Source organism: Neolamprologus multifasciatus, chromosome 7 (genome assembly GCF_963576455.1).
Source record: "Neolamprologus multifasciatus chromosome 7, fNeoMul1.2, whole genome shotgun sequence".
NCBI lineage: Eukaryota > Metazoa > Chordata > Actinopteri > Cichliformes > Cichlidae > Neolamprologus > Neolamprologus multifasciatus.
This window is the reverse complement of record NC_140445.1, coordinates 13,261,256-13,387,002: the sequence shown is the minus strand read 5'-3', so window position 1 is coordinate 13,387,002 and position 125,747 is coordinate 13,261,256. Positions and strand designations below refer to the sequence as shown.

Below are 125,747 nucleotides of genomic sequence, written 5' to 3'. Positions count from 1 at the left end.
TTAATATATTATCATGCTTTTTACAACTACATGAATGTACTATTGTTGTGTGATTTATTACTTTTACTGAAGGTTATTCGCCATACCAATAGCAACTAGATTTTTAAATCTTAATATAAAATGGGTAACAGTAGGGTGGACATTAGGTAAGGCTGCACTTTTTTCAGCGATCTTCTGCGCGTGTATTAGACAGGACCGCGGCTCCGAACCGTAAAGGCATAAAACCGTAAAGGGACCTCTGGCTAATACGTCGGGCTCGTAACCGAAAACTAGCTTTACTTTGTTGTCTGGGTCAACTTTGTATATATATATTATATATTTACATGCTTCCATCTCCCGTTTCTGGTGGGTGACATCTCTTACTTTTCGACTCCCTCGCGCTCACAGACATATAACAGGTATGGCAGTCCATTCTCCCTGCAGCACGAACTACACTGCCCATGAGGCTACATTCTTTAGGGCGATGCCTGTAACACTCTGCCTATTGCCTTCATATTAAATCATTTTTGTGAATAATTTTTTGAAATGTATTCTTTTAATGATGAATGATTCACATTTTTATATTTTTGGTAAATACTAGTTAACACGACTCTTACCTTACCCTTCAGCCTCTGCAGTCCATCCCTGCTGAGAAGATCATGAAGAAACCCATACCTGATGAGCACCTCGTCCTAAAGACCACATTCGAGGGGCTGATCCAGAAATGCTTGGCTGTAGCTACTGACCCTGTGAGTCTATGTAATGAAATTAACAGTGCAGTTCAACAAAGTGAGCCCTTAGATGAGTAACTGAGTTTTCTTTGATCTTTTCACAGCAAACTAAGAGGAAGCTTGATGACGCAAACAAACGTTTGGAGGCACTCTATGACAAACTCAGAGAGCAGACAGTGAGTATCCAGCACACCACTGCGGAGGTCAACAGTGAATCCTGCCTTTAACAAGAGTGTGAAATGGTTGTTTGATCTGTAAAATGTAAAGAAAATAGTGAAAAGCCTAAAATCATTTTCTGTATTTAAATTTAGTCATCATAGGGTTAGTGTGATACTCCATGCACACATCTGCAAGTGCCTTGATATGCTGTGAATTTACAATGTGCACATTTCTCTAAGCAGACTAGAAACATAATGAGAACCACTTAGTGGTGAAAGTAAATTCTGATGTTTTGACCAATAGTCAAAACATGAAGAAATTTGACCTCCGGAATTTAAACAACTCAGCAGATTTTCACATGAGAAGCTCCTTCTAAAAAGAGGTGTTTCATGTTTAAAGAAATAAACATATTATAAAATGTAGTCTCAGTCAAAAATTCATGCCATCAACTGCCTTATAATGACTGTTTCCCAATTGGTGTTTTGCATTGATTTGCTACAGTTGGCCATTCTACTGACATAACTCTGCTGTTCCTCTGTGCAGCTCTCCCCTGCCATTGTAGGAGGACTGCACAACATAGCCAGGAGCATAGAGTCCCGATCCTACACAGAGGGCATCAACATCCACACCCACATAGTGAGCAACAGCAACTTCAGCGAGACTTCAGCGTTCATGCCTGTACTCAAGGTGGTGCTGACGCAAGCCAACAAACTCGGGATCTGATGAGGCTGAAAGTGCCAGCAGCTCATTTGAGTGCTGGACCACAGGTGGAGAGAGGCCGGACATGGGTCGATCTGAGTATTAAAAAATAGTTTCACGGGAAGCTTGTTCAATGCAAGCAATGAAGAATTATGTATGAAAATACTGTTAAATTCTTCTTTGTGCCATTCACGTTTGTCAAACAGAAGCCATGCTGTCAGTTGCACTCAGTGGTGAAAGTAAATTCTGAGCCAGTTAAGGGGCTACCTATCGACTGGCTGACAAGCAGACACTAAGCATTTATTTTTAAATCAGTCAACAATTAATACACAAATGTGAAAGATATGAATCAGGAATAAAAACTGGATAAAGCAAAATAAAGATAATGAATTTTAAGGGCATTCCAGTCTGTTGATAATCAGTGAATTGTGTATTAATGGCAGACTCCTGATGCATGCTGTTGGCTCAAAATTTATGCAGCTGTATCGGCCTGTTCATCTTTAAAGTCTTTGAACTTTTGTGCACTACACTAATGCATATATACCTTTAATTCATAAATATATCTAAATTTTTCTCAGAAGTACAAAGTAACACTTTAGTTGTACATACAAATGCATCATTACTTGCATGCATTTTGCAGTTTACCTGCAAATAAGATTGCAGATATAATCACTCATTTTACCAGATAGAACATGAATTTGTTAAAATCATGGCATTATAGTGACAGTTAGGGTTAAAGCAATACTACGTGTCACATGTATTTAGAGTAAAATCAGTCCGTATCAAATGCCAGTTATTTTTAATGCATCTACTATGACTTTTGTTTAAACTTTAAACCCTTTTTTCTGCTTTCACTGACTTACTTTCACCACTAGTGTTACTACATACAACACATTGGACCAAGATACAGTCAGTGTGTGGGATATTTCAGTGCAGAGCAGTGTAATCCCAGGTGTTGAGGACATTGATGTTTTACTTCTTTTGTTTGTTTGTTTTTCAGTGTAATAATAAAGCTCAGCAGAGTGCAATGGACCTTTCAAAAACAGGCTGTGCTTTTATTGAGTTTTTAAGTATGCATGCATAAACAAATGCTAGCAATCGCCTTCCCTGGCATTGGAATTAATTACCTGCTAATTAATCAGACCTCAAAGGAAACTGGAGGAGACTTGTACTTGATTTTCATTCCAACTTTGATGAGGGCTGAAGTCTGAGTGGTCAAGCTCACGTTTATGTTGTTGATAAAACGAAAACAAGTCTTTGTTTTTGATTGACGACATGCAATATTTTCAATAAATAGTATTTATTTACAGTTTGCATTGTTTTTTATTTTGTTTGTGAAATGCACACTTCGGGCCCCTTATTACCAACTATCTTTTAAACATCACAGCCTAGCTGAGTATTGTTACTAAAAATATTCATTTCTTTATGCCCACAGTGTACTGATCTTTACATTATACTGCCGGTGCCATGTCACAAAGCTCAAATCATCTCAAACAGTTTAAGACAAGCTGCAGAACACAGGTCATTCTTAAATGTCCTCCATACAATGTGGAAAAGACTTTCATGATAATACACCAAACTTTATTTATTTATTCACAAAAGGCTTATCCAGTCCAAAAAAACAATAAGAGCTCAAATAAAAAAAATAAAAAATAATAACACTGCTGAGTGCAATTTTAGCTGTATAAACTGACACAATTACAATCAATAAGAAAACTCTCTTGTCTCTCCAACAGGGTAATAAAGAACACGTTATTGTTCACACACTGTTTACATTCATTTAAAGCCAGAGCATGCAATACTTAAATGATAAACGATTAGGCGTTAAATGAGGGAATTCCATCAGCTTAAATAGCAAGTAGCTCAGATCATTTCCAACAGGTAAGTTTGTTATCGCCAGGTGTGCTGACAGCAGAAGCAGGAAACGGAGCAAGGACCCACCTCTGCAACAGAGGTGTGGTTAACCACACACACACACACACACACACACACACATACACACACAGGGGAAGCTGGAAGGAAAATGAAGAGGAGGCAGGGACAGAGTGAGCAGCACAGAGACTGCAGGACCACGACAGTATCCCCCTCTTAACTGGAGCATGATCCACCTGGCTTGTCAAGCTGTTTCGGGTGAAATTCTTCTGTCCAGGAGAGCAGACATTGGATTCCGTGATTCCTGATCTTTCCTCACGAACATACTGTTCCCAGTCCTAAGTAGAAAGTCTTTTTTTTTTTTTACCAAGAAGCTGGGAGCTAGAGTCTGATGATGGTCAGCAAGGTTCTTTGTCCTGAGGAGGGTGGTCCAAGGGGCCTTCCAGATGCATAGACAGCGACAGAACTCTCACCTCCGAGAGAACAAAGGAGGTTGATTGCCCAGTTCATTTAGTCTGCCTGTTAGTCTACAGATGGAAGCCAAATAATAGACTAACCTGGACCGTGATGCAGACAGACAGAAAGCTCTCGAGGTTGGTGAGTATTCGGGAGTCCGTACCAAACAGCATGAAGTTAGTAATTCAATTTAAACTTGTCAAAAAAATAAAGTGAGCGCTTGGACCAAAATCAACATGATGAAACAAACTAATAATGTCAGAAAGATGAATCTGATGTGCACTTTTTTATTTTAGTCCTTCACCACTCCTATCCACCAGAGGGCGGTGGATGTAGTACAACCAGTCTGTGCTGGCCTAGGTAACGCCCTTCTTCCCTTCTTCGCGGCTCTTGTGGCTCACTGACGGACAAACAACAGCACAGACGCCCACAGACTGTAGAAAACAGTAAATGCCTCAGACCGGTTGTACCACATACTTTGCACACTGCCCCCATGCGACAGCAGGGCGCTCTGCGGGCACACAGACAGCACCGCCGGCGGACAGTCCCGGGACTGCCAGCGGACTGTGAACACGATATACCTGCGGGACCATCAAGTCCGCTCCTCGGAGCGCTGTTTCGGGGATTATCCGCCACAGAGACAGGTATGCTCCACAATTTGATATGCGCTAACCGATCAGAACAGCCTGCTATCTGCTTGTAATGTTTGTGTGCAGATGTCCTCCTAACTCTATCTGACAGTACTACACAACTCGCTTCCTGACGGTCCTAAAATACGTATACAGTGTTTCTTCTTCTGTCTTCCCACTGAGAGACACGTCGCAAGGAAAAGGGAGATTTAAGAATTTAGAAATAGTTAAAATGACTTCTTCATCGCCTTCCTCGTGAATATAAAAGTATACTTTACATGTCTCAAACAACCCTGGTCACAAACCAGTTGCACATTTACTACAAGGAAATTAAAATGAGATCCTACGGATTTAAGTCACTGTGTCTGAAAGTCTGATTCCAAATAACTTGTTATTGTCCTCATAAGATTTTCCAAAAAAGATGACCTAACCCCGACCAACAGTCGTGTGTGGGTCAGGGATTCGTGAAGTCCAATTGTGCTCTTTCCAGCGCTCGCTCACATGTCACACACATTTAAGGTTTAGATCTACTATGTAAATTTAAGATTCATTTTGATGTTAAACATTTGTAAATGCTTTGAAAAATATAACACCACATTTTTTTAAAATGTTGTTTGGAGCTAAATTTGCTGATATGTCGCTTTAAAGGGTGCATTTGTAGTGCACAAAAGCCTCAGAGCTATATGTATTTATGACAGCATATCATGATTTCCCACACGTCCTGTTAACGGTTTTCCTTGTCCCTCCTGTGTCACCCCATCATAACATAATAATAAACATACTTCCGGTCAGTAGGTCACATGGCAAGGTCCAGCTGTAGATCCTTAATGGAGTTAGCAAAAAAGGTCATTTCAGGAAATCTAATACAAAAGCATTGTTTAGCCAGGCTGGATCTGTAATTTAGCTGCTTCTTCCAGCTTTCAGGTAATACAAGCTAAAGTAAGAAAACGCAAAATTTAATGCAAGAGGTAACTCAGAAGTAGTTCTTGAAAGTATTTCCTGTTGTATCCCTTCTGGACCCTGTTATTGTCTCCACCTGAACGATTTGTCTATTAATCTCCATCTCCTTTACGCTTCAAATATATTAAACAAATACATGTTATCATGCAGACTAACACAGCATCTTCATCTGTGGATTGAGAGAGGGCAAGATGGTGAATTTCAGCCTGTGGGCTCTTCTGCCTCCCATCTACTCTGTTTGTACTGCTGCTGGACTGTTGATGGTGTAAGTTTTGTTCTTTTTAGGAACACATTAACCTCATATATACACTCAGAGAGGTATATGAACAGTTAAAAAGAGCCAAAAAAGCAACAAAGATAACCAGATTAACTGGTTATTATCTGTGTACACTCTGTACTATTCAATTCAATTCAATGAAATTGAATTTTATTTATATAGCGCCAAATCACAACAACAGTCGCCTCAAGGCACTTATACTATACAGATACCCAATAAATGAAAACCATGAAGACACCAAAAAGGATCACTTGCAACACAAAACAGCACTAACACAAATATCTATGTCTGATAAGCAACTTAAAAAACACAATATCAACACAGAGACATAACGACTAGAAAGAAATGTGTAAAATGAGCAACAGGAAGTCAAATATTAGGGACGAATAAGATTAACCAAAGAGAGATTAAAAATGATAAGAAAAACATGTGACACACAAATCAGAAACTAACTCTGACAGCCCAAACCTGCGCCAAGGCAGCTCACTCTCTGGGGAGTATTTACTTTTAACAGAACCGCTTTGTATTTTGGTTTTCTTAGTTCTTTTTAAATGGACTTGAAGAAGTTTGTAGTGCAGTAAAAATGCATTTTGGTTTCAACTTAAAGGAAAGTCAAATATTCTATATGTTGACAATAGACACCACACGTATAAGAGTCATAGTTTTGAAGTTATAAGGCTTTTTGTCACTTTACAACCAATAATTCATTACGTTGACCTTGAAGATCTCGGTGGATGCAAGTCAAATTTCAGTGGATTGTTACCATCGCCCCACCCTACACCTACAAAGTTTTATCAGGATTCATTCAAAACGTTTTGAGCGATCATGTTCCCAGACAGAATGACACGCGTGTGCACACCCAACCTGCTTGGGAGGCTGGGTTATGTTTACCAGTAGGTTACCAGTGAAAGACTACAAGAAAGGGAACAAAAATGGGAAATGAAGATGATAACCAGATGATAAGAGACTATGAACGCTGGCGTCGCATGAAAGTATGTATGTAGACGAGCAGTTCATGATCGAAATATTTCAATCCAGAGTAGTTAAAAAAACAAACAAACACACACACCTCAGTATTGCTTCCACTTTTGTTACAGAATGTTTTATTCATTATGTTTCTTTCTGTGTTGCTGCTTTTAAACAGGTACTTCATAGCTGTTTACAATAAGAACATAACACCGCTGGGTTCAGAATACAGGTTTGAATTCATATATTTTATACCCTGCAGGTATTTCTTTTGATGTATCTCTGGATTCATGCTGTTCATTTGTTTTAGGAGAAGAAATGGCTCCCTTTATCCCCCCTACATCAGGTGTGTGCTGTGCTCTCCGTTTCATATCACATTAACAATAAAAAAACGTTTCATTTAAGAATAGCAAATATGATTTTTCTCCTGCTTCCTGTCTCAGTATTGCAGGCAACTTTCCTCCAGCCAGCTGTGTCTTCAGTGAAGTCATGAACCTAGCAGCATTTGTAGGTAATGGAAACATTGCTCTAGAGCTTTCATTAAAAGACAGCGATGGAGCTCATAAGAAAAAACATATATCAAGCTTTGGATACATAGACAGTATATTAGTTTGCTCTTTTCTTTGATTCAGAACATCTTTCAGCTCATTTTAAAAAAAGAAAGAAAAAGAAATCTTGTTTTTAACCTACTTGCTGTGTGCTGAGAGGTTTGTTTTTAGATCCGTAATGGTTCTTCTCCTGTTTTCAGGGTTTTTTATTGCCGTTTTCAGATACCTGCAGCTGAAGGGCAAAATTGACAAACCTTGGCTGAACATTTCTAGTTTGGTGGTTTTTTCTATTAGCTCCTTTGGAATGACCATTGTAGGGAATTTTCAGGTAGTTACACACAAACATACACACACTCATACATACACCACGTCATCTGGTGGTTAATTTTCAGACTTAATAACTGAAGTCTGGATTTACTGGCTGACTTCTTTTTGTGTTAGTTATTCACTGAGGAAAACATTCACAACATCGGCGCCCTTATGGTGTTTGGACTGGGAACCTTGTTCTGCTGGCTGCAGTCCTATATCACCCTGAGAGTTAACCTGAAGAATGAGGGGAAGATGGCTGCCATCGCTCGATTCCTGTTGTCTGGATCCATCACTCTTTGCATGATACTTTGTATCCTTTTACTTGGTATAAAGAGAAGAATACACTCATTTGAGTGAGATGCCCATTTTTCACATGAAATGCAAAAGAGCAAAAACGCTCCCTTACTGGCATTCAAGAACAAATTACAACTCCAGGTCCCACAGAGTTTTGCACTTTTGTGTAAAAGGTAAATGAAAACAGTATGCAATGATTTGCAAATCTCAGAAACCCATATTCTATTTACAGAAGAACACAGAAACATAGCAAGTGTTTAAGCTCATTTTGACATTTAATGGCAGCGACAGGTCCCAAAAAAAGGGCAACAAGAGGCTGGAAAGGTAAGAGGTACTAAAAAGAAGCAGCTCCAGGAACTTTTGCAACTAATACAGTGAACTGGCAAGTAACATGACTGGGTATACTGTAAGAGGCAGAGATTCTTGGAAGTAAAAACTGGCAGAGATTCAGCAGTCTTTGGAAAAAACTGTCTAAAGTTGTGGAGTATCTTCAGAATAATATTTCTAAACACAAAGTTGCAAAGACTTTGATCTCATCGTCTACATATGTATTATCAGAAAGAAGAAGAAAATAGAGAAATGTCTGTGCATAAGAGGAAAGGCTGAAATTCAGCACTGGATACCCATGCCCTTTAGGCCTTTAAGCAGCACTGCATAAAAAACAGCCATGATTCTGCATTGATAATCGCATGCATGGCCTCAGAAACACTTTCAGGAAGTTTGTTATTGTCTGTGGACAAAGCCGTGCCATCCATAAATGCAGGTAAAAGCTCTGTCGTGCAAAGAAGAAGCCATAAGTGAGAATGATCCGTAAACCCTGCAGACTTTTAAATGGACTGAGGCACTGTCCACTGTTCTGTGGTCAGGGGAATCGAAATTTGAGTCTCATGGACACTACGCTCTCCAGACTAAAGAGAAGTGATATCATCATCATTTAAAAACTGCATGCTGATTCTCTACCTAATAAGGAGCTATAAAAATACTTCCAGACCGTCTCTCTGCTCTTAGTTTGGATGGAGTTTATTTTCTACCCAGCTCAGCAGATGAATAGCACATAATTCTGGTAGAGAACTGTAACAATATAATGCGATGTTCATTTTTCATGTGCTCACACCTTCACTCTCCGAACCCTTAACTCCCTTGACACAGACTTCTCCCTGATGTCTCAACGCCTTCATATGCATGCAAGTCGATGCCAGTGGGCACTCGTCATGATGTTGCTCATCTTCATCAGCACTTTTGCCATCGAGTTTCGTCACAGCAGCTTCAGTATTCTGTGCACAGACAGACCAGGGTATCCCTTCCATCACTCAGGAACCTCTGAAGGGCCTATGTAGCTGCTCAGTGAGCTGTACACAGGCGAATGTATAAGGTCTGATGTTGCATTTACAAGTACATACTTATTACTCAGTTACAGCTCTCTTTCAGGGGCGGATCTAGAGAAATTTTCTTAGGGCGGCATGAGGGTGAAATCAAATGGGGTGGCAAAATTACACGTTACATTCTGTAATACGCATTATATATGGGTGTAATACATCAAATGCAGTAAGTACACACGTTTCATATAAATATACATATTTTCTTTAACCTACATAATTAAATGTTTCAGTTACATAAAAAACATGCAAATTTTGATTTATTGTACTGTATATACTAAATAAGTATGTAGTCCAGTAAGTGTAAAATCCTACACAACATGGGGTGGTTCATTTCCACACACAAGTCTAACGTCAGTTTCACGCTCTTTTTGTTTATTAGAAATACTGTAATCAAATTGTGAAATGCTTAAATTTACACAAAATGCCATAAATCTGCAATGTCTCAAACACCAACATCTCAAAAATATTAAAGATAAAAGGTGAGTGGATGGAATGACCACTACATTAAACAGTTTAAAGGTAATGTTTGTAAAGCACTTGTCATCTGAGAGTGTAATGAACGAAACAAAACCTTAAATAAACACTGCATTCTTGGTGGATTTTAATTGACTTGGTACTAGCAATCATTGCCAGTATGATTATTTGTGTTATTATGTACTCTGTGTGTTAATGTGTTTATCATCTTTTATAGGTTTCCTGTTCATTTTCAGTTATATGAAATACATAAATAAAAAAAATACAGTGAAGTAATAAAACGGATGTTTTTGACAGTATTCATCTTTGCTGAGGCTCCACATAACTGCACTGTAGCACAGCTGTGTACATACAGATGTCACTGTATCTGTAAACCTCAATAATGCGGTCAGGGGATTCTCTGAATGTTCCAACAACCAATAAACACAAAATATAAAAACTTTGAATTGGCCATCATCTTCCAAGGTGGATGGCACTATTCCCTCTATAGCAATTGTAGCAGTGTAGCCATGGGAAGAAAATACAGGCAGAACTACGTAGATCCAGTTTTTCTGTGAAAAACATTGGGCCTCATTCAGTATGTGTATGGAAACATTGTTATCCTGTGATAAAAACACAAGCGCACACAAAATTACAGAAAACCTGTGCAAATTTTGTTCGTACCACTGTTTGTTAGTGACTCTGAATCATCCATATAGTGCCAGGCTTCTACTACTCTTTGCAAAGAAGCAAGCTTACCTCAAGGTGAAGTGGAGAAAGTGATGATAGTGTAAGCCTGCATCATTAAAGCAAGAAAACAGGAGGAGATATGACTAAAGAAACTGAAACAGTCTCACAAGTTAGTGATTCATCTATATTTTAATGAATGAATCTGTTGGTGTTCTACACACAGATTTAGAAGAAATGATGAAGGTCTATAACTGTTAGTAACATTATTATTAATGCTGCTGTTGTAGTTATTATTTGATCATTATTTACATTTCCAAAACACCATGTGCCAAACGATTCTTAGAATTACAATTAAAAAAAAGTTCTGAAAATGGCCATAAGGCTCGTTCTTTCCTGGTTGGCACATCTCTGCAACATTGGTGGTGGAACACAGCACCAGCACTTTATCCTCTGAAAAACAGTGTCGACAAGTTTGCCCAACTGTATGATATGTGTGCGGTTTTTTGGACTTGGAGGCCGCATTTAACTGCATCTCTTAGGGTTGTTTTGTAGCATGAGGCATCATGTCTGTTGTTACAAACTGGGCATTAGTAGAGTTGCAGTGACAGCTTCAGGTTCACATTGTTGGAATGATTCTTTTTATAGTTTTTGAACAGAACTTCTACGTACATACATTGGTGTGAAAAAGTGTTTCAGATCATTGAACAAATTTAAATATTAGACAATGATATCACAACTAAACACAAAATGCAGTTTCTAAACCAAAGTGTTTATTATTTATGTCAAGGTGCATGATGAGAACGGGACCCAAATAACTAACTCGGTAACTCAACGATCCAGCGTTGACTCAAGCTCAGTCAAACAGTTTAGTAACCACTTTGCGAAAGTGATCAGCAGCACCTGGAATCTAGATGGAAGACAGGTGTGGCTGGCTTCAGCGTGGGAAAGACCTTCTGGCCTGATGACACCCATAAACTGGCACACTGGAATACACACATACAGGAGAAGGCAGGGGAGCCAAAACAAAACAGAAAAACATACACACAGGCAGATCGACCGGTGGAGACTGCCAGACGATCACAGTTTAGGAGAGAAAATCCAAACCCTACATCGTAGAGAGAAATTTGAGCTAGACAGCTAAAGCCCTTATGTAGCACTTATGTCACTGTAAGACACACATAAGTTACCAGTTCTAGGTTGCAGGAGTGGTGGAGCACAGCACAGTGAAGAGACCAGAACCGGAAATGTAATTTAATGAGAGACATGGAGAAATTCTTTTGTGTGGTTTCTCTTCTTTTTTCTCCTTTTCTTCTGACTTTTAAAAGCAAAAAGCAGAAAAGCAACAATAAAAGTTAAAATTTAAAGATGTTTTCTAACATTTTGGGGCATTTTAGAGACAACCTTAAACATTACTTATTACTCACCACTTTCTTGATTCTTGCTGATGTCTAAGATGCAGCAGAAGATAATTTACACTTGGCACTGTCTTTATGGATCCTTACTTTATTTTGCACCAATTTACAGTTGGCTCTACAATAGATGTTCTGTTGATGGAATCAATGCCAAAGTCTTAAAACTTAAAGAGTCTTGAGAAAATAAGTTCTCCAGGGAAGGCTTCAGTTTCCTTGGTGGAGTGGGGCTCCTGCTCTCTTCCTCTGTAGCCTCTCTCTTTGCACCCTGTCCAAACGTCTTTAGAACATTTGGTCAGTTCCTCCGGTCTGTATTCAGTGCATAAATATCCACCTTGTCTGGAAGTACAGGAGTCAGGATCTGAGAATGTAAGTGGCACCCTGCAGGCAGCACCATCATACCAGCTGGAAATGGAGTGGTGTTCTCCCTCTGACTTTTCAGCACAGCAGTAAAAGTTGTCGTCATCTGCTCTGAGTGAAACAATTCCCTGACTGCAATATGAGGAAACTCCTTGGACCCCGTAACCAGATCATGGTAAAGGGAGAGGATTTGATTGTTTATAGAGTCCAAATGGCTGCTGCTTAAAGGCTGGTTCCTCAAATTTGTGACGACCATCTGACGTAGACTGACTGGACTCACCAGCTCAGCTATGAGAAATAAAAATGTCATCCATGTTAATCATGACATAATCAGATAAATTAAGGATTTAAATGTCAAGACATGGCTTTAGTTCATCATATGCTATTTCCACAAACAGGCAATGAGAGGCCCACAGCAGAACTCATTCTTTATAAAACCCTTACAGGCTGTACACTCTAGATTAAAGTACCCCCTCCTAAAAATGCTTAAATGTGTTAATGTCATTGTCATTATACTGAATTTAGTTCTATTAAGTTATTTAACTGTATTTAGGAAAAACCAAACAGAACTTTGCAGCTCCAACTTGACTTAAATTAGTGTGGCAATCACTTGATTTTATTTCACTTAATTTGCTTTAACTGGTATAACCGTAGTAGTTTTCCTTCCTCTTTATTGGGTTTATCAGTTTTCACTAAAGAGCAAATAAGTAGGAAAAGTGGTTCCATTTCACTTTCACATTAATAAGATGGTGATTTTCTATGCTGTGTTAATATCATCAAATCTTATTTAAAGAGCAAACCAACAACAAATGGACTCTGTAGCAGAAAGGAACTACACATACCAGGTTTTGGAGAAACAGAAAATACTTACATATGGTACACAACCCTTATAACATCTCTCATTTTCCCCTCTTTCATGCCAATCTTTGTTACATTCTCCATTTGTCACAGCAGGGTAGCCAGTACAACAGGCTGGAATGCAGACAGAGGTGGAGGCTGAGTGATTTTCCCCAAAACTGAATATTTGTTTATAAAAATAAATAAAAATTAAAACAACAAAATATAGCTATATGTGATTCTAGTGATGTCAATTATGGTACAGTGCAGGAAGGGGATTAGGATACAAGGTGCTGGGGTCAGAGGCTCTGTAACAGAGACAGGTATCAGGTGGGCTTCAGGAGGTAAGACAAGTAAACAGGTGGAAACAAGTTTCTGCCTTACTTGTGAGCAGGTCGGAGGAAGCGTGGGGGGAAACTGCCAGCGGGTTCGGAGTGAGTGTCCATTTGGCTGTGATCCAGAGAGTCCAGAGTTCCACAGTGTTCCAAGACCAGAGGTGACAGCAGGGGGGAGGGGGGCAGGCAGGCAGGTGGAGCAGGTTATCTGAATGACGGAGTGACCAGCAATGAAAAGGTAGGTGAGGAACTGCACAGATGAGTGAATGGTCTGAGAGGTACTTTGACACAAGAAACGATAAGTTAACGCAATAAGAATGAATAACGTTAAGTACGCAAATTGAAGGCCCAGCACTAACTAATGTTAGAAGACATTCTGGTGAAGACATTCTGGTGAAGACTCACTGAGAGCGCTGGTCTTAAATACCGCCAGCTGAATTGCCAACAGGTGTGGAGAATAGTTGGGCTAATATGGCTCCACATGGGGGTGGATACCTAGAGCTGCTGGAGAAACACTGCAACTCACCCAGACATGATGCCATTTTAATTTTTCCCCCTTCCCTGACTGACATAAAACAAAAACCTCATATGAACAATTTGAAAGTCTTCTAAAACATATTCAGACATAGTTTCCAAAGACCATTAGTAGCTCAATGTCTGGATCCAAAACATTCCAGTTCTGTTGATGGTTGCGGACAAAAACCCCTTGTTCCAAGTGTTCTGCAGTTCCATTTCAAGGTTACACTAAACAGTCTTTCAGTGCTCCTCTGTTTTCTTGCAATTTCTTGTCTGAACTCAAGTAGCTCAACTGTAGCTCAAGACCAGTGAGTAAATGAGGCCAAACAAAATGGCAACTGGATTTGCAATGTTACCAAGGTCATGGAGCACTTCAACACTTTCAATGATTAGCCTAGACCTTCCCAAAGCTAGCACGGGCCGCCCACAGAAACGCAAAGCAGGAGATGAAGCATCGCTGAATATGTTTCCAAACCAACTTCATTCTAAGCCAAAGACTAGAAAATATGGTGAAGCAAATCTTCCCTTTGGCTTCACCTGCACAAGTGCTGAGGTAGGTCTCCCTGCAGAATTGGTTTTCCCTTCGTAGGGAGCAGCGCTGGGCTGTTTAAATCACGGACAAACAGTATCCCACAGTTGTTTATGTTTTTAAACCCATTTTGCACAGAGAGGCATTTTTTTGAAAAATGTATTGATAGCAATGTTGAATATTATTACACATGAAAAAAAAATACACGTAAAATAATCACATCGTGACGCCTCTGCCTTTCTAAATGGAGGGACAGTAATTGCGTGTATATGTAAGCGTGTAAAACCTGAAGATTAACAGTATTTTGTCTCTATCTGCCATTCTGCAATTCATCTCATGTAAAAAAGTAACGTGCGCACAGCGTTACGTGAAAAAGGCACATACCTTTTACGTTGCATGACCAACTCTGTATTCCTTGTCCACACATAAATGCAAAAAAGCTTTAAAAAATTGCAGTTTTCGGTGATTCGAAACGCCGTTTACGTGGACGAAACAGCTGCGTTTTCAAAAATACCCGTGTAGGTGCGGACGTAACGTAAAAGAGTTAGTAGTTTATTTTATTACTACCTGTAATTTATTGCAGATTACTTGTATTTGCTTAATTGTTTACTAAATGTTTGAGGTGTGAAATAAACCGCAAAGGAGCAAAATATGGGTGTGTGTGGTTGGAGGATGTGTTTGTGCGTGTGCGGTGCGCGTGCGTGAGCGCGTGCACGCGCGAGAAGGGTGGGAGGGCACGAACATTTTTCTTGTAAAATAAGGGGGGCCCAGCAAAAAAAGTTTGGGAACCACTGGATTAGCCCAACATTTTCAAGTTTGTCTGTGGGTTCTGGACCTGGTGCATTCCCTAATGGTTGTTCTCAAAATAAAAAGAAATTAATTTTTAGCCAGAACACAAACCTGCAAAAACATTCTCTTTGCTTCCACAAAGCAAATTTGTGGAAAGCAGAGGCCACTAAACTTATCATGTTCTCCTTTATGAGGGTTTCTGGGTCGTCACTGAGATAAACAATTAGCACCTTCAGTACACAAGCTCTTTTAGTTTAAATGGCATCTTACTGCCACAAAGAAGAGGGCGATGTATAAGATTATTGTTGTATTGTGCAGCAAACAACACTAGTAAAAAAAAAACTACAGTAAGAAACACAAAAAGTAATCACTGGAAAGTCCACAATACCCAAAACTTTAAATAGTTTCTGCAGCTGAAAGTATCACTTTAAACAGTTTAAATCTTAGGTTTAGGGAGATTTTTCCAAATCTACTTACTTTGTAAAAAAAATCTTGTGAGAAAAGGTTATTATAGAAAGAATAACAGGAAGAAACACCAAAAGTTATATCACCCAAAAATAACCCACACAGAATTCTAGCTGCTGCTTGAATTTGGATGTCAGTGGTGATGCAGGCAAACTCTGCTTCCACCTGCAAACATTTAAGAATTACAGTAAAATGTGAAAAAGGTGTTTGGTGGACCACAACAATATGATGTAGGAAAATAATAACAACAATGAAATCCATGAAATGCATTTTTATTTCCTGATTCATTTTAGTTAAAACAATGTGAAATAATCAGAAGTGGGAGTGGTGCTCTTTCTTAACTGCAAATCCAATTTGAAAATTGCAATTTGAAAATTGCAATTTCCAGCTCTGGATAAATATTCATGAAAAATTTGAACACTTTACAAATTTTTTTTTTTTTTTTTAATGGAGTAATCAAGACAATATAATGATAATAATACCTCACGCTCAGAAAAGAGAGCTGGCCACCTTCTTTTGAAATCAGCAATGAAAAGCTTGTCTTTAATCACCCTGCCAGGAATCTACTGATCTCTGCAATGTCTGATCAACATGTGATCTACATAGGTAACTTTGGAGTGCATTCCAAGCTTTAAAGCTTTCAAAAAAGAGATGTGCTGTAATAACATATTAACCAAACTTGTGGTTATAAAATAGAAAATGTACAACAAGCCCTATTTTAGTTTTACAGCACTAACTACAGTAAAACATTACAATAATAGCTGATTCATTACATGTCAAACTCAAGACCACTATCATAGTATTTATTTATAAGACTGGTGAAAGTGTATATGAGTTGAAAAGTTTCATAGAGACTTAAAATCAGCTCATCAGCTCTGTGCAGACTTATTCACCTTTGCTAATTAGATATTTGTGTTAATGATCAGTTAACAGGTGTACCTTATACTACTACCTCTGCGTTACAGTGTTGCACTGGCATAGCTTCAGTATTGCTGTTGTAGGACAAATAAAACACTTTCATACACTTTCGCACATTTCTTTATACTGACATAAATGTTAACCAATAAATAATACCAAATGCAAAACATGCTTTCATTTAATAAAATGGCACAGACAACTAAACTGAGTGTTGGAATATCGATTTTAAATAACGTTTTAAACAAATAAACAAATTCTTATTGTTGTTTTACTTGTTGTTCATTATTAAGGTACTGCCGCCTACTGGCGTGGAGTCTGAACTGACGGAGCTGGCCATGTGTGCATATTACTGCCCTGTGTGTTAGCTGTGAAGTGATTGCTAGTTAGTGGCTTACCACCAGATAAATTTGTTAGCGCGTGCATAATCTGTAGTCTGCTTAATCTGTTAGTCTTGTAAAAACAGCGAGGACCGGGTACAGCCTGGTTCTTCCACCGCGGTGCTGCTAATTAGTAAGCTAACGTCAGCTAACAAGAGCCGTTGCAGACTCACCCAGTAAAAATGGCCACTGTTTCTATTCCTGCCTGCAGTAGTGCCCTGCTGCTCGACATTGAAGGCACCACCACACCGATTACATTTGTGAAGGTAAGCAGCGTGAAATGCAAACGAAGTCTGCACGGTTGTGCGGCTATGCTAACAGCTGCCTGTCACCGGTAGCACACATCTAAACCAACAAAACTTCACAGGGTCTCTCTATCTCCTGAATATAATGCAGTTTTATTGATTTGCTTCTACAACTTTTGTCCTTTTATTGTTTCGTCCATATTTGCTTTATATAACCAGAAATACCATTTGACAACGAACACACCTAACGCTGCGTTCATGTCATACAAGAAGTGTTGTAATTAGGAGTTTCATGTAATGTTTTTACTTTTATGGAAGCCTCTTTGCTTTGTGTCTTAGAATACGGAAGTGCGTTAGAAATAGACATGGACATGTGAAGTCAGGCCAGTTTTCTAATTACTGTTTAGCGTCACGAAGTATGCAGCTGTTGGAAGTCAGTGATGTAGAGGTCAATTCCCGCTCTAGATCATTCCACACGGCGTGAAGAAACATGACAGTTTATTATGGTTCAGCGGTGGCAGTGTGTTGGCAGTCAGTGGGGGAGGTATGGACAGTCCGTCTACCTGCAGACGGTCCACACCGTCTGTCCACTGTCCATACACTATCTGTGTGTTGTCAAATGGAGGTAGTGTCCAAAGTATGTACCAGTCTGTGTGCTACTCTTGCTTGTGCTGTTGTTGGGCCTTCAGCATGAAGTTAAGACCAAATGTTAAAACCAGTATAAAGTGTCCTCTGTATTTGACTTTTTTTTTCTTCTTCACTTAAATCTTTGTGTTTTCACACATCTCCCATGCCTGGTGAAGTCTCCTGTTGCTCCTGACCACGTTCTGACTCACTGGTTTACCAGTCACCATTCACAATGCTCATCAACATTGAGCTACACATTGTTGGGTTTTTCAAGAACTACATTGATCCACATTTGCGTAGGTTAAAGAAACTCCTCTCTGGGTAGGTAAATGTCTGTGCGAACAGACACAACAGCTGTACCATAAATGAAGGACAAGGCTTTTAAAACGGGAATCAATAAACATTGTTCTGTTGGTATTTTCCAACTAGAGAGACTGAATTAGAGCCTAACCGATATAAGATGTCTAAGAACAACATGGTGATTTAACAATCCCATTTTCAAGTTCATCGGCTTTCCAACACGGGAAACAATCATATTTCTCTAACGTTTGTTGTATGTTGTTATTCATTTACTCATGTATGGTGCCTGACTGCTCAGATCAGCTGGTTGTTGTTTGTTGCATTGTAAGTCTTTGTAAGGCCCCCTGGTGGACAAACTGTGGACATCAACTCTGGTTGAAGGATGTTTCTCCCATCTCTTCTGTAGTTTCTGTTATTAAAATTTAAATGTATTCACTGCTATAAATACAGATTGGCAGATAGGTGATATCGGTCTGCTGACAAAATCACTCAGGCTCTAGTGTGGGTTTTATGTTTTATTTATTTATTTATTTTTGCTGTCACGTGTCCATATTTTCATTTCTAGGATATCCTTTTTCCGTACATCAAAGAGCATCTTGAGGATTACCTGTCCACTCACTGGGAAGAAGACGAGTGCAAACAAGATGTTCATCTACTAAAGAAACAGGTAGCTAGCAAACATGTTTTTAAGTGTGATTTCCTACTGGAAGAATGAAATCCAGGCTGTTACTCAGCCTGGCAGGAATGCAGTTTGTTATTTATCAGCAGCCAATGAACAAAGGAGGGAAAACCTTTATTTGGGTACTGAAGAATTCTTACATATTCAGCTTCTATCCTTTATTTTCTGAATTGCTTGCCTTTTTTTTTTTTTTTTTTTTTTAATGAATATTGTCACACCTGTTTTAATCCACCAAGTAAACCAGGGAACATGCCTTAGTGCTCTTTTAACAAAAAGGCTGACTGTCACGGCAGATTGAAGAGGACATGAAACAGAACCGGGCGTGTCCTGTGCACACTGTGGACCAGACAGTTCACACAGATGAGGAGAAGGCCATTAGGGAAGTAGTAGAAAATGTTCTGTGGCAGATGGCAGCAGACAGGAAGTCCACAGCACTCAAACAGTTTCAGGGTCACATGTGGAGGGCAGCTTATGCATCTGGGAGAATCAAAGGCGAGTAAGTACACTGATCATTTTCCTCACTTTTAAAATTCATATACGCTTTACTCAGGTTTGGGTCATAATTTGGTTTGTTTGTCAGAAGTAGAGATAACCCCCCACCCCACAAAAAACAAAACAAAAAAACATAATAATATGCTGCTTTTTTTTCCCCCCATCCCTTTTTAAAATCAGGGTCTATCAGGATGTAGTTCCATCTATCAGAACATGGAGAGCACGTGGCCTGAAAGTCTACATCTACTCTTCTGGAAGCGTGGAGGCACAGAAACTTCTATTTGGATACTCTGTTGAAGGAGATCTTCTAGAAGTTTGTTCCCCTTTCCTACTTTAATGCAAACACAACCTTTGCTTGCACATAGTTTCTATTTTTATTTTATTTAATTTTGTCTATTTATTTTTTTATAAGAAGGTAAAATATTTGTATTGGAGGGGCTGTTAATGGCTAAAACAAATTGTAAGCTCTTGTTGTTTTTGTTATTGATATTGTCTAATCTGATGGTTTGATTTTTTTTTTTCTTTTCAGTTATTCGACGGTCACTTTGACACCAGTATAGGGGCTAAAGTGGACGCAAAGAGCTATGAGAGAATTGCAGAGAGGATTGGCTGTCAGCCTGAGGAAATCACATTCCTGACAGACGTCACCCGGGGTAAGTATGTTAGCAATGATAATATTCTCCGTTTGGTCTGGTGTTTGTCTGCTAGTAAGATAACATAAAGACTACCAGGATGAATAGATCGGTGGGACGAAGGCAGTGCTCGGCAAAGTGAGGCTTTGTGAAACACTGAAATGTTCAAAGTAGTCGTTTTGTGTTGAGGTTTTGAATCCGTCTGATGCTCGTCTTCAAAGAGACTCCTATTGGCCGCTTTTGTTTATTGTCACGTCTTGATAATAATATTCTGTTAAGGGCAAAAAACAGTGTACTTTCTTTTTTAACGTGACTGCATTTGTCATTGCAGAGGCCAAAGCGGCAGAAGAAGCCGGCATTAATGTTGTGGTGGTGGTCAGGCCTGGAAACATGGAGCTGACAGATGAGGAGAGGGGCCATTATAACCTCATTACCTCCTTTAGCCAACTTCAGCTTACAGGACATGCTTAACAAAGTGCGTAGACGGATGACTTCGTGATGACCTCTCCTCTTTTTTTGCCCCCACCTTTTTTGCAATTCTAGTGTTTTATTGTTTTGAGGTTGTTGTCTTTTTTTCTTCCACATTGATGGGTGACGAGGGACTGGCGATGCTGCTGGGACTGCTGGCAATCAATGGGGCTGATCATGAAATTCCAGTCTTTAAAGGTGGCTCACTATCCAGTTCTTTCAGGATGCTTTTCTCATCAATAGAAACGGATGCACCACGCATTATAGGAACACAAATGGGACGTCAATGTCACTGGACCATTTGATTGAATGGGAAGCTGTTGCTTTACATTTACAAGCCTGAAGGAAACTGCACATGACATGTGAGACTAGCTTTTTACCTTTTAGATGAACTGTATTTGACTGCCACTCTCCAAATGTATATGCGTGAACTGTATTTCTTAACCATTTTGTAAATGTTCATGTACCATTTTCCTTCCTCTCTACCCAAACAAATGTGTCGCAGACGTATGAAGTCCTGTGCAGTGAGTGAACTGTCTCGTTTTAGAAAGTATAATTACAGTATAGATGCACTCAGCAGAATGAGAGTCTTCATTTGAAACTTTGTTTGAATGTCTTAATTAACCCCCTCACAGGTGAATGGTGTCTATTTAAATGTGCCATACTTGTTGTTCATTTGTAATGTTGATCTTGGGAAGTGAAAATACTGAAACATTGCCAGACTTTGTGTGAAACATTGTTGGTATTATTCAGGAAATGGACTTCTAATAAATGCCTTGTCTCCCCCAGAAGCCTGTCTTCTTCTTCTTCTTCAGTCCAAACTGATCTTAAAAAGTGCTTCCAAATTGAACCGTAAGGATCACAAATGGCTAAACCACAAAAAAGAAAGGAAAACAAAAAAAACCTTAAAGGTGCAATTTAAAATTGGTGCTTTGATAAGTAGCTTGTGTCAACATAACACTGGTTTGTCCCAATAGGTAAGTGATTTTAACAAGCGGCAGAAACATGCGTCTTCAGAAAACCTTGAATTTTTGCTCAGGATTACTTAATAAAATGACAAAAGTCTGGCTCCTTGGAAGAAAAATATAAATAAATGAAGGGTGAGACTTTTGCACAGTACTGTAGTCATGACATTAATTAATTAATTTTTAGGACTGTTAGATTCTGCATCTTATGATATTCTTTAACATGCTGATGGGTGGGTTGGTTATTTGATTCATCAGTCATGATGAATCTACTTTTTGTCTTTGGTGTATTATTGACCAAAGATTTGTTCAGAGTATAAATTACTAACTGAAAAATGTCTTTTACATAATTCTACTTTAGTATTTTGCTTTTTGGTTTGCTCTGTTCCTTATTTTTTGCCTCAATTATTTCCTCTTTTTCATCTGTATTTTTGCAAACGCCTCTACAAAAAAGAGGAAATTAAGCCCAAAATGTACTATTTGTTACATAAAGAAGGGGGCGCGGTCTAGCTTTCACGTCGGTTTGACAGCCGTTTTTAACCGACGAAGAAGAAATGACGGCGACGAAAACAAAGCGACGCTCATAAGTCACCTCTCAATATTATCGTAACTTCAACCTATTTTTTTTTTTCATACCGAGCGGTGTTTTCTCCAAATTCATACTAACCCCACATTGGATTCACGTAACCCAACCAGTTAGCTTGTTCTAACTAGCGACGGACATTTTATTTAACAGCATATGATATCAAAATATTAGCCAGCGACTAGCCTGTCATCAGTTAGTTGACAGAAGCCAGACAGTTAGCTTAGCTCCAGCAGAGATATCTGACGTAGCTTTGATTTCAGAGCCCTTTAGGGGTGAAACTTTAGTTTAAGTCTTGTTCCAGAAAAAGCCGAAACATGTCGGATGATTATGAATTAAGCGACGACCCGAACATGATGAGAATGGAGGAGGATGGAGAGGCGAACAGTGACGACCCGATGTCAGCAGCGGGGGACTGTGGCCTTATGGGGGGCGAGGCCGAAGGATCAAGGATCGACGCCAGTAAAAACGAGGAGGATGAAGGGTATGGTGATGATGAAGGGTGGATAAACTCAGGTTCACTGTTGATAATCGAAAAGATGCTGTAGCTGCAGGACCGGATCTTTGCAGGACCTGGCATTGTTATTGTTGGGTACTACTTTATTCATTAGGAGGGGTGAATATTTAACAAGCATTCATGAACTAAACATTACACTAGAACGATTTCCGAGGTGTTTGAGTGTTACCGGTTTGCTATTTTAAAAGCTTGGGTTTTAAAAGGAAATGTTAGACTAAAGTAAGTGATATTGTCGAATATCATTTACTTTTGAATGTTTGTTATTATTTTCAGTTTTCTGTTTAGAAAAACAGCTTTGCCTGTTGTTCAGAAAATCAAAGTACGGATGCATATACAGAGTATTGGTTTGTTATTGTCCTGTGGTGTGACAGAAAATGATGCAAAGAATAGGGCGAAGTATAGGCAGATTATCCGTTTTAGCGACGCTCAATGGGAGCAGCAAAAAGAAGAAGATTGCATTAGGTTACTATTCATTGATATTGGCTAATAATTAGCAAATGTTTAAGTGTTGGCAATATCAATCAAAAGTGGAGCTAATGGTTCCAAAATTGTATGAAGAGCATACATTACAGTGCAGGATTTTTGTTTCCCTTTTTAGAAAAGGTGGGAAATAAAACCCAAAATAAAGTCACAAGACTTACAAAATATATATATCGCCATCAGCTGTGAGTCACAGTGCCTTTATATCAACCTGGTCACTGAATCCCTTAATTAAAAAGAATTAGAACAGGTTCAATTTAGGGAATATCTTAACATTTTATCACTGCAGTTGTAAACAAAACCATCTTTCTTGATAATAACACTGCACTGGTTGGTTGCAGGTCTACAGTACTTCACTGGTGGATTTATATGCATGGTTTTCCTTGCAATAAAGTGATTGACTGATTCTGATATAGAAAGGGGTTTCGGACTTACACCATTTAAAAATCACCATCACTTTAAAATAACACAACAATTACCCCGCGTTTTATGATTATAGTTGAATTTACTCAAGAATAAATACATTTCTCTTTATCAAATGGTCACAAACAACAGAAAGATGTTAACAGGCGTCTGTTAAGAAAGGGAACAGATTCTTTGCCCTATTTTAATATGGACAAAACATGTTTATATGTGAAGGCCCATTTTGAGCTAGGAAAAACCCTTGTATGTGTTCACATTTTGGTTTCACATAAAAGATGAAATCAGGTCCTCATTAGTCACCTAATGAATGGAGGATCTGCTGTGTTTGATGAATTGATGACAAATTACTTACTAAGCAAGTTACATAGATTACTTGTAGCAAATGAGGGGACCTTTGAGCAGCCCAGCTGTTTAAAGAAGCTTGCATATATATCTTATAAAGTAGTCTCAACAGATAGACACCACCTGCTTATTTTTGTGTGATTTGTCAACAGGAAGATGTTTGTTGGAGGCCTCAGCTGGGACACGACTAAGAAGGACCTGAAAGATTACTTTTCAAAGTTTGGGGAAGTGGTAGACTGCACGTTAAAGCTGGACCCCATGACTGGACGGTCAAGGGGTTTTGGGTTTGTGCTCTTCAAAGAACCTGAAAGTGTTGATAAGGTATTATCCTGTTCACATAAGTGGATGTGTGTGGTTTTTTTAAATTACCAGTGAATTTGCTTTTCTAACAGACATTAACTTGCTGTGATTGTGCAGTTTCATGTCTGTGTGGGTGTTTTTTTTTTTCAGTTTTATTTAATTATTAGCAGAAAATTTTCGGCCTTTTTTGTCTTATAGACTTAAATTAGAGTGAATGTAACTATACTACTGCGCGGTTTATGAATAAAACCTATAAAGTTTGATGTCAATGATACCCAAACAATCAAACATCCGTTCCGCTAAATCAAGATGAAAGATGAAATATTCACATATGTAAATTTTTGTCAATGGTCTATATTGCTTTACAGGTTGCCTCACAGAAAGAACATAAACTTAATGGGAAGGTGATCGACCCCAAAAAAGCCAAGGCCATGAAGAGCAAGGAGCCAGTAAAGAAGATCTTTGTTGGTGGCCTCTCTCCTGACACTCCTGAAGAGAAAGTCAGAGAGTATTTTGGTGCCTTCGGAGAGGTGAGTGACTTATGAAAATTAAATTTTGTTTGATCTTTTTCCCCACTTGTTCTGTGTGGCTCTGCAGGGCTCCTATTTGCCCATTAAATTATGTCTTAATGTGAACAGGTGGAGTCCGTTGAGCTTCCCATGGAGAACAAAACAAACAAAAGGAGAGGCTTCTGTTTCATCACATTCAAGGAGGAGGAGCCAGTAAAGAAGATCATGGAGAAAAAGTACCACAATATTGGATTAAGCAAGGTACAGTCCTTTTCTTTTAGGTCTTATATTATGTGTTTTTATTTTTCAGAATTTCCCCCCTTTTTATATGTAGAAAAAAGTCTGCGATGCATATGTTGAAAAGCTGTATGTCTTCTCTCACTCAGTCTCTCCCTACCGTTCTGTCTCTACTACAAATAAATAAATGAAACATTAATACATTAATTTAAAAAAAAAAAACCTGTTAGTTTACCTGAACTGAGGCCACTCTCATTGTCTTATCAAAGCAGCCAGACTCCACTTATAAATTTTCTGTCACAGAGCAACCTGTTGCTTTACTGCTGCATCAAAAGGTTCGTTTGTGTGACTTTGGTGTTTTAACATGATAATTATGAATCAAACTAAGGTGTTAAACACCAGAGCCACACAGCAGCGACGTGACAGCAACTAAAGCAGCCCTGTTCTTTTCAAATGTAGATAATGTGGCTAACATAATTGTTAGCTTTGACTGTATACACAGATTGCGTGTCAAAGCTCTGGGGGAAAAGAAATGCTGAGGAATGACAGTGACTTTGTGGAATTTTTACAGACAGATTAGTAACCTTTTAAAAAGCACTGTGTGGGTGTTACTTTTTATGCTTCAGTGCACTTAAACTCATCTGGCTTTCTGTTAGCATTTACATCTGTTTGCTTCTTTTCTAATCTCTGTACTCATTCAAATTCACAATAACTGTGCACTCATGGGTATATTTTTTGGTTTCTGTTGTCAGACAAGAGAACTACTTTGAAACATTGACTTTAATGTGGTCCATTACTAACGGAGAGCTGTTTACCAAGAGGCTGCTCTCCACCAATGAAATTTTGATTTTTGTAACTGCAGCACTTTGTTGGACAAACTTTGCATTTATATATGTGAAAAAACAAAGATCGTGCAGAGAATTTGGCTGTATTTTAAAGTAAGAGTGGTGTGCAGGGAGAAAGTTGGAAGCTACAGCGTGTCTCATTCTGGTCTACTTTGACAGCAGTATAGTCTACTAAATGAGCTGGGCTGCTTCTAACTGTCACTCACAGACCCTTCTTTAAAGGGGCAGATGCACAACCAATCCTAATTTAATTTAAAGCTACAGACACTGAAATTGGAACGTAATTGAAATGGATATATATATATATATATATATATATATTAGGGGTGCAACGATACACAAAACTCACGGTTCGGTTCGATACTTTGGTGTCACGGTTCGATATTTTTTCGATACAAAAAAATGTTCATGCCTTTTTAATTTGTCATTTATTAAAGATTTACGCTGACAGCACTAGTGGGGACACAACGAATATGACTGCACATTACGCCGACATCATCCTAGTGCAAAGACAAGTGGAAGCAGACAAAAACAACAAGCACGCATGCTACAAACTTTACCCGAGTCATTTAGACAGCCATTAGCGCATGATTCTCCTTATGGGGACCTGATATGTTTAATATGCTGCTGAGAATATAGCCCAGAAGAAGCGTATAGTATAGCTTTTATTTTGGAAAGAGCCATTTCTCTGTAATAAACTCTCTTTTCCAAAGATGAGTGATTCCTCAATCAGATACAGGGCTCGCAAAATCGCTAGCCCGACGTCCCGGGGCTAGCGATTTTTCCAGTCGGGCTACCAAAATCTATCTCTGCCGTGCCCGTCGGGCTATCGTAGGAAGGAAAAATATATGTCAATGCTTTTGCATTCTTTCGGAAATGTAGCTGGGTAATTATGTCATTGGCATCGGTGAGCCACTGTCAATATGTGACATATTGAAATCGCGTTTGAATTTGCGCTTGTTTTTTGCTTTCACTTTGCAATCGCGCGAACTGTGTATAGAGAGTGACAGCACTGATTGGTGAGTGATGATAATTTGCGCACCAATTCTTCTGACATCATCTTATCAATCGTTAGCTTACTATGCAAACATGACAAGTGAAATCTCCTGCAGCAAGCTTAAACATGTGAGAGGTTGATCGTGCAGAGAATCGCTGAGCGTTATGTGAGTGCGTGTGTAAAAGCAGCAGGATATATATTTTAGTTCTGCTGAGCCAAATAAGACAGGTCAGGGTGAAGAAGTGACAGCCAAAGAAAAGCTTACCACAAAACGGAAAAGTTATGACAAATCAGACTATAAGGCAAAAAGAGAGTGCAGCTTTATGGTTTCATGGACAAAAGAATTTCTGTGGCTGCAATATGACGAGCTGAATAACCAGGGCTGCACATAAGTGGTCTGCAGGTGCGCATTCGCTGTCAAAATAAAAAACGCGCACAAGATAAGAAGTTGCAACGCATGTTTGCATACATAAGATTTACTGGAGGAGGACAGACATTTGTTTAGAACTCTTAAAGATGTCGAAGAAGCTCCTTTAAGCAATTACTTTGGTGTTCCTCCACCTCCAAGAAATGTCAGAAGGAGTCCGAACCACAAAAGAAGCGCGTATTCTCGGAAAAGTGGTTGCAGGAGGTGAGCTGGCTTCAAACAAATGATGAACGCACAGAGATTTGGTGCAGAATGTGCCGTGAAAATTTAATAAATGACAACCTAAAATAAATATATATATATAGATATAGATATATAGATATATAGATATAGATATGTGTATATGAAGAGAGAGAGAGATTTATATATATATACATATAAAATGTGTACGAACATGGAAGACTAATGTGATGTGAATTTGTGGTGAATTATGGGACCTTAATTTGACTTAATCTGGTAATTTCTTATAGTGTGAAATAAAAGTGGCGATGTCTAAGGAGCAGTACCAACAGCAGCAGTATTGGGGTGGCAGAGGAGGATATTCATCTAGGTCTCGGGGAAGAGGTGGTGAGTGTAGACTGTTTTGCATAACTTCTTGCAGGTAAAGATATTTTTAAAGCTTACTTGTACAAACTGTGCAAAAAAGTATTTTCTGTTCTTAAAGATAACAAAGTTTTCTCCTCTGTTAGACTTGTTATGTAAATGTGATGGTAAAACAGTAATTAAAAAACAAACAAACTAAAAACACACACATACAAAATTCTTAACTGATTTCAATTTCTGGGATGTAAATCACAAAATTAGCAGTTAAGTCTGCTCTCAATCTAACAGTCTGATTTAATAATAGAAGATGAGGTTTGAGGCAGCACGGTGGCACGGTGGTTAGCACTGTTGCCGCACAGCAAGAAGGTCCTGAGTTCAATTCCACCATCAGGCCGGGGTCTTTCTGTGTGGAGTTTGCATGTTCTCCCCGTGTTTGCGTGGGTTCCCTCCGGGTACTCCGGCTTCCTCCCACCGTCCAAAGACATGCAGCTTGTGGGGATAGGTTAATTGGATAATCCAAATTGCCACTAGGTGTGAATGTGCGAGTGAATGACAGTGTGAATGGTTGTCTGTCTCTGTGTGTTGGCCCTGCGACAGACTGGCGACCTGTCCAGGGTGTACCCTGCCTCTCGCCCTATGACAGCTGGGATAGGCTCCAGCGCCCCCCGCGACCCTGAAAAGGATAAGCGGAAGCGAATGGATGGATGGAAGATGAGGTTTGACTGTTTTGTTTTTAGTTTGAAACACAGGTCAGTTTATGTCAACTTGGTGTCTGTTTTTTGTTTTCATTTCAGGCCCAAATCAAAATTGGAACCAGGGTTATGGCAACTACTGGAATCAAGGCTATGGAAATTATGGCAACTATGGTTACAGTAATCAAGGCTATGGAGGATATGGTGGCTATGATTACTCTGGTTACAACAACTATTATGGCTATGGTGACTACAACAGTGAGTATAGTTTTACGGCCAGTTTTTTTCTACTTTTGAAACAATACAAACGTGTGAAATTCCCACTTTGTTCACATGTGTAGATCAATCTGGTGGTTATGGCAAGTCGCCACGGCGTGGTGGTCACACGAACAGTTACAAGCCGTATTAATAGGGGAAACCCTCCTCTTGAAATAGGTATGTAATAGTACATATATACTTTTTTGCTTTTAAACTTAAAGTAGTTTTATATTTACTTTGATGTTTGGTAACATTATGCATAATTTCCTCCATAAATTTCTTTTTCTCAGCACCCTGAAGTGCTTTACAGTAGTGGTAACATAGAGGCTACGCTCTTGTGGCGATTATTTTAACAGCCGGCTTCTGCTGCCTCTTTTGCATCTTCTCTTTTTTTTTTTTAAACTGTAAAGTTAACAGGTAATGTACTGCTACTACAGTAAATGGATGCCAAAGTTAAGGATGTGCAAGGAAACAGAAGGAAGTATGTTGTCTCCTAACTCTGACATACCTTGTTTGTACCTGCCAGCGGAGCTTCCTTGCAGGCCATGAGCTGACTCCCAGATACTCTCAGGGCCCGCTCAATGCGGACCGGGTATGAGAAGCATACGCTCTCGAATGCTGCCATTTGGTATGGTCTTCCAACATCCTGTATCAGCATTTCTAAACTAAACAATATGGGACACGTCCAGCTTTGTCATCTTTCTTTCCATTTTTTAATTTCTTTGCAATTGTTTGTAATGTAAAACGTAAAATATACATATGTAATTGTCATTTTTTACAGGCCCTTACTCCCCCACAAGTAATAATTATAAATCTGAAAAAATAACTTTGTTTTTTAAAGGATACATACAGCTTTCTCTGGACTTTCCAGTTCCTAATGTTAATATATGCATCCCTAATCTTAATTAAAATGCTTGTTTCTTTATTTAGCTCTTGTAGCCAGTAGTCCATGAGCTAAAACCTGGTTCGTATTTGGACTCTACTGTGCTGGGGGATAAAGTGCTTTAATTTGTGTACATGTATTGTTCTGTTTTGTGTTACTCACAGCGATGGAAAAGGCTCCTCCTTTTGTTAATTTTCCTGTAACAAATTTTCCTCTTATAACCTTTGGTAAAATGAGAAGAATCAAAGTGTCACTACATCTCCAGAAAATTTGCATGTAATGCTTTCTTTAATGTGTATTTTTGACCAATCTGAACATTTCTTCCATTTAGTATTTTGGCTTTGACTTCTTCAATTTAATGCACTTCAAGATCTCTAGCTTAACTTTCTAACTTTTTATGTAATATGTTAAAATAATCAGTTTGTTTTTTTTCTTATAGTTTTTTTTTTTATTACATTGGACATTATAAACACAGGGGATTCCTATTGTTTTGCAATCTTACCCTCTTTGTTTGTCTATAGCTGATTTATTGTTGTTTGTTTTTCATAGGTTTCAGAGTGATGAAAGTCTACCGTGCGCTGTTGGAGCGTTGGCCAGAGAGATGATGGTATCCAGCAAAGATTACTTAGCTAGTTGTAAGACAGTAATTGAAGAACACCGAGACCTACAGTACATTTTCTCCTATACCTACTGAGTATTTCATTGTTATGCATTTATTTGGATTGCTGCAACGTTTGATCAGTTTGCTTTCCTCATCCCTTCGTTTTTTGTACTTATGTCCAAATGCTAACTTGTGAACTGCTTCATATATTCCATGACTGAAATGTAACATTGGTTGGAACAAATCACTCACATATTCAGTAATGTGGTAGCAAAGATACAAAATGTGTTATTACAATTTATTATCTTTATCATAGTCATCAATCATATATTAAATATGTTATTACAGAGTTTGACAGTCATAAACATACAATATATATACAGTGTATTGGACATGAAGAAATGCGACAAATAAAAATAAACACTCATTTGAATTTCTGTTCCATTAATAGAGTGGTTTTATGTCACACACGTAAGACTGTTGGAGTGTTAAAGTATTTCAGCTAACTTGATATCACTTCAATCTCTGCTGCCCTCAATTTCTTTTTCACATTATGTTGTCACAAAATAACATAATCAACAATCATTAGCCCTTTAAATTTACATGTCTTTGCTTAAGCCGAAGTGATCACTTGCAAGAGTAATTCAAATGCCGGTAAGCGCCATGTTTGTAGCTTTCAGCCTTGAGTAGGTAAACTTGGAATTTATATAACGTGTGTGGCAGCAAGGATGATGAGGATGATGATGATCAGCACAATCACACCGATTAGGATCATCATTTTAACATTTTTCCACCAGTATTTTCTGGCCACCCTCGTGGATGTTCTCTGGAATGAGTCAGCCTGAAAAGAAAAAAAACTGCCAAATTAAACCCTGATATTTGAGGAAGCACATGCATCGTTTAAAGACGAGCAATCTCCAGAAGCCCTATAAAGCATCAACCATTTGCAAGCTTTAGAGATGAACACGAGGGTTTCTGATTGAGTGATTACAAAGTGATGAAGAATGATGAATGGATAATTAAAACATCCATCCATCCATTCGCTTCCGCTTATCCTTTTCAGGGTTGCTGGAGCCTATCCCAGCTGTCATAGGGCGAGAGGCGGGGTACAACCTGGACAGGTCCAACACACAGGGACAGACAACCATTTGCACATTCACACCTAGTGGCAATTTGGATTATTCCAATTAACCTATCCCCACAAGCTGCATGTCTTTGGACGGTGGGAGGAAGCCGGAGTACCCGGAGGGAACCCACGTAAACACAGGGAGAACATGCAAACTCCACACAGAAAGACCCCGGCCTGATGGTGGAATTGAACTCAGGACCTTCTTGCTGTGCGGCAACAGTGATAACTGTGCTAACCACTGTGCCACCGTGCTGCCCTGATAATTAAAACAGGAACCCTAAAATATTAGAAGAACAAACTGAATCTTTATTGCCCAAGGATGGTTACATGTTTTGCAAAGATGTAAATGTGCATGAAATACTGAAATATTAAGTATCTAGCGAGAACAAGTTACCATACATATATAAATAATTGAGATGAAATAGATACTCAACTAAAGGGGTGACAGCAGTAGTGTATAACTGTTTAAACATCCTAGCTAAAAGTAACAATAAAACATTTAAAAGTGGGTGAGCGGTAAAAAAGAAATGAATAGCTGAAACAGGTAGCAATATGTGGGTTATTTTACAAATTTGGTCTGTAAATGAAAGTAAAAGAAAACAAAGGTTTATAGGGGAACTGGAAACTGCTAGTTTCCCTAATCAGACAACAAACTGTAAAGGTTGGGAAACTGCTTTAGTGTCAAATAAGGCATTTTATTATCACTATATGTATCAGGAGCAGGATCTTCTTTTTAAAAGAAGCTTTACCTTATGAACAAAAAGCATAAATATGCTTTGTAGCACAGCTAAACATATATGATAAAAGATAAAATGGCTTCAAGCCTCCCCCCCCCCCCACGATCAGATACTTACAGATGCCTGCAGGTCATCCGTCTTGCCAATCAGATCATCTAATCTGTCGCCTCTCTCCAGCACTTTGTTGATGTTGTCTGTCAGAATAACTTTAACCTCATTTACCTGACCTTGCACTTGGTTAAGCTTAGAGGCCGGAACAGCGGGAGTTGGTTGAGAATGTTGGTCAGCCTGTGAAAAATGGTGGAAATTGATTCACTTTTAGTGCTGTTGGTCCCTTATCCAAACATTTACTACCATGTGTATGCCACTACAGGTCTGCCGGGCAAATGGCGGTGTTACAGTCCCTGTATAAGTTATTTCTAAGAACCAAACCTTACTTCCTGCAACTGTGCTAACAGGAAAAAGTGCTGTCAAGTGTCGGTAAGTTTACCAAGGCCTGTGTCACTGCCAGATGAGCACCAGTGTCACAAAGTAAATTTTGCTTACAAATTTTTGATACGGGATTGTTCAATAATGTCAAGATTGACATCAAGTCACCCTCAGTCATCAATAGAAGAGCAGTATATTAGGCAAAAATGAAGTTATAGTCTAAAAATAGCATCGACTTACCATAGCAACACTGTTTCCTGGTCAAAACAGCAAAACCCAGCTTCGAACAAAAAAAGGAAATCTTCAGACGAGTTCAGTCCAACTAATTTAATAAACAAACATAGAGATCTGTGTTTCGGGTCATACAGCAAAAGCTGGACAAACGTTTCCTGAAGGTTGCACCTCTTCACAGTTACTTATTAACTAACAGCTGCCTCAATCAAAGTCTCACTGTTTTACCAGAACAAGTCGCCATCACCAGAGAGAACTAAATTTAGTCGAACATGAACATGCAGTACTTTCATTTCCTGCTTTTGAGGAACTAGGCTGCTATATGATCACTACATAAGAGCAAAAACAGCCACCCTGTTTAGTTATTACAGACAAAGAAGATTGAAGTTAAGCTGGTAAATAAGTGTCTACTGGTTTTAGTTCTGTGTGGTTTACATACCATCAGCTGTCAGAGTGGTAAATGCAGGCCAGTGTTGAGCTGATATGTCTGGGCAAAGTACTCTGTGTTTGCGGCAGAGGGATATTTGCAAGGCAATAAAGGGGTGTATTCACTCGGTTGCTCCACTTCATTTCCTCATCCTGTGTTGTGCAGTTTGTTATTTCACCAGTGTAGCAGCCCACACATGACAGTTTCAAAGTTCTGTTGTGAAATTATGCTTCATTCTTACATATTCAAGTGTCGGCTTAGTGCAGGTTAGCCCCTTTTTATGTAATTACTAGAAAACTTTTGAAAATATGTTATATAAAACAGGTCACAAGACACACCATTTACCAGTGTCTGTAAGCTGTCTCATCAATGTATCATATCTATTTCTGGTGATTTTTGCATGGCCTTTGCCTTTTTAAATCATCTTCGGTGTCGAATATGTCATGCAAACATTGATAAAGTTCCTCATAGGTAATTTTGTATCGCTTCTTGCCAATCAGCAATCTCTTTAGCCATTTCATATAAAATGCAATAGACACCCTTTAAACCTTTTTAGCTATTAATATATATATATGTTTATATTTATTTGTGATTCAGAAATAGAGCTGCAATATGGGATACAAGTTGAATATTATTTTAACAATATAACCGTTAGATTAACACTGTGGGTTAGCCTGCGGGGCCTGGATATGTTATGTGTGTAGGTTTTGTATGTCTTGTTTTCACACCAAATTGTGCTTAATTTACAGTTTTGTTTTGTTTTTTTGCTGTTTCTGCTTTCTTTCCCCACAGTGCAACACAGTAGTGTTTGTGTGCATGTGTGTTCATTTGTGTGTCATGTTTCTGCTGAAAGGACAAGGAATAACTGAAGATTGTGTAGCAGTCAAAGAAAAATAAAGCATTAATAACACATAAATACTGAAGCCATTCAACCATTAATTCTATTTACTGAGCTCAGGATGTACTTCATTAATGAAGAGGATCTGGGTGTGAGTTGTGGGAACTGATCATTGGGAGGGAGAATGCTTGCCAAATACTAACAGTAGCTGTGGATTACTGAAGTGGAAATAATAAAGACAAATCTTTAAGTTTAAGTGTGCATCAATGCTGGCTTGCTTGAAGTCACTGGTACAAAAAAAGGTAGCCTTAGACTGAAAGGGATAGGACAGATACAGGTTGGTTACTTGCCAGATGAAGTAATGGGTAGGACTGCAAACTGAGGGGTAAAAGGAAGCAGGTGTGTGAATGGGTGTGGCTACAGATCATGGGTTAGTGCAGATAAGTGAATCAGGTGACTGGGTGAGGAGCAAAGTCTGATGGCATCTGGTGGACAGATGGAGAACACCGGAGAGGAGCTAAAAGAGTGAATACTGAACAGCTAAATCACAGAAGAAACTAATATTACAAGTCTTTGCATTACTAAACATTATGTTTCTTTTCTTTAATATGAAGCATTAAAACAAGTTGTATCCATGTGTCTTAATAGGCTTATCCAGCTACAATCACAATGCAAGCAAGTATTCATAAATAGTTGAGTTACACACAGTAAGAGATTTGAGTAAATTGCCTCTGTGTATTTCTCTTTGGAGCGCATGCTTTTATAGAACCAGCGTTTTGTCTGTAGTTTTATTATTACATGATGAACAATTAATCTAGAAAACGTGGCTCTAGAAAACTTTACATTGGGGCAAAGAGGTCTAGGCAGTCTCGCACATGTCTCTTCAGTGAAGTAGTAAAAATCCCCTTTATAGAGTCAACAAAATATCCACAAAAACACTTTAAAACGATTTATTCTAATATAATCTCTTCTAAGAAAACAAAACCGATTTTTGGTAGGTAAGTTAAAACAGTTAGTTTTTAAAAGTAACTTTTAAGGACATAAAAGTGTAAGTGGGGTGTGGGTTCAGCTGGTGGGCACCTGTAGATCCGCCCCTGCCCTGTTAAGTGGCTCAGTCTAAATATATTCCATATAATTTTAGAAGCTGGGAATGTGTTTTCTAGAAAAGTCTTCATTTGTTAGCCCAAAGCTGTGAGATACATGGAGTGGGAGTGACAAGTTCAATATAATAAAGAAAATGCGTCCCAACAGTGCCATCTTGAGGCTGCCCGAGCTTGCAAACATTCCTTCTTCAGCCATTACAGCTGTTTGCAGATCCTGAAACGGAAATTGCTTCTACGGTGTGCTGATTTATCATGTTTTCCTGCACGACTACTGATGAAAGGTTTTATCAGTTGCTTTCTAGAGTTTCTAAATCACAATTATCTTCAACCTTCAGAGTTAATCATTGCTTTATATAACCAGCGTCGGCGAACATCACAGGCAGCTTTCACTTTATAAAGCAAACCTACATCGGTACGATTGTCCTTTGCTTCATTTTGACCCACTGAATTCAACTTTTCTGCAGCGACTGTCGACGAGCAGAAGATGAACCAAGGTAGCGGAACCCGCAGCGGGAAGACTTTCCTGTTCACGTCCGAGTCTGTTGGAGAAGGACACTCCGGTAGGCTAATGTGCTGTACTCATGTCTCACTGTGTAACGAACAATGTCCAGCTAGACATTCACACATGGATGTATCAGAGACACTTGGACATGTCTGGACATGCACACATACATTGTCTGTCCTTGTAACTCACTTACCACAGCCGTGATGTTAGCAAACTACACAAGTGTATGGAAGATCATTTTACTCAAAATTGATCAGTTATTTCCGTTAAATGAGAATATGAATGTTAAAATATTCTAAAATTTATTTTTGCGGCAGAATAATTAAATTTTATGTTCAAAATTCAAAATTTAAAAAATATGAATAAAATGAGAACCTTAAACAATTAAGATTTTTTTTATAACTAACACTAGAGCGTGAAATATAATTTAAACCAAAGTTGAAATTAAATATGCAAATTGCCAAAAATGTGACATAATTTTTTTTTTTAAATAGTTTTAATATTTTGTGGGGATAGGTTAATTGGATAATCCAAATTGCCATTAGGTGTGAATGTGCGAGTGAATGTGAGCGCGAATGGTTGTCTGTCCCTGTGTGTTGGACCTGTCCAGGGTGTACCCCGCCTCTCGCCCTATGACAGCTGGGATAGGCTCCAGCGCCCCCCGCGACCCTGAAAAGGATAAGCGGAAGCGAATGGATGGATGGATGTTTTAATTATCCATTCATCATTCTTCATCACTTTGTAATCACTCAATCAGAAACCCTCGTGTTCATCTCTAAAGCTTGCAAATGGTTGATGCTTTTTAGGGCTTCTGGAGATTGCTCGTCTTTAAACGATGCATGTGCTTCCTCAAATATCAGGGTTTAATTTGGCAGTTTTTTTTCTTTTCAGGCTGACTCATTCCAGAGAACATCCACGAGGGTGGCCAGAAAATACTGGTGGAAAAATGTTAAAATGATGATCCTAAGTTTTAATATTTAAACAAGATTGAAGCTTCAATACTAAAAATACTTTAAACATCTTTGGAAAAAAAGAAAAGAAAGCATGATAATCTCAAAAAGTAGGAGGAGAAAAAAAATATTTATTGGAAAAGTTCAGCATTTTAGAAAATATGTTAAGTGGTTTTCTTGGTATGATTAAGTATACAATTATGATGCAAACTAAGTAGCTTGTAGAATCGCCTTTATTAGCAGTGACTTGAAATAATCTATGACTTAATTTTTCATCATTGTGGAGGAATTTTGGCCCACACTTCTTTAATACATCGCTTAGTAAAAATAAACATTGCTATCATATTTTATATATTATTATCCTTCTACAACATATCAGGATTCAAATTGAATACAAATCTGCAGAATGTATTTATTTTATTTCACTTTACTTTATTGTTGCCCAATTAGAATTTTTTACACACTGATTTTGTGTTCACAGATAAAATGTGTGATCAGATTAGTGATGCTGTGCTCGATGCGTACCTAAGTCAAGACCCTGACTCTAAAGTGGCCTGTGGTAAGTTTCCAGTTTTATTAGATTGGTGTGATAACGTTTTCACTATTTAGTAAGATTCCCGTCAGGAATTCAACACAGAAATTCCAAATCATCTGCTATTGTTATGTGAACGATGAGATAAGCAGTTGGAGCATGGATCGTGATGTGTCAGAACTAATAGTACTAACAGATCTTTAGAGTGAATAAAGTTCAATTAGTTTTGAATGTAGCTGCAAAGGTGGGCTAATTTGGTAACTAGTAATTAAACAGTGTTTGCCTTTTAGATCAAAGTTCAGGTCAGCATTTTTCTTCTGGGTGCCTCTTGGATGACGAAATAAATGCAGTTTCAGATAACAAACCATCTTCTTCCTCTCTTCCTGATACTCGCTCACAGTATTCGTTTCAATTTTTACAGAATGTGTGGCAAAGACTGGCATGATTTTACTAGTTGGAGAAGTAACATCCAAAGCCACGGTAGACCTCCAGACAGTCGTGCGAAACACCATTAAGAAGATTGGCTATGATGACTCCTCAAAAGGTAAACTATGGATGGAATTGGTATTCTTTTGATTACGTGATTTTACAGAAAGTCAGAGTCAAAGACTGTTGCTGATATTTTTTCAACTGTGATGTGCAGGCTTTGACTACAAGACCTGCAATGTACTAGTGGCTCTGGAGCCGCAGTGTGCGGAGATCTCAGACTGTGTGTTCGAAGGCAGGGATCAGGAGGATATCGGTGCAGGGGACCAGGTTCAGTATTTGATTTTCGGCCACCATGCTTGAATAAGTATTTTGGAGTTGGGGCTAGGATTAGGAGGCCAATAATAAACACATTAATCCTTTTTTTTTTATGTTTTTGGTTCAGCAGCAAAGGCATAGGAAATTCATAAATCAACAATTTTGTAATTTAAAGATGAAAATATTGAAAAAAGTCATAATTCTGATTGTAACTCTTTTGACATTCAAATACTGAAAACTACCCATAAGAAATGACGTCACAACTTTCATACATACATTTCATTTTTTTGCTATAATATTCATAAGAGATTAATGTGTGTGTGTGTGTGTGTGTGTGTGTGTGTGTGTGTGTGTGTGTGTGTGTGTGTCATGTAACCACAAGGAATTTCCAGTTTTTCAGAAATCGTGAATAAACTGATGATTGGCGCTACTCCCTCGTCTCCCTTTAGAATTTTTAAATGGTGTATTCACCAAAGGACTGTTTGAAAAACTAGATTTTTAGCACTAAATAAAAAATATGGAAAAAGGGGGTCAAGGCATTACCTTGACTACAGGGTTTCATTTACTTGGAATGACTGTGTAAGCTTATTTGTTGAGATATTCAAGTGGCAAACCAAGCAACAACTTATTTGCAAAACACTTCATATTTTTCAGAGACATAATTTGTAAATATTTGCAATTAAAGATTTAAATACAAACTTTTATGTAACTGGCCTTTCACCCTTAAGGGCTTGATGTTTGGCTATGCCACGGATGAGACTGAGGAGTGCATGCCGTTGACCCTGCTTCTGGCTCATAAACTAAACTACAGAATGAAGGCGCTGTCGCGTAATGGAGAGTGTCCTTGGATACAGCCAGACTCCAAATCACAGGTAAGCTTTTTCACAAGGAAAATCTTGCACACTTCATCTTTTTTGTGTTTTTCATTTAATATTATGGATGAAACTATATCCTCTCCGCTTTTTGGTTTCTCTTCTCTAGGTCACCGTGGAGTATCGAGACAACATGGGAGCCATGGAGCCCCTGCGTGTCCACACTGTGGTGATCTCAGTACAGCACAGTCCTGACATCACCCTGGAGGAGATCAGATGCAAACTGATGGAGAAGGTGGTGAAGGCTGTCATTCCTGCCAAGTACCTGGATGATAACACCATCTACCATCTGCTGCCGAGTGGGAAATTCCTTATTGGGGGTCCACAGGTTAGGAATGACTAAAGCCTGGAGAAAATTGTGATTTTCATCCAATGTGAGGGCATGAATGATATGCCTTTTGACATTTTTTATACATCAACAGGGAGATGCGGGACTCACAGGACGTAAAATCATAGTGGACACCTACGGAGGATGGGGTGGGCACGGAGGAGGGGCTTTCTCTGGAAAGGACTATTCCAAAGTAGATCGGTCTGGAGCTTATGCAGCACGTTGGGTAGCCAAGTCACTTGTCAAGGCTGGACTGTGTAGGCGAGCTCTTGTTCAGGTGACAATCGAATGGCATTAAGGGGATCAACGTGTAAAGAAAGTATTTCACTGTTTATTCGCATCACTGTTTTTGTGTCTAACGTGTGATGATTGGTGTCCACTCTGCCATGCTCTTAAGATCTCCTATGCTATTGGTGTGAGCCATCCACTCTCCATCTCAGTGTTTCACTACGGCACATCTAACAGAGACGAAGACGAGCTGCTGCAGATCGTACAGAAGAACTTTGATCTGAGGCCTGGAGTGATTGTGAAGTATGTGCAGTTTGTCCTAGTTGCATCTGATAAAGATAAGAGATTCTTTTATTAACAGTGTAGCACTTCGCTTTTACAGAGAGCTGGGACTGAAGAAGCCAATTTACCAGGCCACTGCCTGCTACGGTCATTTTGGCAGGAAGGAGTTCCCTTGGGAAAAGCCGAAGACTCTGGTGTTTTGAGTTTAGTGTTGAGTGTTTTCTAGTTGTGTCCTAGTAAAGTCCGCTTAGTGTCACATAATCAATAATGACTAAATTCACCTGTTTAAATGTCTTCTCTCTGTTTAAGTGTCTCTTCATTTCTGGCTTCAAACTGCAAAAGCAGTGGCCACCACCTTTTATAACAAAGATTAATTACTATTTTTTTAATTAGAAAAAAAGAAACACATTGATGTATTGTTGTATGATGGTTACTGTAAAACATCTGAAGATAACTGTCACTTTTATACACACTGTCAAAATTCTGAATCTATATCTGTACTATACATTTATTGATTAAAAGGCTGCAATAAAAACAGACTTTTATTATAATATCATGTAACACTAATACACTAATTTGAAATACTTCAAAGATGGAGTGACCAATAAGGTATGATCTGTATCATGTAACCACCCACAAATATATACAGATACTAACCAGTCTGCATATTCACTCTAAAAAAAATGTTGCTTACCAAGAGGACATGAACATCCATCTACTTTTTCCACTTACCCAACTCCGGGTGAACTTATCCCCGACATAGAGAGACAGCCATTCACAGTCCCATTAACACCTATGTGCACGTCTTTGGACTGTAAGAGGAAGCTCGAGAAAACATGCAGGGAAGAGGGTGAACATACAAACTCTACACAGGAAGGCCCCAGCTGGCTCCTGGAGTCAAACCAGGACCTTCTTACTTCTTACTTAGTCCACAGTACCAACTGCCGAGCTGTCCTAGTTATGAACAGTCAAAACAATCATTTTGAGATGCATGGTGAGAACAAACAGTACACTGGCAAGGAGACGTTTATTATACCAGTTGCTAAATTCCAAATGACTCCACAAATGGAGTGATAGTGATGTTCTGCAGATGCCATGCCTGGAGATGGCGCTGTTGCATCATGTGTGGGGTGGATTGACCCTTTGGCCTTGTAGCCACTCTGCTTGGTGAGTAATGTCCCCCAGAGGACATTCTTCTTGTTGATGCTAAAACATGACATACACCCACAGAGTGAACACTTACATCGGGTGTTTCCATGAAAGTGCAGCGCACAGAGAGATGAATAATACCACCATGTTGTCAGATTTCAGTCCAGAGGGGGAGTGAGTTGGAAATGTGGGGAAAAGAGAAAAACATTGATTTAGTGATTCTGACTTTTAAGTTCATGCAAAACTCCCTACATTTTACCATGCAGCTAAAGAACAGCCAGTTTGCAGCAAACTGGATGAAGTTAATGGTCGGGAAGTGTAAAAGCTGAAACGTATGTTTTTTTTTCTTTTCTTCATTTTTATGATCACTGTGCAAAAAAGTATGTGAAAGGAAATCAGTCCACCGAGGGGTGCAGAGGCATGAAGCAGCCACTCTGTCCTCAAGCACAGCCTTGTTTATCTAATGTGTCATTCATGCTAATGGAGAGAACAGGAGGATACTGGGTAACTCGTTATATTAAACCTTTTGAAACAATTAGACTATCATATTTAAAGGAACATAAATCACAATCTTAATATTCTGTAAATAATAGCTTAAAAATCACAGAAATATGTCCTCTTGTAAAACAATTTATCTGGGACATCTTTATCTTTATATCGTCAATACAAAATTATACAATATTTATAATCAAGGAGCTAAATTAATTTGCTGAAATCTAGATTTACATATATTGGATTTATTTATTTAGTAGTCTTTTGTTAGACAGAAGGACATAAAAACACTAACAGTTGCAGTAAGCCAAGTTTTATGCATTGCATAAACAACTGATTCTACCTCATTGCAACATGAGAATTTTGCATAACACACTCTAAATACGGTGTTTAACTTTTCTTTTTATACTAAAAATGTATAATTAATCTTTTGCACTCAGTTTTTAGCTGTGTTGAAACATTAAACTAACAGGTATTGGTAATATGACTGTATTTAGCATTTGTGGTATTATTTTGTCACAAGATTTTTTACTATTGAGTTTAGTTCAGTGGTATATGCTTAAATGATTTTGTTTCTGTTAAATCACTAACAAAAATCCTATTCCATATATAAAAAACATTTATTGTATTTTGTATTATACTGTAAATGGTTTTTAGTCTAAACCTTAATAGTGGAAGTACTATATTGGTAAAGGTTACACTCACGTGTGCAAAAGAATTCTTGTGATTTCCCTTTGATATATTTCAGAGGTGTTAAAACGACCGACTTTAGCCTTTATGCACCTATAACACCTCATAATATTTTTCATTAAATTCCACAGCAATAACATCTAATTTGTATCCACAGCACTTGAATATTACTGACACTTTATTTGGCACATGTTGCTAATACTCTTTTACTCTAATACGCTTTTTACTTTTAGAGCTGGCCAACTGATGTTGGTCCATGTTGACATGATAACATCACTCATTTGCTGCAGATTGTGCCAGTGGATCAGCCATGCTGTGTTCAGAGTCACTTAAATCACCATTCTTCCTCATTCTGCTGTTTGATTAGAACTTGGTTGCATACCTGAATGTGTTGCTTTCATATGATTGGTTCATTAATATTTGCATTAACAAGGAGCTGAACAAGTATACCTTATATTGTGAGTATACAAAGAGTTTACATTTCTAATCAAGATCATGTTAACACTTATTAATGCCACTGAGTCTATGAACATCCTTTAAGTTTTCATTTCAGACTGCTTTCTGTATAAATCAGCTTCCACACACTTCACATATTTTCCAGGCATTTCTCAAATGCATGAACAAATGAAATGGAACGCATTTCGTTTTTGCAGCAGCTGAAGATATTGTATTTTAAAAAGAAAGACCTACACTGTACTTTTATTATGAACTCTCACCTTCGTTATCACATTTTACCACTCCGTCCTTCTTAACAAGAGAGACACATTTGTGTGAGACTTACTCTGTCAAAGAAATTATTCATAGTTTTCAATCAGCAGTTCGTCAGTGTTTAACAGTAATTGAATTTTGATATGGGGGCAATTATTCATCATTTAAGGTTATTTGCATTAATTTGGAATATTAATGGGTTCTTTCGGGGTGAAAGAGGAGATGAGTATTTGGTCACAGAGGAGCTACAGCACTCCAGGCAGCACATGGGAGAAGTTTGCCTTAAATTCTTTCTATCAGACAGGTTCTGTAAGACGTGATTAATTATGTTAAAAGGTTGTTGTTGTTTTTTTAACCTGAGCTGTTGTCATTTTCTAACCCTAACTAAACTGAAATATAAAATATTTTTTAAAACCCAGAAGGCTAAGTTCTCCTTGCCTTCAGGTCCAGGTCACTCAACACTGCTACTATCTGCAGATTGTTTTTCCTTGAAAATAATTATTTGCAAAATTAAGTCTTTCTGGGAACAGGCCCAGAAGAGCTTAAGAAAATCATTCAGTGTTTCTCGATATCTTCTCAGAATTAGAATTGATTATTTATTTATTTTTATTAAATTTTCTGGATATTTTCCTCCAATGAAGAACATACATGTTGTCATAGTTACCATTTCCTTTAAGCTCATGCTCAATGATTGCTCAGCATCTACAAGATGACCTGCTATTATTATTATTATTTCTTAAATAACAAAATTTGTGTCTCTGTTGCATAGGCAGTGGTTTGAGGCCTGGGTGTGGTTTCTCCAGATAGTCATTTTGTGTTCTTTAAATTGGTCAATAATGACCAGGAGCTGGACCTCTCCACCGTGTTTTATCTAAAAACAGACATAGCCGTTATAGCATCCCACACAGGATTTTGAGCTTCTGTTTTTAAACTATAGACTGCATTTTAATATGACGCTCTACTGCAAAGGTGTCAAACTCTGGCCCGCGGGCCAAGTTTGGCCCGCAGCCTAATTACATTTGGCCCGCGAAGCCATACCAAATTACTATCAGAGCTGGCCTACTGGTATTATATAGCTAATATATATATTGTTTAGTATTAAGCTTTGCTTGTTTCATATTCAGTTTTTTAGCTAAATGTGTTTGAGTCCATAAGAAAAGATTCATTCTTATATCTGGAGGAATAAATATATTTCAATAAATATTAATGTTAGCCCGCGACTTTGTTCCAGTTTTGAATTTTGGCCCACTGTGTATTTGAGTTTGACACCCCTGCTCTACTGGGTTTGACTGACTTTTGAAGCACCCTCAAGTGGCACCCAGAGGAACTGCAGCTTTTCACAGTACTTCTGCCTTGGCTTAATCTTTCAGCTTTGCAGTTTCCCCTTGAATAAGCTGAGTCTCGCTTAGCACACCCTTCTAGTAGTATGTGGTTATAACAAAAGTTAAATGCTTTTCAGCATTCGGTTTTGCGTTACTGAATTCATAATAGTAGTAATTTTTAATTCCAGCCCCACTAATACTAACATTTGCATTCAGCACAGAGGTATGTTTTGAGTTTTGCAGAAAACTTAGCATGGCTGTAGACTCTCTCTCTCTTCCCCTCTTTTTCGATTTCCCTCCAAGTAGCAGATGATAAGAGGTAATCCTATGGTGCTACATTTTCCCCTCAAATTTCAAGTGTAATGAGATTTTTCGGACTGGGCACACAGCAAGGTTACAGTATAAGGACAGCAGCTGTGAGGGTGTGAGATAAGAACAGATTGGCTTGGTGATAGAAGAGACGAGACGGTTTCAGTCTGGAATAGCTGATTTTCTGATTCAGAGCTCAGAGCTCTTTGATTGTTTTGACAACCTGCTAAGATATTCAGGAGAAGGACCGCTACAGCTCATGAAATTTGCAGATCCTGATTGACTGTAGGATATTTTCATAGAGGCCATCCATATGTATGGTGTGTGTGTGTGTGTGTTTTGGCATATGTTGACCGGTTTAAGCTGAGCTGGAGGTGGAGGACTTGGATTTCTTTCTCAGCTGGTCTCTTATAGGATTTTCAAAAGGATGGGAAGACTTCTCCATCCATCTCTCTCTCACACACATTAAGCAGACACACAGATTTTGTATCTTTTTTTTTTAAAGACACCTCTGTCTGGTTATACTTGACTTTACTTGGTCTTTGCACATTGTGACAAGACGCCAGAGGCTTTTCCACAAGTGTGAATTTACTTAATTGACCACACGGGACTCTAGTAGGATTCTATAGAAGCCAAGAAGCCATGAGTTCCAGTATCCAAATACCACCACAGAAGCTCACAAAATGAAAATATAAGTTTAATTATAAATGTATTTCCAAGTTTAAAAGTCTACATTGTGGCAAATTTATTGCAAAGCCAGGTGATGAGTAATTTGAAAGCAACAAATATCCCCTCCCCCAAACAAACAAAATACAACAAAAAAACCTGTAAACATAACATTGATTAAGAGATAATTGTTAATACCACTTTATTAAGGTAAACGTCTTAGCAAATAATTGTATTTTTATACTTGCAGTAGTTTATGTCTAATAGTCAGAGAAGCACTTAAATAGCACTACAGAAGAAGTGCAAGCATACAGGGAGTAACATTTTTAAAGTTGAAAGGTAATTTCAAATGCAAAATGTCTAACTGATCAACAAATGTCGGCAAACACACTACACAAACACAATGTGTGCAGTTTGTCACACATCATGTCTGCTAGCTAAAGTTATGGCTGCTGTTGTTTCCCAGGGAGAAAAAATAATCCGAGGTTTCTAAATATATAGAAAGACAGAAGAGGAGAAGAAAAGAGGAAATTATTTTTAAAGGTAAACACCCTTCAGTAACATTTAATAAACTAGGAATTTAAAGCTTACATGTACAATTGATTTAAAAGGTTTTTGAACGTATATCTACACATGATGTGTTGCTGAAGGGTTTTTTTCATATTGTGAAATGTTTTGCAAAACAAATCGAAGTATTTGAACTCTGTGTTATTCATAGGTTGCATGAATATACTGGGCAGTTTAGTGCAGGCCAAACAGGTTGGTTTGCACTGCATTGTACTTTGTACTTTGGTTGCATTATGCTGGTCTAGTACAGAGAAGATGTGGTATTCATAATCAATGTTAGCTTACATTAGGAGCAGCAGACATATCATTTGAATGTAAGCTAATGATGTTGGTTAGAGTCACTCACTGAATTCCACCTTTGCACTAGCTTTATACTAGGGTTTGGAAAACAGTCATGATATAGCTCATGTATTGCCAGCTTATAGATTGTTAAATTCAGTTGGCTAAATCCACAAAAGAGCAGTAAATCTCAGAATGGTAGCAGCACACGTCAGCTGATGACGACCTGCATACAAAGAAACGCTGCTGGAGCTCAAATTAGAAATGATTGTGAGTTATTTCTAATTGATTTTTTTTACCTGGCTGACCCACTGCAGCTAAACTTTGGATTCCACCTGACAAATCCAATTTTAACACCTAGCTGTGCTCATTTGTATGTTTAGGGAGGCAAAGTCATTCATCTAAAATGTCAGGAATAGGAAATTGATTCACTGAATAAGTACTTGAGTATTTTTCACACAGTATTTATATTTCTGTGTAAGTGAAGAATGTACTTTTTGCCATGGCTGCCAATATTATCACCTTCTTCTTCAGCTTGAACTGAGCGGTACCACTAATACACTCCTCTCTAATCATGTTCATTCTGATTAGTACAAACAAAAATCTTAGCATCTTCAGCTCCACCTCCTGTCTTTTTGTCACTGCCACCATCTCTGAACCATACATCATAGCAGGTCTGACTACCATCTTGTAAACCTTCCCTTTCACACTTGCAGCTATCCTTATCTCACAAGTCACCCCTGACGCTCGTCACCACCCACTTTGCTCTTCCTGCACTTTCTTCTTCACCTCTCTCCTGTAAAGATTTTCCTGTTGAGTTTATGAGCTTTGCCACTCATCTCAAGTCATATTGAATCTGTTTTATAAATTCTAAGTTTAAGAATGGATGATTTAGTCTTCTGCTGCGTCAAGCTTTGCTGTGTAGTACATTCACAGATACTGTTCTGGATACTTTGGTTGTAATGATTGGTATCAACAAGATCCCAGAGAACTTACTGGATATTTCCTCTTTTACCAAACATTGTCTGTCAACCATAGAGGTGGTTGTATGGAAAAATCCCAGTTGACATTGGTGAGTACTCAATCATCCCAAAATTAGATATATAGCATCCTGAAAAATAACATTGTCTTCTAATATTATCTTTTCCCAACTTGTCCACTGGAAACAGTGCAGGTTACAATGAAAATAAGTCCAGTCTTGGTTATATATATTTATTCTATAAATAGCACCAAAAATATAATGTAGGCCAGATTGTTAGGGATTATTAGCTAATTAAGCCTTCTGAGTTATAAGTCTGTTGGTATATCACTAGTTGCAAACCAAGGAGCAGGTGTACTTTGTTAGCTTCCTGTTCTGCTCGAATTGAGCTTCAGTTTTTGTTTATATTACAGCAGAGCTCTAGAGATTAAGTCAGAGTGATGTTACCTGTCAGTGGCCAGCAGCAGTCCAGTTCAGTAAGAATATTTTTAGTGAAGTGATTATAAATGAGCCTTTTATTGGGTGGTAAATTCTGTTTCACTGTTACATTTACTTTTTGGTCTCAGCACAAAGCTTGAAAGAGGAGGATTGAAAAGGTTAGAAGAGAGCTGGATGACAGCAAAAGGAGAGAGAGCAAAAAGAAACAGGTACGAGTGGAATAAAAGTCAACAAAATTGAGATGTAATATTTTCACACCACACACAGCCTCAACATGGCATTTAATCTGTTGTTAGATTCAATTGGTTTCTCTCAAAATGTAAAAGAACCCACCCACCACTTTAATCACACTCTAGATCTTGTTTTAACATATGGCATAGAAACTGAACATTTAACAGTGTTTCCTGAAAACCCTCTCCTGTCTGATCATTTCTTGATAACATTTACATTTACAATAATTGATTACGCAGCAGTGGAGAGTAGACTTTATCAAAGTAGATGTCTTTCTGAAAGCGCTGTAACTAAGTTTAAGAATATAATCCAGCCACTGTTATCATCGTCAATGCCCTGTACCAACACAGAGCAGAGCAGCTATCTGAAAGCTACCCCAACAGAGGTCGATTATCTTGTTAATAATTTCACCTCCTCACTACGTACGACTCTGGATACTGTAGCTCCAGTGAAAACTAAGGTCTCTAATCAGAAGTACCTGACCCCGTGGTATAATTCTCAAACACGTACCCTAAAGCAGATGACTCGTAATCTGGAGAGGAAATGGCGTGTCACAAATTTAGAGGATCATCATTTAGCCTGGAGAAATAGTTTGTTGCTTTATAAGAAAGCCCTCCGCAAAGCCAGAACAGCTTACTACTCATCACTGATTGAAGAAAATAAGAACAACCCCAGGTTTCTCTTCAGCACTGTAGCCAGGCTGACAAAAAGTCAGAGCTCTTTTGAGCCAACCATCCCTTTAACGTTAACTAGTGATGACTTCATGAACTTCTTCACAAATAAAATTTTTATCATTAGAGAAAAAATTACCAATAATCATCCCACAGATGTAATATTATCAACAGCTACTCTTAGTACCATTGATGTTAAGTTAGACTCTTTTTCTCCAATCGATCTTTCTGAGTTAACTTCAATAATTACTTCCTCCAAACCATCAACGTGTCTTTTAGACCCCATTCCTACAAAACTGCTCAAAGAAGTCCTGCCATTGATTAATTCTTCGATCTTATATATGATCAACCTATCTCTAATAATCGGCTATGTACCACAGGCCTTCAAGGTGGCTGCAGTTAAACCTTTACTCAAAAAGCCATCTCTAGACCCAGCAGTCTTAGCTAATTATAGGCCAATCTCCAACCTTCCTTTCATATCAAAAATCCTTGAAAGAGTAGTTGTCAAACAGCTAACAGATCATCTGCAGAGGAATGGTTTATTTGAAGAGTTTCAGTCAGGTTTCAGAGTTCATCACAGCACAGAAACAGCTTTAGTGAAGGTTACAAATGATCTTCTTATGGCCTCTGACAGTGGACTCATCTCTGTGCTTGTCCTTCTTGACCTTAGTGCAGCATTCGATACTGTTGACCATAATATCCTATTAGAGCGATTAGAACATACTGTAGGTATTACAGGTATTGCACTGCAGTGGTTTGTATCATATCTATCTAATAGACTCCAATTTGTGCATGTAAATGGAGAGTCCTCTTCACACACTGAGGTTAATTATGGAGTTCCACAGGGTTCAGTGCTAGGACCAATTCTGTTTACATTATACATGCTTCCCCTAGGCAGCATCATTAGAAGACATAGCATACATTTTCACTGCTATGCAGATGACACCCAGCTCTATCTGTCCATGAAGCCAGATAACACACACCAATTAGTTAAACTGCAGGAATGTCTTAAAGACATAAAGACTTGGATGGCCACTAACTTTCTGCTTCTTAACTCAGATAAAACTGAGGTCATTGTACTCGGCGCTGAAAAGCTTAGAAATATGGTATCTAACCAGATTCTTACTCTGGATGGCATTACCTTGGCCTCCAGTAACACTGTGAGGAACCTTGGAGTCATTTTTGACCAGGATATGTCCTTCAACGCACATATTAAACAAATATGTAAGACTGCGTTCTTCCATTTGCGCAACATCTCTAAAATGAGAAATATCCTGTCTCAGAGTGACGCTGAAAAACTAGTTCATGCATTTATTACTTCCAGGCTGGACTACTGCAATTCATTATTATCAGGATGTCCAAAAAACTCACTGAAAAGCCTTCAGCTAATCCAAAATGCTGCAGCAAGAGTGCTGACAGGGACTAGAAAGAGAGAGCATATTTCTCCTGTTTTGGCTTCCCTTCATTGGCTTCCTGTTAAATCCAGAATTGAATTCAAAATCCAGCTCCTCACATACAAGGTCTTAAATAATCAGGCCCCATCTTATCTTAATGACCTTGCAGTACCATATCACCCTATTAGAGCACTTCGCTCCCGCTCTGCAGGCCTACTTGTTGTTCCTAGAGTATTTAAAAGTAGAATGGGAGGGAGAGCCTTCAGTTTTCAGTCCCCTCTTCTGTGGAACCAGCTTCCAGTTTGGATTCAGGAGACAGACACTATCTCTACTTTTAAGATTAGGCTTAAAACTTTCCTTTTTGCTAAAGCATATAGTTAGGGCTGGACCAGGTGACCCTGAATCCTCCCTTAGTTATGCTGCAATAGATGTAGGCTGCCGGGGGATTCCCATGATGCATTGAGTTTTTCCTTTCCAGTCACCTTTCTCGCTCACTATGTATTAACAGACCTCTCTGTGTTGAATCATATCTGTTATTAACCTCTGTCTCTCTTCCACAGCATGTCTTTTATCCTGTCTTCCTTCTCTCACCCCAACCGGTCGCAGCAGATGGCCGCCCCTCCCTGAGCCTGGTTCTGCCGGAGGTTTCTTCCTGTTAAAAGGGAGTTTTTCCTTCCCACTGTCGCCAAAGTGCTTGCTCATAGGGGGTCATATGATTGTTGGGTTTTTCTCTGTATCTATGAAGCGCCTTGAGGCGACTTTTGTTGTGATTTGGCGCTATATAAATAAAATTGAATTGAATTGAATTAAACCAAACATATGAATTGATATGAACGGTACCATTTAACAGGATCCATTTCATTATACATTGACTTGAACAGGATAGTTTCCATTGTGTCGAAGTGACAGACTACAAATCTATTCTTCACCCCATATCTGCATATCTGATATCCCGTGTTAATTCTGTACATTAAAGGGAGGATTTATATGTGTTAGAAAATGTTCATGTGAAAGAAATTCTATTACTAGTTTGCATTTTGTCCAGATGGAGTGGCAATGTATGTGTGTGTATTTTTTTAATTAAATTAATAAATTAAGGCTATATTGAAAACTGTCATTACTCATTCTGAAACATTCTTAGACACTACTGTAGGTCAACTAATTAGATTGCTTTTGAATATTTGCAACATTTTAATATGTACCCAGTTGAATTTAGGTTTGCAAAGGTGAAAGGGACTGAATATGTTTGCAAGCAGCATATTCCATTAATATTAATAGCAAGACAGTGTATGCATATTATGATTAAAGGCTGAGCCCTTCCTAAAGGTTTGATCCTAGATCAGTAGTAGTAGTTTCTTCAATGGTAAATGGCCTGTATTTGTATAGCCCCAAAGCATTTTACATTCAGTCATCCACCCATTCACACACACTGGTGATGGCAAGCTACATTGCAGCCACAGCTACCCTGGGGCGCACTGACAGAAGCAAGGCTGCCAGACACCGGCGCCACCGGGCCTCTGACCACCACCAGTAGGCAACGGGTGAAGTGCCCAAGGACACAACGACCGAGACTGTCAGAGCCGGGGCTTGAACCGGCAACTTTCTGGTTACAAGGCGAACTGCAAACTCTTGAGCCACAACGGCTCACACTCAAACCAGCTAATCTTGCACCAACAACCACGTCATATTCAAAGTCACTTAAATCACCTTTCCTGGCTGATTGATTGGCTGACAGATATTTGTGTTAATCAGGAGTTGAACAGGTGTATTCAATAAAATGAGTATTTTGATTTAATCAGATCCAAGGTTCTTCTTTTGTCAGATGCATAGTCATACAAGTACAATGCACAGTGACTGTACAAAACATTATAAACAATAGGTATATTTAAATTAAACTAATCAGGCTTCCAACATCTAGTTATTGTATCTGAACCATCAATTTAGTGTGTTCTGTCTTAAATGCTTAATGCAATGAGCAAAATCAGTATCCCTGTAAGAAAAAAAACTGAAGGACATAATTGTTATTTTATCAGAAATTTGCATATATTATTAATAATATATGTGCAAAAGACAAAGAAAGGGATTTTTTATCTAGATGCCGGCGTAAATAATAATTTTAGTCATTTGACTCCATTCATACCTTGAGGGCCTCTATTGCAACCCCAGTTGAACTGCAATCAATGTTGGGTGTAATAGGATTAAGAGAAGGTGAAATGTGTCTTCTAGATCTACTCTGAACGTTAGCATACATACATGCTAAAATGTCAACAAGAAAAATGGAGGCCTGTTGGTGGTTTTGGTGTAAATTCACTACAGTCTTTAAGGTTTATCATCATAGTAACAAAAACATCTGTACACACTGTGATGGGCTCTGTGCCCTGTTTCTTTACTTCTTCTGAGTTTCTACCATCAAGTATTCAGTAGCTGACTTTGTGAAGTCAGAACGATTCATTTCCACATCTTAAATCTGCCATCCACTCACAAAATCCACCCAGAGAAATCCTGCTGACTTCACTGACTGAAAGATGTTGGCTAATATGCAGATCAGGGGCTGGAGCAGACACTTTCCCCTCCTTAAACTTTTCTCTTTTAATGTATCACCTTGAAATCCACAGGGCATCCTCCCAGGAGTCCCTTTGTCTATGAATGCTAATGGGATCTCTCTATGTTAATAATAAATAGCTGCTGATAAAATAATAAATTTCTAATGTCCCTCTCAGACCTTATTCCTGCTCCTCCATCTCAGATTAGTTTATCAGGGCTTTGCTGCCCCCCCTCCAAACACTTTGAGCTTAATTATTTAAAAAGCCTGAAAAATTCATATCCTTCTTTTTTGGGGGTGCAAAAGCCATCGTTCAGCCTGTGAAAATTTGGAAAAAGGCAGAGGGGGATGAAATATTAAGTAGCGCACAGGCCCTTCAATTATTTTTAAGATGCATGAATGTTAAAAAACACATGCAGCATTTTCGAGGCAGAATTATTCTTATAGCAATATAATACGGCATTGTTAATTATTTAGGGCTAAATCTCCCTGCCGAGACTTTACACATTTAAGTTTAATCACCTTTAGGGAATTTGGATACAATCGCTCGCCTTTCATTTATTTTGTTCACCCTCAAGCTATAAAATTAAGTATAAAAAAAATTATATATTTTATGCTGCAAATATTAAAAAAGTGGCCATTTGGGAACGCACCCTAGTGGCTTCCAGTCTTTTCACTAGCTTTTCTTTTGGATGGTCAGACACTGGAACGCTGTCGCCATCCTCTCTCATTAATGTTTAACAGACAACAAAACGTATAAAAAAAGATGTTTCCATTCTCGTCTGTAATTCAAGCATTCCTCTGCCTCTATCCTATCCCCAGTATCGCTCCTTCACAGCACAAATGCTTTTGTTTGCTGGCTATCATTGCGCTGTATTATTTAGAAGACGAACAACAGAAAGCCTTTCGCCATCTTCTTCTCCTTTTCTTAATTCATTTGAACACTGGCTCCTCAGGCCTGTCAGCGCATCTACCACCGGGATCAATTTCACCACTGCAAACCTGCTAGATCAGATCAGATGGGAGGTACATGCTTAAAAACGCCCTCGCTATCTTTGGTACCGGCCCTCTGAGGGTGAAATCGTCTGGGGGAGCTTTCCTCTCACTGAAAGAGAGAAAAAAAACTTTTAGGAGAAGAGGTTCTAGATTAATAACAGTTTAAAACTCCTTCATGTAATTGAAAAGAACATAAATGGCAATGAGAGTTAAATGATGGGCTTGGAGACGTATTTGAGTCTCAAATTAATTTTAATGGCTTCGTGACATGCCCAGAGGTTCTGGGTCAGTTCTTTCTTTTTTTCCCCCTCCCTCTGTCTTCTTCTCTGTCCCTGTTTTACGTACTATTTAACTAAAGAACACAGGACTGAAAAGATCTGAAGATAAAACTTTAGAATGAAATATTGAACATAATTGGTATTAAAAGTCAAAAGAAGTTATATTAAATGTTATTTTATGTGGGGGTTTTTTTGCAAACCTTTTGGTGTTTGGATTGTTGGACAGAATCTGAGAAAAGGATCGGGATCAAATTTGTGTCAGTACATCTTAACAGTAAAATGATACAATAGGACTATATTTAAATGCAACATCCATGCCTTTCATTGACTCGTCTGTCTCTTCTGTGGACACCATTTCCAATTTCTCTGTCAGTTTTTAGTTTCAGTTCTTTCTTAAAGAGACAGGTCAATGGACTGCAAGTGCAACTAGTGGTAAGGCTAATTTCACCCAGCACCTTCTTTACCTTCAAATTTAATGCATGGGAAAAGCCTTTAATTTTCATTCGGCTGCTTTGAATTACAAATGCCACATGCTGTGATGCAAACATGTAAGAAGTGTGTCAAAATATCCTTGGGCATGATATCAAACTCCAAATTGCTCTCTGATTTGTCCATTGGAGGATGAATGGGTGTGAATGTTAGAAAGCACTTTAGTATAAAAAGCTTTGAGTGTTCCAGTAGAAAAGAACCAGTTGATTTACCATCTCAGGAGGACGTTTCTTTGCAGCCTTCTTGAGTCCAGTGCTGGTGAACCCAAAGATGTAGCTGAGTCAGATTCATGTCCTCAGACTAACAGTAGTATATTTGCTTTAGGTTGTTGTCAAATAAGATAACATCAAGCTGTGCTTTTTATTCTTCATCTAGAGCTCATTAGTTGTTACAACAACAACAACAACAACAATTTTCCTGTTTAAAATAAAACTGTATAAGATATCCAACCATTACACTAGTCAGTCAAGAGAAATGTGTGAATGTGTGATGTTTTTGGTGTTTAGGCTGTCATGACAGAGACTCCAGCTTTAGTTTTTAGTTTTAATTTCAGCACCCATTAGATTGTTAAAGTCTTAAGTTACCCAGAGATTGTGATCATAGGGACATAACAACAAAGATTGACTGATAAATCAACAGTTAAAAAAAAATCCAACAGATGTCTTGACTCCCCCTTAGGGACAGGGTGAGGAGCTTGGTCCTTCAATGGGGTTTCAGAGTAGAGTTGCTTCTTCTCATCAAAAGGAGCCAGTTGAAGTAGTTACAGCATCTGACCTGGATGCCTCCCGGGCGCCTCCTAGCTGAAGTGTTTTGAGCATGTCCTACTAGGAGGAAGCCTCAGGGCAGAATCGGGACGTTGGGATTACATTTCTCAACTGGCTTGGTGTTCCCTCTGAAAAAGATGAATGAGATGGCTGGGGAGAAGGAAGTCTTGGTGTCTGTGTAGACTGCTCCCCCTGTGACCAGGACCCTGAGTGGGAGAAGATGGATGGATGGATCAATGGATGGATGATTTCTTTTTCTTTTGAAAATTTTACACACATAACCCATTTTAACATGGGTTATGTGTGTAACTAATGCACACAGTTTGTCTGCTCAGGGCAAAGATGCTGCTTTGTCAGCCTCTGCATCATCCCTCAGACAGACTCCTCCTCATCCCTCTCTGGCCTTTTTCCATAAGACTGCATAACAGGCAGAACACATAACACTATTACCTACATTATTTTCACATCGGCCATCAGATTAACTTTAAATAAATAAAATAAAATCCAGTAAGTTGAGCATGTGTATTTTTTTCATTCTCACACACAACTCCGCAAGGTAATACTGAGAAAACCTAAGGGCTACGGTACACGTGAAAACAGCTATGGAAGAATTTGGTGGACTTAAATACTCATTGCTTTTTCACAAAAATCAAAAGGCAGTGGGCGTGGAGTAATACTGAAATACATCACTGATCACAAAATAACACCTTCAGAGCTGATATGTGAGGTTACTGTAATCATCTTTAGGACTTTAGCATTCTTTTGTCCACCTATGAGGACAATCAACAATAAAAATAAGTGCTAATTGTCATTTTCGAATGAGTAAGTCCACAACACGTCTTATCTTTGTGAATACAATCCATTCTCTCGGATTAGATGTAGGAAAAATAGTTCTGTTTAAAAAGAGAAAACTTTCAGTATCACGTGGACAACAATAAAGACATTAAAGTTATGGAACAATTACTGTTTGGAATGAAAAGCTGCCTGCCACATCTCAGTCGTAGTTGATGTATTTTAACACAAACCATTTTTTCCAACATAACCAAAAGCTTTAAAAACCAATAAAACCAAGAGAAACAGCACCAATCAAAGCAGTAATTCTGCATACTTCTACGTGTCTTACAAACATCTGCATCATCTTCTGTAAAGCTGCAGCTCTTTAGCATTATTAATAACCATTTAACAACAAATAACAGTGTTACCAAATAATATTACAAGACTGTTTAAAAGTGTATTGTTTAAATAATATGTGCACGTTCCTGATAGTATCAATAATGGTGATTGGCTGCTATTTTAATAAAATATATGAAATATTAAAGTGTATTAAAGTATATTCTAATGAAGTATGTACATCACTACTAATTATTTTCACTAGTCCGGCCCACTTAAGATCAAAGTATCCTATACGGGACCCATGATATAAAACGAATTTGACAATTCTGGTTTAGGTTCATGTCAATCATGCCAGTCAATCACATAGTTACATTTATCAGATTATATTGTCAAAATAACTTTGGCACATGTGTATTGTGGTGTGTGGTGTTGGCTCACTAATTAGCAAATTCTCATCTTGAATAGCACAAAAAGACAAATACCAGCTTTCAATAAATAAAAACCTGAATTGAATTGAAACTAATCTTAATAACACATTACATTTATCTGGAAGCTCAGCGCATATTGTTAAAATATTGATATAAAACAGTAGCTGTACCAATAACATAGTAAGAAAAAGATCTCCCATTCCTTCATGGGAGATCTGCAGAGATAAAACGGGTGACAAAGCACAACAATTTCCATGCAACAATTCTTGAACAGCTTCCTCTTGATTGAAAACTTAACAATGACTTTCAGATAATGTTCATAGAGTAGATTGCACCTTGATGTTTCATTTTCAAACTGTTTTTCAACTAGAACTAGACATCAAATATTACACCCAAACATCAGATATATTTGGGTAAATAAAAACACTCTCATCACATTAATAGATAAAGCAAAAAAACAAACAAAAAATAAAAAAAACAGTTCCTTTATGATTGCAGCATTTTGAGTATAGTTCTTTTTAAAGGTGACCTATTATGCTTTTCAGTATTCTGTGATAGACTGTTAGAGCGGTGATTAAACATGGGCAATTAAATGACGTCAGTGTACATGGCATGTATGAAATGCCATAACCAAATTGCCAGGATTGTATAATGGAAGATCTGTGCCACGTATGGCCTGATATTCCATTATACATGACCATGGTAAGATCCTGTGCGACTTCCAGATACAGATCTCTAATATGGTTAAGCATACAACTCTGGGAGTGAGAAGCCAATCAGATAAAAGCTGGCTTAAAAGATGAGTAACTAATAGTTTGTTTCAAACAACAACAAGAACAACAATAATAATTATAATAATAATGAACAACAAACAGTATATATAAACACATTGTTAACCATACCTTAAACTAGGTAGCAAAGAAACTTGAGTAAACAAAAGTAAGTAAATTTGTGTTTGAATTATTATTTCGTTGGCGCATACCATAAAACTCGTACTGTTGGAAAGCCATTTTATTTCCCTTTAAACGGTGCCACATTTGTAAGGAAAATGCATTTGTGGGTTGTGCGCACTAAAAACTTGCCAAATGTTCTCTGTCAGTGCGACCAACTCATTCTGTTATTTACTCTTGTTTTGAGCTGCTGGTAACCCAGGTGCTGATAATCTGGTGCTTGATTAACAGGTGATTAGCAGCACCTGTGAGCATAGACCCAGCTACAACAATCTGTTGGTGCCTGCTCCAAGCATGCAATACTTGACTGATCTGGATAGCGTCTGTGATACTGGAGAACTTCAAGCTGTTTAGCAAAACCACGTTGCAGAAAAATTTGAATGAGCCCTAGCACCATCTCCAAACTAATGGCCAAGTTCCATGTCAATCTCCAGTCTCATAGGACTGTCAAGAGGCCTGCCATCAGTGCCATTCATCATCAGATACCTTTACGCTGAACGTACGGAGGAATGTTATGTCCAGCGATGAGTCCAGATTCTGTCTATGGAAGTCAGATCATAGGGTCAAAGAATGGAAAAAATGCAGAGAATGCTAAGCTGACTGTTTCACTGACAGGATAACAGCTTTTTGTGGAGGCTGTGTGATGGTGTGTGGTGACAACTCCCTCACTGTAAAAACAAGGCTTTTTCACCACGGTCATCATCGGAGGTAATCTCAACGCAGAGAGATATGGAGATGAGATTCCGGAATCAGTAGCAATCCAATGTCTCCACAGTCTGGGATTGAACTCTATTCTCAACGATTACAACACTCTCTGAAGAGGGAATCAAAGGTCCCCTTTAAACCATATAATTTAAAGGCACTAACTGGGAGAATAAGTACTATCTGCTGTTTATCTCAGTAGACCAACCTTAAAAAACCCACATAGATAGGACACAGAAGTAGGTATTAATTTGCATTTACATTTGCAGATTTTCTTTAAATTTGGGTGTAGTTTGCATTAAACGTCAATAAAAACATGCCTGTTGTTTGCTGTTACCACAGGAATTTATATTCTTAAAAAAATCATTTTCATATCATTTTTCAGAGCAGGTCTGTCCTACGTATTGTAGAAATATATTAGTGATGAAAGGACAGTGAGCTGCATAAAGAAAGGGGATGACAGAAACAGGAAAGGAAGCACAGACAGAAGGAAATACGTACAGAAATATGTTTTAAACATTAGGACTGCTGCACCAGCGATGAACCATTGATGAGCTGTGGGTACTGTTACTGTGAATGTGTAATGTGTTTTACTGTATGTACACACACACACACACACACACACACACACACACACACACAACCTTTAATCCCAGCAGACCCTGGGGCCTCGCTCTAAGGCCCCTCAACTGGGTGACAACAAACCTGCCTGTCTGATTTATGGAAATGCAGATGGAATTTTTATTACGCCTCTTCAAGATACACACACACACACACACACACACACACACACACACACACACACACACACACACACACACACACACACACACACACACACACACACGTTGTGTTCAGCTTAAAGAAGGACAAAAGAGGGTCAAATGCTGTAAGAAAAGTGAATACTCTCCGCATAAAAAAACCATCTCCTCTGTGTGTACTTGTATTATAATACTAATATTAATAATATGTTCACTCTAGTGTGTTGTGTCAGTGTCTGCCACTTCTGAAGTGATGAAAACACATCTGTCTGTGCATAAAGACGTCTTCGTATTTATTAATTGTAACCCACATTTACCATAAATTATGAAGTATTTCCTATAGCTATTATCCATAATCAGGTCAGTGTGTTGTCTGTAGGTATTATTAAATATTTATGTATACGTTTCCATCCATGGCTTTTCTACAGTTTGGACATTCTTTGATTTTTTTCTGCAGAAAAAAATATCTCCTGATACATTACCTATTAAAGAAACAAACACAATAAATTCATTTATAAAAAAAAACATTGCTTTGCTAATACTCATGGATCAACATGTAAACATCATTTAACCATCCTAGCTGCCTCCAAAAGAGCTAGTTTGAACTATTTTATACACATACATATAGATAGTTTAGTAGAGTGGCCTCTATTTTTCTCTGACATTTGCTTTATTTTTTATTGAGCTTTATACATGACCTCTTATTTCTGCCCATAAAATACATTTAATAAAGTCTGATAATTTACCATCTTTGGACCAGACGTTATTGCTTTAATCCATCCATCGATTTTCTTCTGCCTATAGAATTTAGGGTTGCAGGGGGACTAGAGTCTATCCAAGCTGACATGGGTGAGAGGTGCAGTACCCTGGACAGTTGCCAGTCTATCATTTCTATTTTTCTTAATATAATATAAATATAACATAATATAGATATAAAATCGAATATTAAATTAAATATAAAACGTAATATTACAATAAAATATTTATCTAGCAAGTAACTTGTAGCCTCACTTTTAGCCTGAAAGTATAGTTTCCTCCTCTGAAAGAGGAGCCACTACTGGTTTATGAGTGCATATGTCATTTTTCTTCTTGTGTTTTCACAGCAAGACAGAATTAGCTGTGCAGCCCTAAAACATTTAAACATTAATCATCAGGTATAAATGTGGATTCTAAAGAAAAGAAAAGCACACTGATAATGGGTAAACAGCAACAATCTTTTTTGTATTACTTACCCTATAAAGCAGCCCCCACAAAACAAAACACAAAACCATGAAACAGAGGTATTAAGAAGAAGAGGAACGTTTACCTCTGAACATTTATGCCTCTGCTCTGACTGGAGGGGGTTGAGAGTGGGGGGGATCAGAGGTGTAAAAGACAACCGAATGAGATTGTATTTGTTACTTTTAGATGAATATTCATAACCTTCAAATTATCTCATCATCAGCATCAAAGTAAGGGAGGGAGCACCTTAAAGGGGGGAGGTAAAGGTTTTCATTATCAGGTAACAATATCCCCTTTATGAACAATACTCGCTGTCACCCTTTAAAGAGGACGTTGAACAAAAGGAGAAAGTGGGGAAATGTGAGCGAGTGAAGGATAAGCAGGACTAACAGGGAGGGGAGGGTGTTTCGATCGTCTGCAAACTTCACCATTCATCTGCTGCTCATGTGGAGATGCCCCCACCAGCTCAACTGCGCTTAATATGAGAAACTCAGTAAACTATATTCCTTTACATCTTCTTTTCATCAGCCCCCTCCTACTTTTTTTTATCCTCTTTGCATCCATTGGCTGCATGCTTTCTTCATTTTTCACTTCAGTTTCTTTTCTCTCCCTCACCCCATCCTCTCTGGAGTGCTCTTTGTCCCCCAAGTCCTCAGTCAGTATCCTCCCTCCCTGCCTCCACTCTCTCTCATCTCATCCCCACATCCCCACCCCTCAGCATTTAGTGATTAATGCGAGTTTTAATTGTCATGCTCACTCTTATGCTCATTAAAGTGTATTATGCAGCAGTTAGGGTATTAAAGTTCAGCGAGAAATTTCATGCATACTGATGAGAATGCAAATGAGCCCAGCATGAACAGATACTATGGTTTGTATTGTGCATGTGTGTGTATATGTGTGTGTGATTATCCCCAGGAGTGAGCCAGAGTGTCATTGTCACCCTTACTAGCCATTTTAGCTGAGCGGGGAGAGTCCACCCATAGAAATCATGTTAATGGAAGTCTTAAAGCATTCTTTGTGGCTGAATACCTGGATAGTATTTAATATATGAGTATTTCCAATGAGCTGCATGGAAAATATTCACTGAGGTACAATGAATTCAAGGAGGCATGCACATCATGTAGATACAAATAAAACTGAAAATTGAAATTAAAGGTTTACCGTGGATGTGTGTGTGCATGAGTAACAACATAAAAAGCAGCTTTTCAGCAGTAGCTTTAGTTAATAAAATAGGCATAGTGTAACTTATCAAAACAGTAAATGTACCAACAACTAGCTTTTTTGCCAAATATATGACATATATGACATATATAGTAATACTTGTTAAAAAAATTACAGTCAAATTTAATACCAAAATATTCAATGTTGCAGTAAAACTTGTGAGAAAAGTATTTGTACATTCTGATATTTAAAAAGAGTTATATTGCATTGTGTAATCATCACAAAATTCTGTTATTTCAGTTAGTTTAAATTATGTTAAAGATATAATCACAACAGTAACATTTAACATTTTTTTTAAATTATATTTTTTAAATTACATGTATTAAAAAGTTAAATGAAAAATGCTTAAACTCTATCTTAGGTTGCATATCTTAGCTTAGCTTAGCCTAGTTTCAACACTTTCTTTTAGCTGATGTCAATGATTCTTTCCTGAATGCAGAATAATAAATTACTGTGAGCTCCACCATGCACTGCCATCTGGAAAGCTTCTGATAGGCAACAGCTTCATTTCTGAACACAGCAATGATTCCAAAAACACTGCCAAATGTAATGCAAGTATACCTGGATAGAAAAGCACACATGGAACATTACTAGTCATGGAATGGCCTCCCCAGAGCCCAAGGCAGTGTGGGATCATCTCGACAGAGGATGGAACAAAAGGCAGCCAGCATCCACAGAAAATCTTTGAGTTGTCCTTCAAGAAGCATTCCTGAAGGATGTTTGAAGAAATTACAAGAAAGTTTGCCTAAAAGAATTCAGGCTGTGGCTCAAGACTTCTGCACACCATTGTACAAACCCCCCACAAACAGCATGTTTTTATGTATAAAAGCAGCCATCTTGAATTTTATATTCAATTATAATATAATTATTGGATTTGTAGTTTTGTAGTTTTTGGATTTGAGCACAAGATTATGAAAAATGTTCCTGGTAACTCTGTAGCTGGCCTCATGAAATGAAACTGATTTTAGAAAATTAGCATGCTCACACATATGGCAATATGCATGTTTACCAGAAATAATGGTTACCATGTTGATCGTCCTCAGTATGTTAAGGTGCTAACTTCTGATATTTAGCATCAGATAAAGATTAGCTATAGCTTGGGCTGATAGAAATTGATTATGTTTTCTTTGTACTGCCTTGTGAGTTTGGGGCTAATGAATCATGCCCTTGAATCAGCCCAAATTAAAACTAAACCAGGCCTAATTTCACTTGTAGTGACTAAGTCTCAGCCCAAATAGGGCCAAGGGCATTCAGCCCAAACCTAGTAAACCCTGGCATGAACACTGGACCACAATCTGCTTACTGAAGTGACTGTCCCGATACAGTCAGCTATCTGGAAATTTAGAGGTTTCCAGAGTTCTAAGCATGGATATACAGAAACCAATGGCAGCCGCATACCTCACTGATAATAGCTGCAAATTGCACATAAACCAAAACAGTGTTCTAGCTTCTAGCTTTGTTTTAAGGTTTGTGTGCAGCCCACTGCACATGCTTACAAGTGTTCCAAATCAGCAAATAGGTGCAGACCATTAGTGTAATTGCAAAAATAAACTGTTTTTGATATTTTTTTGGATGTTTCACAGATGCGAAAACTTCATGCTTGAATCTTTTATACTAGAAAGCGTAAAAGTAGACAATGTCTGCAGTTTGACATGCTGTATCAACAGTTTTACAGATGACATTTTTATAATGGTGGTCTATGACAAAAAAGGTTTTCTGGGCTAAAATGTTTTTTTTCAGTAGAATAATGGTGTCAGTGATAATGAGTAGGCAGCAAAGCCGAGTGGGTTGCTGTATGGAGGTCACCTAACATACAGTATCTATGATCCTATAGGTCAGAGGTCCCAAACTTAAATGAGCTGTGGGCACTGTCATCTCATTGGAGGGCCACTTTAGTGGTCTAGTAGTAAAATATTTCCAAAAATGTAGTGTTTTGTTGTTGTATTTTTAAATTTCCAATATTGTATAACAAGACAAAACTGCAAACGTGAACGCAATTTTTTTTTCTCACTCTTGAACTAGCAAATAAACAAAGCGGTACTCTCTTTCTGGCCTGACACATGTTAGCACTTCTGCTATAATTTTGTTCATATTTAACAAAATAAAAATGCTAACATACAGTGGTTTGCAAAAGTATTCGCCCCCCTTGAACTTTTCCACATTTTGTCACATTACAGCCACAAACATGAATCAATTTTATTGGAATTCCACGTGAAAGACCAAAAACAAAGTGGTGTACACGTGAGAAGTGGAACGAAAATCGTACATAATTCCAAACATTTTTTTACAAATAAATAACTGAAAAGTGGGGTGGTGCGTAATTATTCAGCCCCCTGAGTCAATACTTTGTAGAACCACCTTTTGCTGCAATTACAGCTGCCAGTCTTTTAGGGTATGTCTCTACCAGCTTTGCACATGTAGAGACTGAAATCTTTGCCCATTCTTCTTTGGAAAACAGCTCCAGCTCAGTCAGATTAGATGGACAGCGTTTGTGAACAGCAGTTTTCAGATCTTGCCACAGATTCTCAATTGGATTTAGATCTGGACTTTGACTGGGCCATTCTAACACATGGATATGCTTTGTTTTAAACCATTTCATTGTTGCCCTGGCTTTATGTTTAGGGTCGTTGTCCTGCTGGAAGGTGAACCTGCGCCCCAGTCTCAAGTCTTTTGCAGACTCCAAGAGGTTTTCTTCCAAGATCTCTGCAGCTTGTCCAGAGTCACCATGGGCCTCTTGGTTGCATTTCTGATCAGCGCTCTCCTTGTTCGGCCTGTGAGTTTAGGTGGACGGCCTTATCTTGGTAGGTTCACAGTTGTGCCATACTCCTTCCATTTCTGAATGATCACTTGAACAGTGCTCCGTGGGATGTTCAAGGCTTGGGAAATCTTTTTGTAGCCTAGGCCTGCTTTAAATTCCTCAATAACTTTATCCCTGACCTGTCTGGTGTGTTCTTTGGACTTCATGGTGTTGTTGCTCCCAATATTCTCTTAGACAACCTCTGAGGCCGTCACAGAGCAGCTGTATTTGTACTGACTTTAGATTACACACAGGTGCACTCTGTTTAGTCATTAGCACTCATCAGGCAATGTCTATGGGCAACTGACTGCACTCAGACCAAAGGGTGCTGAATAATTACGCACACCCCACTTTGCAGTTATTTATTTGTAAAAAATGTTTGGAAACATGTATGATTTTTGTTCCGCTTTTCACGTGTACACCACTTTGTATTGGTCTTTCACGTGGAATTCCAATAAAATTGATTCATGTTTGTGGCTGTAATGTGACAAAATGTGGGAAAGTTCAAGGGGGTCGAATACTTTTGCAAGCCACTGTAAGTGTACACATTAGTTTTTGACTTCTAGTGAAAATTGTTTTTGCTACAAATAACTCTCTCACTGAACTAACACGGCCAGTCCCTCAACGTGTTTGTACTCTCTTCTCATATTTACTTTTTTAAAGAACTTATTTTAACATTGCACTCAACAACAAATAAATCCTCTCTAATAAAAAAAAGTAACGTTAAGGGCCAAATTGCATTTTATTTCTTCAACTCGATATACAAGTAGAGGTGATGTGGGCCACAAGTGGCTGCAAGTTTGAGACTCCTGCTATAGGTGAACAATAATGTTGGAACCAAATTTCAGTGTATCCATCAAAAAGATGGTTCAAGAAACTGAGAGATTCTTGAAAAGACAATATAATGAAATATATGTACTTGCTTTAAATCTAGTGAACACAGTGAAAGATAGATTTGTTTAAATGCCTGAAAAATGAGCACAGAGTCAAATGCTAGAGGCCTGTACTGTCTTATTCAACAGAGTGTGCCATGGTCTGTGCTGCTGTCTCTCTTTCCCAGCCCACCCACTGTGTTCCCACCATGCTGAGTGAATAGACTCAGCCATTACTGTGCTTCTTCTGTGCTGTCTGCAGGGTAAAATGAGACAATACTCAAGATTGTCAACCAGGGGGCCTAAATCATTTACACAGCATGGAGCAAGTGTGCTGAAATGAGGCTGCTGATAACTCTGTCCTGCAGGAGCAGCAGGTGGTACTGTAACTGGAAGAGAAAAGTGACAGATAAGCCCATTACGGTGACAAATAGTGTGTTTATGCCAAGTAAAACTGTTTAAATTTGTGTCTTAAATGTTCCCCAGTTGCTGATCAAAAGGAGATATCAAACATCTTTGGATGGGGCTGCCAGGAGTTTTCATTTCAGTATAACCTGCTGTACTGTCCTAGAAAGGCAGCAATGAATAATAGAGAAACACAGATATTACATTTTAAAAGATTTGCACAAGCTTTAATGATTATATAAATACTTTGAACACAATACAAAAAACCCACAAACTACTCTTTTTGCAGCTTTAAAACTTGTTGAAGCTGGTTCTGGTCTTTGTACTCCCGTTCATAACTGGGGCTCAAATATGTGTTTTCACAGTGCACATCTTATCTATGTATTGTACTGTGCACAGGTCTTAAGCCTCATTTCTTTATATTTTGTTGGCAAAACTGAAAAAAAGTAAAACAGATGCAGCAGCCTACTGATTTTTTTTTCTAATGAGCTTGAAGGTCAATCTTTGATATAAACATCTTTATTCTTCTTTCTACTTTTAAGATTAGGCTTAAAACTTTCCTTTTTGCTAAAGCATATAGTTAGGGCTGGACCAGGTGACCCTGAATCCTCCCTTAGTTATGCTGCAATAGATGTAGGCTGCCGGGGGATTCCCATGATGCATTGAGTTTTTCCTTTCCAGTCACCTTTCTCACTCACTATGTATTAACAGACCTCTCTGTATTGAATCGTATCTGTTATTAATCTCTGTCTCTCTTCCACAGCATGTCTTTATCCTGTCTTCCTTCTCTCACCCCAACCGGTCGCAGCAGATGGCCGCCCCTCCCTGAGCCTGGTTCTGCCGGAGGTTTCTTCCTGTTAAAAGGGAGTTTTTCCTTCCCACTGTCGCCAAAGTGCTTGCTCATAGGGGGTCATATGATTGTTGGGCTTTTCTCTGTGTCTATGAAGCGCCTTGAGGCGACATTTGTTGTGATTTGGCGCTATATAAATAAAATTGAATTGAATTGAATTGAATTGAATTGAATTATTCTTCAACACAGTTAGGCTGTGTTGAGCAAATTGTCTTGAAATGTCATTAAACAGTCTTCAAGAATAGTTCTCCAGTCTTTAAAAAGGACAAAAGCTGTTCCAAAGCTCTTCTTCAGATGTTGGCTGCCCTTTGTTCCATTCTCTATCAAGATGATCCCACACTGCTTCAGTAAAGTTGAGGTCCAGGCTCTGGTGAAGCCAATGTATTATACTATTCCATTCAGGCGTTAAAATTAGCTGGGATGATCTCAAATAGCATTCTGGCACCATCAATTAACGAGTAGTTACATCTAATAAGCAGACTACTTTTGAATTAGTTTATTTTTTATTTTGGTGCAGTCTTTTTCAATATGAATAAATGACAACCCATTGCCTACTTACACCATCACCACAACCCCTTTTTCTTCTCATGCATTCATGTTACAGATATCACAATTCTCAGCATCTAGTTAGCATTAGAATAAACATATACAGAGTAGTGGTTCTTTAATCAGCAGGTAATTTCAAATGCAACATGACGTAACACATTGTGCAGTTCATTGTAAAGCGTCTGTGGCACCTAAAGGTACAGTTGGTGAATTCCAGAAAGAAAGAAAATGCTAAAACAGGAAAATTAGAGGTTATGTGTTAAAAAAGTAAACATTTTATGTCAAAATGTACATATTGAATGATGTTTTCATCTTAAAAATCGTATTATAGTAGTTAATAACTCAAAGATTTCTTTCATCAGGCTTTGTGACTCAGTCTTACAATTTTTTTCATAACTAGATTTCGTGTTTCTTTTGTCAAAAATTGACTTCCACAACTCTCACGAAGCAGCTACGTTTCCTTTAAACGCCCCACATTCAGGTGGACCGTAAAGCTCACACGGGGCGGTGCTGCGTTCATTGCCCCCTCCTCCCCCCCAAACCACGAGGCTCGAGTGTTGACAGGCGAATAACCGCCCATTGGCACCTAGCTTTCATCCGCCTGATCCACCTCACCGAAAGACAAAGCCCTCTCTCTCCGTCCCTAGTAAATGTGAACGCCAACCGGTAAAACCACCGTCTGAAGTAGCTCCTTAATACAACTACACCGTTGTAGTTGTATTGTACAAAGTTAACATTCTGGGCTGAAATCTGGCTCTCAAAGGACTAGGGCCGGACGGGAATTCCGCCCTCCTGGCAGTCCTCAGCACGGAGCTTGCCCTGCAGACCCCGCCTTCTCTTAATTTGTCAACAAAGGGGTTTGACAAGCTCGCCGAAGCCCTGCCCCATGTTGCCATAAAAGGATGATTTGGCCATACACGGCCAACAATCAGACCGTGGGTAACCTTTTCCGTTCCCCATCCCGTTCATATGGTGCGTTGACTTCCTCCGTCGCCGTTAAAGCGGAGCTATCATGGCGGAGCGCGTACAGCAGCCCCCAGCCAAGCGGCTCTGCTGTAGACCGGGCTACGGCTCAACATGTAGACAAGGCCAGCGGGCCGCGGGGGCGCCGTGCGGCAGCTCGGGAGCCACCCAGGGCGAATCGAGCAGAACCCAGAGTCCGGAGACCCTCCTGGACATCGCGGCGAGGAAAGTCGCCGAGAAGTGGCCGTTTCAGAGGGTAGAGGAGCGTTTCGAGCGGATCCCGGAGCCCGTCCAGAGACGGATCGTGTACTGGTCTTTCCCGAGGAGCGAGCGTGAGATCTGCATGTATTCGTCGTTCAACACTGGCGGGGAGGAGATCGGAAGTAGCGGGGAGAGCGGCGACGAGACGCGGCTGCCTTTCCGACGGGGCATCGCTCTGCTGGAGAGCGGCTGCGTGGACAACGTACTCCAAGTCGGTGAGTGATGTGGCGATACTGGGCTCTACGGACAAAAATGAAACAACCGGACAATTTCAGTCGAGAACAGAAAGAACAAGAGGAGAGATTTAATGTCGGTGCGTGAGAATGTGTCGATTAACACGAGGAGGTAAAGTGACAGGGTTTGACAACAAAGGGCGACAGACTCGCGGAGAGGCTACAATGGGGCTTTAAATCTGCTGGGTGCATGAATGGGAATGTGTGACTGAGGCATTTAAATCCTGTTTAGCTTTAGTTTGAATGTGAAAAAAAAAAAGCCTTAAAATACAGACTACGCTGAAAATAAAACAAAAGAGGATTTTTCCCCCACATCACACCTCAGCAGAGTCAGAATGAACTGTGAAACTTTGTCATATTAATGACAAATAAAACGATTTTACTGTCCTCCGGCTGGCTTGGATCACTTAGTGACTGCGTTGACGTGACTCGGGGAAGAAGCGTTTAGTTGCGTTGGAGCTTTATTTTTTCTGTATCACATATCATGATAAAGGAGCCTGTTCAAATACCGTCTGACCTTTAAAATCAGTTTTAAAAGATTACATAAAACTATTGAGTAATAAGGGAAGTGTTCAGCTGGGTTGGGTCCCAACTGACACACATTACATTTGAATGAGTTGTTCTTTGTGGCACAATTGATATGCTGTTGAATAATAATGATAGTTGAGCATGCATTGTGCTTTGACAGCCTGCATACAGTTTGATCAGCATTGTGTAGCAGTGAGAAGCTGATAAACACGACCTGCTGCACTGGAAAGGAGACAAGTATGTACTATTGATGTCTTATATTTAGATCTAGAGGAATGACGGGAAGGTTTTAGAGTTCTGTTTTTTTTAAAAGGCAAGAAAAAAGTATATATATATATATTTTCTTTTTTATGAAAAGAAGCTGAGAATTACCGTACGTGATTTTGTTTATAACCCACTGAGAGCAAGTGAAACAGGAACAGACACCTGTGTGCTTGTGCTTGACAACTTTAGTCCACCAGCAGCATGAATCAGTGCTTGATTTAGTGTCATTTCCCCCCTCTCTGAAGAGGTTCTTTGAGATTTTAATTACCCAGCACACATATCAAATGCCCAGCATTTCTATTGTGAGTTTGGCACTTTGTTCCTATTTACATGTTCATTTGTGTCTTTCAAGCGTCCTGTTGCCAGCAAAAGAAGAGCAAACAAAAGCATCTTTTCACTCCCTTGTTAAGTAGAAGAGGTTTGGAAAGAGAAAGTATACTGGCACTGAGATTCTTCTTAAATGGGCCATGATTCACACCAGTCTGCAGCCAGTTTGGGTTGTGTCTTTGTGCATATCTGAAGATCTCACTTTAATGAAGACAGCCCTCAGTTTGGTCAGCGGGGAAGCTGTGACCGTGCTACAGTTTGTCACCTGTGAGTTCACAAATCTCTGAGGGCTGTAATCCCATTACTCCATGTGCTTAATTTGAATTGTAATGGAATCTGGGTCCTTGTAAGATCCTTCCCTGCCCCCCCCCCCCCCCCCCCCCATCAAATGCAGGCGGTTCATGTGGGCATTGTGTATTTGTGAATACGCACTCACAACACATTCCCCTGCCAAAACAAGAGGCCTATGTTCCCAGATATTGGGAAATGTTTCTGCAGGAATGAAACTGAATCTGGGCTCGATGTGCATTCTTACAAAGAGGAATAACAGTAGTCCGCACATCCCAAACGCTCACACACACAGGGAGGCTTTCTTGGCTGATTGCACCCCAGCTTGGAATTTGCTGGAAAAATAGAGCCAAGAAGTGATAAATAAAAGATGTAATCTCCCCACATGTGGGCTGCACCGGAGGAGGAAGGTTTTCTTGCAGCAGACCTTGAGGAAATGAATTGGCACACATGCGCTGCGGAGCCTCACGCTCCACAACAGACCTGCACTGTTAATCTGAGCAAAGATCAATTTAGACATTTTTTTCTTGACAGTGTAGCTTCTCAGGTGTAGACCTGATGCCTGCTTTATTACCTTTTTGTAGTCTATATCGTAGTTTGTGGTCATTTTATTGAACTGCTCCAGATGACCTGTTACGCTACAACGCAGTTATCTTCTGTTACCAATTGTAAATTACAGTTTAAATTATTATCTTTGTGAAAGTTATCAGCGATGAAAAATGCCCCTAATTTGGCTTTTCAAAAACCAAGTATCAGATATTCTGATATGTTGGGGTTAGGTTTAGGGTCAACGTTTCAGGTTACTGTTTAGGATTAGATTCATGGTTACGGTTTAGGTTTGAGGGTTGTGTAGATTTAGGTAGGGTTTGAAGGCTAGTTGTTAGAAGTAGGCTATGAGGGTCAGGGTCTAATTCAGTTTGCGGTCAAAAGTCAAAAATGCATCCTGTGTGAAGAAACTACAATTTGTTCAAAGATTTCTTGAGTCGTTACGGAACAAGAAAAAAGACGCAGAAAGGGAACAGAAAGTAGAAGACATCAGAAGTAGTATTGCTGGGTAAACGTTGTGAATACCCGTTGTTTGACACAACCAGCCAAAATTGTGCTAATATGTAGTCTACACCCCGTCATTGGTCTGTTGTACTAGCTTTGATTTGATTGGTGAAATCTCTCATCGTTAGAGGCTGTAGGCACCTTCTCCAGGAACACAAAGCGGGTTCAGAGGGAGGGTGATGTTGCTAATGACCACGAATTCTCTTTTTATTGGTTTTGATGTAAAATTAATCAGACTCACGAGTTGATATAATAATTTTGTGATAGCTTCAACTGCATTGTCAGTACTGAATGTTGCCAAAGCAGCAAAACAACCGAGAACATGGCACAGCTGCTGTAATGCTGTTGTTGTTGTTGCGTTAGCCTTTGCTGATTAATTTTATGATGCTAATAGCAATGCTTGAGAAGGTAACACTGCTTATTCTATTGCTACTTGTTGTCTTCTTCAAGTTTAACCAGTTAGCATTATCACATCCAGTAGTTCTTCATGCTCGGAGGTACCCACTGTAAAGTGGAGCCCTGAAAATGCCCCCAATAGTATGTCTGTGAAGGTTCTCAGTCATCCAGGTCATCGTAGTCAAAGGAGCTTGCAAAGAAAAGCTGTGGGGGGATACTCCCACTAGGTTTATATCTGGGACTCTCCACCATTTGACCTTAGAACTGAAGAAGCTTCTCGGATGAGAGGTGAAACGTCTTCAAGTAACTTAAGAAGTCCAGACGCTTTTCTTTGCAAGCTCCTTTGGCCCCCAATAGTAGTGTCTACATGCCAACATTGTAAAGCGAGCTTGCGGATATTGTATGCCAACGTTTTATAATTAGAACTAAACATAAAGGAATGCTGAAAGTATTTTTCATGGGTTTTGTAGTTAATAATTTGGTTTAAAAGTCCAAATTAATAGATTATCTTGTGATGGTATTAGATCAAGTTGAAGGCTCAGCAGATTTATTTATAGATCATCCTATAGGGGAAAAATATAATATGAGTACCCTGACAGAGGGATCAGGGGACCAAATCACTGGGGCTCTACCTGTGAACTGCTGATATCTGTAGAACCTCCTTGCTAGCATTTCTCAAAAACACTTCCTTGATGTTGAAATGGAGACAAGATTTCAGTCTCGTGGTCAGTATTGAAGGGACTAATTGCTTATTTATGAAAGTGTATAAATAATAATGGCTGCTAAATAATAATAATGGCTGCTGCCTCCTGCACCCTGAGGTTTTCGCTGTAAACATGACGTAGAGCTTTTTATTGACATCAGTTCACAGAGTGCAAGTCTGAGCTGAAGTATAGCTTTGAGCTGAAGTATAGGCTGCAGTGCGTCTGCACTCAGCACGGTTATTTTAGGGAGTAGAAAAAATATCACAGCTGTGAACAGCATCACATTTACCTGGGCAGGGAGACACATCTATATGTATATGTGTATGAGAAATTCTACATATGGCGAGAAAACATGTGCTGTAATGTGTTTGGTACCTGCGTTTCCCAGTTATTAGCTTGCATTTAAGCTGCTTGAACTTTTCAACTACACTGGGTCAGAGGTCTTTGAAATATCGATGCTGTTGGTATTCAATACTTGTTGTTTATGGGAAAATGCAAATCCCTCCCCCCTCTTTCTTCTTCTTGCTTCTCTGCTCAGCCTGGAATGAACGGAAATTGAGAGTTAGCTTTATAAATAAAGATGATTCTGATTAATGTTTAAGCTGCTCATGGTCAGAAAACAACAAATAAATGTCCAGCACAGTGCCACGCTGTTTTTGTTTTTTGTTCATTTTGCACATGAGAGAAAAAATGCAATACTTGCTATAAAATGTAACCACTAGATACTGTGTGTTTGAGCAAGCTAATATCATTCTACAAGCAGATGGAACTGCGTGTTAATGTACACTTTCATAATGCAGAAGCTTGTAAATAATCTTTAGTTAAACACTTTTTCCTGCATAATAAATGACACGTTCCACTTATTACTGAGATACAAGAGTGTTGATGTTGAGAAGAACAGGATCTTAGTTAACTTATCTGATAACTGATTAATAATCTTTCAAGCAAAAAATGTCGTTTAGGTTTTGGACTTTTGAAGATGTCACCCTGGCTTCTGGAAAACTGGCATTTTCCACCATTTCCTGACATTTCTGTCAACATTACTGTCATTTTGTACACTGAAGTGCAGAATTTGAGACTCAGCCCTCAAGTCTGTCACTGGCTTGTTGCTTCATAGTCATGAGGGTTGATAGGCAGTGATGACTGCCAGCATGTCCACCAGGCTTGTGTGAGCGCGTGTAGTTTTCCTCACATTTCATCATGTGATATTCAGGCAGCTCTGTTTCTGAGCTCAGATGTTGGGTAAGGTTTGAGTCTGCAGGCAGCATTAACACTCGACTATCACTGGTGCACTTCTGTAATCACTGGAGCCGGCTGAAGTCCAGCCCAAAATTTGCCTGTTCTAGTTCAACGGTCTTCTGAGGAGGTGCAGCTTCCTGCTGATGATCAGTGGTGATAGAAGTGCCCAGGTCCTTCAGACGAAGTACAGGCAGCTCACACTACCCCCCTAAGCCACAGTGGTTCAAAGAAATAGTGCTTTTATATACTTGCCTCTTGTTTCTCCCCTTTCCCCCCTCCTTTTTGTAATTTCAGTGCTTCTTCTTTTTGTGCTTTGTGCATTTGTAAGCAGGTGCAGAAATATTGCAGCCACTTCTGTATTCTGAACCCTTTTGAAAGTGAAATTTCAGCTATTATCAGTGGAGTGATGCATCAGACGGTAGAGGTGGATACAGCTAGGTACAGATCCTGAACCTCTAGTCCAGTGGTTCCAAACCTATTCCTAACCTTTGTATTTTTAAGGTTAAAAATCCAGCGTGCTCTCATAAATGAAAGCACTGCTTTTTCTTCACATAAACATACACACATATGCAGATGCTTACATGAAGCCTCGGGCCTTTCTCGTGTTCACTCATTACTGGATCTCATCTGCAATTTTATGAAGAATCAATGAATTGGGGCACACCTACTGAATGATGCAAAGCCTTGTAAGTATGCCGAGGGACGACCACACTCAGCCTTTTAGCTTGTTGATCAGCATTAATAGTCTGTGCATAGGACCTCAATATGCTTCTTCTCTGCAAGATCAATTTTTATTGGAGCGACATTGGGCGCATGCTGTGAAAGCAGCCATTGGCAAAACTTGCCATTTTGAAAAATGGTTTTACAGCATAGTGAGCCTACCTGCGTGAGATTAAAAAAACAAAGCGTCGAGCAGTGGGTGTTGATGTCCTACAGCAGAGTTGGTTTCAGTGGGGTTGTTGTTGCTGGTTGAAGACTTGGAGTAGTGCCCAGGTATTTTTCAGGTCATTTCTGTTTCCACATGGATGGCAGAGGCTCAGCTGATGCAGAGTTTTGTTTGGCTTGTTCTTTTAGTACTGTATTTTCCCATTTATCAGCAACTGCCAGTGAAGAGAAAACACATCTTCTTTTTTTTTTTTTTTTTTCCTACGGAAGAGCTATATCTTTAAAAAAAGAAAATAATCACAAATTTGTAGCTCAGCTGAGTGTTGGAAGTTTTAAGCTAACATTACTGAAACAGGAGGAAACAGTGCATTTCTTGGAGATGTACAGTTGGTGTTTCAGTAAGATTTGGAATAGCTGGATGGGATTGAATTTGCTTTGGGTTTCTCCCATAAACTGTATATAAAGGATGGACTTGCTTCCAAGTCTGAAAAATGAAGCCAAGGAAATATCTTAAACTTGCATTTCAGCAGGAGGGAACTCCTCTGGTTCCAAAAGGAAAACACCCAGTTTTACTAAGGGAAAATAGCCATTTTGTCCCTTGATGTCAGTAAAAACTTAACTATTATTCAGAACAAGATGGTGGTGGTGAAAATACTCAGTGGGAGTCCCAGAAATTCGATTCTGTTTATATGGATGAGAGAAAGACCGAAGAAGTCACTTGGATGAGAGACGAAAACCTTTCTCCCACTGAAAACACAGCATCCAGATGAACAGAATCAGCTTTCTGGGATTTCCTTCCCTGGATGATTGAGCATACATCAAGACACTCGGTGGAAGCTTTTTAGCTAGTGTTTGACCTTATGGTGGAGACCATCTTTTATATACAGCCTATAGTTGCTAAGATTTTTGAACAACATTGCATCTTAACAAGCTGTAATTACAAGCTAATTTTTAGAGATTTTCGGGGGACTTTTCAAAACAAATATTGATGTCAACAAAAAAAGCCCACTCCATGTCCGTAGGTATGTAATATAAATATGTTGGTATGCACTGTAGTTTAGTGTTTCTGATCTGTATTCCTCGGCCGCATCCCTTCGTCATTAACCTTCAGCTTGTCAGAGAGGAGAGGCGGCAGAGAAGAGCAGCGGATGGAGGAGGGGAGTAACTAGTTTACCTCCGCCTGACTCGATTGGCTCAATAAATCCTGTTTTGTTCTCATTGTCATTCTTGTAGCCCAACATGTTCACCTGTCCATATCATGCCCCTGCTGCTGCTGCTAGTGTTTCATTAGGAATTCATCTGCTGATTATTGTAGTGATTTATCATTCGCTCCATAAAGTGTCAGTAAATAGTGAAAAATGGCCATCACAATTTTCCCCTAGGGTCCAAAGCGACATCTTCATATTCCTCCTTTTGTCTGACTACAGTTGTGAAATTCATAATTTATTTACGGTAGTTATACTTATAATATTTTATTCCAATTTAGAGCATCAGTGATTGATGTTTAGTCCCATTCATATTTATAACCATGTATTTTTAATAAATCAATTTATTTAGAGAAAAAAGGTTTAATTAACATTTATTTGGCCAAACTTCACAAACGTGTAGCTTTGTTATGTTTGTCTAGCAAACAAAGCTAAACCAAGTCTGAAGGGTTTCCGATATTTTTATTTTATTTGTTATTGAAAAATTGTCTTCTTAATAAACAAAATAGTCAGTCGATTAAGAAAATGATTAGCTGGATTATTCTTTTGTTATTTGCAGTTCTATCATGTGAGACAAAAAAAATTCAGGACACTGTTAAGAAGTAGCTAATCTGTCTTTTTTTTTTTTTTTGTTTGCTTGGGAAATAGATTTCGTTATCAATTAGCTAATTGTTTGAGCTGTAGAACAGCCTCTGCCTTCCACAGTCTGTAGTGGTGTCTTTTCTTGGCATGTCTGGGGAGTGCTATTCAACCTCACACTGTCTCAGCAAGTCAAAGCCTGCCATTGCTACAGCTGTAGCATGGGCAGCTGTAGCATGTTCCCCATGTTCCCCCCCATGGGAACATGGGGCACCAGCGTGAAGTGGTCCCTGAAGACGATGGCCCTTTGGCTCACTGCATATCTGCAAACAGAGCACTTTAGTTAACAGGTGAAGTGCTTGGAGCATTTCAAACTCAGGATTTTCTGAGGTCATCACAGCAAAACAGACTTTCCTGTTCTCATAAAGAGGACGCCAAGGGGCTTGTGATCACTGTTGCAGACCAAAGAGAAGCTTTTGTCTTTGTAGAGCAGGCGACTAACCTCTCACAGCCTCAGTGCTGATCAGAGACTGCTTATGAGCAATGCTTACCTTTTAATGGGAACTTAAAGCTATCATCAATCAGAGGCTGTTACCTTAGCTCACAACCAGAGCATGCTTAATGAAGACTGATGCTCCTTTCCTCTACCTATACAATATATCCTTTTGTAGCCTTGGAGTTATTTTGTGCACTTATCTGGACAAAGACATGTGCATTTGATTTGATTTGACTTGATTTTTTTAAGCAGTAAAAGATTCCCCAGCAATAATGTCCTGGTTCACATGGAGGTGAGGTAATGTAACTGACCCAGTATCTGTGTTGGTGTATGGAGGTGCTACAACTGTCAGAGAGACTGCTAATGCTTCATTTTTAATGCATAGGGTATAAACTAGGGGTGCAACGATACTCGTATCGATATCGAACCGTTCGATACAGTGCTTTCGGTTCGGTACGCATATGTATCGAACGATACAACATTTTTAATTTATTTTATCAACTTTCCTTCTGACGGTGCTGTCTGTGTTGAGCGCTCAGTGGATCTGCGCTCGACAGTGCAGCCTAGGCGGAGTAGTCGAACACAGATTCACTGAGCGCAGGGCAAGCTAGCGAGACAGAAGCTAGGCTAGTTGCAACATGGCAAATTGAACCTCCCCCACCCTCATTCAGATCTGGCGTTTGGAACTATTTTGGTTTTCATGTGATGTATGACCCTGAAGGTAAGCCTGTCATGGACAAAAGTAAAACAGTATGTTGGATGTGCCAGCAATGCTCAATTGGTGGGAACTAGTGTGTTAGCGCAGTTAGCTCGTTAATGTGTTGACGTCTTCCAGCCCCACTCATGAGGTGATCCGCGGTAGCTCGTTAACGGAGATTTGCCGTGTTGTGACGTTAATGTCATTTCAGATTTACGCTGACAGCACTAGTGGGAACACAACCAATATGACTGCACATTTACTCCGACATCATCCTAGTGCAAAGACAAGTGGAAGCAGAGAAAAACAACAAGCAGCATGCTACAAACTTTACCCGAGTCATTTAGACAGCCGTTAGCACACGATTCTCCTTATGGGGACCTGATATGTTTAATATGCTGCTGAGAATATAGCCCAGAAGAAGCGTATAGTATAGCTTTTATTTTGGAAAGAGACATTTCTCCATAATAAACTCTCTTTTCCAAAGATGAGTGATTCCTCAATCAGATACAGGGCTCGCAAAATCGCTAGCCCGACGGGGCTTTTTTCCAGTCGGGCTACCAAAATCTATCTCTGCCCTGCCCGTCGGCCTATCCTAGGAAGGAAAAATATATGTCAATGCTTTTGCATTCTTTTGGAAATGTAGCTGGGTAATTATGTCATTGGCATCGGCCACTGTCAATATGTGACATACTGAAATCGCGTTTGAATTTGCGCTTGTTTTTTGCTTTCACTTTGCAATCGCGTGAACTGTGTATAGAGAGCGACAGTACTGATTGGTGAGTGATGATAATTTGCGCACCAATTCCTCTGACATCGTCTTATCAATCGTTAGCTTACTATGCAAACATGACAAGTGAAATCTCCCGCAGCTTAAACATGTGAGAGGTTGATCGCGCAGAGAATCGCTGAGCGTTATGTTAGTGCGTGTGTAAAAGCAGCAGGATATATATTTTAGTTCTGCTGAGCCAAATAAGACAGGTCAGCGTGAAGAAGTGACAGCCAAAGAAAAGCTTACCACAAAACGGAAAGGTTATGACAAATCAGACTATAAGGAAAAAAGAAAGTGCAGCTTTATGGTTTCATGGACAAAAGAATTTCTGTGGCTGCAATATGACGAGCTAAATAACCAGGGCTGCACATAAGTGGTCCGCAGGTGCGCATTCGCTGTCAAAATAAAAACCCGCACAAGATAAGAAGTTGCAACGCGTGTTTGCGTACATAAGATTTTCAGGAGGACAGACATTTGTTTAGAACTCTTAAAGATGTCGAAGAAGCTCCTTTAAGCAGTTACTGTGATGTTCCTCCACCTCCAAAGAAATGTCAGAAGGAGTCCGAACCACAAAAGAAGCGCGTATTCTCTGAAAAGTGGTTGCAGGAGGTGAGCTGGCTTCAAACAAATGATGAACGCACAGAGATGTGGTGCAGAATGTGCCGTGAAAATTTAATAAATGACAAATTAATAAAAAGGCATGAACATTTTTTTTGTATCGAAAAAATATCGAACCGTGACACCAAAGTATCGAACCGAACCGAACCGTGAATTTTGTGTATCGTTGCACCCCTAGTATAAACCTATTGGAGATGTACTGAAAAGGGAAATGATGGGATCATTGTATATTTGTCAAATTAATTAGCAAATTCCTATGTAATTGCTGTAATTGTTCATTTAATCTCTCCAGGTGTTACACTACTTTATTTAAGCACAGCATCTTTAGTGCAGGATATCAAAATGACGTTTTATTTTGCAAATTATGGATGATTAGAGAGATGGCCTCGCAATAATAAAACTAATAATGATGAGAGTAATTACTACTGCAAATACTTTGACTTGAAATTAACAAAATTACTAAGTGAGTATTTTTCTCTTTAGCAAACAGAATAGACTTAATAAAAGTAACACTCTAGTTCACTGGTGGTGGCACACATGTAGATCCCACTGGTGCACAGCTAACATGTGTCATACCTATCAGTGTTTAATAAACTCAGAGGAAAGACTCCTACAAAAAAAGGTGATTAGAAACACTTGATACACAAATGTTATGGAAATTTAGAGCAGGTCTCTTCTCATTAGTAGCCATTAAATGTCCACCCGGAATCTTGAAGCTCAGTTTCGGCATTGTTTCCAAAATTATATTCAAAATATGCCCTGTGTGTAATGTAAAAGCATGCAGATTAGCTGGATTATCATTGTAGTCTATATGTAGGAATGACGGGGTGGATTCAAATTTAAGTATCGGTGTGCGTCTTTCCTGCGTTTGAACCTGCTCTGCTAGATAACGATTCTACCATCTGCTCTCATTATCTATATGTCTGTGCATGTTTGACTCCGGGAGAAAAGTTGTCGAAGTGTTTGCTTAGTCAAATTCGCAAAGTACCCAGACTGTGTGTGAAATAACGTAAAACCATTGACTGCTGTACCCATGACTATTTACTTCCTGTGTCCTGTCTTTGCTCTGGATCTCCCGCCTACTTTCAGTTTATTATTCCGCCTCTTTGCATGCTCCACCTTGGCACTTTTGTCTGCATCTGTAAAAACAAGCAAATGATCTTGTTCTCCTGGTCCAACTGTCATCTCGGGCTTTTCCCCAAACTTCATCGCAGCTCCCAAGTTTCACTGACTCATATATACGAGTGCCTTGGAGCTTTAAAAGTACGTCATGTTGAAACTTGGACAAGTAGAACCAGGTTTTAAGGCTCGTCCTGAAACTATTAGTCTGAGGACTTATTGCTTGAGCTTATTGTTGATCTAATGTGAAAATATTTCTTGATTAAAAAACATTGAACAAACAGTTTACTTTTCAACCAGAAATACCAATCATTATGATTGGCTGCCTATTGTTTGGATGGTGCAGTGTTTGCTGGACCAAACTAGCTATATGAACTCTCTACTTTGTGCTGAAGGAAATTGTTATGTGTTGTATGCTGTTTTCTAAAACCAGCATACAACAAAAACGAAACCAGTAGAAGCTGAAATATCTCATACGTCAGTTTCAAACATACAGACTTTTACATATTCTTTACGCTCTCAGGTGTCTTTCATAGAGTTGTATACTGGGAGCCATTTTTCTGTATTGCCTTTTTCAAATGTTCTTTTATTGTTACTTGAATTAGGGATGGGAGAACTAAATCATATTCTCAGATTCTTAATTAGGAAATGTATTTTCCTAAACTCTTTCTTGTTTTACACCATTACATTTTATACCATTTCTACTTCAATTTTTTTTTAGTTAAAATCATTTAATACAGTTTCTGGCATTTTTATATTCTTGTATGTTATGATAGTTTAATAAATTGACTTTTAAACTATCGGTTACAGTTAAATCAAAGACAACCCAATTATTTTCAGCTTGTATGACTTCATTCATTCATTTATATCTTTCACAGTAATACAATAAATTAAATTTTATATAAAGAAATAACATTTTTCTCTTATGTTGTCTCGTCAAAGTAATATTCTACTGATGATAGAAGAAGCCAGTCAAAGCCATTTAAAAACACTGACTAAGAAGCTAAAAGGGAATTGATTTAAGATGCAGATTCTAAAACCAGCTTTAGGTGGTCTTTAGTATTTTTCACTTTTTTGTGTTTTTAGACTTTTTTTTAAAAAAATTTAGGAAAGAAAGTCTTGAGTCTTTTTGTCCATCCATGCCCTAATATTACATAGTATATTTTTCTTTCTGTTAGACCATCAAATTGTAGAAAAGCAGTTTGTACTGCATGTTTTCTGTCAATCATGACAACTATAAAGGAGTGACTGGGTGTTCATACAACCGTTAAAGTGGTGCTCTACATGAGACTGCTCTTTTATGTGTAGAAACACCTGAGCCTGAGAAACACCTGTTTAAGTGATAGCAATATGATGAAACTGTAATAATTTGAATGAACCTGTCTAGCAGTTGCTTTAATTGCTTATACAACTTCACCTCAGGGATGACACAAGTTCTCACAAGCCCTGCTAAGTCATCCAGTTTATTTCTGCACAAACTGAGTATGCCTGGCATGCGTCTACAAGTTGAGTCATTGTTTTCATCTGTTAAAGATGAGTAATGTCAGTACTTGCGATGGAAACGGGATGCACTTGAAAACCGCATCGACTGGGCTTTAATGCAGTTTAAAGCAGGGAGCGGCGGCAGAGCAGGGAGGGAGGGCTGATTAGATGAATGTGTGCAACTGCACGCTGGAGAAGTGTTCCAACTCCCTCTAAAGTAAAAGCACAGAAGTATTATCAACAAAATGCACCCAGAGTCCTGAAGAAAAATGACATCATTAATTCTGATACAGTTATTGATATTTGAAGATGACCAAACTTCTTCTTTTATACTTCTTTGGTGCTACAAGATTTGCTTATTTACCTAAATTGTGTTTTCCCCTTACTTACCTATCTTTTCCTTTCGTTCTTCTTCCTTTCAACCCCGTCTTTTTTTCTTTCTTTTTTTTTTAAATTGACCAGAAGGTAATGTATTAATTAGTGAGGTTTGGACACACTCTTTGATTGCACTCTAGAACTTTATTACTAGCTCTAGAGTCATTGGAGTACTTTTAGATACAGTAGTTTGGTTTTGCCTCGGAGTGAACACTCATTGGTCCTTTAACCTACCCTAACTCTGTATTTTGGATAAAGGCAAAACAGATCTTTTTTTTTCAAAATTTATTTAGGGGGTAGGTTGAAATACTTTTGATGTGTTACAAAAATTACATACAGTATGATTGCTCAGGTTTACAGCTAGAGTTTGTGGCTGTGGCTGATGATGTCTTATATCGCTGAGGGTTAAAAGTCTTGTTTTTTTTTTTTTATTTCTGTGTGGGTTTTTTTTTTGTTGTTGTTTTTGTTTTTTTTAAGCAGTTGTTCCAAACCCCAACGATTGACTTTAGAACCTGGAAATTACAAATTTCTGCCGTTCTGTTCTTGCCAAATGACCTAAATAATCAATTGATTGCCAAAACACTTGCCATTTGAGTCTGTTTCCGATTAACCGTTTAACTAACTATAGCCACTAACCAAAGATGTAGTAATGGAATAAAAGGAAATGACGTGGAGTAGAATTGCAAAAGAAAACCTTCTCATGTAAAACACTTCATTGTGTTAAAGGAGAGTGAGTTAGTACTGGTTTAAGCAGCCAGTAAGCAGCCAGTGAGCAGCAAGGCTGCTCCAGCTGGTGACTGAGATGCAGAAAGAGGAGGTGTTCAGACAGATAGCAGAGGAACGGCAAGACAACAGAAACCAAAATACCTGCAGAGTGAACAGTTGGACAGTAGCTTGTTGTGATTATAGTGTGTTTATTTTACAGTCCTGTCACACCTGCTCTTTAAGCACACACATATTCTTGCTCCAGAAATGTTGAGCAAGCCGTATTGTGTGTTTAACCCAAACAGAAATGAGGCTGAGGGTGTGTAACTCTGGTTTGATGCGCTGCCATGATAAGGTGTGACCCGCATCCTGTTTTGACAGCGAGGGGCCCCTCCTCTGCCGTGACGCTGTAGGAAAGCATTCTTTTCCTCCTGGAGGCATGCCGTTTGTGACGTTACACTGTGACAGTTAAACAGTTGGTCTGAGACAAAGGCGAGCACAGGGCATGTCGTCAGGCTAACAGTTCAACACGCATGTTGCATTCGATCAGGTTTTGATTGAGTGTTGATTTATTTATATATGAACAAGTAGAGCATGAACCACTGCTTTAAGAGCACAGCCTGGTTTGCCATTCTGTCTTTTGACGGGCCTTTAAATTGCACAACAACAACAACAACACATACACCAGTGTGTACTTATATTTAAACACAGATCAGAATCTCCAATAAGGAAAGATTTAAAAGCTTGAAACATTGAACTCAACAGTATACATAGAGCTTATATATGATGTACAGCATGCTTACATACCAGTGTCTCAATGCAATGTTTCAAGTGGACTTTCCTTTTTTCTTTTTAGAAACTTCTAAAGTGTGTGTGTGTGTGTGTGTGTGTGTGTGTGTGTGTGTGTTTTCTTTTTTTTTCCACTGAGAATAGTTCAAGCAAACTCAGAGAACATCTGCATCAGCTGAACAGCATTTAAAGAACACAACTGTCATAATGATTCAGAAACTCTGAGTCATCATTTACTTGAACACACAGTATAAGGGAACTGTGCCCTTTTAGTTCTCTCTTTTTGATGTCTCCGGGTTTACTTTGGTAGAAATGTATGCAAACACAGTGTGTGAAAAGTGAGATATGAAAATACGCTTACTGGAAAGGGTTGGCGCAGCCACATTTGGTTTGGTTTAGTCACTTATATCGTTCATGTGATGCCGCTTCAGTGATACTCTTTTGACTTGCAAGATGCAAATGTTAGTAAAACTCAAGGAACTAACGTAGTTGCGTACATTCTAAAAGAAATGTACGCAATTTCTTTTAGAAGGGGAGATCTGTTTTAAATTTACTGCCATACATACGCACAGCCTATATTGCTGTCGTCAGGCTTTTTGTAACCTCAAGGAATCAACTGGTGTTAGTGCAGAGGTCAATGGTCACAGTGCTTCCTGAAAAGAAAACCTTGTTTGCTGGTGCTGCAGAATCTGGCAGACTAGACTTTGCACATATACTTTAAGGTTTTTTTGTTGGGGCTTTTTGTGGACATGTTAGACTTTTGGTTTAGTTCACCCTTTAAAGCTTTGCACTACCCACATATTTCATTTTCACCGTAGCGAGAAGAAAGAGTCATTATTGGTGTAGTGGTGTATATAAAGATGACAGTCGACAATCTCCCCTGCTCCCCCGATGACTTTTAACACCTCAGCATATATCAATAAAGATGTGGTTTGATGGCCATTAGAATAGTTTTCGGGATTTTCTGAGGGTAGCTGCATGGGCAGAGACCACGCTCGCTAACTTGTGACGCAAACCACAACATTCTGTTCTATAAGCGCGCCTGAAGTGTGACACAAAGTGCTAATTTCCGAGCATTCCTTGTAGAAGGATTATTTTTGTATGAGTCAGTTTCTTCTGTTCTAATGATGCTTTGAAATGCTTTTTTTTTTTGGCTTTGTTTGAGTGGGAAATGTGAGGGATAATTCTGTATTTGTTTTAAACGTTTCAGCTCGTTATAGGGTGCACCTGGTGATAGTACTTTATTTATAAATAGAAGTAATGATAGTTTCAATATCATAGCGTACTAACAACATTCTAGCAGGGAAATTCCTGGATATAAAAAAACCACAATGTTTCCAGTGTTTTGGGTTTTTAAAAAAAAAAAAAGTATTTTCTTTATTTGTGTTTGGGCAAAGGAAACTGACAAACAACTGGCTGTTGACAAGTTGTTCAGCGTAAAACTAGAACACCTCATGAATTTTCTTAGCTCTCATGAAGTCCAAAGACCTTATAAGCAGCAACTTAGGCCTCAGTCTCAGTCACACAGGCGTGGACACCGTTTGGCGACTTGGCAGCATCAAACCATCTAGATTTGTATGCCCCAACCACTTGGTGGGTGGTTGATGGAGGTTGCTGGCTATTGCCATGTGAAATTGGTTGCAAAGAGGTTTTGGTCGGAACTAAAATGATAGTTTAATTTTTGATATCAAAACTTTACTTCTCTCCGAGCCATGGTGGTACTTGAAAAGTCGCTGCAACCAGCACATTTCAAAAGGTGCAACTTTCAATTTGAAGGCTAATGTTCTTCATTTCCAGTTTGGATCACACTTTCACACTTGTCACAGTTTCACTACTGCTTGGTGAATAGTTTGTGACTGTTTGGAAACAAGTAGGTGTCTTCTATTTGGCTGTGGACTGTGGTAACCTGCTAGTGACCAGAACAGTCACAAGCAGGTCTTTGGTACAGCGCCATATATCTCTTTGCGAACAATTTCATGCTCGTAACAGCCCCCGACCTCCAGCAACCACCAACAATCACTTCCCAGCTGGTCCCAGATTACACACATTTTACTGGTGAACTGTGGTTACCAGCAAGTTGATTTCACATCAACTTTCAGTGACTGGTGGTTACCAGATGGTCCCTGACAGGTCTCTAGGCTTGTGTAACTGAGGTTGAAAAACGCCATGAGTGCCGTTGAAGGTCGTGGGAAAAGAGCTATATTTTTCCCCCCCAAAATAAACCAATCACAGCCAAATTTGAGTCCTCTATGTAACAATTTTCCTAACAACTGTGTAAGAAAAATAAGAATAATGCAAGTATTTTAACTTTTAGATATACTTCTGAGCCTCGTACTTTAACAGAGCACTAAAATTTCATGCTTCATCTTGCTATTCTTCTACCCCTCTCCACAAGACACTTTTTCATCATGTAGTGTATATGTATTGTCGTCTTTTCCCCCCTTTATTTTCCCCTTTATTTTCTTTTGCAGTGACGGAGACAATAATCTCAGGAGATGGTTTGTACTGATTCAGTTAAGGAAAATGGTGACATTAAAGAGAAATTAAAATGCAGAAACAGCTGGAGTTGCACCAGCACAGTCCCACCAGAGCAAAAAAAATATTCAACTTAAACTCCAAGTTAACTTTATCCGCTCAGTCTGAGCTGCCTCCTCTTTCCACATTGACGTTTTTTTTCTTGGTTATTTTTGGTCATTGCCGTGGCGCATGTGGTCAAAGATACAATGTTAATATTTTAGAGGACTGAGTGTTCCTTGGTAACTGTACAGCAGGTCATCTGCTAATCGGAAGGGTGGTTGTTCGATCCCTGGCTGCTGCTGTCTCCATACCAAATATCCTTGGGCAAGACACTAACCCCAAGTTGCTCTCCGATGCACCCGTCAGTGTATGAATGTGTGTGAATGTTAGACAGAAAGCACTTACATAGAAAAAGCATCGCAAAAAGTGCTTGTATGAACGGGTGAATGAGGCAAGTTGTGTAAAGCCCTTTGAGTGCAGCACATGTGTATGAATATGTTGCAGCCATTTTAATGTATTAGGGTGGCATCTGAATCTCTATATGTATATTTGATCTTCTGCCAGTTTTATGTCAGTTTAACTTGGCATTAAGACTGCAAAGACATTGAAGCCAACCTAAAAGGAGGCTAATAATAATAATGATAATAATAATATCCCCATTATGTTTAAAAGGAAAGTGTAACATTCTGTAATATAAGTCGCTTTTAGAGTTAGATGAAAAATGTGATCCTAGTTCATGAAACGCACAAGGGGGAAATGGCTAGCCTTACTGGATGCTGTCATGCTAAAAATAATATAACAAATAGCCTGAAAACACATTTCTTAGACCTTTTTGTTTTTAACCTACAGTAGGAGCAGTGCTGTTTATTGCAACATTAGGTTTTACCTTCTTCTTTTTAAATTTAGCGTTGCTGAACAATACCAGCTCAGCTATATAAGATATGTTACAGAAATGCATAAAATCCTTATCTTATAGCTAATTTTATAGATGACTTAGGAAAGAGTTAACTTTGTCGGAAAGAAATAAGCCAGGAAATGTCCAAACCGGAAATAATTCTGTACCTATGCCATGTTAAAAATCCAACTTTGTGTTAAACTGCATCCAGTTTCAGCTACCCATGCCCTGGTTTCTTCGTCATATTTAGCATACACACATAAAAGAAGTATTGATCTTCTTATCTAGCTCCCAGCTCTCAGTGTCCCAAAGTGTCAAACAAGTCCTCTCAGGTACACGGTTCACAGAATATTCACTAATCACATCTTGGAAAACAAGATTTGATCAGCTACAATCAGATCAACATGTAAGCAAACACTAAAAGCTTGCATTTGATTTTATTTATGTCTTTATGGGATTCCTGAGCTCATTAGTGGCAGCAACGCTGCTCTGCAAGGATCTCTGTGGAGACCGTGCAATATCTCAGGGGTGGGAACAAATGGATTTGGAGAGAAGAAGCTCTGGCTGCCTTGCTGATGGTCCTCAGAGGCTAAACAAATGACTTTTGCAGAGCACATCGGGAACAGACACCACTCAAACAAATGCTTTTAAATGGGGAAAGATGGGGAGGCAAAGATCCTCTTCTGTCCCTTTAGAAGCTTGTTTTCAAACCTCTCATGGCCATTATTTTTCATCTTAGCAGAGGCACACTTACTTTTAAAATGCTGGTGAAACTGCTGGAGGTTGTTTTCTGAAGTATTTTCAACTCACAGCACCATGTGCCCTGTACTCTGTGTGACTTTAGACATTTATACTGTGTAAGAAGAGTCTCTAAAATAAACAAACACCAGAACTAATCGAATTGATTTAACACTGTGTAAGATTTAACTTGTAGCATTATCAGGAAAATCAGCTTCGAGTATCAAAAGCAGACTATAACTATATATAACTACATGGTAATATTTTTAGTTTGTAACATCTATCAAAGGTCATATATATATATTTAGAGCTTTATTCTTTCATGAGTTATTTGCAAGTTTCTGACCACTGTGAACAAAGAGAAACTTGTAAATAACTCATGAAAGAATAAAGTTATGTTGAAACCAAGCACACCATTGTTTTTCTTGTGACATTACCAATAAGTTTGATGTGTCACATGGCCCTCTTCCTATTGAAAAAATAAAAATTGTATCCAAGATGGCCGACTTCTAAATGGCAACCATGGTCACCACCCATCTTGAGGAGTTTGCCCCCTCACATATACTAATGTGCCACAAACAGGACTTTTATATCACCAACCATTCCCATGTTATTACGGAGTATCCATATAAATGGCCCACCCTGTACATATCGGCTGCAAAGTGGCTTGTAGAAGCATAACAAACATGGACAGGCTGAAACAGCTTAAGTAGCACGCTCTATTTAAGATAGTGAGTTTGCTAAGCAGAAGAGTATCAGCTGATGTGGCCCAATATTGGATCTACTGATCTCAGGATTTTTGTGGATCTTTGTCTAAGTCTGCTCTGAAGTAACACTGTGCTTGATTTATCAGATTTGAAAACATTTTAATATACAAAAAACAATATTCTGCAGTTATTCTAGATATCAATATGTATCTTTTTTTCAGTATTTGGATCTTTTAAAGTCCAAACAATAAATTTAATAATAGAGAAATCATTTGCACTCAAATCAAAAATAATAATATAGTCTTTTGCAATTCAAGACTTGGAAAAATGCTTGACTGCTATGTGTGACACCTGCTCTCATAGTCCTCAAATTGCATTACATGAAGGCAGTAAGGAGTGCAGCATCTCTAAGTGCTTTGATAGTTATGTTCTTAATCGATTCATCTGCTGCCGCTGCTATTAGAGTGGTATGTCGCTGTTAAAAGGCCGGTCTCTCTATCGTTTCGCTGCCAGATTAAGTAATTCCAACTGCAGTTGTTCTTTCAAAACCATAAGAGTTTTTTCCCCATCCTTGCTACAGGCCAGACAGGCCTCATTGGAGCCTGAATTGCAGCAGTTAAACTCAAATATCAGCCTCTTTTTATTGCATGGTGAAATGGGCTTCCATGGTATTTGCTGGAGTTGTTGTTTTTGGGTTGTTTTCTAATTTTTATTTTTATTTTTTCGGAGTGATGAAGACCGTATGCAGTTTCTCATGCATGGTGAAGGTGGCCTCTTGCTTTTCTGACAGTGCTGAGGAATTTCTGTCTGCTCAGTCAGAGGAGGACTCATTCAGCTGTGTAGTATTTCATCGCAGTTTGCTATTTCTAGAGTTCTGTTTCAAAAGCAGGACATTGGATACAAGGAAGGAGATCACTGTCTTTGGCTATAGTCTTGTTTTCCCTAATTACTTTTAGTCACTGTACGGCTGTGAGAAGTGGCAGGCATGACATTTATCGGCTAGCGCAGTGGTTCCCAAACTTTTTTTGCTGGGCCCCCCTTGTTTTACAAGAAAAATGTTCGCGCCCCCCCCCCCCCCCCCCCCCCCCGCGCGCGCACGCACGCATGCAAGAACACGTCCTCCAAAGGCAGAGGCGTCACGGTGTAATTATTTTACATGTAGTTGTTTTTTTTTTCCTGTGTAATAATATTTAACATTGCTATCAATACATTTTTCAAAAAATCCCTCTGCAAAATGGGTTCAAAAACATAAACAACTGTTGGATGCTGTTTGTCCGTGATTTGAACCGGGGGAACAAATTGTGGCAGGATCAGCCTGATATTATTTGTATCCCACTGTAACTTTACTGTATAAAGAGCTAGCATCTCCAAAATGTCAGGAGTAGTTAGTCATTACAACAAGTGTTTGTGAACTACAAATCAAGAATGTGGGATACTGTTTGTCCGTGATTTAAACAGCCCAGCGCTGCTCCCGACGAAGGGAAAACCAACCCTGCAGGGAGACCTACCTCGGCACTTGTGCAGGTAAAACCAAAGGGAAGATGTGCTTCACCATATTTTCTAGTCTTTGGCTTAGAATGAAGTTGGTTTGGAAACATATTCAGCTATGCTTCATCTCCTGCTTTGCGTTTGTGTGGGCGCCCCGTGCTAGCAGTGTCCAAGCGTTGTTGTTGTTGTTTTTTTTTTTTTCCCTTTTCATGCCGCGCCCCCCCTGCAATGGCTCTGCGCCCCCCCTAGGGGGCGGGCCCCACACTTTGGGAACGTCTGGGCTAGCGTGTGAGGTTCACGGTGTGAGGAAGGAGCTTTTGGTGTTCACTTAAGAGGAACACAGATTGACCTAGTTAACTCAAATCCTCATTGACCTTATTTCAGGTTTGCCTCCATCAGCTCCTTTCAAGCCCCTTTTTCTAGCAGGTTAACTTATTGACAGTGGCTAACCCAGTCACAGGGGGTGGGGGCAGTGTACTCTTAGTGACACAGCCAGTCTTAGTGGGAAGGATTGCTTCAGGAAGGCCTCCTGGCATAAAGATTTTGCCAAATTAAAAACATGAATAATCAAGAACGAGATTTCCATACCGGATTGTCGGCCTGGGCTTACAACCTCTGCCTCCAGTTTTGTTGGCCAATGGGGTGCCAGTGGATACTGTGCTCCTATTGGCCACAGACTAATGAAGAGGACAAGGGGGAAAGGCATGTTCGAAGACCGTTAAAGAGAAGGAAAAGGACTTCAAATGTAAGGGCTGTGGTGGTAAAGGGAAAGAGATGTTTGTTATGATGGAGAGAAGGATTTGGGAGTGCTAGGCTAGGCAAGGGTTGAAATGGGTATGTAGTATGAGTATGTATGAGTATTATAAGAGGGATAGCTCAGGTTTCAGGCATGTGTAGAGGAAGGTTACTGAAAAAATTTGACAAAGAATGTTGATTATGGAGTTCCTTTTAATGGTTGCCACCACCATTAAGCTGTTAAAAGAAAAGAAGAAGACCTTATTAACAGTGGCTCTTTCATGTACAGTAACATATTAAATACTAACTTTGCATTAAAATAAGAACTAGAATTAACATAGATTGTATTTCTTTTCCCTTCAGTCCAGAAAATAGTATTTTCACAATATTATGTCTCAGCATTGTTGACCTTTGGTCTTGTCACCTATGTCACCTATAGTGGGATATTATGGTGTATTTAACATATAATTCAATCTGAAACAAGTTCATCTTTAAATACATTTTTTTCAAGTTTCTCCTGAGATACTAAATTCACTAGAATGTGTCTAGGGGGATAAACCATAAACATATTGGGGTGGCTGTAGCTCAGGTGGCAGAGCGGATCAGCCACTAACCAGAAGGTTGGTGGTTCGATCCCAGGCTGCTCCAGTCTGCATGCCAAATATCCTTGGGCAAGATACTAACCCCATGTTGCTCTCCGATGCATCCATCGGAGTGTGAATGTGTATGAATGTTAGATACTTAGCACTTAAGCTTAGAAGTGCTTGTGTGAATGGGTGTGATTGGGTGAATGAATTAGCTGTATAAAGCGCTTTGAGTGCTCGGACAGAGTAGAAAAGCGCTATATAAGAACCAGTCCATTTACCATTTACCATATCGCTGACAGCTACTGCTATTGACAGGTGGGAAGTGTATATTAAAAAAATTAAAAAGGAAGATTAAAAAATGCCTCTAATTTGAATTCTGCAATTAATAATTTTGTTGTCTACAACTGTTTTAGCTTGAGTTAGGTAGCTTGCCGATTAAGCCAATGCTCAAACTATGAGTAGTTTTAAATCAGCAGTTCTGTAGCAGTGGAGCATAAGGATTACATTAACCAGTAAAAAGCCATCACCCACACCTGTTTATGATTCATATGGAAAACATATGAATCATAAACAAGAAATGGTATTGTGATGGTATTGCACTATAGCGCTTGTTAATAAGCGCTATAGTGCAAGTTCTTAAGTGTAAGAAAAAAGATCAGACTGGCTTTCACTCATAATGCAAGGAAATTGCATAATAACACAACATCCCATTCATTAGCCTTAACAGTTTTATTCTGTCTCGCAAGAAAAAAAAAATGAAATCATGAATTTGTTAGAAAAATTTGTTGATCCAATCAACTGCTAGAAATAATTAATCACAAAAATCGATTAAGATTAGTGGCTATACCATAAAGCTCTGAAAGTGCAAGCTGATCTAAAACCAGTAATTAAAGACAGATGGTGATGAGTCCACTGTGACTATCGATTGGTTGTTTACTGTTCCTTCCTACAGCCCCAGAGGCACCTCGGTATCTCTATGGGTGAGGGATTAGGTTCCCCATTGTCACCAGAACCAACACACAATGCACACACTGATAAAGTCAAGATACCACCTTGGCTGAAATGCTTGGCCACACTGCGGTGACTTACCCCTTACAGCCACAATTTCAGTGTGCAACAAAGCTCACAGTTGCTGGCACAAACACCTTCTGAGGCTGAACTCTACATAGAGCTGAGCTACTGCTGTTTCACGGGCTAACATCCTATGCCTGTTTTCAACCACAGCCCCCTTCCTCCTCTATATAAGCCGTCTCTATAGGATTCAGTGAATCCTATAGAGACGGCTTAACTGGGAGTGAAGTGTTAAACCTCAATTTTGCAAGCTGTATTCAGGGTATCTGCAGCTGTCTTTATATCTGAAGAAGCAATTTTCTTTTAAAAGCAAGTTTCTTTTTAAACAGCATGTACAATGGCCCTTAATGCACTGAGGCATATTCAGATGCACCAAAACAAATAAAGAAAGCATCTTCACTAATATGACAAGCACGTATGCAGTATGTACTTGCTAAAAGTGGTTGGCTTGGTATTGAAAACTAAACCAGCATTATGTGCGGAATGTACATTGCAGATAATGCTAATAGCCTCCCACTATTTTATTATTTGGTCCTGCTTTTGGTTCTTTCTGCACATAAATATTACAAAATAAAATGCAAATATAGTATTAAATATTATTTTTTCCCTAATTGTTCTAAAACAATTAGATTAAGCTGTTTAATCTTTGCTGGAAACAAAGCCCCAGAGGCCTCACTCACATATGGCTAGATGCTGGTTAGTGACACCCTAGAAACCAAATTTCACTAGAGAAATAAAATTTGTTCCTGATTGGTTGGCGAGTGGTTGCAGGAGATTCCTCGCTGTCGCTGGGTGAAATTAGTTGCACAGGGGGTGCTGGACCAGCAGATTGTGGTGTTTGCCTGTAGTTTTCATAGAAGATGCCTACATGTATGCAAACAGTCACTAACTAACCACTGAGTTATAGTGAAACTTGAAAAAGTGTGTCGCAAACCAGAATCGGAGAACTTCAAAGTAAACGTTTTGTCTTATTGTTGAAACCAACATGTTTCAAAAGGATCATTCTTTACTTTAAGGACAAATACGCTCTCTTTCTGGTTAGTGTTTATTTCACTAACACTTAGCAAGTAGTTAGCGACCATTTGCAGATAAATTGACATCTTACGCACCGACCTTGGTGCAACTTAAAACTGTGAGGAAATGAATAGTGGTTGACTCTGTTTGTGACCTCTCTTGCAAAGAGTTGCAACCAGTTTCATCAACCAAGCAGCCTCAAGATGAACCAGTGGTGGTGTCCAGGGCTTGTTAGGTACTTGTACAGTAGAAGACCTCCATACCTTGAAATTACAACTCGACACTGGTGAACTGCAGTATCATTACATAGAAAACAAACCGGTAGTATGCATTAGTTCCAGGGTTCCCAAAGTGCCCCAAAGACCAATAGCAGTCCTTGAGATTTCATTCATGGAGAGCTCTTATATTTAGCAGCGCAGAATTAGGGGTAAATGAAACAATCACTTCTCTAGTGGTCAAAGTGGAATAAAGTAGCACAACAGTAACAATTACCAATGTAACTATCACCCCCCTAAATGGAAGTATAGGTAACATAAATATAAAAAACGTCTTTGCATTTCTACTGCATCACATCTCCAGCTTTAGTTCTTAAAATGCTCCAGACTAGTTTCCTGATGTGTTGGGAGGGAAGGAGTTAAGTATGGTTGCTATGTGGTGTACAGAGCTGTATTATGCAAGCTGTGAAGAGCAGACAGAGAGAGTGAGGAAGTGCATTACAGAATGCTGAGCTCAGGGCTTTGGCTCGCCGCCAAGCAACTCCTGCATGTGCTCACTGACACACTCAGCTGAGGGCATACCGATTTTTCCAGCAGCACTCCCTCCTCTCGAGTCACTCTCTTTCTGTTACGTCAGTGGTTCAGCTGTAGGCCAGGCATGACTGGGGCAGGGCGGCGTAACGGAGAGCACCACACATTTCATCTCGTGTGTATGTGTGTGTCTGTATAAAAAAAAAAAAAAAAAGACAGGATGTGGACTGGTGGTTGTGTGGTTGACTGAGTGTCTGCTCAACTGGAAAAGCAGAAAGAACTGAAACACCTTAGTTTTTTTTCTCTTTTCTATTTCTATACAAGTTTCACTCTCAGATATTGTCTTGTAGTCCTTCCGCCTCTTTTGTTTTTTTCTCACAAAGCACCATCACATCTGCAGACAAACGCCTACTCTTGTTCGCTTCTTTTACCAAGCAAGGGAACATCCGATTTTGATGTTGCAACTGCAGGTTGCATTCGGCACTAACATTAGTAGCTATAAATATTTGACCACGTGCGTCATAGCGATATTGCTGCAAATACTCATAGCTGTGACACAGATTTAGTGCTGTCCATAAAAACACTTGCGCCTCTCTTGATCTCTCTTCTTTTTAGTTTGATCTCTGGTTTCAAAGAAGTTGAGCCACAGATTTTACATTTATGATGTTATTCGATATAGGAAGGCTTTGAAAACATTTTTGCGTTTATTTAACAGTAAACAAATTTGTACTATGAGATTTGGTGAGAAAAAGTGAACTTGCAGGGAGTAGAACACTCGTGCTCACTTACTGTACTCTGGTTTTGTTGGTGTGCCATTACTTGGCCTGCAAAGACCAGGAGCTGATAGCTAAAGTTAGCTAGCATCTGGTCTTGCTCTTTTTCAACTCATGCAGCCTTTGCACAAGCTAAATGATTGCTGACTGTACAGAAAGTGTATTGTATCTCTTTAATATGCTTAAAGCAGACTTATAATGCTAGTTTCCAGTTCACGATTTTTATTCTTGGAATAATCTTGATCTCCTCCCTCGTGTATCCCATTAGTTCATCCTCTGTCTGAAAAAAAAGAAGCTGTTTTAGCTCCATTCCCTCTATCTTAAAGCCAACTTTGTTCTGACTGACTGACTGCTTTTGACAAACAGAAAGTTCCTACGTGGGGCTTCAGTCCTCACAGCCAGAGATATATGCCTGAGATGACCGGATATCATACAGATACAGTTAAAATAAGGAATATAAGTGTGTGTGTGTGCGTGTGTGTGTGTGTGTTAGTCTTGGTTGAATATCTTAACATCACTTTCTAAAGACATCTAATTTCTAAAGAGATATGATTTAAATCTCTTTCTGTCTACTTTCAAACGATTACTTAAACATAGACAGCATCTGACAGAAGGTTGGCTCTTTAATGCATTTCCCATTTCCTTTGGCTCAAGCGACCATCTAATAATGCTGTCTGTCATCTGTCACTGTCTGGCATGGAGGCTTATCAGCCTCCCTGTTGGCCACGTTACATGATTTTCAGTTTGAATGACAACATGATGCAAGATGTACATCATGCCCCTGCGATTCGAGGTCTAAATAAGCCACTGTTCTGCCTGTGTATCGTAAAATGAGCTGTGCATGTGCTCCCTGTAGTAAGATTAAAACAGTACAGACTAAATGAAATTGTTTATATCAGTTTAGCTCTGGCTGAGTTTATGAAACCATCTGTCATCAACTGATAACCCACTAACTCGGTCAGATTGCCCATTTATTCTAATTACAGAAGAATTTTACCCATAAAGTACTTGTTGCATTGTCATATTCTGCCAAAACATGTCCATCTGTTGTGGCTCTCAAAACTCAACACATATTTAAACCTCACTCCCACGTGGTGTTGCTGTTCTTTTAAATCTGTATTTGTCACATTTGGCTTTTATTTATATTTTTTCCCTGTCAAAACCCCTAAGCTGGGAAGAGTAAGTTCAAGGTCACATTCACATTAAAATACGTTTTTTTATTCTTTTTTTCCCAAACACACAGAGGCCTGTACATTTTGGCCATGAGAGGGCCATAGGTTCAGAATACAATAACAGTTCTCAGTGCCTGTGAATGATCCTGTCATTGCTGAAGTGCTGTTCAGGGTAAGGTAAACATTGAAGGTGTTGTAGAAAGGAAATGAAAAGGAAATGAGAAAATTTTGGTCTTTGCACTCAGTCGTGCCCTTTACCTTTTTTGTATCCATTTTTTCACCTGGGCAGCACTTAGTCGATCACGTGAAATTAAGGTAGAACCAAAGAACGAGAATAGGATCATTCTGAACAACATCCAAAGATAAAAATAGTTGTATGAAGGGATACATTTGTAGTGAATTATTACCATAATCTGGCTGCTCATTGTTTAACTGACTGTTTTGAAATACTCTCACTAGCTCCTTAATGCCAAAAAGTAGTTACATTACATTATATTATATAGTATAATATGTTACCAAACATATATTATATGATATTATTGTATTGGATACAATTATAACAACAATAAGCTTCAATTCACTTTAAGTTTTATTTAAAAAGTCCTAGAACACATATTTGTCTTAAGGTACCTTATATTGTAAGGGCAACTGGCCTTTAATGTAAAAAAAAAAGAAATAAAGAAAAAAAAACAGATTATTTTAAGTCCTATAGAGTGTAAACAGTTAAGGACCCAGCACAGATCCGTGTGGTGCTCCATTATTTTGTATATTGTAAGGAACATGTTTGTTTGTTTGTTTGTTTGTTTTAAGATGTTGGCGAGTCATTTTGTTTATGGTAAATGGTAAATGGACTGGTTCTTATATAGCGCTTTTCTACTCTTCTGAGCACTCAAAGCGCTTTACACAACTTGTGCATTCACCCATTCACACCCATTCGCACAAGCACATTTCTCTAGGTGCTTTCTAGATAACATTCACACACATTCATACTCCGATGGATGCATCGGAGAGCAATTTGGGGTTAGTATCTTGCCCAAGGATATTTGGCATGCAGACTGGGGAAGCCAGGAATCGAACCACCAACCTTCCGATCAGTAGATGACCTGCTCTACCACCTGAGCTACAGCCACTCTACTTTAACTTCCTAAATTTAAGATACCAGTTTGTGTCTATTGTACCAATGTGCTCTGGGTAGCTCAGTAGATATTGCATGAGACTTTTAATCTCAAAATTGTGGGTTTGAGTTCCATGCTGGATGCAGGTTTGTTGCAAATTATAAATAAACAAAGTATATCTTATTTTAATTTTAAGCCGTGGTTTATGATTATGTACATGGTGAAATTATGTACATGAAAATACATGGTGCGATTAATTTCTAATAGTCATTTCTGTCTCTTTGCAGGTTTTCACCTCAGTGGCACAGTAAGGGAACCCGCTACACCCTCTGAGCCAGAGCTAGTCTGCAATGTGAGCGTCAGCTTCGACCGCTGCAAAATCACAGCAGTGACATGCAGCTGCGGCAACAAGGACATTTTTTACTGTGCCCACGTTGTGGCACTCTCACTGTACCGAGTACGGAAGCCAGAGCAGGTCAAACTGCGCCTGCCCATCTCAGAGACTCTATTCCAAATGAACAGAGATCAACTGCAGAAGTTTGTTCAGTACCTAATCACAGTGCATCACACAGATGTGCTGCCGACAGCACAGAAGCTGGCAGATGAAATACTGTCACAGAACTCAGAGATCAACCAGGTCCACGGTGAGTGGAGCCACTGCTTTAAGGGTGGTTTGTGATTTTAGACAAAGACCAGGCTGTCCATAAACACAGAAACAGACACAAATAAATCCAGGTACCTGGATTAGATTAGATTTTCTTCATCTTCCATCAGTGGATTTCCAGTAGTCATCTCCATATGTACTGTGTATGTAAGTGCACCTGTACTACAGCATACAAGAAGGATACTTTGTGTGTATTTGTGATACATTGTGACACATAAGTCCCCATTTCATATATATTTGAGCAAACGTCTGCCTGAATACATTATCTTATGCTAAAAAGCATCTCTTGTATATGTAGCTTTAGTATCTTAAAATTAAACTGAAAATTACCTTCTTGAACAAATTATCTGCCTGAAAATGTACTTGTGTGTTTCTGAATTACTTTAGTATTAATGGTCTTATGTAGATTGTTGTACTAAATAGAACAAATTTAAAGTAGTGCTGCAGCTAACTATGATTTAATTTTGCTCCTGAAACAGTTGCCCATACTGATGAATCATTTTACCCTTAAAATGTCAGAACATTGTGAAATTGTCCATTTTAACTTTCTGAATCCCAGGTTGAAGTATTTTACAATACAATATATGAATGCTTAAATTATGATTTAAATAACTGGTTAACAGAATAAGAGGATGACTAAGTGTGTACATATAGTGGAACATATTTAGCATAAACCTTATGGATTATATATTCCCTGGAGTTGGGTGTTAAGCGTTAGAAATGAAGGATGCACTCTTTGCTCATGTAGAATGCTTATTGTTGCCGATTTTGCAGTATTTTCACTATTGATCAGCATTTAAGCTTGTACAGCACTAATGCTTTAATGCAAAAGGTAAACTAGTAGATATGCTGATGGTGGCATATTCATTTTGTGCTCTTCCCTGAAAAGACACTTGTTTGGAAATCAGCGCAAGTTGTTTAATCATTGTTTAAAAATAATAAGACCATATGCATTAATGGACATACGAATATATAAGTACTTGTGCTTTTGATGCTTTCACATTACATACTCTTTTGCACTGCATCAAATCAGTTTTTTTTATGAGGACATCTAGTTGTTGTTAAGAGTTACTGACTTATTCATTTTCATTCACTGCAGGAGCTCCTGATCCGACAGCGGGGGCAAGTGTAGATGACGAGAACTGTTGGCATCTGGATGAGGAGCAAGTCCAGGAACAGGTCAAGCTCTTTCTCTCCCAGGGCGGGTACCATGGCTCAGGAAAGCAGCTCAACTTACTGTTCAGCAAGGTACTGACCCACTAATCACATCATGTCTTATATGTACAGCGATTTTGTTGATTTTATGTATATTTATTCTGATACTCTACAAGCTATTTGCACTGATGGTCAAAACACCTTCCAAATTTAATACCTTAAGGCAGGGGTGGGCAATTCCAGGCCCCGAGGGCCGGTGTCCTGCAGGTTTTAGATCTCACCTTGGGTCAACACACCTGAATCACATAATTAGTTCGTTACCAGGCCTCTGGAGAACTGCAGGAGCTAATTTAGCCATTTAAATCAGCTGTGTTGGTTCAAGGACACATCTAAAACCTGCAGGGACACCGGCCCTCGAGGCCTGGAGTTGGCCCCCCTGCCTTAAGGGGTACCAGAATGATCCATGCTTGGTCTTTTATCATTTACATTAAAAGTGTTTTATTTCTTTGGTGAAATTAAAATAATCCAGAACTGTCACCTTGATTTTGATCCTATTATCTGATTAAATAAAAGTGATATATACCATTTACTCACAGTGACGTTGTCTCTGCAGGTGAGAGAGATGCTGAAGATGAGGGACTCCAATGGAGCTCGCATGTTAACACTGATCACAGAGCAGTTCATGGGTGACCCTAGATTGGCGCTGTGGAGGCAACAGGGGACGGCCATGACTGACAAGTACAGGCAGCTGTGGGACGAACTAGGTACAGTGATAACAGGCACACAAACAGAATTTCAGTAAACCTCAGTAAACACTTTTCTGATAAGTTTATTATCTCAATCAGTAGTTTTACGTCTTATTGAATACAGTGTCATATGAATTTTGTAAATTATGCTCCCGGATAAAAAAAAGTGACATCCTGTTTAAAAAAACCCAAACAAACAAAAATACAAAAAACAAATCAAATCAAGACTGATGTGATGGTCCATTTGAGGCCTCATAACAGGAGTTTGCTAATAGGTGACATCAAGATTCGCCCATCTTTTATATACAGTCTATGGCTGTTTCTAATCGCTTGTCGCAGATGGTGACTGTTCCTTTTGCAGAAACAGACCAAAAACTAAACAAAACCAGCCAGACCCCAAGTGTAAATCTGACATATTTGCTTGTGATCAAAGATAACTCAGATTTCCCTTAAAAACAAACTCAAAATCCTGTTTTCATGAACATTTAAGTCCTTTTTATAAAAATTCTAATATTAAATATTAAATCGTAAATATTAATGTTTTACTTATTTCCCCATCTTCTGTTTTCTTTCCTTCCCCTGTGTGTTGCTGTTGAAGATTCTTTCTCTGCATTTCGTCACTCACGTGTGACGTCGCCCTGCTGTTTTCCCTCCTCCGTGTTGTCCTTGGTGCACCCTTAACAAAGAGACAGAGGATAAAGCCTGTCTCCTCCTTCCCCTTCCCCCTCATTGTGAGCCTCCCTCCCTCCCTCCTGTATTCACTTCATCCCTCCTCTCACCACTTGTCTTCTCTTTTTTTTGGACATCTTTTTTCCTTCAGTTTCGTTTTGCCCTAACATATTCATTATTCCCTTCATCCTTCTTCAACCTCTTTGATTGTGTGTGTGTGTGTGTGTGTGTGTGTGTGTGTGTGTGTGTGTGTGTGTGTGTGTGTGTGTGTGTGTGTGTATGTGTGTGTTATTTTTTTCACTACTGTCTTCATGGTTTTAGCCAACAGTGCAATTAATCTCCCAATTGTTTATGGAGCTGCAACAATTAGTTGAGTAATACAGCACCAGGAATTGAATTGGCATAATCACTTACTGATTTTAGTCTTTTCCTTTTGTGGTCATTTTGTCACACAAAACAGAACATCATATATTAGCAGCACATGCTTGGACTGTTCAGAACGAATTGGCACTTTCTCGAATTTGGTTACAACAACAATATGAGTATTTCCTTCCGCTTGGCATCTTTCTTGGCCTTAAGACAACAATTCTGATGGCTAAAGATCCAAACGGGACACAAAAAACAAAAAAAAAACAAAAAAAAAAACCCCAATATGAATATTTCCTGAGCCTAATCATCTGTAGGATTCACCTTTATTCTTTTGGCTGTTGGTGTTAGTTTTTCCAGAGCTAGAAATAACCATATTTAGAGAAGCCTATGATGTAGTTATTAACTAATGCTGACAAGCATGTGCTAACAAGCTGAATTAATAAACTAAAACATGTGCAAACACATCCACACAGGCATGGATAGCTGCTGATTAGCGCTTAGCGGTCGAAGCATAGACTTCTTTGATGGTCTCAATCACACAGCAAGCTATATTACTTGACAGATAATTTCATTAAAATGCTATAATCTGCTATAATGCTATAATTTACATGAAAAGGTGACTTCAGCTAGTGCAGGTGAGGCTAATAGCTACACTTGCCAGTGTTGACTTATCCATCAGTCAAAGTAGTCACCTCAAATTTTAAGCTTTATCAGTATCAAAAAGGATGAGTTATTAAAACAAAAACAGCTCTCTGATGTTTTGTAACGGGAAATTAGCTGTACTGAAATTTGAAACTGAAATTGGCTGTCCGAGGTTAACAGGGGAGGTAAATGGTCTGCTTTTGCAGCCAGCCTCAAGTGGCCATTAGAGGAACTGCAGATCCTTTCTTGTATTTCTTTTTTTTGGCACTTCCATGTTTGCTTCATTTTTCAGCCCTTAAGGTTGCCGGTTCAACTGAGCACAAAACAATCTCATGATTTATAAACCAGCATAATCAACAGTTTAATCAATAATGAAAGTATTGGCTAGCAGCAGCCCTCAATTATTTAACAAGTTAACTTGAAGCTACAAAACTTTATGGGTTATTAAATTCCTTTTTTTTCATTCTGTTCTCTTGCTGTAAGTCTCAGAACAGGAGAGCAAAGTTTGTAAGCGTAATATATCTGGATATGTGTGTGCAGGAGCCCTGTGGATGTGCATCGTGCTGAACCCCCACTGCAAACCTGAGAAGAAGGCTTTCTGGCTACGTCAGCTTCGCAGGTGGAACAGCGTGGACGTCTGCCCCTTGGAGGACGGTAACCATAGTAGCGAACTGACCAATCTGACCAACGTTCTGCCCCAGGGCCCTGCTGGTAACCCAGGTGAGATGACACCAGGCAGAAATATGTCTTCCTATTGTTTTATTCCCAGACGCTCTCCTGCATCACATCATTTCTTTGTCCAATCTCCAGCAGCACTGCCCCCCCCCCCCCCCCCCCCCCCCCCCAAAAAAAAAAAAAAAAAAAATCAAGTCTCCTTTCAATCTCGGCAGCTGTGAGCCTTTTTACCTTTTTACTAATAGAATGATCCTAATAACACATTTGAGGTCCTGAAGCTTTTTCTGGCTCTATTCTCTCCTCAGCTTTAGCTAAATCTGAGAAAATCCAGTGAAATTAATGTTTCTTTCAGGCAATAATAAAAATGTTTCAAATGAGCTGAAAGGACCTTTTATTACTGCTGAGATTTTTGCCTGTAACACTGCTGCACTTGTTATGTTACTGACCTTTTTTCAGTTCAACTTATTCAACTTACTCATTATACATCTTGTCACTCTCTTATTCTTTGTCTTTTTCATATACACTCCCAATCAATAAATTGAATGCTCAAAAAAATGTTTTCTCTCACTGCCATTTCTTTTTGTTGCATGTTGAAGCTCTACTTGGAACCTTGTTAAGATCCAACCATGCAAAATAAGATTTTTTTCTGCCATTTTTCAAGCAATCTTAAACTTTTGTATTCAGCTTTTGTAGCACTTTGGGAAATCTAAGACTGGAAATATAACTGTGTCACAAAAATGAAACCATCCATCAGGACTTTTGTACTAGGCTGTAAACATGCCTTTTAACTCCTGGTCATTTTAACCCCTGATCATTCCAAAAATTTATCAAATCAAAAAAAAAGTTTGCGCTTGACCTCAGAGTCAGCCTCAGGTAGCCAAAGGAGGAACCCGAAGGGAACCAGTATCATGTAGGCTTCAAATAAATTTCTCAGATGGAAATTTAATTAATAAATTGCTTTGCCTTTATCATCAAACTATGTTGATTAAATAATCTAATTAGGCACACAAAATAAACCACCACACTCCACTACCTCGCAGCTTGACGTTTAAAAATCTGACATCTCTCACAGACTCGCTGTCTCGGCCTCACCGGACGGTCTTCACACGAGCCATCGAGGCCTGCGACCTGCACTGGCAGGACCCCCACCTGCAAAACATCATTACGGAGGACCACTACACCAACTACTGCTACCATGAGAACCTCGACTCGTCCCTCTTCGACACCCGAGGGTGGCCTTTGTGGCATGGTGAGAGAGAAGAGTTGTGGTTAGAGATAACAAGAAATAAATGTAGAAAAAAAAGCAGAAGGAATACAAATGAAATAACTTCTCCTTCCCACAGAGCACGTCCCTACAGCGTGTGCCCGAGTGGATGCCCTGAGATCACACGGATACCCCAAAGAAGCGCTCAGGCTGGCCATCGCCATTGTCAACACACTGCGGCGGCAGCAGCAGAAACAGCTGGAGCTCTTTCGCTCCCACAAAAAAGGTCAGCGTACCCTCTTTTAATGTGCTCTTTAGTTTTGCTTTCCTACTTTTAATCAGTGCCCTCCAAAGTCTGTTTTCATTTTACTGCTGTATTATCTGTATACACAACGTCTGTTCACCCGTGAAGAAGAACACATCCTCACTTGCTCTTATTTAGGTTTCCCTCTTACAGGAACTTGGCCAGTCAAGCACGTATGCAACAAATGGAAAAATATTATTTTGCATTGAACTAAAGTGCAAATGTTCATGCATCTTTACAAACATCCATCTGTTCGATTGCTCTTGTTTTTGTTTGTTTGTTTGTTTGTTAAGGTTATTGGTGCTATCTGCTTGTATAATTCAAATTTGGGCTTGAACATTCATGGGGAACATTTATTTGGGAGATAGTCATTCTGAGTGAAGAAGGGGGGGGGGGGGGGTTCAATTACTGCGTTTGTGGAGCCCTGTGGCTCAGTCAAAGTTCTCTATGAAAGACCGGTCTAACATAAATAGGGGCTTTTTATTAACTGTAAATCATGCAAAATTATGCCAACAGAGCTGTAGAATAAAAATAGAGACCTAGAAATTTGCATGTGTGGATTAAGTGGAACTGCATCTTGGAGATCTTTACCCCTTTACCACAGGTTATTTGTTTTTTGTGCTTTATGGAGTAGATTAAAGTGTCTCTGCGTATCTGTATCTATATATTCCTATCTATGTATTCCTTCAATGACACTGACATCATGGCTCTGTGGGGGTCACACCATCTGTTGCTGGAGACCCTAATTAGATATGCATACAAGTTGTATTTAGTTTTCTGTGACACTTTCTATCAGTTTAACACCAGAGTGTCAACAGTTCATCAACAGTCATTTACAACCATGAAAGATTATTTCATATGCAGGAATTTATATCCGACTCTGTTCTGGTGACAGGAAATATAAAAAAAAGACAATATAGAAACAACAGGAAAAGAGGATGTGTGGTGGATTTGGGTTGCAAAGGGGCTTGCAGAAATGTGTGCAGGCTTAAGTCAGTTAAATAGTATACCCTATATGAGAGACATGGATGTTTTAGGCTTATTCAGCATCATGACATGGTCTTCCTAGCCTGCCTAAACTAATGTTTTAAACTAATACTTACTTGCGCTTGTGTTACTGCAGAGCTGCTAAACAGAGGAATTACAGCAGTCACCAACCTGGAAGGATGGGTGGGCCACCCTCTGGACCCCATCGGCACTCTTTTCAGCACCCTCATGGAGACGGGGAGGGGCAGTGAGGAGGGAACACTACTTGATTTCTCAGGTGCGTGCAGATTGCTCACATCCTCTGGTGCCAAAATTCTTTCTGAAGACGGGTGCCTTTGTTTGCTCTAATTCTTTTGTGAGATATTTTCATACTATGTCCTTTTTTTGGGGGGGGGGGGGGGGGGGGGACAGTTGATAATATTTATGGAAGATGTGTGTTTGCTGAAATTACCTAGAGAACCCTACAAGGCACAGATTTTTAAGAGGTAATAGGGCAAAAGTATGGTGAGTCACTGATGAGGTTTAACATTGTATTGGATTTTGTAGTGTTACCATAGGATGCAAAGTCAAAGAAATGTAGTGGTAGTAGAAAGTACAATATTGTCCTCTGATATATAATGATATAGAAATATACAGTAGCTGAAAATGAAAATACTCAAGTGATTATGTATGTATGGTTGCTTTCCTTTGCTGCAGATGTTATACACACACACACACACACACACACACATTTTCCAGAGTGTGCCTCCAACATTTACACTGCAGTGATTGTATTTTCTCTGTCAGAGCTGCAGGCCCTCAGGTCGCAATCAGCACAGATGACACAGACATGCTGATTGGCCTCCAGTCATCCTCCAATAACAGCTCATGAATAAGAAATGCAGCAGGAAAAACACTCCAATTAAAATGCATTAATTATGCAGGGAGCTCAGCGAGACGAATTTCAGCGTACTGTAGCCAGAACAGACGTCACATTAGCACTCGGTTTTGCTTGTAAAGAACAGTTTTTTCAGGAACTGCTCAGGGCCCTTCATTTTTATGTTCTAGATTTAATTTAAAAAAAAAATAACCCTGATTTTATACACCATCAATCTACAATGAATTCTTAATGAAAACTGAAATCTCCTTATTAAAATAAGTTTTCAGAGACTTAATTCAGTACTTTGTAGAGGTACCCTTAGCTGCAGTTATGTAATTGTGTCATGTTGGAAAAGCCTCCACAGGCTTTTCCTGTCGATGGTGGAGGTCTCCAAGATGCAGCACCTAGATTTGGGCAGTTCATCCCATTTTGTTTTCTATCTCGTGTCAGGCTTGGCAGGATGGCATGGCAAGCATCTGAACCGTTGTATTCAGAGTTTTCCACAGGTAGTCTGTGAGGTGTTGGCTGAGACACTCAACTTCAGCCCTAAAGACTTGTCCTGAGACCATTCCATTATTATCTTTGCCAGTTTAGATTCTTGTTACGCTGAAAGCTGAACTGTAGTCCCAGTCTTTGGTCTCTGGAGGGGGTTTTCTTCAATAAATTCTGTTTGGCTGCATTTATTCTCTTAGTCCTAACTGATCTCTCTTACCCTTTCCCCTTCTTAGAAGCACCACCACAGCAGGGAGCTACTGCCACCATCCTTCACTTAGCTGTCTTTTTTCCTCGTGTTCTCTCAGCCCTTTATATACAATTTCTTAAGCTCTTAGCAGTCATAAATATTTCGCTCAGACTGACTTTCATCCAGCTGTTTTACTGTAAAGGTCTAACTAGTGCAGTGCTGTTGAGTTGGTTTGCATGTTTTTTTTTCTCTGCAGAGGGCTCCTCTTTTTAGATGTATGATGAACTCTATGAAAAGATTAGATGGTATCAAAGCACCAGCTATAAAGATAAATTGTTTTTATACCAAAGTGTTTGGTATCATACATACACTGCTCATACACACTTCAGCTGTGGTGGTTTGCATTGAGACTCTTGGACCTTTACTTTGTAAAGGTTTATTGAGTGTAGATTGATGGGTAAAAATTGTCAATTGACAAATTTGACAATTGTCAAAATTGTCCTTCAAGAAGTGAAGGAACTTTTTATAGTGAATATAAGGCTTTTTTTTGGTGGGAAGGTTTTCAATTAAGCCTGTGCTATTTATAACTGTGTGTGTGTGTGTGTGTGTGTGTGTGTGTGTGTGTGTGTGTGTGTGTGTGTGTGTGTGTGTGTGTGTGTGTGCGTGCTCATTAGGGACTGTTAATTCTCCTGGGATGAACTGTAAGGTCTGCCAAGACATCATTAAACCATTAAAACACATGATTACCATCAGGAGGGTACACAGTGAGGAAAATGGAACACGAGAATGAACAAACAGATCAGTAGATTTATCAATACTCAGCTCAATCTGCACCCCAAAGGGGACATTGTCCTTGCTAAGTCATCTCTCACCCTGTCCTCCTCCCACCTCTCTCTCTTACCCTCAGGCTCGCTGGGTTCAGGCAGATGGACGGAGCATCCGGTTTTCCCAGCGCAGCGTTTCTTGGAAGAAGGAGAGTCTTTCCTGTCGTTGGCCGTGGAGACAGCTCTCATTGGACTGGGGCAGCAGAGAGTGATGCCAGACGGCCTTTACGCTCAGGAGAAAGTGTGTCGCAATGAAGAGCAGCTATTGGGCAAGCTTCAAGAAATTGATTTAAACGACATGCTGGTGAAGATCTTCCGGAAGCAAGCTGTGTTACTGCTAGAGGGTGAGTAGGACCCAACTTTAACAACATTAAGCCGCTTTTTCGAACAATGAGCCATTGCTGTAATCCGTTTTTTTTTTTTGGAGTAAGTTCTTCTCCCTATATATATATATATATTAGGGGTGCAACGATACTCGTATCGATATCGAACCGTTCGATACAGTGCTTTCGGTTCGGTACGCATATGTATCGAACGATACAACATTTTTAATTTATTTTATCAACTTTCCTTCTGACGGTGCTGTCTGTGTTGAGCGCTCAGTGGATCTGCGCTCGACAGTGCAGCCTAGGCGGAGTAGTCGAACACAGATTCACTGAGCGCAGGGCAAGCTAGCGAGACAGAAGCTAGGCTAGTTGCAACATGGCAAATTGAACCTCCCCCACCCTCATTCAGATCTGGCGTTTGGAACTATTTTGGTTTTCATGTGATGTATGACCCTGAAGGTAAGCCTGTCATGGACAAAAGTAAAACAGTATGTTGGATGTGCCAGCAATGCTCAATTGGTGGGAACTAGTGTGTTAGCGCAGTTAGCTCGTTAATGTGTTGACGTCTTCCAGCCCCACTCATGAGGTGATCCGCGGTAGCTCGTTAACGGAGATTTGCCGTGTTGTGACGTTAATGTCATTTCAGATTTACGCTGACAGCACTAGTGGGAACACAACCAATATGACTGCACATTTACTCCGACATCATCCTAGTGCAAAGACAAGTGGAAGCAGAGAAAAACAACAAGCAGCATGCTACAAACTTTACCCGAGTCATTTAGACAGCCGTTAGCACACGATTCTCCTTATGGGGACCTGATATGTTTAATATGCTGCTGAGAATATAGCCCAGAAGAAGCGTATAGTATAGCTTTTATTTTGGAAAGAGACATTTCTCCATAATAAACTCTCTTTTCCAAAGATGAGTGATTCCTCAATCAGATACAGGGCTCGCAAAATCGCTAGCCCGACGGGGCTTTTTTCCAGTCGGGCTACCAAAATCTATCTCTGCCCTGCCCGTCGGCCTATCCTAGGAAGGAAAAATATATGTCAATGCTTTTGCATTCTTTTGGAAATGTAGCTGGGTAATTATGTCATTGGCATCGGCCACTGTCAATATGTGACATACTGAAATCGCGTTTGAATTTGCGCTTGTTTTTTGCTTTCACTTTGCAATCGCGTGAACTGTGTATAGAGAGCGACAGTACTGATTGGTGAGTGATGATAATTTGCGCACCAATTCCTCTGACATCGTCTTATCAATCGTTAGCTTACTATGCAAACATGACAAGTGAAATCTCCCGCAGCTTAAACATGTGAGAGGTTGATCGCGCAGAGAATCGCTGAGCGTTATGTTAGTGCGTGTGTAAAAGCAGCAGGATATATATTTTAGTTCTGCTGAGCCAAATAAGACAGGTCAGCGTGAAGAAGTGACAGCCAAAGAAAAGCTTACCACAAAACGGAAAGGTTATGACAAATCAGACTATAAGGAAAAAAGAAAGTGCAGCTTTATGGTTTCATGGACAAAAGAATTTCTGTGGCTGCAATATGACGAGCTAAATAACCAGGGCTGCACATAAGTGGTCCGCAGGTGCGCATTCGCTGTCAAAATAAAAACCCGCACAAGATAAGAAGTTGCAACGCGTGTTTGCGTACATAAGATTTTCAGGAGGACAGACATTTGTTTAGAACTCTTAAAGATGTCGAAGAAGCTCCTTTAAGCAGTTACTGTGATGTTCCTCCACCTCCAAAGAAATGTCAGAAGGAGTCCGAACCACAAAAGAAGCGCGTATTCTCTGAAAAGTGGTTGCAGGAGGTGAGCTGGCTTCAAACAAATGATGAACGCACAGAGATGTGGTGCAGAATGTGCCGTGAAAATTTAATAAATGACAAATTAATAAAAAGGCATGAACATTTTTTTTGTATCGAAAAAATATCGAACCGTGACACCAAAGTATCGAACCGAACCGAACCGTGAATTTTGTGTATCGTTGCACCCCTAATATATATATATATATATATATATATATATATATATATATATATGTATATATGTATGTATATATATATATATATATATATATATATATATATATATATATATATACATACATACATACAGTGGGGCAAAAAAGTATTTAGTCAGCCACCGATTGTGCAAGTTCCCCCACTTAAAATGATGACAGAGGTCAGTAATTTGCACCAGAGGTACACTTCAACTGTGAGAGACAGAATGTGAAAAAAAAATCCATGAATTCACATGGTAGGATTTGTAAAGAATTTATTCGTAAATCAGGGTGGAAAATAAGTATTTGGTCACCTCAAACAAGGAAAATCCCTGGCTCTCACAGACCTGTAACGTCTTCTGTAAGAAGCTTTTCTGTCCCCCACTCGTTACCTGTATGAATGGCACCTGTTTGACCTCATCATCTGTATAAAAGACACCTGTCCACAGCCTCAACCAGTCAGACTCCAAACGCCGCCATGGCCAAGACCAAAGAGCTTTCGAAGGACACCAGGAAAAGAATTGTAGACCTGCACCAGACTGGGAAGAGTGAATCTACAATAGGCAAGCAGCTTGGTGTGAAAAAATCAACTGTGGGAGCAATCATCAGAAAATGGAAGACACACAAGACCACTGATAATCTCCCTCGATCTGGGGCTCCACGCAAGATCTCATCCCGTGGGGTCAAAATGATCATGAGAACGGTGAGCAAAGATCCCAGAACCACACGGGGGGACCTGGTGAATGACCTGCAGAGAGCTGGGACCAAAGTAACAAAGGTCACCATCAGTAACACACTACAACGGCAGGGAATCAAATCCCGCAGTGCCAGACGTGTTCCGCTGCTGAAGCCAGTGCATGTCCAGGCCCGTCTGAAGTTTGCCAGAGAGCACATGGATGATACAGCAGAGGATTGGGAGAATGTCATGTGGTCAGATGAAACCAAAGTAGAACTTTTTGGTATAAACTCAACTCGTCGTGTTTGGAGGAAGAAGAATACTGAGTTGCATCCCAAGAACACCATACCTACTGTGAAGCATGGGGGTGGAAACATCATGCTATGGGGCTGTTTTTCTGCCAAGGGGACAGGACGACTGATCCGTGTTAAGGACAGAATGAATGGGGCCAAGTATCGTGAGATTTTGAGCCAAAACCTCCTTCCATCAGTGAGAACTTTGAAGATGAAACGAGGCTGGGTCTTCCAACATGACAATGATCCAAAACACACCGCCCGGGCAACAAAGGAGTGGCTCCGTAAGAAGCATTTGAAAGTCCTGGAGTGGCCTAGCCAGTCTCCAGACCTCAACCCCATAGAAAATCTGTGGCGGGAGTTGAAAGTCCGTGTTGCTCGGCGACAGCCCCAAAACATCACTGCTCTTGAGAAGATCTGCATGGAGGAATGGGCCAAAATACCAGCTACTGTGTGTGCAAACCTGGTAAAGACCTATAGTAAACGTTTGACCTCTGTTATTGCCAACAAAGGTTATGTTACAAAGTATTGAGTTGTATTTTTGTTATTGACCAAATACTTATTTTCCACCCTGATTTACGAATAAATTCTTTACAAATCCTACCATGTGAATTCATGGATTTTTTTTTTCACATTCTGTCTCTCACAGTTGAAGTGTACCTCTGGTGCAAATTACTGACCTCTGTCATCATTTTAAGTGGGGGAACTTGCACAATCGGTGGCTGACTAAATACTTTTTTGCTCCACTGTATGTATGTATATGTGTATATGTGTGTGTGTGTGTGTGTGTGTGTGTGTGTATGTATATATATGTATATATATATATATGTGTGTGTGTGTGTGTGTGTGTGTGTATGTATGTATGTATATATATATAAAAATAAATAAAATTTTTACTAGATTGCACAATGCTACTTAGTGAGATTTTGTTGCCTTTGGACTGGACCAGGTAAGCAAAAACAGCCTCTATGTCAAGCTAAGCTAGCCTGCAACCCTCTAGCATCTTTAACCCTACACATTAGGTTAAAAGTTGAGATGCACTCCTCGTGAATGTGAATGTTTGGGCTGAATGACTACAAAACATTGATCTTTAAAAGTGTAAAATTCAAGAAGAAGGTTCCTCGTTCAAATCTTGTGGTCAATTGGTTTTCGTCCAGGATATTAAGTGTCCTAAATATGACCTTGTTTTTACTGAAGAAAATCCCAAATAATTGTGCATCAAATTCTTTGACCCTGGACTCATGTTAATAAAGAAATGGCAAGATTTCATAAAGAGTTCATAATGGTGTGCATGAAAAGGTGGTGAGAAGAAAATTTCCATTTCACACCCTGACCCACAGACAGCTTAAAGAACAGACTCAGTGTGTACAGGGTTGTTAACTCTGTGTACTTTGCAGGTTCTGTGCTGTACATGTACGTTTACACTTCGTTTGGAGTCCCGTATTTACAATTGTGGACTTGTTTGCATTGTCAGTCTGTTGTCGCTGTGTATTTGTCTGTGTGTGTGTTTTTTAGGGCTCTAGTTTTCCTGCCAATATGTCTTTTGCACACCATGGTTGTGTTTATTGGGTAAAATTATTCGCTGTCCTGATATTATGAAAAAAATGTTAACACAAAATAATCTCGTGATATTCTACTCTATTCTATTGTCAGCAAAAGCCCACTAAAAGCTGACATTTCCTGTGCCAGAAAGCTCCGCTGTTCTCCAAAAGCATATTAAAAGCACATCCATGAGTCAACACTGTTGTATTGTGCGACACATTGTGCGACACTACACATTGTAGTCTGTTTTAGTTTACTTCTCACGTACAGCAGAACAAACCTAACTCACTGTTGTTTTTAGTCTTTTCATGCAAATTGTTTGCAGATTCCAGGTTAAGATGTTAAAAAGATTAATTTCTAATACAAAACTGAACTTTCACTAAAAACCATAATCGGCCAGAAGTACCAAATGTATATTCGTTTACAGTTAAAAATAGTTTATTTATTTTAGTGTAGAAAAAAACTGTTCCAGGTGATCTGAGAATTTAAAAATGAAACTACATAATTGTGATTTTCTTTTTCATTTTTAAAAAGAGACTTGAATACGAAATAAAAACCAGTGAGCTTGGAGTGTGTGAGTGAAAAAATTGCTTATTGTATATTCCACAAAGAACCGGGCAGTTATCCACTAACAGCTGCAAGGCTTAAAAAAGTGAAGGAAATAATCATTTTAATATATATTATCAAAGTCTGTAAATCTTTATTTCTTTTAACGCATTTTAGCTCTTTTATTTATAACGTATAAAGAAATAAAGCATGAGAAAATTGTGAATGACCCCAGCATTTCAATTAAATCCAATAACTTCTTTAATTTAACTGAATTATTGTCTTAGAGAAAACCAATATTGAATTTAATAGAAGCGATTATATGAAATAAGCCCTTTTTGTGCCACCACACCAGCACTTGAAAGCTTTTCCTAGAAGCTGTTTCATTTTCTTTAGAACTACATGCAGATTGACATGTTTCAGGATGTCCTCTTGCACAGTTTAAAAGCAAAACGTTTCTGCTTTCTGTTTCACCAACACAGTGATCAACCCTCTGATACAGAGCTGACTCACACACTTCAGCTTTGCTTTGTGGGTTTAATCAGCACTATCAAACTTGTTAACGTCAGGCTGGGAAGCAATCTGGTACATAGGGTTACCACCCAGTCATATATGAAGCTCTTCTCTGCACTCATCTGTATTCATGTCGACTCTGTACAGACTGAACTGATCCATGTGTTTCTTGTTTCTTCCAGCTGGTCCTTACAGTGGTCTGGGGGAAATACTCTACAGAGAGAGTGTCCCCATGCACACTTTTGCCAAGTTTCTGTTCACCTCCCTGCTACCTCACGATGCTGAACTGGCATATAGAATTGCACTGAGGGCTATGAGGTGAGTTACATGCTGTCTATATTTAAATGTAGTTTAAATATAGACATGAGAAAACATAAAAACAAAACCAACAACATTCTGAAAACAGGATGTTTCACTTTCCAGTTGCTTGTTTTTGAATGGATAGACAAGGTGACAGTTCAAGGTAATTTCCTTTATCGCCTGTCTTTTATTTTCCCCCACCTCCAAACTATATCGTCATAGGACCTAATTCTAAATATCCTGTATGGAAAAATACTCATGTGTGATTTCAGTGGCAGTACAACAACCATTGAAAACAGGATTTTTTAAAAAGGACAGAATACTAGTATCCACCACTGATATAGTACCTTTTGTACTTGTATAACATCAGTGATAAAGGTACTTATTGTAAGTTCCTGAAGCTGTTAACAGAATGTGAACAAACCACCAAAGTGACCTAAAAGAAATTAAAAAAATAAAAATAAATCTGTGTATTATATTGAAGCTATATCAACTGAAGCTGAACTAGGTCGTGTTGTGTTATAAGGGCTGTCTTGTGTACAAAATGGTATTTTTGTACCACAGGCTGATGCAGTAAGTCAACGTCACCTTTATTTAACTGAGGAAGTCATAGAAATTACAATACATGATTCATATTTCTATATTAAGCCTACGTTAGTAGCCACCATTTATACTGTGCAGCATGTGCCTGCACATAAGAAAGTGTACATCAGGTTGAAGTGTAACTTTAGAAAGGTTTGTGGTTATTACCTACAGAATTACTGCAGAAACTTGAAACATAGATTATTTAAAATGACGGGCCAACAAAAGGCAAAATCTCTTGAGGAAATGAAGCTAGCAAAAACTAAACAAAAAATATTTTATCTAGAACTCATAGTAAAAAATAGATGTCTAGATTAGGCAAGACGAAATGGCTGAGAAACTAAAAAAAAAAAACATGCAAATAGTGGAGCTAAGCTAACATTTTCAGGCGATCATTTTCATTCAGACTTCCTTCATGTTGGAAGGAAGGAAGTTGGGGGGTTAATGATGACAGTCCATCATCCAAGTCATCCTCTAGACGTTCACTACAGAGGATCAGTTTTAGTCTGCATGCCTGAAAGAGAGAAGGAAAATGTGCATTTATATAAAGACTGATTAAGGCTGGAATTTTAACACCACCTCCTAGTATAACCTGCCTCTCTGCCCGCTTTAAGTCTCCACTGGTTCATGATTTAGAGATGGAAAAAGAAGAGAGGCAGACTGAGGAGTTATCTGGGACACTGTTTAATGATAAAACCTCCTTTTGCTGGAATATTCACTGAATAATTCAAGAATGCTGAGGAGGAGTTTTAGAAAAATGTGTGAATAATAAATACACACTGTTGGTTTGCTTCTAGACCACCACGGGAACCTTTATTTCGTCTTGTTTAAATTAAACTTCTCTGATTTTTATATTATGTAAATCGATCAGACTTTTTCCCCCCCCAGACCTAAAAACAAAAGATGATTATAAAAGTACATCAGCTATATCCGGGTAGAACATCTCTGTGGTTTGGCTGAAAAGGAACAGTTATTTTTAAATCCATCCTTTTCTCAGTGTTCATAGCCTGAGGCAAAGATCCACCTGAGCTCAGGTGTGCGGACACGCACTGAAAAACTATTGATTGATCCTGTAAGGGAAACATTACACTCTGATAACTTGTTTACCTCCATGAAGTGTTCTTCTGAGAGGTCACATCTCTTCCTGTCTAATAAAGAACTAATACAATTTTTTCCATCTGAGCTCAGGTTGCCGGTCCTGGAGTCCACAAACCCCTCTAGTGACTTGTCTCGGCCTCACCACATAGTGTCGGTGGTGCCCAACCGATACCCTCGCTGGTTCACTCTAAGCCACATAGAGACTCAACAGTGTGAACTGGCCTCCACGATGCTCACTGCTGCTAAAGGTACACAAACGTACATTGACTCAAGATTGGAAAAGTGCATTTTGAGGTGTTTTATGATCATACAGAATTATATATACAGAGATAGAAATAGAAATACCCGATATTCATGATAACCATCAAATTTTAAAATGAAACATCAATGCTGTCAGTAATGCACATATGAAAAATATTATCTTTTATTTCACAGTGCTGCAATATAGGGGAAATTACTACTACTATTTATTGTAGAGTTCAGGTAAATGACTCCATCAAACACACCCCTACACCACCCCAGCATCCACCTGTAGGCTTTGGGGCGATGTTTATTCATCATGCAACACGCAAATACAGGTTAAACAGCAAAAGGAAAGACTGTCAAAAAAATCCCAAAGTGACCCAAAACCAATAAGTAAAACAAAAGGGGCCACTTGACGCATATGGAATGAGGGAGAAGAAATGTCTGATTTTGAGAAAGTGTGCACGCAAAGGGAGGGTATGGTAATCAGGTGAAAACACTGAAACATAGAAAAGCACTGAGGGCAGGGCCAATAATCAGAACTGGGGAAAAAGAACGCAAGCAAAAGTAAAACAGCAACAAAAGACCAACCAACCTTCAAAGTAAAACAGGAAGTAACCAAAACCAAACATCTAGACACAAAGGCAGGAAACAATAAAGACTAAAGAAGATGATTGTGTAGAAGACAGAAGGAATGGGAAGAAAAAGATGAAACGTTTAAAATCTAAAAACTGATACCATGGAAACGATGGCAACCTTTTTTTTCCACAATAAATTGTGAAGTGAAAATCTGATACCGTGACAGCCCTAATATTGCTCTGATGGTAATATCCTTTATGCTGCTTATCACCAATTTCAGTACTTCCCCACAGTATGTGGGAATTATTTTCAATGATAAAATGAATTAAATTAGAACAGCCTCAACCAGGATAAACAGGAAATTGGATGGAAGGCACAGTGAGCTGAGGAGATGCTGCATCTTCTCAGGCTGATGGTGTCAACTTAGACTTCTCAAAAAAAACTGAACAGCCTCCTGTCAGAGCAATCTCGCCTTTAGTTTAGAGGTATTTAATGTTTTCTGACATGTGCGACATCATACAAGACTAAAGTAAAATTTGCTACCTATGGCAAGCGAGAGAAACTATTTTGGAAAAAAAAAACCTTGGAAAAAAACCTGCAGGTACCCAGGACATGTAAGAGCTAGAGTACCCTCAAAATAACTTAGTTTCTGATTACATCTGAAGGGAAAGTGTTTTTAGCTGTTTCAAAGCACCACATGGAAAGAAGGTGCAAAAAGTCTGTCATCCTAAATAGTTGTCAGGAGGATAATTGTGTCAAACTGAGCTGCGTGCAAACAATACACAATTCAGGTTACACTTTCTGCTGTGTTCACCCATTTACATTAATTAAGATTTTACTTTAAATATCTTTTGGAAATGTGTGATCAAAGCACATGAAAAACAGAAACATAGTGTTGAACAGGCAATAAATGTTCAAATACTGCAAGTCTTGCTTGAAGGCATTTATTCAGTAAAGAACTTTGCACACCGGAGCAGCTGCTGTGTGAAGTGGGAATGTTGAAATGTTTGTTCAGGAACGTTACCAGAAATATAGAAAGTTATAATGATGTGGTATTATTAGAGGGCCTGCCTGGTGACATTCTGTATTTTGTGTGTGTATGTATGTGTGTGTGTATATATATATATATATATATATATATATATATATATATATATATATATATATGATCTTATCAGGCACATGGATTTGGTTTAAGAGTACTACCTGGGATTGACAAGGGGCAGCCAATCAGAAAGCCAATCAGAAAGAAGAAATTAAGCAAGTTGGCTTAAGGGGCAGTGACTAAAACTGTCACGGTTAGCGGAGCGGACTCAGGCGCAGACCACAAGTTCCTTCAAATCAAAAGTGAATTTATTTACAGTGTTCTCCACAGTGACATATATATACACACACAACGGTGTCTGGGGAAAAGGGGCCGGGGTTCCAGGGTCCGGGAGTGAAAGGGGCAGGAGTCCAGGGAGGGGAGATACCCATACAGCTCTCGCAAACACACACAGCTCCTCTTCTTTCCTCTACCACTCTTGCTCACGCTCAGTCACAGTGCACAGGGAAACGGGTCCGGGGGGGAATCTATTCACAGACAGAGAAACAGTTAGTCTCCAGGTTCAGACGTACTCACGACCAAAACTTTGCAGAGTGCAGGACGACTGACACTGATGGCTCAACGATCCAGCAACGAGTAGAGCAGACTCGCCATCTTAAGTAGTACTCTAATTCTCGTAATCAGCGGCAGGTGTGCTGATCATCCCCAGGTGCGTGGGCCAGGGGCGGGAGCCCATACTGAGCTCCGCCCCGGCAGGAGAAAGAGAGAGGACGAGAGAGAAAGAGAGCAGAGGCAAGAGAGGAGAATAAACAAAACAAAACATAGCGCCTGACTGCTGTCAGCTGGCGAGGTGCGGGGACCATGACAAAAACCTCTCGTTTCGGAGTGCGTAGGGTGCAGGGATAGATGGAATTTTTAAAAACGAGTATATAAAAGAGTGGATGGAAATAAAAATAGATTCCCTTTAAATAACGTTTTGTTCGGTGGGCAAGCTAGACAAAGGGATATATCACAAAATGTTTATGTTTTGGTAACAACAAGACTGCCTTAGTAGCAATTTTCTGAAGTACATTTATATTAGGGTCACACTTCCAGACACTTTCAGAATTGGTCTGTCTAGTTCTTGTGATACGCTTATTTCTGTAACATAACATCAGACGTTTGTGTGGATATAAACAAGTCGTATTTGGTAACAATTTAAAATGAATCCAATAAACCAGATTCCATAGAGAAGATGATAGTGACTTTGCTTCATTGTCTCCATTTGCTTTGTTTGATGTGTTACCAGGTGATGCTCGCAAGCTAGAAACTGTGTTAGAGTCAATCCAGAAGAACATCCACTCCTCCTCCCACATCTTTAAACTGGCCCAGGATGCCTTCAAAATCGCCACTCTCATGGACAGCCTGCCTGACCTCACGCTGCTCAAGGTTTCCCTGGAGCTGGGCCTTCAGGTAAAGAAACACACACACACACACACACACACACACACACACACACACACACACACACACACACACACACAGTTATAAATAGCACAGGCTAAACCCCATTCAACTATCTTAATGAGGACCTTCATTGACATAATGCTTTCCCTAGCCCCTCACCCTAACCCTAACCATTAAAAATGAATGTCCAACCCTAATCCTAACCCTCACCCTAAACCTAACCACAACGTAATTGTAACCCTGACACTAAAACCACAAAATGCCTCAAAAATGCCTTCAAATTTGTGAGGACCGTTGAGTGTGTCCTCACAAGTTACTGTTGGTTCTCACAAGTATAGTAGAATGCAGATTTCGGTCCTCACAAAGATAGCTAGACAGGAACCCACACACACACACACACTGTGCAGACTTTAATTTTGTGTTTTGTAAAGGTGATGAGGATGACCCTGTCTACACTGAACTGGCGTCGGAGAGAGATGGTGCGCTGGCTTGTCACCTGTGCTACTGAAGTCGGTGAGTTTTTCATACCAGAGGAAATCGTGACACACACCCTCTTTACAGTGCTAATCGTGTCAGAGGTGTCAATGGTGTCTTTTTTATATAAATTGTGTTTCTGCATATTATAACCTGCATATTAATATCATCTAATGGCAAAATTTTGGGATAAAACCTCTTATATGTGCCATGCACAGGTTTAAGAGTGAGAGCATTGCAGCAGTCCCATATGGAAAAGAAATAGTAAAAACTTGCAAAAGACTTGCATAAGATGTGGCCTACTTCATGTAGTGAATCATATAAGGCTTATATGATTTACTCATGAAAGTGGCAACTTTCTCATTACTTTTATATATTGTTTTAGTAAGTATCTAAAACATACAAGTTTCATTTATATATTTTTTCAAGGGATCTTATATCTGTTTTCACTTTTGTATGCTTTTCATACAAGTTTCACACAAGACAGATACAAACTTTATAAGATTTATATATATCTTTTCCATATGGGAGTGTTAGCGTGACTTTTTTATTTGTTAAGATTAACAAATAAAACAAATAAAATAAGATAAACATTAGCATGGAGACTGGCATGATATTGGTTTAGTTCCTCAGCTGGTAAAAAAAAACACGGCTGTCCCGTGTCACAGTAGACATCTGGACTACTAAAATATATTAGCACTTCTAGTGCTAAATAAGAGACTAAAAAAGTATTTCTTTTTTTTCAGCGAAAGTAAATGTAGGTAAATAATTCTTAATTTCACCCTTACATAAAGTAGTTTACTGCCAATAAAAATGCCCCCTTAGAATTACAGTATGAAGTACTGAGAAAAGTAATTGAGTACCTTTGTGTAAACAAAATTAACACTCCTTTGCATTTAGCTTGTCACTGTTTGCTAAATGTACTGTGTGCTGCCTAATGTACATTATGCTACACACACACCACATGTTTGACTTTGGTGTGTGTGTTGAGTTTTACACTGGATACTCTTTCAGTTGGAATTTGACCAGCAAATTTTCATGCCCCAAAGGCAGAATGCAATGATTTACAAATCTCATAAACCCATATTTTATACACAATATGACATGGAGAACATGCGTAAAATGTAACATGTACCATTTTAAGAAAAATATTGGTTCATTTTTCAATTTGGCAGAGGCAGCATGTCTCAAAAAACATTAGTGTAGGTTAATGTTTACCCCTTTATCTTTTAACAATACAACAGTTTGTGAACATCTGGGAACTGAGGAACCCTTTTGCTGGACTTCCAGGAGAGGAATCTTGTCCTTTTCTTGTCTGATATTAGATTGTAGGTTCTCAACAGTCTGGTTTTTATTTCTTTATTTATTTTTTGTCTCGTTTTTTGTTTCATGATGGGCCAAATGTTTTCAGTTGGTGAAAAGTCTGTAACCTGTATACACCTTTCAGCATTGATGGTGCTTTTCCATATATGCAACATGCCAATTCCACTCATTCACCCCCATACCGTCAGAGGAAATGGGGTCGTGAAAGCTGGTTGTTTAGAGTTGTAACATGGGCATCATTCTTTGCCTAAACTGCTTTGGAGCAGTTGTGGTGCTATTTAAATTATGGCCTTTAGCTGCTGACAAAAACGTATCAGTTGAGCCCCAAAAATGCGAAAAGCACAGTGTAAAGGCCATGTTGTTTGTTCCCCTGCCATCTATGAGACAGAATCAGCGCAAATCTTGGTCATGCAATAACATTTAATCGGTTATGCAACTTAAAAAGTAACAGGTTAGGTTGTATCTGAATACTTTAACATACAATAACATAGTCAACACTGTCTAATAATTAAACTAAAATTATGTTTGGAAGGAACAGCCAATTAGAAGAGAGTTGGCTTCAGGGAGGCTTGGCCTTAAAGCGTGGACTTAAAACAGGAGTCCAAGACATGAAGTTGGAGAAGAGTATCATTTATGTTATGCTGTTATCATGAGTAACCAGCAATAAACGGACTGCTTTTTTAAGCACACTGTTTATTTCAGTTCTTACACTGCTGCTGTGCTTGTGGTTAAATTTTGTATAAAGTACAATGCAGTTCAGTTTGTCTTTCTGTTGCACCACAGAGTCTACTCATACATGTGTAGAAAAAGCTCGACAGGCCTGCTGTGCCCTGTTGTGGGAAGGGAATAGCAAACAGTTAGCTACAAATAGATTGTAAAGATGTTTGTGCCTGTGAATGCTTAGAGATTTAGGGACTTTTGCAAAACAGCAGGTCAGACTTCATAAGTGGGTTTTGGAAAGCTCTCTGCAAGGGAGATGGAATGACTGGAAGGTCAGTAATTATGGGAGATTGTGGGCTGTTGGCTGATTAAGTGGGCCTTATGTTTGGCCTTGAATACTGAAACCCAGTGGCTGATTTCCCTGAAGTGGACAGGAAGCTAAGTCCAGAGGGAGGGAGCTCTACAGAGGAAAACCCTCCTTCCAGATGATCTCTTGTGAATGCAGGGTAGTGACAAGGGGACCCTGTTTCTGTGAGCGGACTTTGAATGGATTCATTGAGAAAATGCCAGCCTGGTGTGGAGTGGGGGCCAAATCATATAATGCCAGAGGAATTAGCAACAAACTGTCCAATTACAATGTAAAAAGCCGTTTTAATTAATAATTTTCATTTACAAAGCCAGATCAGAACTGTATTGCATGTTTTGTTAAATAAAATATTTACGGTGGTTTTGAAAGGTTCAAAATATAACAGCTCCATACACTGATCACATTAGAGGAACCCTGTAGTAGTCATTTTAGATTGCCTTTTTATTTCTGCTTGGATTCGTTCAAGGTTTTTGCATGGAAGGATAATGATGTTTCCGTTTTCAGCATCACTAGATCTCCTGTCTTATGATTTACACTTTACACGCTTTCGGTACTAGACTTTCATCGGGAAATGTGGTAAATGTAGAGCATACTTAGTGACATTTGCGATTGAAAGCTTCACTTTAAAAACCTCTTAACTGTCAAGCTAAGATTTCTTTTTCTGTCTTTCTAGGCGTGTTTGCTCTGGACAGCATCATGCAGAACTGGTTCACCCTCTTTACCCCCACTGAAGCAACCAGTGTTGTGGCTAGCACTGTCATGTCCAACAGCACTATTGTCCGCCTGCATCTGGACTGCCATCAGCAGGAGAACCTGGCCAACTCTGCCCGCACCTTAGCCCTGCAGTGTGCCATGAAGGACCCCCAAAACTGTGCCCTCTCAGCTTTGACACTCTGTGAAAAGGACCATAATGCCTTTGAAACAGCCTATAAGATTGTACTGGATGCAGCTGCCACTGGAATGAACTACACACAGCTGTTTACAATAGCACGCTACATGGAGCACCGCGGTTATCCAGCAAGGGCATACAAACTAGCAACGTTAGCCATGACTCACCTGAACCTAAGCTACAACCAAGACACACACCCGGCCATTAATGATGTGCTCTGGGCATGTGCTCTCAGCCACTCCCTGGGTAAAAACGAACTGGCAGCCGTCATCCCTCTAGTGGTGAAGAGTGTGAAGTGTGCCACTGTCTTGTCGGACATTTTACGCCGGTGCACTCTAACAACACCAGGTGGCATGGTGGCACTACACAGTCGCAGAAACTCTGGAAAGCTGATGTCTCTGGACAAAACTCCACTCAGGCAGCTACTGGACGCCACAATCGGGGCCTACATCAACACAACGCACTCTCGGCTGACGCACATCAGCCCACGCCACTACAGCGAGTTCATCGAGTTCCTTAGCAAAGCCAGAGAAACATTTCTCATGGCACACGACGGACACATCCAGTTCACACAGTTCATAGACAACCTAAAACAGATATACAAGGGCAAGAAGAAGCTCATGATGCTTGTTCGAGAGAGATTTGGTTAAAAGACGATCATATGACCAAATTGTATTTTTGTTGTTGTTGTTTTGTTTGTTGTCTCCTTTTTTAAAATCCTTTCTAACTTGAAGTGAAAATCCACCTAAAACAACTTACATGTGAATCTTATTTCTGTGTTTTAGGACTGCTGGGTCTGATGGATAACAAAACACGATTTCCTCAAGACAATTATTTAAGACTGTGACGTTAAAACGTTACCAAGCATGATCACACACAGATTCTAGTGTTGGGTAGCCAACACTAGAATCTGGCCCAAAAGGTTTTAGAGTAAAGTTTAAAATTTGGAGGGGAAAAAAAAGACTGTAAACCATATGCGCAACACCCGGGGCCAAGACTAAAACAGAGTGTACACACTTTTTTGTTTGGGAGATTTGAGGCTTTTCATACCGGTTCTGTCCTTATCCAGCTTATTTCACCATAAATAGATATACAAATGCACCGAGTCTTTTGTCACATAAATAATTCTGAATGTAGACTTAGTTGCTACTGGTGGATAGCTAATGGCTATACTGTGACTATGTTCGTTCCAAGATAGCTCTTATAACGCATACAATTGTGATGTCGGCCAAGACAGTACTGTAAATACAGACGTTCCCATTGGGGCTTTAATCAGACATTATGTAACTTGTAAATCATCTTCACCCCAGTAGCAGTAGCTACAACCATAGTCATAACTGCAGCAAGAGCAATGCCCAAAAGCTTTATCTGCTAGTGATTATATTTAGCCTTCGAGAACCAGAGGAAGGAATTTACCTTTAATGGCCGCTCATCACCACATCCTAGAGTCAGTGTGGCATCATCATATTAGAGACACAGAAAAGCAACAATTTTTCTTATTTGACAGTATTCTTTTGAAAATGTTTTTAATTATTTAAATAGTTGCCAACTATTATTTTCTGTTGATCCACGGATAGATTAAGTAATTTGATCTCTAATTAAATGTATTACTTTGAACTGAAATATAATCACAAAGTTATAGGTACCGCTCCACCAATTTGTGATGTTGTAGCGCCAAACCATAATTCTTATTAAATGTTTAAAAGATAAGCAGGAATTACATTTTAGAGTTCCTGTTCAGACTGTTCAGGGAGTTCTTCCTTCCCACTGACAACAAGTGTATGATAATGGTAGAGTTATTTCTCTAACGTTGTATGGTCTTTTCCTTAAAGCACTTTCAAATGATTCTGGTTTATGATGGCATAAAAAACCAAGTATGCAACTCAAATGAAATGTAAATCCATTGCTTTTTGGTGTCTTTCAGTATAGACACTGAAAATCTTGGAGTGTTCACCAATACCAAACATTTTTGTTTATTTATTTTTTGCTGCTTTCTGATGTTTAGAAGGTACCCCGCTGACCACCGTTAGCATTATGCAGCAGATTCTTTTTTTGTTTAAATGTAGCTCACAGAATTTTTTGTGTCAACACACCAACAAACTTGGCAGTTGTCTTTCAAAGGCAGCAAATAATAAGACCGCTTACTAACAAGCGTAAATGTATAAAGTGTAATGATTTTGCGATGTTGTATGGGGGAAGAAACACTTGCCTTCATTTCTAAGAAAACTCCACAGGGTACCTTTAATAGACCAGACTTTTTAAACATCACTTTATCTGTGGGAGTGTTGTACACACTGTTTATACATCTGGCCCCTGGTATTGATGTGTCAAAACAAAAAAACCCAAAAACTATGTATTTAGTTTGCAAAACTGTCACTTTGTTTGAAGATTTTGTTTTCCATTACATACAAACGTGAGAGGGTTTTACGCTGAGTATTTCCTGTATTGTCCAGTGGCAAAATGTCTGCCTTGCACTGCTCCTGCTTTCCTCGGCTAATGCTCACAGCCTCAAAGAGAAGACAAATGGCTTTAAACCAAATGGACCATTTGAAGTAACGAGTACCTCTTTTAAAGGATCCAGCTTTACTCTTCCCCCCAGGCCTCCTCACCCATCTGCTCAAGAAAGGCTCTAAATCCACCGTCAAAATTCATTTCGCTGCCATTTCCAGGCTGGTTGTTTTGGCTTTGCAGTGTTGTCGCAAACGTTCAGTATGCTTATTTGACGGACACATTTGCCACGATAGCACGACGACAAACCATCGCAGTTCTTATCCTCGTGGAAACTATGTATATTCTCAGGGATTTCTCAAAAACACAAAACAAAACAAAACAAAAAAACCCCCGAAACAAACAAACAAAAAAAAGGCAGAAAAAAGAACAAAAGCATTTTATTGTCCTGTGTATATATGAAAGTATATGTCCGAATATTGAAAAAATGTATATGTTAACTAATTTATGACAGAATATTCTATGTAAGACACAATACTTGAAGCTGCAGTAATTTTGGAAACAAGCGAAAAACATAACATATCAGAAGGACTTCTAAACGTTGGCCTGGCATTGCATTACGGGCCCTGTTTGGGCTCTGCAGACATGAAATGAACTGCAGAAAGTGGCCGGCAGGAAGTGGACGTGCAGAGTGGGTATTATCCAGAGCACAGAAGTGTACTGAGGGGTTTTACAAGTCATTGAAGGAGGCAGAGCGGCAGCAACATACAGCTGCCAACTGCTGCTGTTCTCTCATTGTGGTCAAGTCTGCCTCATTCCACCTTCTGCAGTGATTCGCTCACAAAATGAAGCTTTTTTTTTAAGTCCATGCCTTTTCTCACTTCTTGACTTTGTGCAGGACAGAAAGTTGCTCTGTACAACAGGTCTTGACTGTTCCACTTCATTTTTAAAAAATTTATTTAATTGTAATGGTATTGTCTCTTCCTCTTTAACTTCATGTCTCTAGAATTCCTCACACAAGAACAGCCTTCTTTCTTGCCTTGTCTTAATGCTTTAAAATAACCAAATGGGAGTTCTAACTACCAAACTCTTTTCATACGCAAACTGACCATGATGATGGCCTTTTAGTGTCTTTGATTTGTAGCTGAACTGGCTCTGTATTCTGTGCTTGAAAAGCTCATCTCATCTTCTTCAGTGTCGTCTCTTAGAGGTCTACTAGTAGCTCTTTTGTTTATAAATGATTGATGTGCCCTTTTATTTATTATATTAGGTAAATGATTGTACAACCATGTCAACATGCTCATGAAGTTAAAACTAAGATTTGATACACTGATCGATTTATTTATGTAACTAAATCACTGTTTTATAAAGTTGTTAATGAATCAACACTTTGCTTTAATTAAATTAGATTTTGAGAGGAAAATGTCTTTGTGTTTATTATTGCTTTTAAGGTACATATTGTAATCTTTTTTAAAAATGTATTTAAAAAAAAAAAGAGATTTTTTTTTTAAATGGCTTATAATCGGCCACTATCGCTATCTTCAGAATGTAAAGAAACACTCCTGTTTATTTCCAAAAGATCTATGTATTGTGTTAAAGAGATACCAACTTAAGTTGAGCTGGGGTGTGCTTTGGTGTAATACCAATTTGTAACATAAGATGCCGTAGTATGTCAGTGTCATTTTGACTTTATCAGGAAAGTAGATTGGAAACCATTTTTAGTTTGTAGCTATCCTAAGACATGGGATTGCTAAAAAATAATATTGCAACTTTTAAACTGGTGCTGCTGAAAGTTTTAGTTAAATTCTGCATAAGGTGATTGCTAAAACAGAAAACCGTAAAATACAGGAACGGCAGAACTGTCAGCTATCATTTTAATAATCCTCTCTCAATTGTTTTAACGCTAAATTATACAACACCAATTCATAACAACAGTTGCCTCGAGGCACTTTAATATAGGGCAAAAACCAACAAGATCTCCAGCAGAACCAGGCCCATGGAGGGGCAGCCATTTGCTGCGACGAACCAAATCAGAAAGTTATGGGGTAATGTGGACTGATGACCGTGTGTACAGCAGCATTTTAATCATTATATTAAACGCTGTCGGTGGCAGCCACTGATCTTACTGTATAAATGTAACAGGGCTCGGTAGTGGTTCTAAAAGTTTGAACTGCTTCGAGCTTTATTTGTGACAAGCACATTAGCTTACCAAAAATGCTAGCTAGCTAGCTGGTACTGCTGGGATGCTATATATTCACAAGCAAACATAAGCCTAAAAAAAAGCTGGCGCTACATGCAGTGATGCTAGTGTAATTCATGTTAGCGCTAACATAGTACAGCTTTTTCTCCAGGGACCAAAAAATCACAGAACTGCTATATGATGAAGCTAATCCAACAATGAATCCCGAAGCTAATAGGAAAAGGAAATTGAATTGAAACGAAGGAGCTCATCATTAAATGTCAGAAAATAATCTGCATTCTTAATTTGACCTTAGTCAAAGGTCGAAGGCCTCTAGAAAATTTTTTTTAAATAACATTTTTGTTGCAAGTTGCTTTTTTCTCTCTGTAAATCTCTTTACAAGTAAAGTATTAAATAATTAATTTTTCATTTAGTGATATTCATTACTTCCTCTTTTTATTGTCCATTAAGTTGTTAATTAGTAATACATAACTACAAGACATTTAAAAAAAATGATAATGATAGAAAAAATATTTTCCTACTTTTGATTGACTTCCACACAATTTTGTTTTACCAATTGCATTAAATGGTTTGTTTATTTGATTAGTTTAACTCAGCCAGGGTGGATACAGAAAGATGGTTTATCAATTCACCTGCCAAGCCAACCTGCTGACATAGTTTCTGGGGGCAATGGGCAATTTTTTGAGGCTTCTGGTGGAGCGAGTAGATACCAAGACTTCCTGTTCCATCTGC

At 39.1% G+C, this 125,747-nt stretch overlaps 7 protein-coding genes and 1 long non-coding RNA gene across 24 annotated transcripts in view; 6 read left to right on the top strand and 2 right to left on the bottom strand.

Annotated features, from left to right (window-relative positions):
• Window positions 1–2,611, top strand: part of sec31a (SEC31 homolog A, COPII coat complex component) — a 32,555-nt gene extending 29,944 nt beyond the window's left edge. For all 9 annotated transcript variants that reach the window (XM_085168582.1, XM_085168580.1, XM_085168584.1 and 6 more), the window contains 3 exons: window positions 609–728; window positions 815–886; window positions 1,413–2,611. In XM_085168582.1, the coding sequence (XP_085024708.1) occupies window positions 609–728; window positions 815–886; window positions 1,413–1,592 (372 nt within the window). In that variant the 3' untranslated portion in view covers window positions 1,593–2,611. The remainder of the gene's footprint in view (window positions 1–608; window positions 729–814; window positions 887–1,412) is intronic.
• A 380-nt stretch (window positions 2,612–2,991) lies between these two features.
• Window positions 2,992–10,099, top strand: tmem150c (transmembrane protein 150C). Of its 2 annotated transcripts, XM_085168605.1 has the most exons (8): window positions 3,563–4,540; window positions 5,636–5,750; window positions 6,907–6,960; window positions 7,039–7,074; window positions 7,172–7,239; window positions 7,477–7,604; window positions 7,718–7,895; window positions 9,029–10,099. In XM_085168605.1, exons 2-8 carry the CDS (start codon window positions 5,677–5,679, stop codon window positions 9,214–9,216), a joined length of 726 nt encoding a protein of 241 aa, XP_085024731.1. In that variant the 5' UTR covers window positions 3,563–4,540; window positions 5,636–5,676; the 3' UTR covers window positions 9,217–10,099. The 2 variants fall into 2 exon arrangements, with proteins under 2 accessions (XP_085024732.1, XP_085024731.1); XM_085168606.1 differs by lacking the exon at window positions 6,907–6,960 and having other exon boundaries at window positions 2,992–4,540.
• Window positions 10,100–11,270: 1,171 nt separating this feature from the next.
• LOC146513907 (uncharacterized) lies at window positions 11,271–14,240 on the bottom strand. Of its 2 annotated transcripts, XR_014875377.1 has the most exons (4): window positions 13,392–14,240; window positions 11,826–13,142; window positions 11,589–11,716; window positions 11,271–11,384 (listed from the first exon to the last, which is right to left on the bottom strand). It is a non-coding gene; the product is annotated as an uncharacterized LOC146513907 (long non-coding RNA). The 2 variants fall into 2 exon arrangements; XR_014875376.1 differs by lacking the exon at window positions 11,271–11,384 and having other exon boundaries at window positions 11,446–11,716.
• A 2,648-nt stretch (window positions 14,241–16,888) lies between these two features.
• On the top strand, window positions 16,889–21,170 carry enoph1 (enolase-phosphatase 1). Its single transcript, XM_085168575.1, has 6 exons — window positions 16,889–17,202; window positions 18,674–18,775; window positions 19,081–19,283; window positions 19,460–19,592; window positions 19,809–19,932; window positions 20,243–21,170. Exons 1-6 carry the CDS (start codon window positions 17,119–17,121, stop codon window positions 20,380–20,382), a joined length of 786 nt encoding a protein of 261 aa, XP_085024701.1. The 5' UTR covers window positions 16,889–17,118; the 3' UTR covers window positions 20,383–21,170.
• A 726-nt stretch (window positions 21,171–21,896) lies between these two features.
• hnrnpd (heterogeneous nuclear ribonucleoprotein D) lies at window positions 21,897–30,414 on the top strand. 5 transcript variants are annotated; one of them, XR_014875373.1, is made up of 9 exons: window positions 21,897–22,411; window positions 23,842–24,010; window positions 24,358–24,519; window positions 24,628–24,759; window positions 27,475–27,571; window positions 28,342–28,497; window positions 28,581–28,674; window positions 29,024–29,125; window positions 29,930–30,414. XR_014875373.1 is itself a non-coding variant. In XM_085168574.1 (8 exons), exons 1-7 carry the CDS (start codon window positions 22,245–22,247, stop codon window positions 28,646–28,648), a joined length of 951 nt encoding a protein of 316 aa, XP_085024700.1. In that variant the 5' UTR covers window positions 21,897–22,244; the 3' UTR covers window positions 28,649–28,674; window positions 29,930–30,414. The 5 variants fall into 5 exon arrangements, 3 of the variants coding, with proteins under 3 accessions (XP_085024700.1, XP_085024699.1, XP_085024698.1); XR_014875372.1 differs by having other exon boundaries at window positions 28,581–29,125; XM_085168574.1 differs by lacking the exon at window positions 29,024–29,125.
• Window positions 30,245–33,076, bottom strand: LOC146513904 (vesicle-associated membrane protein 8). Of its 3 annotated transcripts, none has more exons than XM_085168577.1 (4): window positions 32,947–33,076; window positions 32,517–32,598; window positions 31,965–32,135; window positions 30,245–30,822 (listed from the first exon to the last, which is right to left on the bottom strand). In XM_085168577.1, exons 2-4 carry the CDS (start codon window positions 32,517–32,519, stop codon window positions 30,685–30,687), a joined length of 312 nt encoding a protein of 103 aa, XP_085024703.1. In that variant the 5' UTR covers window positions 32,520–32,598; window positions 32,947–33,076; the 3' UTR covers window positions 30,245–30,684. The 3 variants fall into 3 exon arrangements, with proteins under 3 accessions (XP_085024703.1, XP_085024704.1, XP_085024705.1); XM_085168578.1 differs by having other exon boundaries at window positions 32,517–32,556; window positions 32,947–33,059; XM_085168579.1 differs by lacking the exon at window positions 32,517–32,598 and having other exon boundaries at window positions 32,947–33,068.
• A 1,937-nt stretch (window positions 33,077–35,013) lies between these two features.
• Window positions 35,014–41,077, top strand: mat2al (methionine adenosyltransferase II, alpha-like). The gene is made up of 10 exons (XM_085168571.1): window positions 35,014–35,156; window positions 35,340–35,435; window positions 36,812–36,889; window positions 37,284–37,406; window positions 37,506–37,618; window positions 38,335–38,478; window positions 38,588–38,806; window positions 38,901–39,083; window positions 39,204–39,337; window positions 39,417–41,077. The coding sequence occupies exons 1-10, from the start codon at window positions 35,150–35,152 to the stop codon at window positions 39,517–39,519; spliced, it is 1,200 nt and encodes a 399-aa protein (XP_085024697.1). The 5' UTR covers window positions 35,014–35,149; the 3' UTR covers window positions 39,520–41,077.
• A 25,709-nt stretch (window positions 41,078–66,786) lies between these two features.
• On the top strand, window positions 66,787–123,415 carry LOC146513902 (zinc finger SWIM domain-containing protein 6-like). Its single transcript, XM_085166692.1, has 14 exons — window positions 66,787–67,585; window positions 95,967–96,323; window positions 97,443–97,591; window positions 98,112–98,262; window positions 100,465–100,644; window positions 101,672–101,848; window positions 101,943–102,089; window positions 103,231–103,371; window positions 105,543–105,803; window positions 111,544–111,679; window positions 113,432–113,589; window positions 116,497–116,660; window positions 117,086–117,167; window positions 120,152–123,415. Exons 1-14 carry the CDS (start codon window positions 67,159–67,161, stop codon window positions 121,015–121,017), a joined length of 3,396 nt encoding a protein of 1,131 aa, XP_085022818.1. The 5' UTR covers window positions 66,787–67,158; the 3' UTR covers window positions 121,018–123,415.
• The last annotated feature ends 2,332 nt before the right edge of the window (window positions 123,416–125,747 follow it).

Excerpts from the sequence above, each read along its gene's own strand:
- tmem150c (XM_085168605.1), top strand. The coding sequence starts at position 5,677 with ATGGTGAATTTCAGCCTGTGGGCTCTTCTGCCTCCCATCTACTCTGTT. Across the intron at positions 6,961-7,038 it reads CCGCTGGGTTCAGAATACAG|GAGAAGAAATGGCTCCCTTT; the intron begins GTTTGAATTCAT and ends CATTTGTTTTAG. Across the intron at positions 7,075-7,171 it reads CTTTATCCCCCCTACATCAG|TATTGCAGGCAACTTTCCTC; the intron begins GTGTGTGCTGTG and ends TTCCTGTCTCAG.
- mat2al (XM_085168571.1), top strand. Across the intron at positions 35,436-36,811 it reads TGTTGGAGAAGGACACTCCG|ATAAAATGTGTGATCAGATT; the intron begins GTAGGCTAATGT and ends TTGTGTTCACAG. Across the intron at positions 39,338-39,416 it reads AGGCCTGGAGTGATTGTGAA|AGAGCTGGGACTGAAGAAGC; the intron begins GTATGTGCAGTT and ends TCGCTTTTACAG.
- LOC146513902 (XM_085166692.1), top strand. The coding sequence starts at position 67,159 with ATGGCGGAGCGCGTACAGCAGCCCCCAGCCAAGCGGCTCTGCTGTAGA. Across the intron at positions 101,849-101,942 it reads AGGGTGGCCTTTGTGGCATG|AGCACGTCCCTACAGCGTGT; the intron begins GTGAGAGAGAAG and ends TCCTTCCCACAG. Across the intron at positions 113,590-116,496 it reads GATGCTCACTGCTGCTAAAG|GTGATGCTCGCAAGCTAGAA; the intron begins GTACACAAACGT and ends ATGTGTTACCAG.
- hnrnpd (XM_085168574.1), top strand. The coding sequence starts at position 22,245 with ATGTCGGATGATTATGAATTAAGCGACGACCCGAACATGATGAGAATG. Across the intron at positions 24,760-27,474 it reads ACAATATTGGATTAAGCAAG|TGTGAAATAAAAGTGGCGAT; the intron begins GTACAGTCCTTT and ends AATTTCTTATAG. Across the intron at positions 27,572-28,341 it reads TAGGTCTCGGGGAAGAGGTG|GCCCAAATCAAAATTGGAAC; the intron begins GTGAGTGTAGAC and ends TTTTCATTTCAG.
- enoph1 (XM_085168575.1), top strand. The coding sequence starts at position 17,119 with ATGGCCACTGTTTCTATTCCTGCCTGCAGTAGTGCCCTGCTGCTCGAC. Across the intron at positions 19,593-19,808 it reads TTGAAGGAGATCTTCTAGAA|TTATTCGACGGTCACTTTGA; the intron begins GTTTGTTCCCCT and ends TTTTCTTTTCAG. Across the intron at positions 19,933-20,242 it reads CCTGACAGACGTCACCCGGG|AGGCCAAAGCGGCAGAAGAA; the intron begins GTAAGTATGTTA and ends TTGTCATTGCAG.
- LOC146513904 (XM_085168577.1), bottom strand. Across the intron at positions 30,823-31,964 it reads CGGATGACCTGCAGGCATCT|GCTGACTCATTCCAGAGAAC; the intron begins GTAAGTATCTGA and ends TTTTCTTTTCAG.